The following is a 144,179-nucleotide window of genomic DNA, read 5'->3' as shown; positions in this document are numbered from 1 at the left end:
TTCTGCTAGTGTTTGACTAGTCCCTGGTGGTGAGGGAAAGCTGAAGTGCACGTCTGAAAAGTCTCCCCCTTGTTGTGGCCGTACCACGTCTTAGGTTTATAATAAATACATGGTTGAACTCATTAAAAATTCTAAAAATAAAAATGTTTAATAACATTATTATTACAACTAAGCTTTTGATTATTTTTAGCATTTTATTAATACACCGCGCCACTGTATCCAACCAATGAGAGATGAGAGAGTGTTTGGGGAAACCTGTTTGCATATGATTTTCTATTAACCTTGTCATTTTTTTTTTGCAAGTGTTTACATTATAGTGATCCAGAAATTATACACCTAGATTAAAATTATAATAATAATAATAAAAACATTTACTGCAGTAATATCTAGTGTTTTTATTGTAAACTAAAAACTTGTTTCCTGTAATTAAAGCTGACTAACTAATTAACTAATATTTACAAACAGTGGGCAGTATTGTTATAATATTTATTCATCTTGTTTAATGTAAAAATACAGTGTTATGTTAGTTCATGTTAGCTCACCATTAAATAATAAAGTATTATCAAATCTAAAAATTAACATTAATTAAAATTCGAAGTATTTTCATTGTTAGCTCATAAGAACGAATGTACTGTAGTTAATGAATGTTAACAAATTGAGCATTATTGCAAGGTGTTACCAATGAAATATAAATATTAGATGAAAAACTTTAAAAAAAAGTTTCCCTAAGTTTCCCTAAATAATAAAAATGACCAATGCACATAGCTTAGATATCCAAAACATAAGCTAAAATTAAAATATTCAAATAAATTCAAAACATCAATGCTGTAATATAGCACATAATAATACAAGACCAGCAAAATCAAGTGAACACCATTCCAGTCTGGGATCGATTTGTTATTTATTTTTATTTTTTTTTAAAGATTTTTCTGAATTTATGCAAAAAAAAGTTGGCCTATATGCATGCAGATAGCAATGCTGTGCGTATTATTCAATATTTTAATGCATATGTGACTGAAAAGGACTTAAAACAAGGATTTCATAAGTGCATATCCTTGAAAGTATACACTAGCTTGTGAGCAAGTGTACATGTGCACACTGAGCTCTCTCCTCATGAGGACGTGTACATCTGTCAACTCTAGCAGGAGCTCCAGAGGTGAACTCAGTCAAAGAGCCCTCAATTCCCAAACAAACAAGAAAATCTCCAGTGGCCCCTGCTGCCCTGCAAATCATCTCCGGATAACGTGCCTAAGAGGTGATGAAGCTGACAGGGAAGGACATGGATCAGAAAGCAGCGATGGAGGATAATTAACTCCTCTGTGAGCCCCGCCGATCGATGCAAACATGCCTCTGATTGATTCCAAGGCTACAAGAGCAGAAACTGAAGGGTTTTTGCTTTGAATTTGCTCATCCCTTGAGCTCCCACAGGTGCGCTACCTAGGCCCAGCTATGAGAAGTGAATGTCAAAGTGTCTAATCCACAGTGGTGCGCAATCATTGCAAGAAGTCTAAGCCAATTATCTCCCCTCATATGCGGCGTTAAGGAGTGGTCCCACTGAAAGGAGATCAGCCTAGCAGCCTGTTATCTCATATATAGAGAGGAAGGGTGGAAGATTGTAGGTCAATTGACTTTTCCACCTTTGCTTTCTATGAAAGCTCATTCTCTCCATGTAAAAACGAAAAATCATGCTTTGGTAAATCATAATTATGACATAAAAGTAATAATTCCCACAAAAAGTATGTAATTATGAGATAGTAATTATGAGATACCAAGGCATAATTATGAGATACGACACAGAAAGTTAGATAAAAAGTGATGATTATCAGATAAAAATAAAAACTGGCATACTAAGCCATTATGAGATAAAAAATAATGAGATAAAGTTGAGAAAATGCGAAAAACTTTCAAAATTAAACAAAAGTCTTAATTCTGAGATAAACTGAAATCATGCCTTGCCAAGTCATAATTATGAAATTAAAAATATATTTTTACACCATAATTATGACTTCTTATTATCTCATTATTATTTTGACAGTTTAAGTCATAATTATGATTTGCCATGTTTTTTTTTCTTATGTGTTGGAAATGGACTTCTGTAGGTTGCTGTTGCTTGCTGAGATTGTATGAATATTATTAGTAGATAAATTTTAATTAATTCTGACATTCATTTTTAATGGAAATCCATAATGAAAATAATAGGAATTAAAAAAAAAATGAAATAAAAATAAAAGTATTATTTAAATTTAGAATTTATTGATAAAATGACTTAAAAACAATCGTGTCACAATGCAAAAAAAAAAATCATGATGGTTTTATGTGTAGCGTGACATGGAGTAATTTTTCATGACATTCACCCATACTGTACATACACCAAAACAAGGGACAGTTCTTGTGGTCCTTCTGACCCCAAAGACAGCTACTCAGCCTGACTGCAATCAGGCCAATGCGCCCTCAGTCTGTATTCTAATGACAAACTAGCAGCATTTGCACACCTTGGACTGCATTAGCGTCAGCGCCTGAGCTAATGTTCTCAGTTTAACCTCCCTCTCAGCAGCCAGAGTTATCCTGTCCTGGAAATGCTGCCTAAGCCCTCGCTCTGCTGTGTGAGAGCTCTTAATTCCCTCCAGCTAAACGCATTGTGCTCCCTCTCTCTCTTTCTCTCTCGCTCTGAGCAGCCCTGACTTAACTAGCCAGAGAAATCTGTTGCGTTTTGCACTGTGGCTGCCCGCTGTCCCTTGTGGCGCAGGTTTGAGCCCCCCTAAGAGGAGAGACATGAGCCGGAGGACAAGAGCGGCCACCGCAGGAAGTGATAGCAGGATCCCCTGAGCTCAAAAACAAAGGATAAACACCACCGATTAACGGTGAGGAAATACTGAGGGCTTTTGGTCTAGTGTGTGATTGTGTTGTTTACACTTCAAAGGAGATTGACAACTGGTGCTTTCTTGTCAAGACTGTAGCGAAAGCTCACTTTCCCAGCATGCCATGGGGTTTTGTAAAGCTCGCTGTTCAGACCCGTTTTTGTGATTGAGTAAATGTTTGATGCAAACAAAAGTGAGTTTTTCCAGCTGTAGTCAGCTGTTTCATTTGTCTTCGATCAGAAAGTCTGTTATTTTTCAGTTTTCCGAATGGCTCTGCTTCATACTAGCTGCTCTAATGAGTCTGATGGTCTCATCTAAGGAGACGGCATCAATCATTACGCTTCTAAACATGCTGGACCTCGCTTCAGTTGCCAGTCTCTGTAGTGTTTATTAATGTGTTTCTGCAATTTCTGAAGATTTAGCAATAAACCTTCCTCTTACATTTACTGTAAAATAACTGATATTATTTTATACATAAACTGGTGCCACTGGGGTGGTACCCTTTTAAAAGGTACCTTATTTATACCTGATTATTTATAATTGATTGCGTATTAATACCTTACGTGAAGGGACATTTCACCCCAACCTAAAAATGATGTCAGCATTTACTCACCCTTTAGGTTGTTCCAAAACTGTATGAGTTTCTTTCTTTTGTGGAATATAAAAGAAGATATTTTAAACATATGGGCCATTAATCACAGAAGTCAAATTCTGAAGACTTTAACACATGAGGCCCTCTATTTTACCATCTGTATTATGATGATGCTTTTAGGTACAAACGGTACCAGGTTTTTTGTATTTTTTTATTTTTTTAACAAATGTTGTGACAAGACTAATACTTACCTTTAAAATGGATAGTTCACCCAAAAAGGAAAATTCTGTCATCGTTTAATGACCCTTAATTTTTAGTATTTCTTAGTATTTCATAGTATTTCTTCCATGCTATAGAAGTCAGTGAGGACAAGCAACGATTTGGTTACCCACATTCTTTAAAATATCTTCTTTTATATTCCACAAAAGAAAGAAACTCATAAAGAAATAAATGCTGATTTAAGGGTACCACTTCAGTTTATGTATAAAATAATAAATGCACTGGCAATCACCATTGAGGAGTGCACTGCTGTATATCATCTCTGCAAATGAGTGCTCTCATATGTGAGATTAGACTAATCACATCAAAACAATATAATACAGCGACGTCGCTAATTCTACATATACTTCTGCTAAAACTCAGAAGAGCTTTAATCGGCAAAGTGGTCTCGATCAACACTTGCAGACAAACTCAGACATGCAGAGACGTGCATAATAAATAACAGACTGCCGTGTGCAGCAAGAATATTATACCATATTGTACTGTAATCCCATAATCTTGAGACCTACTTCCTGTTTCGCATGAATTACTCGATTTAATCCCTAATCACATGCAGTCCACATACAGTCATCCTGTACCCAAACAATCATTGATTACATATTTCTGAGGTCCCACTTTATATTAGGTGGCCTTAATACTATATTTAATGTAATCATTTGGTACAATGCACTTATTGTGTACATTCATGTTTTTACATTGTACTTATATTTTAAAAAATGCCTGCATGTAATTACATCTGTAATCAATTTGTGTAATTACATTTATAATTATACTGTTGACTTACCCTATACCCATCCCACCAAACCTGTCCCTAACCTTACCCACATCCCACCTCAATAGCAGCAAAAGTATTTTGCAATACAATATGAACACAATAAGTACACTGTACTTTTTGTTTTTATTTGTACTTAAGGCCACTTAAGTGGGACCGTTTCTCACATGGTTAACATGGTTATCCATACCTCATGATACAGGATTACATTATGACATATTTTAATCAGTCCGTTCCCCAGAAACACAAAATATTAATTATTAGACTCTTTAGTTGCCAATTGCCAAAGTTGCAATTCAACTACTAAATTATGAATAGTATTATTTTAATGTGCTGTTAATAGGCCTTGGCTAGAAGACTGACAAGCAGTGAATAATAAGAAAAAATGAATACAATCAACTAATGCCAAAATCAAGCTGCTAAACTTACACATTAAAATGTTTTATAATAAAACTGTAAATTACACTCTATACATCAATAATGATTGTAATGGCTTTGCAAGATAAGCATCCTAATGTAATGTACAGTAAATACATTACGTATGTATGTTATTGTAGGCTCATTATAGCACATAACAGTGAGTCCCTGGACTGTTTCTTCTTTATTGACCAAGGGATCCTGGGCTTTAAAAAAAAGCATCCCTCCAAAAATTTGTGGTCAGTAAGATTTACTAATTAATTTATTTTTAATTAATGTGCAGTTTTATGTAGCAAAGCTGCATTCATTTAATCAGAAGTGACAGTAGAGATATCATAAAAGATTTAAGTTTCAAATAAATGCTGTTTTTTTAACGTTCTATTCAACAAAGAATTCCAAAATCTGTTCAACAAAAATATTCAGCAGCACAAGGAATTGTTTTTAACATCAGCATATTAGAATATTTACGAAGGCTCATTTGTCACTGAAGACTGAAGTAATGACTGCTGAAAAGTCATCTTTGCTATCACAGGAATAAATTATATTAAATACACTCAGCAGCCACTTTATTGGTACACCTGTTTAATTGCTTGGTAACACAAATTGTTAACCACTCAATAACATGGCAGCAACTCAATGCATTTAGACATCTAGATGTGGTGAAGATGACTTGCTGAAGTTCAAACTGAGCATCAGAATGGGGAAGAAAGGGGATTTAAGTGACTTTGAACGTGGAATGGTTGTTGGTGCCAGATGGGCTGGTCGGGTATTTTTTAAAAACTGCTGATCTTCTGGGATTTTCACGCACAAATGGTCCGAAAAAGAGAAAATATCCAGTGAGCGGCAGTTGTGTGGACAAAAATGCCTTGTTGATGTCAGAGGAGAATGGGCAGACTGGTTAGAGATGATAGAAAGGCAACAGTAACTCTAATAACCACTCGTTACAACCAAGGTATGCAGAATACCATCTCAGAGGACCACACCAGGTACTGCTACCGTCAGCTAAGGACAAGAAACAAAGGATTCAATTCGCACAGCCTCACCAAAATTGGACAATAGAAGATTGGAAAAACGCTGCCTGGTCTAAAGAGTCTCAATTTCTGCCGCGTCATTCAGATGCTAGTGTCAGAATTTGGCGTAAAGAACATGAAGCCATGGGTCCATCCTGCCTTGTCTCAACGGTTCAAGCTGGTGATGGCGGTGTAATGGTGTGGGGGATATTTTCTTGGCACACTTTGGGCCCCTTAGTACCAATTGAGCATCGTTTAAACGCCACAGCTTAGAGTACCTGAGTATCTCCTTCCCTTTATGACTACAGTGTACCCATCTTCTGATGGCTACCTCCAGCAGGATAATGCTACGTCACAAAGCTCAAATCGTCCCAGACTGTGAGGTGTGTTTTTGACATTACCTGGTCTGAAGGACTGTCCATATAACCTTACTCAAGGAGGACAAGAGTGATGGTGTCCCCTAGTGGTCATGTGACGAATCCACTGTAAAGGTATAATTCAACAAAAAATGACAATCCTGTGATTATTTACTAATCCTCATTCTGTTATTTATTTTCTTGTGTAGAAAAAATCAGCTACATAAAATATGTCCTTTTAGAGCATGCCGGTTTGGAATAAGGGAATTACATAATGAAAAATATTTTTGCATGAATTATCCCAACAAAATGATCTATGATTGAACAGTAAATGTGTAATTATGTGTAGTAGGATGAAACGTGAGAGGGGAAACAACAGTTCTTAGGCAGCTTTGCAGGTATTATGTGAGGATTTGAAAAAGCTCTTATGTGGAGGGGTGCGTGGAAGTGGAAGGTGGAGGATCAAAAGTGCGGCCTGGAGGTCACGTAACCGACATCACTGCCAGGCTGGTGGCTTGACACTGGCTAAAGACATCATAATAGGTTTTAAGTTCTAGGAAAGATCTTGGGGTGAAGACTTAACATGACTAAAGCCCAAGCGAAAGTAAATAGACACTGAGAGGTGAGACTGTGTGACGTTCTATAGTAATTCATTTAGCGGTTTGATTCGACTCACTTGAGTAACTTGGCCGATGAATGTCAAATGGTGGCATGACAGTATAAATATGCTTTGTTAATCTTCTGATTTAATTGACCTTTGGTGTGAATGGGTAAGTCTGCTCTTTGTGACAGGTAATATGAGTACTCTAAATCCTTCAGAGCGATTGACTGTCAGGGTTTGGCATTTCTTTTACAGCGGGAACAAGGAGACGTGAGCCCAGGGGAATATCCACCATGCTGACACCATGGAGATTGTTCCTCTGCCAGATGGCACTGAATGTATTCCATCACATCGCGAAAGGTAAACACCTCCGTAAAATCAGGATCCGCAAAGGCTAATTTTCATGAATCGCTGCTCTGTGGTAATATATGTAACAGGCATGGTTATGAGGATGTGAAAATGATAATAAGTCTTAGAATGACTCTCTGCAAGTAATGAGTCTCTTTCACTCAGCCTATCAGGAAAATAAAGGCACAAGTGAGATTTTTTATTTATTTATTTTTTTGACAGATATTAGATGGAGAAAGGAAAGGAAAGGAAAGCAAATGGAGACTTTTGCATAAAGCAAACATTAAACTGTGTTCCCAAGTTATTTTTACTCTCATTACATGGCAAATGTCAGGATATTCGCCAATCAAAAAATTTAGAGGCCCAAGTCAAAGGCCTCATGATGTGTGTCTTATCGTGGCCTTGTGGTTCCCACTTGCTGTCTCATCAAATATCTCAGACCAACTTATATAGACAGTGTGCATTGATTTTATAATTCTGTTCTATCAACAATCGTTTGAATATAATATTAATTTAGTGAATTTAATTTTGTACATTAATATGAATATTAAATGGAATAGTTAATGTAAGTGTTTATTCTGAATTCTGAAAAAAACATTTCCAAGGTGTTAACTCTATGAACTCTTCTAATGGAAAGTCAGAATTGGGAGTATTACTTTAGAATTCTAAAAAAGAAAATCTGATTTGTGAGCTGTTAATTACGAATTCTGAGAAAATGAGTCAGAATAGTCAGACAAAGTACAAACTTTGTGTTATAAACTTAAATCTAAAGTCTAAATTCCAAGATGTTAACTCACAACTGCATATAATAGACATAAACTTCGATACAGGAATAGTTGGGCAAAATCCTATACATGTTACAATTATCCCTGCTATTACAAAGGTGTTGTTTTATAAATATGGATGATTTGTGTAGTCTTCTAATCTAATCAGTCTCTCATCTGAACTGCAGCCAGTTTATGCCTTGGTGGTCAAGACATATTTGCCACGGTCCGAGAGAACAGTCCCACTGGAGAGATCATAGCCAACATCAGTATCAACGGAGACCCTGGAGCAAGCATCCGCCTGTGTCTCACAGGAGAAAACGCGGACTGGTTTTACCTTGACGGCCGAACAATCCGACTCAACTCGTCGTTTTCAAGGACCTTAGATCGAGAGGTGATTAACACAGTAGTGTCTGTTAGCGTGTGGAGGGAAGCCAGAATAACACTGAAGCATTAGGACTGCCAGCCAACACAGTGGAGGAGTTTTAAGCCACAGTTTGGGGTTTTAAAATAGAATGTCTATAAATGACAAATGTTATAAGTTATATAAACTCTATATATTCGACCAGATTCACCTGTTGAGAATGGGGCAAAATAACACAAAACTTTACAACGCTAAGCAAAATGAGCATAAAACAAGAGACTTTTTTTTTGATAACACTTTAGTATAGGGACCAATTTTCACTGTTAACTAGTTGCATAATAACATACCTATTATGATCATAGTGGTTGTTTATTAGTATTTATAAAGCACATATTCTGCATGTCCATATTCTACATCCCTAATACCTAACTTAACATCTACCTTACTAACTATTAAGACGCAACACATTATTAATTTATTGAGGCAGAAGTCATAGTTAATGGTTTGTTTATAGCGAGAATTGGACCTTAAAATAAAGTGTGACCATTTTTTTTGTGTAATTTTTGTTTTGAGTGATAATTGTGATAAAAAAAATAAAATAAATGCAACTCTATGCAACTCTATTTTTCTGTGGTAATTTATAGGTGCTGGGATCAGTTCTGATCGCTGCTTTGACATGTTATGAAGATAATGTAATAAGGGTATGGTATAAAACATAATAACTAAAATAATGATATTTCATAATGGAGCACTTTTAACCCTCAGTTTCTCATTTCAGAGTCGATATCGAATTATGGTGGAAATACTGAATGAAAATGACAACATGCCATATTTCCTTGAAGACACCATTCAGCCACGATATATAAGTGAGGTAAACTCACTTTGGTCCATTTTTACTCCAGGTTTTACTCTGTATACTGAATTATTTCGGAATTAGACTCCTGTCTGAAATGACCCTTTGACATGCGTGTTTATTTTAATGAAACATTAAAAACCTAGAGTCCTGACATCTGCTGACTCTCTTCCTACAGTTGCTGAGCGTAAACTCGATGGTGTTCACAGTAAAGGCTAGAGACGGCGATGGAGACACAATCACTTATCTGACCGACAAATCTACAGTGAGTGATACCTTCGATAAAAGTCAAAATTAAAGATGAAAGGCTGAACAAAAGGTTATGCAGTAGCCTCAATCGGTCTGTCTGCAGCTGTAAAAATATACAAATGTTATTAGAGAACCCCTTTTCCTTTCCACAATCCAAGAGAACATTCCCAGCACTGTGTGTCTCTCTCATTCAGGCTGATGCCTGCTATTTTAGGATTGATCTGCCCAACAGCGGGATGGTGATCCTGGATAAACCGTTGGACTATGAGACTAAAACCCAGCTGCAGGTGGTCATATTTGCTGTGGTATGTAGTACACGTTATTCACATATGTGCTGACTGGAAATCACAAGACATTTATGTGCTGGAAAATAATCATAATGAAGAGAAAACAGTTTGAACTGCTATTTAAATCAACAGGAAACGACCACAAAAGAAAAGTACAGCACAACAGCTACAGTCACTGTGAACGTTGTAGACGGTGATGACCAGTATCCTCAGTTCCAGCCGTGTGCACCTGTTTATGAGGACGGAGATCATAATATCTGCACCAACCCTGTGTACAGTGTTAACATCACAGAGACAGATGAGGTATGAGGTGATTCATTTAGCTGAAATTAATAAATATACTTCGATTACTGTTCAAATGTTTGAAGTCAGTACATATAATAATAATATTTTTATTCTGCAAGGAGGGTGTCATGGGCTATGTTCCATTCAGCTTAAACACTCCCAAGAAACTCCAGGACACAGTTGATTCATTTCCATGAAGTTTACTGGGAATTTTGTGAAACTGCAATACAGTACAATGAGATGTCTATATTATTAATCAAACTCAAATACACAATAACAGTGTAAGTAGCACCACTTAACTAACATAGCAGTGTAGCCTATATGATAAACACAATCAAGCTAGTAGAAACAACCAGCAGCAATAAACAAACTAATTTAACCGTCTCAATAATCTTACTAACTTAAAAGTAAGCAGTAACCAAATATTACACGATGAGAAATACTTACAGACGTTGCCTTAGCAAAAAGGAAAAAGGAAAAGCGATCGACTCAGAACGACTGATAGAGCTCACACATTCCTGTAGCTGATTACCGCATGGCAATTTTACTTCCTATTTCCCCACATGCACTAGTACTAAGTTACTATGGTTACAAGATAAACAAACCACACTGAACTGCTGAAACAAACACATTTTCAAGCGGCATGACACTCCCCGCTTGGGGTCTTTAAAGAGCCCACATTAATTAACAGAATCAGTCTTTGGAGAGAGAAGCAGAACCACTTCTTTAATGGGCCGAGAAAAAGCCTTTCTGGTTCCATCCTTGACGACTTCCACTTGAACCTTCCGGACCAGTCCATCTTCTCCTGGAAAGGTTTTTGTGATAATGCCCGTAGGCCATTGATTTCTCTTTGCCTGATTGTCTTTCAAGAGAACTATGTCTCCTTCCTGGAGGTTCTGCCTTTTCCCTTGCCATTTGTGCCGAAGCTGCAATGTTTTGAGGTATTCATGTTTCCACCTGTTCCAAAACATGTCTGCTAGGCCCTGAACCCGCTTCCATTCCTCTCTGATGAGATGCGCTTCCTCAAAGCTTCCTTACGGAGGAGGAGGAGCAGATCCTGTCTTGAGAGTCAGGAGCATTGCTGGGGTGAGGATGACAGGCGATTCCGGATCCGATGATACTGGGATGAGCGGTCTAGCATTCATGATTGCAGCTACCTCAGCCATAAGTGTGGTCAGAACTTCATGTGTAAGGTGAGACCTCCTCTGCTCAAGCAGCATGCAGTCCAAAATACGGCGGGCAATGCCAATCATGCGTTCCCAGGCGCCACCCATATGGGACGCGTGGGGCGGGTTGAATACCCAGGTGCAGCTCTGTGTGTCCAGGTACTCTTCCACACTGTTGAAGCCTGGATTAGTCTTGTCCATCTCCAGCTCACGAGAGGCGCCGACGAAGTTAGTTCCGCAGTCAGAGCGAATCTGCTTTGCAGGGCCCCTGACTGCAAAGAACCTCCTCAAGGCATTGATAAAGCTGCTGGTACTCATTGCTTCAATTACCTCGATGTGAACTGCCCTTGAGCACATGCATGAGAACATCACAGCCCATCGTTTAGAGTTGGAGACTCCTCCTCTTGTGCGGCGTGAGACAATGTCCCATGGTCCAAAGACGTCGACACCTACGTAGGTGAAAGGAGGTGCTACTTGTAACCGTTCTGCCGGCAGAGCTGCCATCTGCTGATGTTCAGTCTTCCCCCTCAGCCTTCTACAAGTGACACATCTGTGAAGCAGACTGCTGATGCAGCGTTTAGCTCCTACCAGCCAGAACCCTGCCGCTCGAATGGCACCTTCGGTCAGATGTCTTCCTTGGTGTTTCACTGCTTCATGATAGTGAGACACAAGCAGGGTTGCGAGATGATGTCGGCCAGGAATGATGATGGGATGAGCCTCGTCCGTGCTCAGATCTGACTTTCCAATCCGACCTCCCACTCTAAGAAGTTGATCGTGGTCCATGATGGGGTGCAATTTCCACAGGCTGCTGGAAGATGGGATGTTGGATCCTGAGTTGATACACTTAAGTTCCTCTGCATAGCACTCATTCTGGACACTCTTCACAATGCACACTTTGGCCCTTAGCAACTCTTCCTCTGTAGAGCGACAGATGTGCCAGCCCTGACATTCATTCTGGGTGGAATGGGCAAAGGAACGAGCCACGTGGATGAGGTGCGCTATGGCCGTGAGGAGAGTGCTGAACTTGGAGAAGCGTTCAAAGCGTTGTGGGTGCACCACATCTCTGGTAACATGTGTGAGACTTGTCACCACCTGAGGACGCACTTCAGAGTCAGTGTCAGGGTCAATAAGGTTATAAGTCTCTGGAAGCTCAGGTGAATACGAAGATGCATCATGGAGAAAGGCTGGTCCTTTGAGCCAAGTTGTGCTGCTAAGCAAAGCTGGTGTCACAGTTCTTGACCCAATGTCAGCTGGGTTGAGGTGCGTTGGGACGTACTTCCACTGACCAGAACATGGTGATTGATGGATTCGTTGGATCCTGTTGTGTACATAGACATAAAATCTCCTTGTTTGGTTCTGGATGTACCCTAATACAACCTTGCTATCTGTGTAGTAGGTGACGTTGTCGAATGTTGTGTCCATCTCTGTGACTACCATCTCGGCGATCTCAATGGCGAGTACAGCCGCACAGAACTCAAGTCTAGGGATAGTTAAACCAGGTTGGGGGGCCAACTTTGCCTTCCCGAAGACGAAGCCAATCTCAGTCTGTTCTTGGTGGCTTGTCACCTTTATGTAGGCAACGGCTGCTATAGCCTTGACTGATGCGTCTGCAAAGACACAGAGCTCTCTTCTTAGCGCACCTGCGGTGGAGAAGGACGTATAGGGGCGTGGTATCTGGAGCCCCTCTAGGTCTTGGAGTGACTGTTTCCATCTAGTCCACTCAATCTCCATGTCTTTGGGAAGAGGTGAGTCCCAATCCTCTGATTGCGTGGTGAGTTCCCTGAGTATCAGTCTTCCATGAACCGTGATGGGTGCAAGGAACCCTAGAGGATCGTAGAGGCTGTTCACGGTTGAGAGTACCCCTCTGCGAGTGAATGGCTTCTGATCATCTTTGATTTGAAACATGAAGGTGTCTGTGCGCATGTTCCAGAACAATCCAAGGCTACGTTGAATGGGCAGATCATCAACAAAGAGATCTAGGTTGTTGACGTCCTTGGTGCGATCTTCGGTTGGAAATGCTTCGATGACTGCCAGTCGATTTGAAGCAATTTTGTGCAGCCTGAGGTTAGAAGCTGCAAGCATCTTCTGTGCTCGCCCGAGGATGCTGATGGCCTCTTCCTCTGTGCCGAAGGACTGTAAAGCGTCGTCAACGTAGAACTCGCGGTCGATGAATCTTCTTGCATCACTGCCATAGTCGGCTTCTGCTTCCTTAGCTGCCCGTCGCAGACCATACACTGCAACGGCAGGCGAGGGACTGTTCCCAAAGAGGTGAACTCGCATTCTATAGTCCACTATGTCGGAGGTAGGGTCGTTGTTTCTATACCACAGGAAGCGGAGAAAATCGCGGTGGTCCTCCTTAACGACAAAGCAGTGGAACATGTGCTCAATGTCGGCGGTGATCGCCACCTGTTCCTTCCTGAACCTCATAAGAACACCTAGAAGGCTATTATTAAGGTCGGGCCCAGTGAGCAAAACATCGTTGAGTGACACTCCTTCACATGACGCGCTGCTGTCGAAAACCACACGGATTTTATCTGGCTTCCTAGGATGGTACACACCGAACAGGGGCAGGTACCAGCACTCTTGTCCAGGCTGCACTGGCGGGGCAACTTCTGCATGTGCCTTCTTAAGCATCCTCTCCATAAACTCTAGGAAATCGGCTTTCATCTGTGGTCGTTTTTCCAATGAGCGCCGGAGTGAGACAAGACGGTCGAAAGCCTGTTTCCTGTTGTTAGGCAGCCGCTGTCTTGGCGACCGGAAGGGTAAAGGTGCAACCCAACTTTTGGAGCTGTCCTGATAGCACTCAGCTTCCATTATCTTCAGAAACTCTAGATCCTCCATGGATGGAGCGAGTCTGTGGTCGTCGGGAGTACGAGCGAAGACAGTCTGCCCCAGGCAGTCTCCACTGAGCATCATTAAGCCACAGGTGGAGGTAGGTGCAGGATGATGCTGAGTTTTAGGCACTTGACCAAATACCTCTTTCACTCTGATCTGGTTGTTGCATGGCTGAAGATAACTCGTACAACCGTTCTCTAAGATGGCTGTTTTGTAACTCCTCACTTCAAGTGGTCTGTGGGCACCTCCAAGACACACATCGCCGACGACAACCCATCCTAGGTCAAGCCTTTGAGCAAACGGTGCATCTCCTGGGCCACTTATCTGTTCTCGGACCTTGTGTGCCTGTAAGATGTCTCTACCCAGTAAGAGGAGTATTTTGGCGTCTGGATCCAGAGGCGGAATCTTGTCGGCGATGCGCTTCAGGTGGGCATGATGGTAGGCTGCTTCCGGCGTAGGAATCTCGGAGCGAACGTTAGGGATTTGGTTGCACTCGAGGAGTGTAGGCAGAGGAATGCTCAATTTCTGGTGCACCGGCTCCACAGTGTATCCGCTGGCTCTCCTCCCCGCTGTCTCTGAACGCCCCGCACAGGTCTTGAGAGTATATGAGTAGGAGCTTCCGGAGATCTTAAAAACCTCAAAGAACTCCGACCGCGCCAGGGAGCGATTGCTCTGCTCGTCCAGTATGGCGTACATTCTCTTGGACTCCTCCCTGCATCCATTTGGGAACATGCTGACGAGACAGATCTTGGCACATGCTCTGGCACTCAATCCTTCACCACATACTTGAGTGCACGTCGACTTGACCTCCTGGATGTCTGCTCTGTCCTCCTCGCCGCCGTCCTCTGAAGTGGAAGGGGACGACTTAGATTTCCAGGTAGGTGGGCAGGGGTGGAGCGCTGTCACATGGGCAGTGCTCTCACACTCTGTACATTTTAACTCAGCAGTGCAGTTCTTTGCAAGATGAAGCGTTGGCGAAGCATAGTCACTCCCTCTTCTGACGGATAGACCCCTGCTGCATAGGCTGGCTTGTGTCGACACATAGGCGGCGACGAGCTGGTCTTTGGGGGACTGGGCTGTTAGCCTTACTGCATACTTCGAAGCCCATATCTTGTAAACCAGCCACGAGAGCATTTGCCTCTGCAATGGCAGCATCCTTTTCTTTTTCGTCATTTAATGCATCAAGATTAGCTTGAACTCGTGCCTGCTCCACTTTAAGTTCAATTTCCTTTAGCGCATGTACCGCTCTAGCTTGCGCTGCTTCGGCCTTTGCCTTTGCCATGGCGACGGCCATGCTCATCTTCGAGCTGGACGATGTACCAGATGAGCGACTGCTTCTTGAGCGCACAGTCTCAGTCTGGTTATCTCCATTTCCTTTTTTATTGTTGTTACGTTGTGACATTGTGACTCACCGCGTTTTCAATATCAGGAGAAGGAAGCTAGTATGTAGCTGACAGGGAGCTGTAGCGTTAGCCGCTTATCTCTTGGTATTGAGTTGCTCTGTAGGATGGCAATCCTTGTGTCCCTCATTAGCTGTGCCGTCTTTTCACTGTCATGGGCTATGTTCCATTCAGCTTAAACACTCCCAAGAAACTCCAGGACACAGTTGATTCATTTCCATGAAGTTTACTGGGAATTTTGTGAAACTGCAATACAGTACAATGAGATGTCTATATTATTAATCAAACTCAAATACACAATAACAGTGTAAGTAGCACCACTTAACTAACATAGCAGTGTAGCCTATATGATAAACACAATCAAGCTAGTAGAAACAACCAGCAGCAATAAACAAACTAATTTAACTGTCTCAATAATCTTACTAACTTAAAAGTAAGCAGTAACCAAATATTACACGATGAGAAATACTTACAGACGTTGCCTTAGCAAAAAGGAAAAAGGAAAAGCGATCGACTCAGAACGACTGATAGAGCTCACACATTCCTGTAGCTGATTACCGCATGGCAATTTTACTTCCTATTTCCCCACATGCACTAGTACTAAGTTACTATGGTTACAAGATAAACAAACCACACTGAACTGCTGAAACAAACACATTTTCAAGCGGCATGACAGAGGGATTAACTGATCAAAAGCAAGACATTTATTATCTTACAAAAATAAATAAATAAAATATTTCAAATAAATTACAAATAAATGCTGTTCTTTTGAACTTTGTATTCATCAAAGATTCCTAAAGAAAAAAAAAAAGCTATTACTATTTTCACAAAAAATATTAAGCACAGCTGTTTTCAATGTTGATGATAATAACAAATGTTTCCTAAATAGCAAATCAGAATATTAGAATGATTTCTAAAGGATCATGTGACACTGAACTCTAGATATAACTGCTAAAAATTCAGTGTTGCCATCACAGGAATAAATTACATTGTCAAATATATTAGCTACTAAACAATTCTTTTAAATCGTAAATAAGTCATAAAATATGATAAAAATGATAACAAATGCAGCCCTGATCGACTTTTTCCAAAAAGTTCTAAGTTATAGTACTAAGTTATATAAGTTAAATAATAAAGTGGATTTGTGAAGCTTGTTGTCTTTACCTGTATGTTTACAAATATAATGCTCTTTATGATCTAGGATGCTGTGCTCTATTTTTCTCCGGAGCCCATTCGTGCTGAAGATGGAGACAAAGACATACTGACTCCTCTGGTCTACAGTATTCTGTCAGGTGAGTTTACTGTATGTTCCATTGATTTATAAACTATTTAATCCTTTAAATCTCCATTATAGTTTTTTTTTAAATATTCAAAATGACTTTCTAGGTGATGACAAAGGCAGATTTACAATCGACTCTAAAACAGGAGAGATCTCTCTCAGGCAGCGTGTTGAAAACAGACTCCTCACGCCTTCATTCAAGCTCCGCATAATGGTATGACGAGATAATGTCAGTGTTTATGAACAGCAAAGAGACGGCTGATTTACCACGCTGATCTGCTGTATAGTGTTAACAAGGACACAGTATGGAAGTACTTCAACTGCCATATTGCAGACCATAATGCTAGGCAATAAAAAGAAATTGCATTGAACAAAAAAATGTGACACAACAATGACATCAAAGTTCTCATCATAACTGCCCTTTGCAAACTCTGACAGGCTGCTCAGGTGAACGACCCAAAGAAATATTCAGTGGCGACGGCACTGGTGCATGTGGTGTCAGAGAACCGATTTCCTCCATTCTTCAACAAAACCATCTACAAAGGGTTCCTCATTGAGAGCTCCAGCCCTGCCACACTGGTCACTACCTACGGGAATCAAGTCCTGGTCGTCCAGGCCATCGACAGGGACTTCAGAGATGTAGAGTGAAAATATCTCCTCTATAGGAAACACTTTAAAAAATGCCTGCAAACCGGAGTATTTTATCTCTTTTTTTGCTCTTTTGCAGGGAATAAATCCAAAGATCCATTACACAATGCAGCCCCTGACGGGTAGCAATAAACTGTACCACATTACCCAGGATGGCATTGTGATTGCAAAGACGGACCAACTCAGAGCGTTCAACCGACACATTCTGGAGGTGACAATTATGATATGATCTACATCAGGGTTCAGGAACCTTTTTTTGACCAAAAGGCATGCCTCTGATTGGTCATTGCCTTCAAGAATTCACCAGATATGTCTGTGATTGGCTATGCTACTCAACGTTCATCATCCTTTCAGTAGCGGATTCAGTTCTCTTTGCGGCTTATTGCGCTTTTACTATTTCTTTTTTATTATCAAGCACATTCCACTCTTTACTTTCTCATTCATCCGTGTTTCTTCATTAATTAATTAAAACTGTCCATCCACTGAAAGCTGTATGGATTATCATACAGTGCATAAATAAGACACATTTATAGGACATAAAAGATCTGTGCTGCAAAAGCGAAAGTACATTGTTAAATGTTTCGAAATATCTCATGGCACAACAGAGCACCAGTTTCAATAAAATTATATGCTTTAGTCCAGTCACTTTTTATGTCATTTTTAATTTTGCCTCTGTTCTAAAAGTCTTTCGTCAATACCAAAAACAAGCTAAGGGAACTTTAGGTTACCATAGCATTAGAGGTTTGCAGTTGATTGCTGACACGAACAGCACTGAACACACACTTGACCGGTGCAACTGTAAATATATTATTCTTCGAAACTTTTCATTTACTTTGGTACTGTAGGCTATACAGCAAAGGAGTTGGCTGTAAAGAGCTGAAATCTATTGTCAAATTTTTTAATGTATTATTTATTGATAAAAGGTGAGAGAGCTAGTGTGGCTCACGAGCCGCTGGTTCCCGACCACTGATCTACATGATTTGCCTTATAGCAATACATATTTGTCATAACATCGCTGATGATGTGATGCTTTTTTATTTTTTATTAAAGGTGATTGCAACAGATGAAGAGTCAGGTGAGACAGCCCAGGCTTCAGTGGATATTGAAGTGCTGCAGAGGGGACAGCCAGGTAAATGCACTTAAGATCTTGAGATTTCTTTAATATTAAGATTATGTAACTACAATTAACTCTCCATTGTATGAATTATGTTTTAACAATGAAATATATTTTTTTCTATATCTTTTTCTTACATTAAAGTGATAAAACAAAATTAAAGAGTAACCTTTTGAGAATTATTTATATATATATTATAAAAATTTTTCTTAATTCAGTTCATATTTCTTGAATATTGATAGATTATTGATGAAACTCCTATAACCTGAAATTGCATTGATCATTATCATTTATCCTTATTGCTCCTAAAAAATAAAATTTTGCCATGAATAGAGGGTCAAACCAAATATGGATAATAGTTTTCACAGATCATTCGTCTGGTAAATTTGATTATTCATGGTTGATTTAAGAGGAACGAATAATGGGTTCAATTAGATTTAGCCTCATTGCATTCCCATTAACCACCATGCTCCTCGGTGCCCTACCTTTGGCATTCGTTTAAAGCCAAACTAAATAATAAATCTCTTGGAGGTGCAATACACCGAATTGACCACTAAAAAAAGTATTTTTGAGCGATTTGTAATTTTTTTTTTCTTCCCACTTCTAAACTCTCTGATAGTTCCCAGAAGTCCATTTGGTGAGGAACGTCTGTTTGGAGATATGAACGCAGGGATGGCCGGCGGCATCGCTGCCCTTGTTCTGATAGTGGCTGTGATAGTACTATTTCTCATCCTCTGGCTGGCCAAGAGACGACGAGAGAGACGGGATCCAGCAGACAGGGGCGCAGTAGCTCTTGGGAAACACCCAAATGTGGTAAGAGCTACTATATTTTATCAATCATACCAAGTTGTACCCTTCAGTCCCTTTGTGCATTAACACTGATGGAAACGCAGCTGCCTATAAGACATTTGGCTATTTTGACTGAACTGGGCACTGTGATAATCTACCTTTTTTATTTATCTACAAGTAGTAGTAAGAAATGAACTAAAAGCAACACCAGCTGAGCTTACATCCTTACATCCTGAGAATATGCTACAATCTCAGAAAGTCCACCAATGCCCTTTTTAAAAATAGTGTATTTAGTGTATGATGACCGTATCTGACATACAGATGTTGAAGCAAGACTTTTGCACTGAACAAGGGAAAACTACATAATAAATAACCTCTTTTAAGTGGAGCAAGATTACTGTATCGTCAAGAAAAAACAGACTAAAACATCATTTACAGTCAGAAATTTAGAAAAACTTCCTTCCCTTGTCGTTTCCCCCTCACATTCCTTTTTAATTCCTCTTATGTAGAGCTTAAGATGGTTTCAGCAGGTAAGCACTTGACATTAAGTAGCTAGACGTGTTCTGCAGTGACACTGTCCCTTGTGAAGGTGAGATAAATTTTCGGAGAATCTGGAAGCCGTATACTACTGACAGGCTGGTTTAAATGGGATTGTCGGTGTTACAGTTTATCATAAACATGGTGCACCATTTAAACTGGTCAGTATACGGAGCACATCCCCCTGTGTTTGATGCTTTGGTATGGTTCACTGTGTATTTGATTGGTGTGTGGCTGTTATTATGTAGAAAGGCGTTTGGTATCCATGTATTTTGTGTTACATATTTAAGCTTAATAAACACTGTTGAAAATGTAGCAATTGTTAAATTGTGTTTATCGATTGTTTATTGACTCTTGAGAGTTGAGACAATGTCACACTTTTACCTGCCATTAGTTAACAGTGAAGACAATCATTATGTTCCGTATCATTTCATTTACTGTTTACTCGATCACAAATATAAAATAAGCTTTATATATTTTATTTTAAATAATTGTGCTTCTGTCTTTTCACACAATCATGATATCTCACCTCCATCAGAAATGAAAAAAAAAAAATAGAAAAAATACAGATTTTTTTTTAAGATAATTTCATTTATTTTGAGGAGGTCCTGCTGGTAACTAGCAATGCTATAAAAGCAAATTAACATATGCATGGTTTAATAAAGCATGATGGTAGCAACAAGACGGAACTAAAAATCAGTTATTGCCCCATGCTTATTATATTTCTAATAATAGTTTAATGCTATGTTTGCAAACATCTATTATAATTATTTGACATAACGGATCATATTAACAAGTAACATATTATTTTTCTGTCTGATGTGCATTACAGCTAAAAAAAAAAGAAAAGAAAACATCTTAAAAATCTGCCAATATTAAAATGATTAAGGTCTTTTCTTTCCATATTCTAAAGGCCATACAGGCTAAATTAAATTAAATTAAATTAAATTAAATTAAATTAAATTAAATTAAATTAAATTAAATTAAATTAAATTAAATTAAATTAAATTAAATTAAATTAAATTAAATTAAATTAAATTAAATTAAATTAAATTAAATTAAATTAAATTAAATTGTCCTAAAACCTTAAATCAAAATGTGTTCTTGTCTCAGGACAACTTTGATGAACTTTTTTGTTCCACTTTAAATGCTGGCTACTGTATATGACATAAAAAAAATTCTAATGTGCGTTACAGTTTAAAAGAGAATAATAATTCAAATTCTGTGAGAAAATAAGCAAGACGTTGCACTAAAAAGATTGATCCCAAATAATTCCCTGTAGTTTGTCCCATGTCTCAAGAATCAGTGACACACATAACTACTCTATAATCAGCGCTGGACCTCAGCAGTGGATTTGTCACGATTGTTCAAGGCAACCCTAAATGCCCTTTCTCCGTGGTCAACAGGTCAATTCAGGATATCCCATATCGCTTATAGAGGATGCCTCCTACCACAACGAGGCATTCATTGACCATGAATACCCCAGTGATTTGTACACCAAAACAGAAGACATGCTTCCTGCATCAATCAGGGCATATGAGTCTGAAACGTCCACGGCACCGCAAGACATGCTACCCATCCTGGTGCTTCCAGAAATAATACCCACAGACACCTCATCTTCAGCTCTGGCCAATGGGAAAGCGTTCGGAAAATCAGTCTCTTTTAAAGACGACACAAGAGCAGCAAAGGAGACTTTGCCCAAAAATGAAGGACAAATTTTAATTGTATGTAATCAAATAGAAAACAAAGCGGATATTTCGATGCCTGTCATGCAGCAAGACACTTTTGCTCCCACTACAGCAGAAAGTCCTGCAGAAATGTTTGATGTTTGTTGCCCAGATACTTCTGTAAGACCCAGAGAGGAATGTATGTTAGCTAATGCTAATGAGGATGATGAAGATGACAATGATCCATACAAGAACATGGCCTCTGTTATTTACAGCAGTGATGAAGACACGGGGGAAGATGAGCCTAATGATTTAAGGCACTGTTACAAACATGGGCAAAACCAGTTTACAGTTGACCACATGAAGGCCATGGGATTACAAATCGAGGATTCGGATGAATTGCAAGCCTGATTCGATTCAAAGTCGTTTTCATCAAAAGCCAAATCCTCACAAGTTAAAACAACACAGGGCTCATGAAATAGGACAAAACTATGTATAATCAAACTTTACAGTTGGCTGAGCACCTGCTTTTCAAGTTTTGCTTATTCCATGTTTTCCTCATGTTGAACTGTTACAGAAATACACAGACAATATAGTGCACATGATCAGCCTTAATTAAGAATCAGTTTAAATGAAGTTTTGATGACTGTGTTACACATAGTATTACATATATATTATACTCTATGTATTTTTAAGATATTCTGCCTGAAATTGAAGTCAAACCCTGAACCTATGAAGTATGTATTGTAACTAAATGATTTATTTTAGCCTTTAATGTTCTGATTACTGATGTCTGCTGTCTCTTGTTGAGTTAAAAATACTCCAACACATAAATGGTTGAAATAAACTGTAATTTTCAATTTAGTATCTAAATAATAAATACAAGTTGGAGAACACAATACTCTGTGCAAAAACTGATGCATTGCCATGTTTTACTAAAACAAAAGCTAAATGCTGTTGAATAGTCTGCTGCAACATATTGCATTTGTTGTTTGAATTTATGACATACAGTATGATGGATTCGATGATATTCAGGTGCTTCAGGATTTCTGGAGATCCTGTGAAATGGCTCTATACATTACTCTGGAGCTAAAATATATCATTTCAGAGCATTTTTTGCTTTTGGAAAACATCTTGGATTCTACACAGTAGAGTCTTTGTTGAGGTAAAACTGCTTAAAAGCTTCAAATTGTTTTGACAAGGGTGCACAGTTCATCTTTTACTTGAAATATAATGTAAAGCTCTGATGTGTCCTTTCTCTGTTTGTCTGCAGGAGGCATCATCACCCATCTCACCTCGCAATGTGTCATAGGACTAAATCAGCAGCATCACAAACATATTTGAGAATACTCTATTTCTAGACGCACATGCAGTCAAGATATCTGTGACAGGACCAATAACATTGTGAGAGACAACATACAAATGGAGAAGAACATACAAATCTTTGTAAACAGCTGTTTTTGTGGCATTTTGCGTAATTCTGGCATGTTTGAGTTTTGTGTGAAGGATACGGGAATACAGTCCCTTGAACCCTGGTCATGGCAGCTTATATGTTGAAATATGTATGAATCTTTGGATCTTTGTGAAAAACATATTCATTTAAATCTCACTATACTGTATACTGTTCAAAAAAGGATTTATGTACGATTTAAAAAAAAAAAACATTTTTTTGAAAGAAGTCTTATGCTCAACAAGACTGCAAGGCTAAAAACAGTAATGTGGTGCAATATTACTGTTTTCTATTTTATTCTATTTCTATTTTATTATAAAATGTCATTTATTGCTGTGATGGCAGAGCTGACGTTTCAGCGGCCAGCAATCCAGTGGCTCCATGATCCTTCAGAAAGAATTATAATGTACTTAAGAAACATTTCTTCTTATTATCTGTTTGAAAACGTTTTGGTTAATATTTTTGTGGATTATATATATATATATATACTGTACCCTGGGAAGACTCAGTGGACGAGGCATACGAGCGAAAAAAACTACGCTATGCTGAGCTAGCTGCTGAAGCACAAGATCGTGGATGGAAAACTGAAGTCCGTCCAGTGGAGGTGGGGTGCAGAGGTTTTGTGGCAGTGTCTACCACCAGACTGCTTGGAGACCTGGGAATCAGAGGCCAGAGCCTGCGCCAGGCCATCAAAGCAATGTCGGAGGCAGCTGAGAGAAGCAGCCAGTGGCTGTGGATAAAGAGACAAGACTCTTGTTGGGCTCCAGCTTGATTGGGTGATTGGGGGGATACACTGCGGGGATTGATCACCCCCGTAGGGCCTTCCTCAACCAAGGATGTCTAGTTATAATGGCCGAAACATCCTATGAAGTTTGAGGTGTACTACTGATGATGTGTCCCTCGGACCACCCATCAAGGAAGGATGCCCACCTGAAAACTTCACTGTGACAACTACACTGCCAAGGTCAAGCATATTCTCCTGGTACGCGCTTGCACTTAAAAGGATGCATTACATCTCGTCCTGTGTTTCCTGAAATCTATATATATATATATATATATTTATTTATTTTGTATTTATTATTATTAGCATCAATTTTCAAAACAGTTGTGTTGTTTAATATTTTTGTGGATTTTTTTTTTAGGATTTCAGATTTTTTTTCTGACGTAAATATCTTAAATGTCATTTTTAATGTTTTTTTTCCCTCTAAAAGTAAATCCAGCCATATCATAAATGATAATACCATGTATCACAGTGCTTGATGGTAGCATGTATTAAGTGTCTCTTGTCACTTGTCAGAAGGAGACTGTGATGCAACGAAACAACAGAAAACTATTTTAACAAAAAAAAAAAAAAAAAAAACATAGAGCAGAAATATATACAGTTACTAAAACCTGTAAATGTTGGGTTCACCAAAAAATAATAACGCCTTTTTGTTGTTCCAACGCGGCATGACTTGCTTTTTTCTGGGCAATATTCATGCTGCTCTCGTCCATACAATGACAGTGGGTCAGAAGCACCTAATTATGAACTATATTCCAAGTCCTCTGAAGCCATATTAGGGTTCTCCGTGTTAAACAAAACTAAGCTATTTGAAATGTGCTATTTGGTGAACATCTCAAGAACAGAATTAATATTATATCTGGGGTTTGTGCTGTCTTATGAAGTGTGATCACAAGAGGACGCCATTAGACCATTTTCCTTCTGTTACAGCTTTTTTTTTTAACGTGCTATTACTTTACTGAACGTGTATGGCTAGAAGGGATACAGCTACGGCCGGAAAATAACAATAAAGAAAATTCGCCACCTATCACATTCTGTTTTATTATCGTCTGCACCTACCCCATCCCTAAACCCACCTCTTACAATAATCCAAAAACAGTAAATGTTGTTCAGCTTGACAAAAATGAGGCAGTTGATGTGCGTATGCCCAGTAAGCCCCGGTGGCTGACTGTGGCTGTATCCCTTCTAGCTTCAACTACAGCACATCTGCATGCCTATAGGCTACTTGAAAAGTAAGTTCTTAAAAAGAACAACAATTGTAGTAAAATAATCTACTACTTGATAAATATAATTCAAATACGTGAAAAGGAATTCGAAATTTGTGGCCTTCTAAAAGTTTTTGTCAACGTTTAGGTCCACACACAGCTAGCCTATAAACAGATGATAACAAACGGATGGAAAACTGACATCTTATAGGCGTCTCTCAGATGTTTGTACACAGCAGACGATGTAACGATCTTTAAGAGACATCTTGCAGATGTAATTGTGCTACAGAGTCCAATTTTGATTTTATAAGGTCTTTGGTGGTTTCAAATTAACGTGTTGACATTTAATAAACACAAAACGATGCAAAACACCTGTTTGTGTTTGTCGGACAAACGTTTAAACATTTGAATGGGAGTATAAATGTGCTTGTTGAAACGACCGCGTTGACCACTAGAGGGAGCGGGTACATATATTTCATTTCAATTATGCTTATGAAAAGTGTTTATCAGAGTAAAGTGTTGAATTAGTGCAAAACATAATTTGGCCCTATAAGAAGTGTGCTGTGCTGTGTGTGTGTGTGTGTGTGTGCGTGTGTGTGTGTGTGTTTGTGTGTGTGTGTGTGTGTGTGTGTGTGTGTGTGTGTTTGTGTGTGTGTTGTATATTGAGACAGTTCCTTGAGGTTTCATCGCTAGTTTGTTCTGCTTAGCTGACCATGATAGCTTGAACTAATATACTCATACAATAACATACAGTCACTTCACTGCTCACTTTCCTTGTAATATATAAATACCCATTGTCACTCAATGAATTAGAAAATTGTAAAAAGGTAATGAATAATATTTCATGTCTGAAGTAAGAAGTATTGAGATCATACGTGAATATGTAAATGTGCACAAGAGCATGAAGATATTGGCATGTTTTTTCTTCTGTATGTCTTTTAATTCTGTCAGGCACATGGACTTTGACAGACTGGAGAGAAATGCTGCCTAATGTAACGGGAGGACATGCACGTAACAGGCTGTGAATCAGACATACACATCCTGAACACACACACACACAGAGTGCCATGGCTTAATCAGCTAATAGTGGTGAGTGGGACTGTATCATGCTTGTAGTGCTGAATTAATTTCAACATTTTCACAGCTGAGATCTTTTACAAAAACACAATACCATCACAACACATCACGACATGATTTAAAGGAAAATAAATTAAATGAGGACAGCCTTTTTATTTTATTTTAAATTATTATATTAGTTCTTCCATACAAAATTGTGTGCTATGAAATGTAAAGTTGTCTAAGCAGTAGACTACTAATTGTTAGTGGATTAACGACCGGGTATTTCCAGTTCATCCTGCTAGTAGTTGGCAAACAAGGTTAGTAAGTGATTTTGTCACACTAGTTCAATGTTAACATATAATATCTGCTTATACTTGGTTTTAATGTTGTTTCTGGTGTAATCCCTACTGAAAAAGTAGAAGAACCCTGCTTAAACCAGTTAAAGTTATTTACTGAGCTGGTTTGAGCTGGCCTCGCAGCCCTGAGCAAACTGACGTTTAGCTGGTTGGCCCTAAAACCTACCCAAAAAAAAAAACAGCTTAACCAAATGGTTTTAAGCAGGGATGCATTGCCTCATAGACTTAAATTTTAAATATAGTATTGTACTCATGTTTTTGCTTTTTTTTTTACAAATTGAAGTATAAGTCAAAATGGCGATTGTGAATATATAAAGTTGAGCTTAGTGGAAGTTCATGCTTAAGTTTATTTATAAAGCACATTTAAGAAGAAAAAATGTTATAGCAAAGTGCTGTACAACATATTCAAATGGAATATCTACAAAATCACACAAATAGATTTAATTATGAAATGAAATGGCATGGTTTATTTCTGCAGTAATCTATCATTTTTGGTCATTGAACCTGGAATATTTAGTGCAAAACCTAATCCCAGTAGAGACACTACCAAAGTTTGTCATTGTATTCAGTCTCATAGCTGTGAGTGAATGTGATGTGCAAAAGAACATGAAGCAGTAGACATGTTTTTTTGCTTAAGTTAAAAGGAGTGTCTCTTAATGCACTGCCAAAGTTTATTATCCTTGTTGAAGAAGTTCCCTCCAGCAGAGAGACAAGTGTTGGTTGGCGCTCTGGGTCTGTCGTGGTGTTCCCATGCTGTGACAGATGTGTGCGAGTAACTGCCAGGCCGCCATGATGGATCACACCTCTCTACCTGCTGCGTCCCAGCGAGCTCCTCTTGTTTATATGCTGCGTCTGCAGCTGGGGTGCAATACCATCTGTCACTTTCAAAGACTTCCATGATTAGGAATGATGTTTGAGAGCATTTAATCCAAAGTTAGGTTAAATATGTGTCCCTTAACCTCAGTGAGGATGGTTTATGAATAAAAATGAAAAAGTTAGCAACTCTTACTCTTAACTTAAGGATGATATTGCTCACAGTGCTCTTAGTCTTATGGGAAAAATAGAGAGAGAAGTGGATGAGTAGATTTATGTATGTGTTATCTCAGTATGTCTATGACACATACCCAAGAGAGCCAGAAGGAGATTGCTGCTTATGTAAGACAGTGATTCAGTCTCATGCGGATCTCGTCTTATTACGTTATATTCATACATTGTCATGTAAAAAATGTGTTTGTGCTGTATAGCCACTGCTGTTTTGCCGTGTAATCAGATGAGGCTTGGTTGACAAGTAGCAGTGAGATGCGGAGATCTTTATAGTGTAGTATCTGTGATCCTGAGCTTCCTCTGCTGGTGTCTGCCAGACGAGGCACATCTGCTGTTGAGAGCTGCGAGATGCAGACATCTGTCTGCAATCAAGAGCTAAAACAGCCAGCCATATCGTGTGTGTCCTGACTGGAGAAGTGGTGCTAGAGTCTTAAAACTGTATTTTATAAATGTCATCAGATGTCAAAGCATTTGTTTATAACGGTCCAGTCACATGTGTGAGGTTTCTGCTTTATATTAGGCCATAAACATTAAAGTCGGAAGTAAAAATGCATGGCAAGTGCCCAGTCCTGTTGTATTGTCAATACTCCAGTACTTAAGGGGGTGATATAGTTGCTACTTAACTTATTTATTCAGGTAGCTAGTTAAAACATCTATAGCTAAATGTTTAAAGGTAACATTCTTACCAAAAATCCCTTTAAACGGTTTCTCCACCATGAAGGGTGTTGATCTGACAGAGAAAATTGTCCCTATAAGAAGACATTTTACGGTAAATTTCAACTTTATTGCCCTTTCATGCAACAGTGGAAGTATAATGTATTTTCTTTGTTATGAACTGCATTCTGGCACATTTCTGACATGACATACATGTAGCTAGAAGCATTAGCATTTACTTTAATAGAATGCTTAAGGAATGAATCCTAAAGCTTGGAAACAAGTTAGCATAAGCACTTCTGTTCAGTTTTTGGAATGTGTTTATGTTTAAATGCTTGTAATATGGTCTGTGGTTGAAACAATATCTGCCACATTCCAACTTGTATATTTTAAATAAAGAATGAAAGAGTTGTCAGAAGCTAAGTTGTGGTAAGACATGCGACTTAAGTTTAATTCATAAAAGTTAGTTTGATTATTTTCATGAATTAACCTGTAGAAATAATGAACTTTTGTTGGCCACATATCTGCAACAATCCAATGGAAATTGGATTAGCCTATTATTCCAAAGCCAATGGAAATATGTAATTTAGGAGGATGCTAACTTCCAGGTTGGCCTACAAAAAAAATGTGATCGCTGCAGTTCTTTAATATACCATCAGATGAGGTAATTACGGTTTTTCTCAAATGCTAAAACACATTTCACAAACGTTTCCTCCATGTTCCAATGTCTAAACATAACACCCTTTTCTAAAGCTATAAACACAACCACACCTTCTCACTTCACTGATTTGAACTCCTCTTCCTCATTGGCCTGCTCCTCTTCTTCATGGCCAGCTCTTCTCCCTCCTCTGACTCGAATTCCTCTTCCCCTGACTCTGCCTTCATCCATTGTGTTTGTTTGGAATCTTCAGCAAACTGTGCACTCTGAACTTGCTTTTATACATGTGGTCACAGCATTAGCAACAAGTGTCTTCAATTTTGAGTCGTTGTGTGTAATGAATGACGCCAGGTGTGTTCATTGTGTTCAAATATTGCTGACTGTGGCAAGCATTTTGCATCACATGAGCTTTCATTTGAGAATATGAGCAGAGTTCTTTTGCAACTTGTGTTTTAGCAAAAAAAAGTGTTAAGATTTATGAGAACGGAGGATTGTGTTTTGTGAATTGTGTCTTCATGTGAAATGTGTTTATGATATTGGAAAATGATGGCTAGATTTAGTAAATGTGTTTAGACAACTGGTCATTTGGTTTAGAGGATTGGCTTTTGTGTTTTAGCATTTGAGAAAAACTGTAATTTCCCATGATTCCCAGCAGTTTCAGTTCATTGTTAATTCTTGATAACAGTTTGTGTTCATAGCAGTTGTTTGTGATATATTCAGGAAATGGTGTGTTTTCAATTGACCATTCACAAAGACCCACCCCCATTAGTTACTGTTGCTATGTCCGACAATGCTCTCACACCACACACCATGTTTTCACACAGTGAAAAATACTTTGTGGAGCAAAGAGAAAATTGACACACTGACAACACACTGACAGGCGAGACAAAGCAGGTTACTTTTGAAATGAAACAAAGTCTCAACTTTCAAGTTTTGTCATTTTTTAAGAAAATCAGACAATATATGCTGTTTTGTGGCTCTTTAATATGCTGTGACAGATGGTGCTTAGGTTCAAGCGGCATGTGAAGCGTTCATCTCAAAGAATTATGTCACGCGTCACCTCTTCCGAGCCCAAACACTCTATTAGACACCACGAGAAAACAACAAACGGTGCTAATATACACCCACAATTTGATATAATACTACAACAATAGAATTTAATCCTACCATTTAACTCCATACCCAAATCCCAGAAAGCCGGACAATGTAAATATAAATTAATTATTTTATAAAAATTATTTGTGGGACACTGAGAGCACTGAAAGTGTACACCATAGTTTGAAAACATTTGGCTTGAATGTTTAATATGAATGAACAGTGCTCACAAATGGCTGTTGAGATTGAGTGAAATGGGTTGACGCGTCACGTCACTACTTAACATGCGGATACAAATTATAGCATGAAATAAACATGAATGAACATCAGAAGGTTCTTTTTTACACCGCGAAAGATGTCAATACAGACCATTTTTCAAGTTCAAGTCCAACGACATTAATCTAATCTCCTGTCTGGTTTGGCGTTATGATTGGTCAGATTGAATGTCAATCAAACTTCCTGCAAAGGGTCAGTTGACTTGCGTGTTTTTTGCTTATATTTTATTTGTTGTCATTTTATTTGACACCCTTTTAGTTACTTTTAATGGATGAGAATCCCATTTGTTTTTATGGCTTAATGGTTGATTGATTTGATAAACTGACTCGACACGGAATGTTCTGGGATATGCTGCTATTTAATTCCTTTTTACACCTACATAAACACAAAAAGTGTTTATGTATATTGTTCTCGTGAGACAGAATCAGAGCTGTGACTCAATGAAGGACAGTAGACTCTTGATTTATTTTCATTTCGGTTACGTAACGTAATAGATTTGTCAGAGGCGGCGAGAGACAATAGAGGACGGAGGGGATTCTTTGGGAGGCGGCGAGAGACAATAGAGGACGGAGGGGATTCTTTGGGTGTCCACTTTGATCAGGGGACACCTGTCTGTCTCTTTTTCTCTTTCATCAGCATTGTTTTTCCCTCTTCAAAGGTTCAGATGTGGACTTCTAAAGAGCTGTTTGTTTATCAAAGATCTGCATTGATGCTCTTCACTTTGGCTTTGATGAGTCACACAAACAAACCTCATGCTGCTGACAATTAAAGCCATGTTGTTCCTTTGTTTATGCGCAATATGTTTCTCCACGGTCACCAACCTTCGGTCTCATTAGCTGAGGAATATTCAAATAGAGGTGAAAGAGGTTATTACTGCTTAGACCAGTATAAAGATCTAGGCTTGCTGGAACTGAGTTTAAATCTCAAGCCAGTGTTTAGTCTAGTTTGCCATTCCCTTACCTGTCGGTCTGCTTTCTTTCTTCCTTAGCATGTGACACTCCGTATGAAGTGAGCCATTAGACATAACAGAATTACACCTCAGCTGCCTGGATAAACAACAGGCCCATTTGGGCTCTTATTGTATAAGCAGACCTTTACTGATATTTACAGATAAAGTCAGTCTTACATGAACAGCAGTGAAATACAGTGAGATCTATGCTTTTTAAAACAAGGTTTGAGAATGTCAGACCTCACAAATCCAATCTCAAAATACAATACAAACAGAATAGGGTTGCATCTGTGACATTTGTTTGCACTAATGACAATTTAGTATGGTTAGTATCATCCCTGTCATGATGTCATTTCCTGCAGCTCTAGAGTGATAAATCACACAGCATTTATATCTCTGTCACGACTGTGCAGGGATGAACCCAAGCACAGACAGAATGCACTACACACAAGGTTTATTGATGACAAAAACGGGTAAAACAAATCCCACAAGGGCGAAAACAATGACTAGGGAATAGACGAAACCTTAACAAGACTCTGACTGGACCAAAAACAAACAATATAACAAAAAAAGACTCTTAACTTAGGTAATCACACAACAGAAATATGATCCACAGGTCTGTCAATGTGTAACAATGAACCACACCAGACAGCGAACACAAGGGGATTGAAATAGGGAAACTAATCATAACATAACAGGTGACACAGGTAAAGCAATAATGATAAACCGAGGATAACAAGGGGGCGGGGCAAGGGAACGAGACAACACAAGCACATGACCCAAAGACAAGACCATGTGCTTGCACACAAAACACGGACCTGTCATGATTCTGCCTCAAGACTAGAGAAAATCAAGGACACGAGGGCAGAATCATGACAATCTCAGGCAATTAACTAAAAACCACTTGACTGGACAACAGTGTTATTTGGTATAATTTACATTTATAGTGCATTTTATATTAGCTTTTATTTTTGTGTTTTCAGTTTTCATTTTAATTTGTTTAATTTTTTGTCATTTTTGGTTTCTCATCTGGTTTGTCATCTTTTGTTTTATTAGGCTTATTTTAGTACTTATTTCAGTTTGTTGCAAACATTTCTGATTTTCAATTTTAGTTGTTGTAACAGTGAAATCAGTGTAATTCATTTGTTAATGAAGATTATTTTCATGAATGAATCCTTTAAAGATCATGAACCTTTATTGGTCACAGAGCATATTTTCTGCAATAATCCAAAAGTCAATAATAATAATAATAATAATAATAAAATGCTCTATTATAGCATTAGATAAGGTAATTAATGTATTTTTCAGTTTTCATTTTAAATAGTTGATTTTTTTAATTTATGGTGTACTTTTGTTTTATTAGGCTTTTTAATAATTATTTTAGTACGTTATTTCAGTTAGTTGCCAGCAATTCTGATTTTCACATTTTAGTTGTGATAACGCTTAAGTCATGCAACCTCAGTGTAATTCAAAAAAAATATGTTTATTTAAAAAATCGTCACAAACTTTTTTTGGTCACAGTGTTTTTTTATGCAATAATCCAAAAGTCAATGGAAAAACATTTAGTTTTTATGTCTGATATTTAGACATTTTAATTTAGTGAACAAAAACAAATAATTTTCATTTTAGTTAACAATAATAAAGGTGGCAGATTTCATTTAGAATATGTCCAGGCTTTTACTGTCATTAAGATGAATACAGATCATGAATACAGAAATGAACAGATCACTTTCTCCAGGTGTTAAAACCTCCTTCTCCAGTCTGAATCTTTAAAATGTGTGATACTCATTACTAAGATCTTCTGAAACCCTGAACATGTTGCATATTGACTAAGTGGCAGTATTGACACCTGTTGAGCATGTGCAACTCTCATGTGGTGTGAAGATTCACAAAGCGCTTTACATCAGCTGTATGATTCAGATGACAGCTTCTGTTGATTTTGTGGTACAAGCTCGCTAGCATGTTTTTTTTTCTTTTAATGAGACAACTAGTGCCAAAATAAATCATATTGAATTATTTAAGTGTGAAGTATTTTCTCAGATATTAATAACTGCCTTTTGCTTTGGTATGAATATTGTTTTTCCATCAATTGCTGTCTTTTTAGGTGAATTGTAAATAAATCAGAACCAGAAGGGAATCAGCACCTCATTAGCCAGGAAGCTGTGATGCTGTGAAGCTGCATCTCTTTTGCTGGTGTCCTGGTTGCAGGCAGAGCTGTAGGACTGCATCCAGGTCATGTATTGGTGGCCAGCTTCTTTTCAGCTAGATTTTCTTCATTCTGTGGCTCCATCTGTATTCTCAGCTCAAGTATTTCCAAAACCGATGCTGCTAATAATGGAAACCACCGGATGGCTGCACTGCCAAATTGCAAATTGTTTTTGGCACAACATTTTTTGATCATGAACATTTTTGAAAAATTTAAGGGCATCTGTGACATTGAGGTAATCATCAGCGTTTTCATCTCACATGCTTATCTGGCATCAAACCTGTAAGTTAACGTTCCCAAACTCTTATGTAACTTATGGGACTCAGTTGTCCTCAATTGCCTTGGTAACAATCTCCATGGGACAGATTATTTAATAAATTACACTTGGCAAACCATGATTAGAGGAAAAGCTTGATTAAAAAGAATTAATTAAAAACGTGTTTCTGGAATAAATACCATATGCTGTAATAATAAATATTCTGAAAAGCAACCAAATTATAATTTTTTATTTGACAGATTATTCTCTACAATCCTGAGGCCTAAAACCACAAGAAGGGCAGCCAAGTAAAAGGACAGAGATGCCCGCCACCGTACCCAATGCATGTGTTTCTGACACGCAGGTCAGTTCATGTCCAAACATTCACATTGCCTTTAGACAAAAATGTTTGTTTGCGTGCATTTTCCTTTTTTTCTGTCATGTAAAGTGAAAATAGGAATCAGGTTTAATTTCTTCTGCTGTTTAACATTACGAACAAAACCCTTTTCTGGAGGAGAGCAACCCAGTTAGCTAAAACCTGCTTATAGAATCAGCTCTGGGTGTTGATCCAGGGGGGAATAAACTCAGTTGGGGTGACACATGGTGCCCCACATAGATGGCCACTATTGATATTATTTTGGGGAAAGACGTAAAACAAAACTTAGTCATTTAATTTAATGAAGTCAGTATTCCTCAAAGGAAATTGTTCGCAAATGGATCTACAATACCTACACCTAAGAGCTAAGCAAGGAAAATTATTAGGCCAATATTAAATATTAACACACAATCATTAGTTACTGGGACAGAGACAGAGCATAAGGCTGATTTGGCCTGCCAAATGACTATGTTAAAAATTAAAGCAAGACACCAGGTCTAAATATACATGGCACTTATTATTATCATCATTATCTAGTTCAGGCTGTCGTGCTAGTCCTGTTTATTTTTTCTAGGTCTGCATTTATAATTGATGACTTTCAACAATCTAAACAATGAAATGAAATGTACTGCAGTTACTTTGCCTTGAGGGGATATTTGCAAAACTGACATGTATCCGATGGAAGCAATCAGATGGCAAACTTGTCCACTTACAGTTCAATTTCAACTAATTTTTCACTAAAAACAAAACTTTGTCAAGTATAATTTAACAGGTTTAAAAAAGCTCTGAAATGTATAGATTTATCTGCCTTACACACAGGGACAATGATGGAATTAAAGAAACTATTAAAGATAGTTAAAGGATTGTTTTTAAAGAAATTAATACTTTTATTTAGCAAGCATGGATGCATTTATTTTTACATATGTATTTATTCATGCTTTTAATGAAAGATTTATTGAATTGTTTTATTTTTAATACAGCCAAAATAATCGACTTTGAATTTGGCCCAATCCTGTAGGATAGTGTGAGGTTAGGGGTCTAATATAGAGTAATATGAAGCATATGACTTACTTTCACTTTTATATCATAATTATCCATCTAAAAACATCTTGCATGAAAGTTATGGAGCATTAAGAGTAACCAGAGAGAAAAAACAAAGCACTTGCTCATATTTTACCCCATAATCTCTACCTCCCCCAACAGCTGTACCATTTCCAAGTGGCAATAAAACCCACCAGCATCACTCAATGTAATCCCAACAGAGGGATCCATAACAGCCCCACGCACCCTGATGTCAGTTAATGTACCACAGTGCTCTCGTTGGCATCGCCTGCCAGGTCATTTAGTGCAAGTTGAGTAGATGTACCTCACTGACAGGGCATGTTACCTTTTTTAATAAAAAGTATTTTCTGCATTCCTCTTCTTCCTTTGTCTGTCTGTGCTTTTCCTTGCTCTTTTTATCTTTTGCTGATTTACTGTCATTCATCTTCTGCCTTTTGAAGAGTGTGTCCTCTTCATCTTCAGAGTTGGACTAACTCGGGTGACTCCCGTTGCTGTGAACAGATAGTGTTGTGTTTCTAGGAGATGACTGAGATCAGGTAATCTGTGGATAGTGTGTACAGCGTTTGCCCTACCTGCCTCACATCCTGGGGGATGAACCATGAACTCCTGATGACCGCCACGAGGCAAGATGGACGCCAACCCAGCGCCACAGCACAAGGTGGCCGCCAGCCCAGCGCCACGATGCAAGATGGCCGCCAGCCCAGCGCCACTGCCCAAGATGAGCGCCGGTCCAGCGCCACTGCCCAAGATGGCCGCTGGCCCAGCGCCATGGCCCAAGATGGCCGCCAGTCCAGAGTCATGACACAAGATGGCTGCTTGCCCAGCGCCTCTGCACAGGATGACAGCCACAGCTGACCCTCCAGAGTCAGGGTTAGTCACCGTTGACCTTCCAGAGTCAGGGCTAGTCACCGATGACCCTCCAGAGTCAGGGCTAGTCACCGTTGACTTTCCAGAGTCGAGTCAGGTCCCCGTTGACCTTCCAGAGTCGAGTCAGGTTCCCGTTGACCCTCCAAAGTCGAGTCAGAGTCGAGTCAGGTCCCCGTTGACCCTCCAGAGTCGAGTCAGGTTCCCGTTGACCCTCCAGAGTCGAGTCAGGTTCCCGTTGACCCTCCAGAGTCGAGTCAGGTCCCCGTTGACCCTCCAGAGTCGAGTCAGGTCCCCGTTGACCCTCCAGAGTCGAGGCAGGGCTAGTCACCGTGGACCCTCCAGAGTCGAGTCAGGTTCCCGTGGACCATCCAGTGTCGAGTCAGGTTCCCGTGGACCCTCCAGAGTTGAGTCAGGTTCCCGTGGACCCTCCAGAGTCAAATAAGGTTCCCGTGGACCCTCCAGAGTTGAGTCAGGTTCCCGTGGACCCTCCAGAGTCGGGGCTAGTCACCGTTGACGTTGACCCTCCAGAGTCGGGACTAGTCACCGTTGACCTTCCAGAGTCGGGACTAGTCACCGTTGACACTCCGGAGTCAAGCCAAGTCACCATTGATCTTCGTGGGCAAAGTCAGGTCACCATTGATCTTCGTGGGCAAAGTCAAGTCACCAGTGATCTTCGTGGGCAAGGTCAAGTCACCAGTGTTCTTCATGGGCAAGGTCAAAGTCACCGACTATCTTCATGAACAAATGCAAGTCACCAATGATCTTAATGAGCAGAGTCAGGCCATCAATGATCATCATGAGCAGAGTCAAGTCAGCACTGATCTTCTGGAATCCAGTCAAAACACCATGGGATTACCAGAGTCACTCCACGTCTCTGCCGAACTAACAGAGCCTCTCCACGCCTCTGCTGAATTACCAGAGCCTCTCCACGTCTCTGCTGAACTACTAGAACCTCTCCTCGCCTCTGCGGAACTTCCAGAGCCTCGTCACGTCTCAGCCGAACTCTCTGAGCACTCGACTGATCCTGTCGTGGCCACGGAGGCTACCCTTAACTTGTTCATGTTCTCTGTTTCAGACTTGCCTAACCAGACTTGCCCTCCTGTTTATTCGATCCCACTGTGGTGGTCTTCTGTTCCGCCCTGGTGGGCTTCTGTCTCAACCACATGGATGTGGTGGTCTTCTGCTCCGCCCTGGTGGGCCTCTGTCTCAACCGCACGGCTGTGGTGGTCTTCTGCTCCGCCCTGGTGGGCCTCTGTCTCAACCGCACGGCTGTGGTGGGCTCTGGTTCCGCCTGCGCCGTCCAGGTGGGCCCCAGTTCCACTTGCTCCACCCTGGAATCCTGCCCGGTCGGCACTTTCCTGGGTCCCTGAATGCCCTGACCCACCCTGGTCTCCTGTTGTGTGGTTGTTGTTGTTGTTGTTTTTCTGCACTTCTGGTCTGTTTCCCCATTTCACCTGGTCCTCTTGTCTCTGTTTCCCCATTTTACCTGGCCCTCCGTCCCTCCCCCTGAGCCTCCACCAGTCCACCTCCCTCCTGGTCTCTTGTTTTTGTCGGTCACGTCTTGGAGTGTCTGGTAGCCGCTCCGTAGAGGGGGGGTACTGTCACAGTGTCTGGTTTGTGTTCCCTGGGTAACCACTAGATGTCCTCCTTCCCCACGGTGTCTGTCACTTCCTGAACCACATTCCCCACGATCTCTGTCTCCTCATTGCACTCAGCTGTCCCTGGTCAGTGTCTGTCTGTGCTTTTCCTTGCTCTTTTTATCTTTTGCTGATTTACTGTCATTCATCTTCTGCCTTTTGAAGAGTGTGTCCTCTTCAGCTTCAGAGTTGGACTAACTCGGGTGACTCCCGTGGCTGTGAACAGATAGTGTTGTGTTTCTAGGAGATGACTGAGATCAGGTAATCTGTGGATAGTGTGTACAGCGTTTGCCCTACCTGCCTCACATCCTGGGGGATGAACCATGAACTCCTGATGACCGCCACGAGGCAAGATGGACGCCAGCCCAGCGCCACAGCACAAGGTGGTTGCCAGCCCAGCGCCACGATGCAAGATGGCCGCCAGCCCAGCGCCATGGCCCAAGATGAGCGCCGGTCCAGCGCCACTGCCCAAGATGGCCGCTGGCCCAGCGCCATGGCCCAAGATGGCCGCCAGTCCAGAGTCATGACACAAGATGGCTGCTTGCCCAGCGCCTCTGCACAGGATGACAGCCACAGCTGACCCTCCAGAGTCAGGGTTAGTCACCGTTGACCTTCCAGAGTCAGGGCTAGTCACCGATGACCCTCCAGAGTCAGGGCTAGTCACCGTTGACTTTCCAGAGTCGAGTCAGGTCCCCGTTGACCTTCCAGAGTTGAGTCAGGTTCCCGTTGACCCTCCAAAGTCGAGTCAGAGTCGAGTCAGGTCCCCGTTGACCCTCCAGAGTCGAGTCAGGTTCCCGTTGACCCTCCAGAGTCGAGTCAGGTTCCCGTGGACCCTCCAGAGTTGAGTCAGGTTCCCATGGACCCTCCAGAGTCAAATAAGGTTCCCGTGGACCCTCCAGAGTTGAGTCAGGTTCCCGTGGACCCTCCAGAGTCGGGGCTAGTCACCGTTGACGTTGACCCTCCAGAGTCGGGACTAGTCACCGTTGACCTTCCAGAGTCGGGACTAGTCACCGTTGACACTCCGGAGTCAAGCCAAGTCACCATTGATCTTCGTGGGCAAAGTCAGGTCACCATTGATCTTCGTGGGCAAAGTCAAGTCACCAGTGATCTTCGTGGGCAAGGTCAAGTCACCAGTGTTCTTCATGGGCAAGATCAAAGTCACCGACTATCTTCATGAACAAATGCAAGTCACCAATGATCTTAATGAGCAGAGTCAGGCCATCAATGATCATCATGAGCAGAGTCAAGTCAGCACTGATCTTCTGGAATCCAGTCAAAACACCATGGGATTACCAGAGTCACTCCACGTCTCTGCCGAACTAACAGAGCCTCTCCACGCCTCTGCTGAATTACCAGAGCCTCTCCACGTCTCTGCTGAACTACTAGAACCTCTCCTCGCCTCTGCGGAACTTCCAGAGCCTCGTCACGTCTCAGCCGAACTCTCTGAGCGCTCGACTGATCCTGTCGTGGCCACGGAGGCTACCCTTAACTTGTTCATGTTCTCTGTTTCAGACTTGCCTAACCAGACTTGCCCTCCTGTTTATTCGATCCCACTGTGGTGGTCTTCTGTTCCGCCCTGGTGGGCTTCTGTCTTAACCACACGGATGTGGTGGTCTTCTGCTCCGCCCTGGTGGGCCTCTGTCTCAACCGCACGGCTGTGGTGGTCTTCTGCTCCGCCCTGGTGGGCCTCCGTCTCAACCGCACGGCTGTGGTGGTCTTCTGCGCCGCCCTGGTGGGCTTCTGTCTCGACCGCACAGATGTGGTGGTCGTCTGCGCCGCCCTGGTGGGCTTCTGTCTCGACCACACGGATGTGGTGGTCTTCTGCTCCGCCCTGGTGGGCCTCTGTCTCAACCGCACGGCTGTGGTGGGCTCTGGTTTCGCCTGCGCCGTCCAGGTGGGCCCCAGTTCCACTTGCTCCACCCTGGAATCCTGCCCGGTCGGCACTTTCCTGGGTCCCTGAACGCCCTGACCCACCCTGGTCTCCTGTTGTGTGGTTGTTGTTGTTGTTGTTTTTCTGCACTTCTGGTCTGTTTCCCCATTTCACCTGGTCCTCTTGTCTCTGTTTCCCCATTTTACCTGGCCCTCCGTCCCTCCCCCTGAGCCTCCACCAGTCCACCTCCCTCCTGGTCTCTTGTTTTTGTCGGTCACGTCTTGGAGCGTCTGGTAGCCGCTCCGTAGAGGGGGGGTACTGTCACAGTGTCTGGTTTGTGTTCCCTGGGTAACCACTAGATGTCCTCCTTCCCCACGGTGTCTGTCACTTCCTGAACCACATTCCCCACGATCTCTGTCTCCTCATTGCACTCAGCTGTCCCTGGTCATTAATCATTGCACTCAGCCAATTCCCCATTAGCATTGCCATTTCCCTGTGTATTTATACCCTGTCTGTTTTAGTATGTGTCACGGAGTCCTTGTATTTATCACGCCACTTCGGAGTTCTGCTCTTGCCAGTTTGTTTTGTGTCTGTTTTATGTTGGATTGCTATTTTGGTTTTGACCCCTGCCTGGACTGGATTTGATGTACGGTTTTCCCTTATTAAAAATACTTACTGCAATTGGATCTACCTGTCCTCTGTTCTTGGGTGTGGATAGTGACACCTTGTTATAAATTGTTAATAATAACAGCTATTTAGAGATTAGCAGTCAAAATGTCTGTCTTATCCAGTCACTTTTCTGTATTGGTGGCATTTGTATTGGATGTTGCTTCTTCTTACTAATACCACCTAATCTAATTGAAGCCCTGTAATCCACTTAAAATGAGGTTATGAGTGTGCTGCTGGATCCGTGAGGATGCTTTTAAGAGAATGAGTTTCTGTCTTCATGCACGACTGCTACCTATGCATCTAACATTGAGGAAACAAAAACACATCAGAAGGTGACTGCAAGAAACTTCACAATAAAAAAATAAATGGTGCATTTGATACATTAATTTAACCAAAAATAATACCTGCTGTAGGGTCTTCTTACAAATATTATCTATCTGTGAGATGTCCTTTAACTATAATGTGTCATTTGTAAAATGTCCTAAAGATGCATTATAGTCACTCTATATCTCCTCCTTTGGTTTACAGTTAATACACCACTTCACATATTCAAAGTGCTAACACATGCACACACACCAGCACACACAATCACACAGTTCTTCAAATACGCCCGAGTGTAAATCCTCATATTTGCTGAGATCAAAGTCAGTAAATGCAGCTCACCTCCCCTCAGCTGCATCCAGGCAGCGAACACTGCATATCTTTTCATAACATAGAAATCATAACCTTAGGGAGCAATCTAACCTGCAAAAAAAGTTACTAAAAATATATTTATATTGTCATGGAAGATTTATTTCCTCTTTGCCATTTGATAATAGACGCCTTTTTAAGAACTGAGATATTTGCTTTATAGTGACAATCTTTAAAAGTTAAAAAAATCTATCTAAATGTAATTCTCTCTCTCTCTCTCTGAGTTATATGGTCTTTACAAATGTTCTCAAAATGTCAGCCCAAAGAGTTATATATAATTGATTATATGCCTTTTATTTCTGAAACATTTTAGTTGGACACTCATAATTTATTAAACGCTATTACTCTCAGTAACAATGTTCTCATAATTTAACTGTGTGTGTTTGTTCCTGTCTGTCTCACTGACTGTCTGTCTATCTGTCAATCTGTAAGCATTTAGCAATAAGTGAGCCTGCCTGGGGCTGTGTACATACAATAAGATGCCAAATTCTACAGAAACCTACAGCTGCTTAATAGGTTGAAGATCATTATTACAAAATGTCAACTTGTTTACAGTGAAGAGTATCTTTATTTTTGAGGCAATAATAGCAGTTTGTTGTATTTAACTAAAACTGTATTTGAAGAGTTCATCTATCTATCTATCTATCTATCTATCTATCTATCTATCTATCTATCTATCTATCTATCTATCTATCTATCTATCTATCTATCTATCTATCTATCTATCTATCTATCTATCTATCTATCTATGCTCGTGATGCATCGCAGCGCGTACAGTATCTATTGTGCGGCGCGCGCTCCTTGTATGGAGCCACACGCGTGATGGAGATCGCGCGCAGATGGGTGGGGGCGTGTGGAAACTGATCCGCCACAGCGCGCACAGTCTAAAACAGACTAACTTAACGTACTGTCAAAGCGGAGCAGTGTTGCCAGACGTACGATAATTATCGTAGGCCTATTTGTAAGATAATTTTACGATCAATAATGAAAAAAAATCCCGTAATGTATGATAATTTCAGAATTTTATGAATTTGTATGATAGTAGGCCTATAGTTGCAGTCATAGGGCTTCTTTACTCATACAAGAAATCGGCTCATTACAGACACTCTAAATGCGTTCGTGTGCACCTGAGGGTGTGTTAAGAATGCAGGAGAGTGCCCTGCTTTAAAGCCAACGAGCACTAGTTGCAGTCCATTAACATCAACATCTGGCAACACGCAGGATTCCGATGACAGCGGCACAGATGTCGAGTTAACTGCACCACGCAGCAACAGCTAAATTCCTTCTTCACTGCACGCTACAAAGCAAGTGTTAAAAATCATTTTAATATGTTTTAATATGCGCCGCGACGCAGAAAGTCACTGAAAATAGTGGGATTGTATTTTGTCTCACTGCTCCCGTCCAACAATACGCCTTGTTATCTATTGTGGTAATTTGCAGGTCGTGTCAAAATATTCTTGGTTTAGAATAGATAAATAACTCTTTTGACTTTTGATAATTTTCTTCCAAATACGATAATTTTGAACTTCTGGTACGATACTTGGACATTTCCAATCTGGCAACACTGAAGCGGAGAGACACGGAAACGCCCCGCCAGTCTCCACATCTCTGGAGAAACATCTGAACTGATTCAACAGGGCACAGGCTGAAGTGGCTGGAGGGACCAAAAACATCTGAGATTTGTTTTTGGAAGTATAGCGGCGCTCATGGCGCCAGCTCGGCTGCTTTAGGAGGGTCACTTCAGTGGATTTCAGTGTGAGAAACTCGTCTGTTGGATGTCAGTCAGAAGAATAATGGATGCGTTCAGATTGTCCACTGCTAGTCTTCTAGTTCTGTCTTTATTCAGCTGTGGAAGCGCTATACAGTTTCCCGACTCCCATCTGTAAGTAGGCAGCGCAAAACTTGCTATTATTGTTATGACTTCTGAATTGTTTCACTTCTTACTATCAGCATTTTTGTTGGCTATAATTGGAGAGACTTTTACGTTTTTGTATTCCAAGAGCGGAAGATAGACCGGTACTCTTCAAGCCAGAAGTTGTGTTTACACAGGGACGTTACGCGCGTTCCGTATCTGCTTTTTTGGAGACAGTTGTTTGGAGATGCACATGCGTCAGAGCGACGTCTTTGAGCGTTGCGTCGCGTTTCAGTGGCGGTTTGTTAAGTTCTTTTTTCGCAATCGATTTGACACTTTTCTCCAATGCAATGTAGCCTACTTGTTCTAAAACAGTTAGCACAGCCATCAAGACTTTGTTTTTTTAGCTGGCGAAAGTAACAGCGTTCTAATAATTTTGGCCACCACTCAATGTGTGTTTGCTACATGATGAATTATCCTGAATTATGGATCTTGCCTTTAATTTACATCTGGAAGTGAATTTCATTGCATTTTATCTAGACTACATATTTGCTGCACTTGCATAGGAGAAAAAAAAATTAAGAGGTTTGAATCCATGCTTATAAAGCTCCTGTCTTAACATGTCCACAGGCCTCTTTCTTCCTGCCTCTTTCTTCCTTTGAGGCTTGTGTTGTTGTTCTGGACCTGTCAACAATGCTGCTGTTCCATTTGAAAATGATCTTGATTGTCCACCTGAATGATCTCAAACTTAAATTCTGAAGCAGGTGTGATAAATGTGTAAATGCTTAGGAAAACTGCATGTTTTTTTTATTGTTTTTTTGTGTCGAGTGTATGATTAACCAAATAGTTGTCAGTTCAGTTAAAAAATACACTATGATCATTTGATAAAATGACAAATTACAGAGTTTTGTTTGTTGCGTTTGGACAAATGGTGCATAAAAGTTTGTAATTTGTGTACAATTATTTACCCCCCCCCATAAATTTTAAGTATTAGTTGGTTGTATTAACTATTGTGAAAACATTTCAGAGTTTTGTGCACATTGTTTTGAGAAAATTATTTGCATGATTTGTAATTTGTATGAAATGAAGGAAAACGTTCAATGTGTTTAGGAAAATGACAAAGTTTGACATTGCTGAATATTTTGACATGCATTTCACTTGTCTTTTTTGTCTTATAGATCATAGTAACTGTGATAAAGTAATTTACCACCAACCGTATTTTTATTAAACATTTTAATAATGCTACAGAACTGGTCTCCCACCTAAATAGTTAATAACCATGTTTTCCCATGTTTTCATGTCTAAGTAAGTGACTTATTAATGTCCACTCCTACCGAAAGTCGTGACAGCAAATATAAATATTTTTTACGCACTGTAAATATATGTCTAAAAAAATGGTAATTTTTGTCACAGACAGGCTGGAATTGGACAGCATTATGAAAGTGACCCCTAAATCGTAAATCTTTTTAAATCGTAATTTCCCTTTTGTTTGAACTAAAACTGCCGTTTATCAGTCTCCTCAAACCCAGCTGACAATTCACAAACATGGTAATTTTACCTCGGATACCATAGTAAAGCAAGCTTTGTTTAAACTCGACAGAAACAAAATAAAACTCACCAAAACGGTCTTGGTTTGTCTTTCCATAGTTCCAACAATCATAGACTCTGTAATGGTTTGGGACCTGTCATTCTCCTTTTATTGAACTCCATGGATTTTACGGTAGTGAACAGAGTTTTAGCAGTGAACTTAAAAATTAAGTAAACAATTTGCATGGCTTATTTTGGACTTCAGCTTTGAGGGTGGAGATTATAACATTCGCTAGCTAAACTTGCAGTTTCATTTAACACTAAAAATAAGGTAAACTATAGAATAAAAAAACATAGTAATCTCTCCAGTCAGCAGCAGCTGTGTTCTCTCTGTGTGATGTGATGTCATGTTGCATGCTATTTACAGCAATCCTGTATTATTGCCTGGCGCATTACAGTCAGGGTATAGCAGGGTCACAGCAACACTAAAACATACTGTTAAATATTCCAGCCAAGTGAAAATTACCCAGAATGCAATATAAATTACAGTATTTTACTGTAATGTATAAATGTGGTATTGTAATGTAGGTTTGTACAGTACAGTGCTGCTAAAACTACAGCGATTTCTAACAACTGTTTTGAGAACAGTGACCTGAGTTTAATCCTCAAAATAGAACACAAAAATGACCACAGAAGTATAATAAAATTAGTTCATATGACACGTTTACGACATGTCGTGGAGATAAAATACAGGCAATATGTGATGAACAGATAAAGTAGATTTTTCTTAAAGTCTTGACCTATTTCTTTTTGGCATGTTTCGTCTCTGACATCCTATTCGTGAAAAAATAATTTATTTGAGTCAGATCTTTTAAATGAATCACGTTGATCCAACCAACCCCCCACCCCTCCCCCAATAAATAAATAAATAAATAATAAATACATGAAGTATATGATTGATCCGATTCTCAAATTAAACTCAAGGAAAAATGGAATAGTCTATATATATATATATATATATATATATATATATATATATATATATATATATATATATATATATATATATATATATATATCAAAACTTTTACCAACTTGATATTTTTCAAAGTACTGCAGAAGAAAGACATGTGGGTAATAACGTGATGCCGGAATTTGTGAGCTGTCCCTTTAAATCTTTCATATTATTTTTGTAATAAACTGTAAACTGTGTAATCTTTTAACAAATTGATTCACAACATGTTATGTGGTTTTATAACACCAGCCAGGCTGCTAGTGCCAGACAAGTGGTCATCAAAACCAGATGTGCCACCTGTGTCCTGTGAGTTATTTTTAGTTGAGCAGAGCCTCTAACAAGTGTAGAGTTGCTCGACCGTGCTCTCCATCCTGTCGCTGGCGTTAAACTACTGTACACTTTTTGGGTTTTAGTGTGTTTCACAACATCTTTAAACTGATATAGTTCCTCTCTATGACAGATTGGACACAAGAACAGCTCAAGGCATAGAAACAATCATCTGTCAAACGCAAGCAGTCAGATTCCACTCTTTGCTATAGATTGTTTGGGGTTGAGACAGAATTTGGTAATATGTAAATCACAGTCTGATGTCCTTAGGCCTGTGTCTGATCTGTGTTGTGAGCTTGTACCTGATCTAACAAGTTAAAATTGACTTGAAATCTAAATCTGGTCTATTTACTTGGTCTCGTTGAATGATTTGTTGGTTTACATTGTTCTAAATAGACAAAATAGTCATATTAATAGTCTTTAGTTAAAATGTAATAACTTGTTTTGTTTCTAAAATGACTTTCCATTTTAGCAGACATCACAAATTATGGCGCATTCTTGTATTTAACACCCATTTGCTTTCATGCAACAACCAAAACCCAAAAGATAAACAGATGTTCCTTCCTGCTTATATTATATTTCTCTGCGAAATGTCACGTTACATAAGTGATTTTTTCTTCCCTTTTCTTCCTGATCTGTGTGATTACATCTTTGTGCCCAAACTCTAACCTCCTAATGCCAGAGCCTGTCTGCTTCTGACTGCACTCTCCTCCCCAGTTTCCCTCGTCCCTTCTTAGTGTCTTGTGGCTTTTCCTGTGCTGTGAGGCAAATGATTAATGTCCTCACATCTGAGGCTGATGTCACCCGTTCCATCCGGAAAGCTTCTTGAGAGAAGCACAAAGCAGGTAGCGCCTCTATGCACTTTTGCCATTATTTAGATGTTATGAACTGTCATCTATGCTTCTGTAATGGTTTGGGACCTGTCGTCCTCCTTTTATTGAGCTTTCATGGCTTTCATGATAATAAACAGACTTTTAGTTGTGAACTTATACACTTTGCATGGCTTATTTTGAACTGAATTCATCTGCTTAATATTTTTATGCCAAAAAATGGCATCATCACTACCCTTCAAATGTTTGGAGTTAGTAAGATGTTTTAACATTTCTAAAATAAGTCTTTTATGCTCACAAAAGCTGCATTATCTGCTCCAAAATATTGTAAAATCAGCATTATTGTGAAATACCATTACAACTGAAAAATAACTGTTTTCTATATTCATATATTTTCCCATGAAATTAATATTTCTGATGGCAAAGCTGAATTTTCAACATAATTTATCCAGTCTTCAGTGTCACATGATTCTTTAGAATTTATTCTAATATGCTAGTTTGATGCTCAAGAAACATTACTTATTATCAATGTAAAAAAGAAAAAAAAAGTTCTTTAATTGATTGTTTAATGAGTAGAAAGTTCAAAATACAAAAAAATATAATTGTATTTACAGTAATGTTTGATCAAGATAATGCAGGAGACAGGGTGAAGTAAACATCAGAGATGCTTTGCCACAAGCTGCAACCGTAGGAACTATACTAACTATGGTGATGTAGATCTTCTGAGATGTCATTCCTTGGAGCATCCACGTTGTTGGAACCCTTGCGCATCATCAGCAGGGATCTCAGGGTCTCAGGTGTTTCGCCCCTTAACCGGAACACCTCGCCTGAGTTGGGCAGCGAAGACTGGCTAGCCTTCAACTGCAGAATGGTTCCAACTGTGGGCTCTCTTCAGCCACTGCCATCTTGAGCTGGACTCAGCTGCTGCAACTATATCCCTGGTGGCTTTTTTCAGCTGTTTAGACCCCAGGCCCATCCACTGGAGGAAATAGCGCACCGATTTTGCAGGGAACTCGCGGCAACCGACTTCGATAGGGTAGCTGGTTGCATGCCACCCTTTTACAGTACCTGGTACTTTGCTTTTTTCAGTTGGTAGGATGTGGCTTACCTTTCTTCCCAGGGCACCGTAAGCTCAGCAATTATGATGGTTTTTGTGCTCCTGGATAGCAGGACCATATCTGGTCAGAGGAAGGTTGCTGCCACGTCCTGTGGGAAGACAAGCTTCCTCTTCAGGTCCACTCTCAACTCCCAGTCAAAGGCTCGTTGCAAGGAAGAGGGTGGGTTCTTGGCCACCTTGCCTGTCTTATGAGCCTTGTCTCCTTCCCTCACAAAGGTTATGGTATCGGGCGGATGGGCCTGCTTGTTATTGGCTTTGACTCGCTGGTGTTCCATCCATTTTGCGATTTCTGTGAGGACCTTGTCGTGCCTCCATCTGTACCGCCCTTCTGCCAATGCCTTTGGACAACCAGTCAGGATGTGGTTCAGTGTACAGGAGACTGCTCCACATTGGTTGCATGATGGGTCTTCCTCTCCACCCCAGATCTTTATGTTTTTTGGTGTTGGCAACAGATCAGTCACAGAGCGCAGGAGAAAGCTCAGCCTTCCTTGGTTGATCTGCCATAGATCCTTCCAGATCCTGTGTCCTTCGACCCTGAGAGGCAAGTCCAATTGCTTTCACTTGACGCTCCTTCTCTGCTGCCTCACGGACTCTTTGCACCACGAGACCTCTTCTGGTTTTGGCATCAGCCCTGTTGCACCTCTTCCCACTGTAATGTCCAAAGCCCAGGCGTCCCTGGCATACCACATCCACGATTTCCTGGTGTTTCCAGTGAGATTCAGCTTCCATCACGGCTTGCTGGGGGTTCCACTTTCGGCCGCATTTGATGGTCTTGCTTGCATGTCTTACTTTCCCATCTACAGACGAAAGGAGTGTACTGACTGCCCTTGCCTTGGCAGCTTTAAACTCCTCGACCACCGATGAAACTGGCAGGGTAAGCTTGGAAGTCTTGCTGTACAAATTGATTGGGCTAAATGATGGGGGGACTCCCAGCCATTTCCGCAAGAACTTACTGAACAGTCTTTCCATTCCTTCCACCTGAGACACGGGAAAGTCATACAGTAAGAAGGGCCATTGTAGCCGTGGTATAATACCATATATTTTCCCATGAAATTAATATTTCTAATATTACAAAATTATTCTAATATGCTAGTTTGATGCTCAAGAAACATTACTTATTATCAATGTAAAAAAGAAAAAAGTTCTTTAATTGATTCTTTAATGAGTAGAAAGTTCAAAATACAAAAAATATAATTGTATTTACAGTAATGTTTTATCAAGATAATGCAGGAGACACAAAGTACTTAACACAGGAGAGCAAAGTACTTATTAAAACTGATAATTTGTACTACAAATGACACAAATAAACAATCACTGTGTAATTCAAACTGTCAAATGGTCAAAATGCAATCAAACTTATTTATGCCTCAGTGCATGCTGGGAAAGAGGGTGTTTTGGACTGTACAAAAGCATTTTCCTTGCTTGACATAAAAAAAAATTAAACGCATTACAGTGGAATGCAAAAGTTTGGGATAATAATTTTAACAAAATAAGAGAGATCATACAAAATGTATAATTATTTATATATATATATATATATATATATATATATATATATATATATATATATATAATTATACATTATATATATATATAATTTTTTTTTGTCTTGTGGACTAAATGTAAACATATTTAATGTAAAATACCTTACCCGGGACAGTACTAAATTTAAAAAAAAAAAAAATTAAAAATCCATCCATCCATCCATATATTAGTACTGCCCTTTGGAATCCTTGACTTTGAATCAGGACACTGAGGTTGTTTCTCAGCACGTGATGGATTCTTTGTCCATTAATCTTGATTGATGGTTCCCTCATGGTTCAGGTTTCTGGGATGACAGTACTGGATCGGTTAGCCTCTGTTCATCTTGGAATCACACTTCTACAACATTTGCGTCAGAGTCCTTGCCATGTTGTACATTTGACTTCAAGCATAATCAAATTTCATGCTTAAGCAGTTCGATACATGGGCCTTTCCTGTTTCTAGCCTTATTCTTCCTATCTCAGAGTCCAAAATGAGCATTATTTGCCCTTTGAAAATCAGCCGGCTCACAGTCTTTGTGGTGTGGGTTTAACTTTGAACTGCGGCTCCAGAGTTTTAGATCTTTCCAGAAAAAAAGATTTTGCTAGTACATTATGTGTTTGTGCTGTGCTTATGTGTTTAGGGGCAGTTTTTTTAACACCTTAGTTCAGCAGGAAGCCTTTTTGTAGTTATTTGCTGAGCCCTCTGAAAACAGCTGGGAGCAATTTTTGTCACTCAGACACTCGGGCAAAGTTAAAGCCCAGTCAGATTCTGGGTGAATGGCAGAAGACCAGAATGTTTAATGTATTTATTTATTTTTTTACACTTTAATTTCATTTAAATGTATATTTTATTTTATCATGTTTTATTTAATTTTATTTCTCTAATTGGAAAATTAGAAATCCCTCGGATGACAAAGGGGAGTTTTACACCGATTTAGACCGATTTGTGCTAAAGATACTCTAAATAACTGATTAGTGGATTCTTTAGGCTATTTGTGAGATCTTGTGGCTTTAAAAACAGGCAGTAAGATAACTTATTGATCTTCTGCAGCTCATAAGTATTGCATTAAAAATATCAGTGTTAATTCTATATTTACACTACTGTTCACAAGTTTTGTTTAATTAATACTTTAATTCAGCAAGGATGCATTGATCAAATATACATTGTTGCAAAAAAATCTTTTTCAAACAAATATGTTATTTCAGCTTTTTGTTTTCCACAAAAATCTTATGCATTTCTTATAGGATCATGTGACACAGCAAACTAGAGTACAGAAATATATTTGAAAATTTATTAAAATGTAAAATAATTACTTCAAATTGTAATGATATATATCATAATGTTGCGGTTTTTACAGCATCTGTATTAAAAAGAAGCCTTGGTGAGACCTATTTCAAAAACAGTTTATGTTATATATTATATCATAAAAGATTCACCTATTTATTTATTTACTGTGGGTTCTCAGTCTGTCTAGTTTAGAATTAGAGTTGTAATATAAGAAGTTATCAGTCACATGGCATTTACGGCTCAGGTGATTGGCTCAAAAATGTTTTTTAAAATGAGACCCAAAGCATAAAGATCCTGTTCTTCAGGGCCAAAAAAACTGCCATTGAAATTATTATTATTATTTGACAGAATGATTAACATTTGTATAACCACAGTCTTACTTCAAATACAAATTTGAGCTATATTAACCCATTGTTTTTTTTTGGTAGTTTTAGCAAAATCTTGGTTCATTTTCATACGTGAAGTGGACAGATTGATATCAATTTGACATTTTGCCCCACAAGGCCAATTTCACTGTTTATGACACTGATGCAGGGGAAGCTGTACAAAGTCCAGAACGAACAGTGAAGGACAGATGTGTGTGTGTGAATTTAGCTATTGGAGGGAAACAGTGGTTGAAGAGAAAAAAACATATTTTTAGGATGATAATAACTCAAGGAATGAAAGTTAAAAGGGTAGCAAATGAAAAAGATAATAAGGAATTTGTCCTGTCAGGTTGATATAATGTGTTATTAAATGAGGACTAAAAGTACATGTCCGCATGTGTTGCCATGGTTGTTGTATAGGGTTGAGATTAAGTTTAGTTAAGGTTAGAATATGATATGCTAACTTGCATTGGTGAACTTGAGATACCCTGGGCTTAACATACATGTGCATCTTAACGTCTGTTTATAAGACGTGTGCTATAGTGAGACAGACAGATGTCCTGACCATGAGTGAAGGAAGGAGAAAAAGAGGGACAGAAAGGAGGAGAGATGTATTTGTGGAGACAGCCACGGTTGCCAGAGGAGATTACTAATGTGTAAAGAAACCCTACACTCTCCTTGATGGACTCACTCACGCACATACTCACTCTCTGCCAGCTATCGCAGGATGCAGAAAGAGCATATTTAGATTTCGGCCTAACATTTAGGAATTCATTCTGACATAAATCAGTTTTAATCAGAAATTTCAATATCAGGACCTAAGGGAAGCTCAGTCCCGGGGGAGAAAGATCCATATTTTACATGTTCCACAAGACAGGCGTAGACAAAAATGTTACATCCAAAAAAATATGTATACTCTATATAGAGTATATTTTTATTGTAGTTTAATTCATTCCTTCCCCTTACCACAAAATCTGACCTTAAAGAGATTTTTTAGTTTATTCAAAAATTTATATTTTGTCATTAATTACTCGCCCTCAGAGTCGTTTCAACCGCAGAAGTCTTGTGTTCATCTTTGAAATACAAATAAATTTTTTTTATAAAGCCAAAGAAATTTCTGTCTTACCATGAAAATCAATTCAACCCAAATTTTTAAGCATCAAAAAGTTCATCAAGACATTATAAAAGTAATCCATATGAATTAAGCAGGTTTATCCAAGTTTTCTGTAGAGATACGATTTATAACATATTTATTTTAGGCTTTTAGTCACATATTGTTAAGTTTGTATTTATGAACTTTTTGAAGCTTTAAAGGTTTGGTTCAATGACTGCCAATCTCTCACCCTTTATTAATAATATCTTAATCTGTGTTTCAAAAATGATGATAGAATTGTTTTCTCAAAATTGATGTTTTGTCATCATATCATCACCCTAATTTTGTTCCTGAACCTATTTTCCAAAGAATGTCCAAGCTGCTCTTTATCATGAATTGAATGTTGAAGGTGAACTTTGACAGCTTAAATTTCCATCTATTCATTACAGATATCAATATAATCCCTTCAAAAGACTTGGAATATAGTGCATGGCTCATATGGGCCACTTTTGTGATACATGTATGCTGTTTATATTTATTTTTTTGGAGCTTTACCTCACAACAATTACAACGCGTGGAAACATTCAGTGATGTTTATTAAGAGTCAGGAGTGTAAACTTTTTGAACAGGATGATGATGTGTTGTTTACTTTAAATATCTTATTTTATTTTTTATTTTATTTTGTACTGCCCTTCAGAATCTACATATACAGGGCCTTGCATGAAGTATTCATACCCCTTAACTTTTTTCACATTTTGTTTTGTTGTTGCTTTACAACTTTATTACTTTTTTCCATATCTACACTATACACACCATAATGGTAAAGCGAAAAACTGGTTTTTAACATCTTTGCAAATTTAAAAGTAAAAAGGAAAGTGTGCTGGTAGCAGCAACATAACAAAACATAAAAAAAAATTAAGGGGTATGAATACTTTCGCAAGGCACTGTATATACAGTATATACTCTTATCAACCGGTTCAAAAAGTGGTATATGTTCAATAAAGACATGAAAGATTATAATGGTTTTTGTGTTGTTAAGTTAAATTAAGTTTGCCAATACTTGTGACATTGAAAATCAGAAGACATTTTATGACCAATTAATGTAGAAAACCAATGGATTCCAGTGGCCTCACATTCTTTTTCTTGGCCCTATATCTATTGTGTGCATGAAATTAGTGCCTGGAAGCACAGCTATGCGGGTTGGCTCCATTTCAACAGTTTCTAATAATACAACAGTCTGTATTAGGAGAACATCCCTGGTCGTTCACAATGTCACTGTGACTTTGTCTGGCTCCAGCCCCTCCTACCTTGGCACAGCGGGAACGAGAGCTGCACAAGTCGTGCTGACGGTACTGTGCTGAATATTGTGGGCACACAGAATTTGGGTTGCAGGTGTGTCACAGCGACAGCCCCATTGAACATTCTCCAGTCTTCTTTTATCTTGGGTGTCATTGCTGGTTAACAGAGCATGCAGATGCAGCACAATGAGTTACCTCAGATTAATGTGAGTTCCTAATAACATGATCTTATAATAGTCCTGCTCATATCAGTTGCTGGTAATGAATGAGTTAATATGAAATATTCATATGCACCGTTAATTACATTTTAGAAAATTGTGAAAATTCAAAATGATTCCCTTTGTCATTGCAATTTTTCAGAGAGTTTACCTGACTCACTTTCTCTCTCTCTTTCACACATTTCTCACGTAGAAAGAGATGAAACATGATTTACAGTTCTTGTATCTTAGTGGGATTGAATCAAACCACTTCTGTTCAAGAATCTTTGCCACTGACAGGGACAAAAAGCATATTCAAAGAATGAACTGCAACTGCTTTTAACATCGTTTGGTTGCATCTGTTGTCTGCATTAATTTAGCACTTGATTCATTAGAAAAAAAAATCCAAACATTGAGAATTATGAGTGCTAAGATGCAGTGGACAAGGTGTTTCCAAACTGGAGTTTTGCAATGTCCAGGAAATCCTATATATCCTAAATAAATAAATACATTTTGATATTATGGTTTCATTAAATTCAGAAATCATGAGAATAATCACTAGAGATTAATGTCTAATTAAAGCCATAGTTTAATAAATAAATATGTAAATAAACATAATAACATAACAAACAGTAACAAAATTAGTACATTACATACATTTATATAAAAAATATGACATTTGTTATAACTTTCACTGAATTCAGAAATCATTAGATTAAATGGTTATTTTATATTTTATCTATTAACAACCATAGTTTGATCAATAAATCAATAAAACATATCAGTTATAATTAACTAAAACTGATATTACTGTTTCAATAAATAATGAAATCATGATAATAATCACACATTTTTTAGAATTACTTTATATTGACAGTCATTTTGTTAAATAGATAGCTAAAGGATATTGTTAAAATAGTCCATGTGACATAACTGGTTCAAACCTTAATTTTATGAAAGATTGTCCGATTATAAAAAATTGTACATGCGTTTCTTAGCCTTAAATGTCTTAGTCGCATTGCTGTCTGTGCAGGATCAAATATCTTAATTTGTTTTCCGATGAATGAAGGTAATATAGGTTTGGAACAATGAGGGTAAGTATTTAATGGTCGAATTTTTGGGTGAACTATCCCTTTAAGAAATACTTTTCATTTATGATACTTTTTTAGTCACTAATCGAGTTGTATAGTTCATTTAATTAATTTAACAGTTTTAAATGTCAATTTATTTCTTAATTTGAAAAGTGATTTATTAAAGTAGTCATATGATGCAATTTCAATGTTTTCTTTCTCTTTCTCAAGCTCTTGGTGCATAAAGAAGATCTGTAAAGTTGCAAAGACTAAAGTCTCAAATCCAAAGAGATATTCTTTATCAAAGTTAAGACTCTGTCACGCCCCCCTAAAATGGCTCATTCAAACACCCCCCACATGTCTACTTAACTATGTGGAAATATTTGCGTAATGCCACCCAAATGTACACGCAAAGAAAGAAGGCATGGTTTCAGTAACCACAGTTAGTGTTGAAGCAGCCATGTCAGGGAGATGCTGTGTGTATCTAGGTGAATGCAAAAGCACTTTATTTGGCCTTCTGAAAGAAGATGCATTTAGTAATCTTTAAGATTACTTACAACAGAACAGCAACGCATTTTATGGACGACCGTTTCATGAACCTAGAAGAGGAGGTCATTCTGTTTTTGCTACAACAATTAGGTGCTTCTGAATCAGCTACTGCAAGTATGTTTTGTTATAAGTTTATTTGCTAATGTTCAAATGTGGAGTTTTGTGTGTGTGTGTGTGTGTGTGTGTGTGTGTGCGCGTATGCACTCTTAACTGTCCATGGCTTGTGTACTGCAAACACATATGAGCTTCATCACTGTGTCTGTCACACCACTGTTCCTCTTTTGGGCTTGAACTGGTGATAAAACTAAGGACATTATTAACTGTCTTTACATTTATTTTGAAAGATGGAGCTTGCGATTATGGAAAGGGGTGTTACATTTCCAATGAGTGCTTGTGTTGTTTGGCCAATCACAATGCACTGGGTCAGTTGGCCAATCAGAGCAGACTGCGCTTGTCAAAAGGATTTTGTAGAAAACGATGCGTTTGAGAGAGGCGGGGCATAGAGGACCTACAATAATGTACAGTATTTGAAAAAGAATGTGTTTTTTGAACATTAAAGCATGTCCACATATTCTGTTACACCAAAATACAAAAAATAATGATCTTTAAAAAAGCATCATATGACCCCTTTAATGTATTATTTAATGGCACATTTAACTACATCAATGATTTGAAGATTTGTTTACCTTTTTTAAAATAATACATGGTTGAAAATAAGGAAAGGATATACAGTACAGACCAAAAGTTTGGAAACATTACTATTTTCAATGTTTTTGAAAGAAGTTTCTTCTGCTCATCAAGCCTGCATTTATTTGATCAAAAATACAGAAAAAAATTTAATATTGTTATATATTATTACAATTTAAAATAATTGTCTTTAAATTTATTATACTTTAAATAAACATTTATTTCTGTGATGCAAAGCTGAATTTTTAGGATCATTATCACATGATCCTTTAGAAATCATTCTAATATGATGATTCATTATCAAAGTTGGAAACAGTTCTGCTGCTTAATATTTTTTCAGAACATGTGGTACTTTTTTAGGATACTTTGATGAATCCATCCATCCATCTTCTTCCGCTTATCCGGGGGCCGGGTCGCGGGGGCAGCAGTCTAAGCAGAGAACCCCAGACTTCCCTCTCCCTAGACACTTCCTCCAGCTCTTCTGGGGGGACACCGAGGCGTTCCCAGGCCAGCCGGGAGACATAGTCTCTCCAGCGTGTCCTAGGTCTTCCCCGGGGTCTCCTCCCAGTGGGACGCGCCTGGAACAGGAGTCCAGGAGGCATCCGGAACAGATGCCCGAGCCACCTCAGCTGACCCCTCTCGATGTGGAGGAGCAGCGGCTCTACTCTGAGCTCCTCCCGGGTGACTGAGCTTCTCACCCTATCTCTAAGGGATCGCCCAGCCACCCTGCGGTGAAAGCTCATTTCGGCCACCTGTATCTGGGATCTTGACCTTTCGGTCATGACCCAAAGCTCATGACCATAGGTGAGAGTAGGAACGTAGATTGACCGGTAAATCGACCTTTCTTCACCACGACAGACCGGTACATCGACCGCATTACTGCAGAAGCTGCACCGATCCGTCTGTCAATCTCCCGTTCCATCCTTCCCTCACTCGTGAACAAGACCCCAAGATACTTAAACTCCTCCACTTGAGGCAGGAACTCTCCACCAACCTGAAGTGGGCAAGCCACCCTTTTCCGACTGAGGACCTCGGATTTGGAGGTGCTGATTCTCATCCCAGCTGCTTCACACTCGGCTGCAAACCGTCCCAGTGCATGCTGAAGGTCCTGGCTTGATGAGGCCAACACGACAACATCATCCGCAAAGAGCAGAGACGAAATCGTGTTGTCACCAAACCTGACCCCCTCCGGCCCCTGGCTGCGCCTAGAAATTTTGTCCATAAAAATCATGAACAGAACCGGCGACAAAGGGCAGCCCTGCCGGAGTCCAACACGCACCGGGAACAAGTCTGACTTACTGCTGGCAATACGAACCAAGCTCCTGCTCCGGTCGTACAGGGACCGGATAGCCCTTAGCAAAGGGCCCCGGACCCCATACTCCCGGCGCACCCTCCACAGGCCGCCGCGAGGGACACAGTCGAATGCCTTCTCCAAATCCACAAAGCACATGTGGACTGGTTGGGCAAACTCCCATGAACCCTCCAGCACCCTGTAGGGGGTATAGAGCTGCCAGTACCCTGGCATAGACTTTCCCAGGGAGGCTGAGAAGTGTGATCCCCCTGTAGTTGGAACACACCCTCCGGTCCCCCTTCTTAAAAAGAGGGACCACCACCCTGGTCTGCCATCCCAGAGGCACCGTACCTGACTGCCACGCGATGCTGCAGAGGCGTGTCAGCCAAGACAGCCCCACAACATCCAGAGACTTGAGGTACTCAGGGCGGATCTCATCCACCCCCGGTGCCTTGCCACCGAGGAGTTTCTTGACTACCTCTGTGACTTCAGCTTGGGTGATGGACGAGTCCAAATCTGAGCCCTCAGCCTCTGCTTCCTCAATGGAAGACGTGACAGCGGGATTGAGGAGATCCTCGAAGTATTACTTCCACCGTCCAACGACATCCCCAGTTGAGGTCAACAGCTCCCCACCTCTACTGTAAACAGCGTTGGTAGGGCACTGCTTCCCTCTCCTGAGGCGCCGGACGGTTTGCCAGAATCTCTTCTAGGCCGACCGATAGTCCTTCTCCATGGCCTCACCGAACTCCTCCCAGGCCTGAGTTTTTGCCTCCACAACCACCCGGGCTGCAGTCCGCTTGGCCTGCCGGTACCTGTCAGCTGCCTCAGGAGTCCCACAAGCCAACCAAGCCCGATAGGACTCCTTCTTCAGCTTGACGGCATCCATTACTTCTGGTGTCCACCACCGGGTTCGGGGATTGCCGCCTCGACAGGCACTGGAGACCTTACGGCCACAGCTCCGAGCGGTTCCAGAGCCCAAGCTGTGCGTAGAGGTGAGGCCCACTATCGCTAGTCGGAACCTCTCAACCTCATGCACAATCTCGGGCTCCTTCCCCGCCAATGAGGTGACGTTCCACGTCCATAGAGCTAGTTTCCGTGTCCATGGATCGGGCTGTCGAGGCCCCGCCTTCGAATGCCGCCCGATTCTCTAAGCACCAGCCCCTTAAGGTCCCTCCTGTAGGTGGTGAGCCCACTTTGATGAATAAAAAGTAAAACAAAAAAAAAAGAAGCTATGTTTTTAAAATATAAATATTTTGTAATAACAATAAACACTACTGGTCAGTAATTTGGGGTCAGTAATTTTTTTCTTTCTGTTTTTTTTTTAAATAAAATCAATACTTTTATTCAGCAAGGATGTGTTAAATTGATAAAAAGTGATAGTAAAGAAAATATATTATTAGAATATATATTAGAATTTTTTTTATTTTGAATAAATGCAGCTCTTTTTAACCTTTATTCATCAAATATATTAGACAGCAGAACTGTTTCCAACACTCAATATAAATCAGAATATTAGAATGATTTCTAAATGATCATGTGATAGACTGGATGTTACATGTGACACTGAAGGCTGGAGTAATGATGCTGAAAATTCAGCTTTGCATCACAGGAATAAATTATTTTTTTTAAAGTATATTCAAATAGAAAACTATTATTTTAAGTTGTAATAATATTTCACAATATTACAGTTTTTTCTGTATTTTTGATCAAATAAATGCAGGCTTGATGAGCAGAAGAAACTTCTTTCAAAAACATTAAAAATAGTAATGTTTCCAAACTTTTGGTCTGTACTGTATATGTATATAAATACTTATGTATATAAATATTCCTAACAAATTAATGAGAACTTTGAAGAAGAAATCTGTATAAAAATCTGAATTTATCTATTCTGTCATTTAGGCTACTCGCTGACTCCAATTAATAAGAAATGTTTTTTTTTTCTCCTGCTGAACACAAAAGAAGATTATTTTCAAGAGTTTGGGGAACCAAACAGTTGACTTCCAAAATATTTTTTCAACATCTCATTGATTACTGTGATAAGGTGCCACCTTTGCGATAAGTTTGTGAAATTCCATCCTTCTTAGAAATTTCATGGTCAACTTTAAGTATTATAACTGGAAAGTGGAAGCGTTTAGGAACAGCAGACCATGTAAAGTCACAAAGATGGATCATAGAGGCGTATGGTGCACAGAAGTCGCCAACGCTCCAGTTGATACAAAATATTTGAAGATTATTGAATATCAACAGTAATTTCAACACCTAACTCCCTGCTTTATGAAATGGATTTCCTTGACCGAGCAGCTTCATGCAATCCTCACATCACAAAGGTGGAAATCACTGATGTCTTCACAGACATCTCACTAAGTCAGGCTGTTGTCCAAACATGCTTCAAAGCTACCACCATCATTCCAGTCCTGAAGAAGCCGTTTCCATCCTGCTTCAATGACTACCAGCCAGTTGCACCTACTCCTATTCTCATGAAGTGCTTTGAATGGCTAGTCATGCACCATATCAAGTCTGCCCTCCCCCACTCTCTGGACCCCTTCCAGTTTGGTCCGTGTACGTTTTAATAGTTTGTTTTCCAATTTGAAATGAAATAAGCAAATAAGCAGTTTTTTTTCAAAACAAGATATATATGTGTGTGTGTGTGTGTGTGTGTGTTCAGTTTCTGGTCTCATTGACTTCCATAGTATATATATATATATTTTTTTTCCGACTATGGAAGTCAATGAGACCAGAAACGGTCTGGCTACTGACATTCTCCTAAATATCTTCCTTTCTGTTCAGCAGAAGAAAGAAATTTGTACAGGTTTTGAAACAATATGAGGGTGAGTATATGATGACAGAATTTATTTTAAGTGGAGTATCCTTTAACAAGTGAACTGGATCAAGTTCCTGTGGAATAAAAAATGTTCTCGATGGCATGCATTGTTTCTCGTTTTTATTGTTTAAAGGAGTCATACCCTCGATACCTACTGCTGTATTATAGTCTTTCAGGCCCTTCTAAAAAAGAAAAATGGAAAAAAAAATAAACACAGAGCTCCTCAGACCCTTATCTCTGTAGGCATTATTGTCTCGCGAGATCTGATGCAATATTTTGGCTGTCGTGGACGGTCATTATAATAATGCAAATGAGGGGCACGTTGATTGGTTGCAGGAAGGAGGGGGGTTGACACCGCAGGTAACGCTTTAGCATATCATTACAAACTGACATCATGGCGCAAGTTGTGAATGAACGCGACCGGCTTCCCGGCAAGCGCCGTTTAGGGCTTAAATCAAACTTCATTCATGCACACATATGAAACACGCTTGCATATATACTAAGTACTAGTCACACATACATGTATATGAACTATCTACGCACATAAAGTTACTCATATGAGACGTGAGCACAGCACACACACACAAATATAAGACGTGAGCACACACACACACAAACTAGACGGGGCCTCATGTAAGCGTTAGGCAATAAATAAACAATAACCGAATTCATGATGATCTCAGTCATTTGTTTTTTGCAAAGTACGTTAGCAGCCATTCCCCATACCTCGAAGCTAATACTCCCGCCAGAGTTGTGCCTGGACGCGTTCATTGAACGATAATTCATGAACTCGTTCATGTATTGGACTGAACTGAACGTACCGCATTACTGCCTGATGAACATTACTGTGAACTTGTTCATTCTGGTGTCTGTGAACGCCACGCTCTCTCAGTTTAACTTCGTTCAGTAGGATGCCAGATTTCTATAAAGCATTCCAGGCGAAATCCCACCTAAAACCCACCGTAAACCGGCCTTAATATGTAGCGGAAAAAACACCCAATCTGGCAACGCCAGACTCTCTCGTTCAAAGTCGTTCATCAAAATGAACAAATCTTTTTTCGAGTCATTTCGTTCATTTAAGGGGCTTTAAATGTTACTATTAACTGGCAAATTCCCCGAACACATCAACCTACGCAATCTTGATCATATTCTGAATTAAGAAATCATTATAATGCAGTCAAAAGTCCGTTTACAGGGAACATAAATAATTACTTCACCTCCAGTCTTTCGTTTATTTGTCTAGTGACAGACGCAATAGCATACAATAGCCACATTAGCAGTTATGCTGTTTGTTACAGTAGAGCAATAAAAACACAGTCTTACCGTTTCAATTGCAGGCAATTTTGGTGGAATGGCGCTTTTCCCGAGCTTCGATGCCAACTTCGCCTGATATTGCCCCAAATTTGTGAAGGATTTCGGCGTACAATGTTTAGCACAAACACGTAACGATAAACCAGTGGAAGGGTTGAAGGAACCGCGTCATTAAAAATGAATTTAATCCACTGGTCTCTGATAGCTAGGTCCGTTCTCCGGGGCCACCGGAGGAGTTTTGAGATCTGTAGTCAAAAAATACATGACCCTCCCTTCGCCAGCAATAATGTTTTCTATGACCCTCCAAAATGATTGTGAAAAAATACATGACCCTTCCCAATAATTTATTGATTACTTCTGGTTTGCGCCTGGCTGTTGATGTTCAGATAGCCATTGTTGTTTTATAACCATAAACTCCTGCTTTCTCATCTTACTAGGGCTGTAACGATAGACCAAACCTACCATTCGGTTCGTATAACGGTTTTGATTTTAGTGACAGACGCAATAGCATACAATAGCCACATTAGCAGTTATGCTGTTTGTTACAGTAGAGCAATAAAAACACAGTCTTACCGTTTCAATTGCAGGCAATTTTGGTGGAATGGCGCTTTTCCCGAGCTTCGATGCCAACTTCGCCTGATATTGCCCCAAATTTGTGAAGGATTTCGGCGTACAATGTTTAGCACAAACACGTAACGATAAACCAGTGGAAGGGTTGAAGGAACCGCGTCATTAAAAATGAATTTAATCCACTGGTCTCTGATAGCTAGGTCCGTTCTCCGGGGCCACCGGAGGAGTTTTGAGATCTGTAGTCAAAAAATACATGACCCTCCCTTCGCCAGCAATAATGTTTTCTATGACCCTCCAAAATGATTGTGAAAAAATACATGACCCTTCCCAATAATTTATTGATTACTTCTGGTTTGCGCCTGGCTGTTGATGTTTAGATAGCCATTGTTGTTTTATAACCATAAACTCCTGCTTTCTCATCTTACTAGGGCTGTAACGATAGACCAAACCTACCATTCGGTTCGTATAACGGTTTTGATTTTAGATTTGAAAAAAATCTTGTTTTTGTTTTTGTTTTTGCTTTTGCGGTGTGACTCGTTCAACATGTGGGTGACGCTGCCAATAAAGCATCTAAAAGCTGTCACAAAGGACCGTCAAAAGTAATGATTATGAATCAAATATAGCAAGGAGACATTTTAATTGTTTATTAATAAACACGTGTTTTCTGTGTCGACTGCTGTTGATGCTGACTCGCGATCTTCGCAGTAGTGAACGCTCCAGAAAGAAATGCACATTTCATACGGAGTAGCCTTTCGTTTCTGCTTATTTCATATCAAATTGGAAAACAAACTATCAAAACGTACACGGACCCAGTTTGCATATCGGTCCAACCGCTCGACCGATGATGCCATTGCCACTGCCCTCCACTCAGCACTCATACATCTAGACCTCTGGCAGTGCGGGTCAGCAGTAGCACATCCAGCACCATTACACTGTACACTGGGCATCCCCAAGGATGTTTGCTGAGCCCCGTCCTCTTCACTCTGCTGACACACTACTTCACATCATCACACAACTCCAACTTCTTCATTAAGTTTGCAGGTGACACAACTGTATTGGTTCTCATTAGCAACAGAGATGAGACAAACTACAGGAGCGAGGTGGGCCACCTGGCCGGGTGGTGCAGTGAAAACAACCTCTCTCTGAATGTGGAGAAGACGAAGGAGATTGTTGTTGACTTCAGGAGAGTGCACACTGAACACTCTGAACCTCAACAGTGCAACTTTGGAGAGATTGAGCAGCACCAAGTTCCTGGGTGTGCACATCACAGAGGACCTCTCCTGGACTGACAACACCACAGCTCTGGCCAAGAAAGCACAGCAGCATCTCTACTTCCTCCGCAAACTGAGAAGAGGCACCATCGAGGGCATCCTGAAGAGCTGCATCACTGTGTGTAATGGTGCCTGCAACGCATAGTGAGAGCAGCTGAGAAGATCATTGGTGTCTCTCTCCCCTCCCTCCAGGACATTTATGGAACCCGTCTCACCTGTAAAGCCCTCTGCATCGCAGGTGATCCCACCCAACTGTCACACAGCTTCTTCAGTCTGCTGCCATCAGGGAGAAGACTGCGGAGTCTCCAGGCCAGGACCGACAGACTGAAGGACAGCTTCATTCATCAGGCTGTCAGGAAGCTGAACTCCCTCCCGACCTTGCCTTCCCTCCCCTCTTTTACCCCAGGCACCACTGAACTCTGAACCCCCTCCCCTCTTCCCCACCTCCCTAGCTCCCACATTCCCAGGTCCTTCCACTCCCCCCTCCCACTAACAAACAGTGCAACCTGTCCTTTAACCAATACGCCCGTATAGGTCATTTGTCCAAATCCCTGAAATACGACCCATCAGAGCATATACTACAATTGCGCCCCTATCGGCATCAGGACATTTTCATATTAATGTTTTGTACTCTTTTATTTGCATGATAATTCAGGTTTCTTTTTAATAACCAATTACTTCATAATAACCTTATCTGCACTGTTTGTTTACTTCACTGGTTTGCACTCTATCTACCATGTGCCTTGTGCTGCTTTATTTAACTGTATTTTTATTTTTAATTTGAATTAAATTTTTTAACATGCCCTTATTTGTAAAGAGTTATTTTATAATAAATCTGTATCTATCTGTATTTATATGTTCTACTGTTAGTGTTATCTGTATTCACCAAGGGTCTGGGGGTAAAGGAATTTTAATTATCTGTATGTATGTGCTGTACATGTGGAAGAATTGACAATAAAGCAGACTTGACTTGACATCGCCACAATACCAAGCACCTGCTTGGCAGTTTGACAGGCGAGTCTGGGTTTGGCAGATGCCAGGAGAATGTTACCCATCTGACTGCATTGTGCCAACCTTAAAGTTTATTGAGGGAAGAATAATAATATGGGGTTGTTTCTCAAGGTTAGGCAGGGCCTCTTACATCCAATGAAGGGAAATCCTTATGCATCAATCTACCAAGACATTTTGGACAATGCTATGCTTCTAATTTGTGGAGATTCCAGCATGATCAACTCAGTATTAATGTCTATGTATTTAGAATGCATTGTATTTAGAATGTCATTAAAGTTCCTTCTGGTGTAATGGACAGGTGCGTGTGTCTATTTTACTCATCCTTATTAGATGGATGCAGTGTGGTCATGCAATGAAATTGTGGCCTAAAATGGAGCATGTTCATTCTTTCTTGACTTTGCTAAACTATTTTTACAGACTCTAAATTGGTTCATAGTTTACAGTTGCAACATTCGGTAAAGGTCAGAACTGTAAAAAAGGTTGTTTTTTTGTTTTTGTTTTTTACAATGAGTAAAATATATATTAAATATATTATTATTACATTATTATATTTAGTGCTCTAAATATTAAAGTTATAGGCATATAAAGTCATATATTTCCAAGGTATTGGAGATATGTAGGTCTAATGTGGCTCTGAACATAGAAACAGCACTCACTTCCTCAGGGAGTATAGTTAAAATAGAGAAACAGGGCAAGAGAGAGAGAGAGAGCTTGTGTTCAATATGGTACAGTCTTAAACTTATATGTAAGCAGTTCCAGCCACTTATTTAGAATTTTCTATTCATCAAAGAAAAAAAGTATCACTGTTAATGCAAAAATATTACGCAGAATAATGTTTTTTAGATTGATAATAATTAGAATTTTTCTTAATCAAGATATTAGTGTGGGCCAGTTGGGAACTTTGCACAGTTATTTTCACTTACTCTTTCCTTTATTAAAGTAAACAAAATTCCAGCTGAGCAGAGTTCACAGAAACTGATTGTTTCAACTTGTTTCCTAATGTAATTTATGAATATATATGTTGCTGATTTTGATTATGCAATTTTACAAGGAAATTAAGTCTGAAGTCTTAAATGAGTGAAAGCGTTTCATAAACTATTACAGTATGTAATGTTTTACAGCTCGCTGGGTCGCCCCTGCCCCCAGCTTCCCTTTCCAGAGTACTTGGAGGTGGGAGGGACCAAACAGGATCTTATCTCAATTTTCCATTCACTGCTCCAAGTTTCCATCCCTCTTTTTTCATCTATTTTCCCCCAAACCATAGCACTATACTTCTATGTGCTCTGTTTTTATAGCTACTGTGGTGGTTGTGATCATACTGCTGTTGTAATGTCATGAAGAGAGTTTCAATCGAATTTCATCAGTTAAACCAAGAGGGACTGGCAGCCTTTTCCCGTCTTCATATGCTGTTGAATGAGCTACATTCTGATCCATGACATTGATTAGTTTCGATGAATCATCTCACCAGAAGGAATCAGAGAGAGGAATTGATTTGGCATAAGGCTTGTTAGGGTTTGAACAGTTTTTTTGTGCATAAATTATTATATTATTTTTTTCCTCTAGAAAGAAGAAAATTAAGCTGCTGATACTGATGCAGATTTCTTTGTCAAGTTGTTAGCTATGAACTATGTAGAGTCACTTATCAATCAGATACTTCACTGTGTTTTTTTTCCACTGTGATATTATGGATAATTATATAGCTGAAAAATATTATATTTCTGTTTTTATTTATCACTTATTTTTTGTTATTCAAACTTTAAAATGCATATATAATTAGCCTAATCATTTAATTGATATATTTATTTCAACCTCAGCTGAACCTGTAATAAGAGCTATCGGCGAAACACATCTGGCCAACACATATTTGCATTCTAGAGAAAGTCAGAGGTTTCTTTATACAGTGTGTTTTTGCAGCTTTGAGCAATGTAGCCAATCACAGACATTTAGATTTCTTGAAACAGTCAGAGGTGTTGAAGTCAGAATCCACTGACCATTCAAAACACCAAAGTTTTTGATCAAAACTTAGTTTTCATTTTAATAAAGTGTTGACACGAAATAAGAGATTCATTGTGTAGTGTAGAGTGCCTGATTATAATGGAACTATGTGAGAAACTTTAACTCTAAATGACACAGGCTGATAGGTGTGCTGAAATAACAGGAGGATGCAAGATGCAAGTAAACTCAGTTTATTGAATTTAGGACAGATGTAAAGACACCGGTCGGGGACAAACACTCAGGTGGGAATTGAAGCAAGGACGAGATGGCGATCCGGTGGTAGTGCGGTAAAGAACGTGCTCGAGAAAACCAAGGAACCGTGGAACATCCAGACGAAGAACTAAAGCAGACGAGGCACGAGAACAGGACACACACCGAGGAACAACCACAACGATCTGACAACATGAGAGGGAAATTACTGGGCATATAAAGGAACTGGAATTCATGACAGCTGGTGAAACTAATCAACACAACGAGTAACCACACCCACCCAATTACACTCACGCAGACACATCAGATGAGACAGCCGATTCATGAACCGTGACAGTACCCCTCCCCCTAGGAACGCCTCCTGGCGTTCCCAGACAACCTTTCCTGTCGATTGTAATCATTGATAAGGGAGTGATCCAGAATGTCTCTAGCAGGTACCCAACTTCTCTCCTCCGGACCGTAACCCTCCCAGTCCACCAAGTACTGAAATTAGCGTCCCCTCCGTCTCGAGTCCAGAATACGGTTTACCAAATATGTGGATTTCCCATCTACGAGTCGCGGCGGGAGGGGAACCGGGGCATGCGGATTAATGTGAGAATAAAACACGGGCTTGATATTAGACACATGGAAGGCGGGGTTAATTCTCCTGTACGCAGGAGGGAGTTTGAGTCGGACTAATAATCTTGGTGACAGGAAACGGGCCAATGAATTTGGGAGCTAACTTGTTAGACACGGAGCAGAGAGGAATATTCTTGGTAGAAAGCCACACTTTTTGACCCACGACGTAAACGGGAGGCCTTGACCGGTGGCGATCGGCCTTGGCCTTCATGCGCCCCCCTGCTTGGAGTAGAGTCTCACGGGCTCTTGTACAAGTACGGCGGCACCTCTGGACGAACGCGTGAGCGGAGGGGACCACGACCTCGGATTCCAGACTCGGAAAAATTGGTGGCTGGTAACCTAAACTACACTTAAATGGCAAGAGGCCCGTGGATGACACTGGTAACGAATTGTGGGCGTACTCCACCATAGAAAGCTGTTGGCTCCAGGATGAAGGATTCTTGGCAACCAAACATCGCAACATTCTCTCGAGGTCCTGATTGGCTCGCTCAGACTGATTGAGCGATACGAATTGGGGACCCCTGTCAGAGACCAAGTCCATCGGGAGGCCATGTAACATATATATATATATATATATATATCAGTCTGGCAGGTAAACTAAAAAATTTACTAGCCAATGGTGATTAAACTGCCAAGGTGACCATAGAGGTACTTGGATAACAAGTACCATGACATCATATTCTCTTATTCTGACATTCTAAAATCTAATCTCCAAATCTAATCACCAAACTGGCACCAGGTTCACTTCAAGAATGATAAAATAAAGGGCGTTAATGAGTTTTGCTATAAAAGCAACACAAACTGAAAGAGTAAGGGCAATCTACATTATCTCTTTATATGAAACAGACTTTATTGAGTCCACAAAAAGACTCTTCCAACCTATGGTGAAGTCAATATACAGTATACAGTAAAAATTATGTGAAACAAATATAATCAAGAGAGGTCAAATGAAGTTTCAGTCATCTAACTGCCGTTAGCGAATGAAATGTTGGTGTGGCACTCGGGGTGGCCAGTCAGATAACTCCACTACAACATAAGGTCTTTCTGTCATTCAATCTGCTTTAGATTATATTTATGAACATTTTTTTATTCATGTAAAACTTATATCAAGCATTTAATCATAAGCATATAGATGGTACTTTTTTGGAGATAACAAGATGCACACATTCAGTATGTGAGTGGTGGTCTATATAAAGTTTACCTGCATGTAATATTAAGAGTGTGTGAGTGACACATTTCCAGGCAGTGCTATTGTTTGAAAAATTAATTTGGCATCAATATGCTCATACCAGTTGTTTTGCCTTAAGCTGAGGCCTCTGGTGGTTGGCCCTCATGGCTAAATATACTGCCTTTCCTCACGTGGTTCTTCTTCTCAGATTACGTTGTTTTTTTTGTTTTTTTGAAGAAAATATTCCAACTAAAACAGGCCAAATTCATCACCTTCCAGCAAGAGAAAATTTTCAGCAGCCCTTGTTTTGTGTGTGCGGTTGTGTACATTCAGTGCGCTCTGCAGCCATAGCTTTGAGTCACACTGATAAGATTCATAGTGGTGGTGACAGGATAAGGACCTCGGTACAGATTCACTAACATGACACCCATATCCCACCTTTACACCTCTCTCTCTCCCTCTGCGCCATACTCATTCTGCTTTGCTTTAACAGGCTTCTATAGTGCTATATAGTGCCCTTAGATGGAGGCGCAATTCATGTTGTCTGCTCAACAGTTTTAGTTGTTAACAGTTAACAGATTTATGTTGAGTATTTAAAACAGCAGTTGGCTGGTCAGAATTGCTGGGCTAATCTGAGATTGTGGGCGGGGTTAAAAAAAAGTATAATCATTGATTTTATAATATGAATCCCCCTTCATGTCATAACAAATTAAGAATGACATTCTTTAATGATATTGTTGGTCAGCATAAAATTAAAGTTTTGTTGTTTACTCACCATCATGATGTTCCAAACCATATAGCATGCCACATAAGCCATGTAATTTAAATAAAATGCTACAAAACCAACAAAAAGCACCTTTGATATGGGAAGTTGTGGCCTTATGGTTAGAGAGTTTGATTCTTAACCCAAAGGTTGTGGGTTTGAGTCTCGGGCTGGCAATACCACGACTGAGGTGCCCTTGAGCAAGGCACCGAACCCCCATTTTGCTGTTTTTCATTATGCTAAAAAAATCAGCAGCTACATGGTGCAAAGCCATCCACATATAAATATGCAATTCACTCTCAAAATTGCAATGATTGACATGTCAGTCATTGTGTGTGTATGTCTTAAAGGGGTCCTATTATGCTTTTTCACTTTTTCCAACTTTAGTTAGCCTCTAATGTTGCTGGTTGATCATAAAAAGATCTGCAAAGTTTCAAAGCTCAAATTCCACTTTAAAAGGAGATATTCTATTTAACAGAAATCACTCGTTTGGACTACAACGCATATTTTCTGGGATTTGTGATATCACAAATACAGACGAATGGGACGAGACCTGGTTAAGATGCACTAGAGAAGGCAATGAGTGTTATCACTATGTTGGAGACACGCTAGCTTTCCTGAGGCAGACAAACTTAAAGTGGTTACAATCATCAGGATTTAAATATCGCTCAAATTTATTTGATTTTGAAGTTATATTTACACTGAAGCTTGTAGGTGGTTATGGTAAGCGAAACCAGGCGCCGAGTGGAGCCAATCACAACACACACTGGCCCAGCTAACCGATCACAGCACATTTCGTATTTCAGAAGGCGAGCCTTCATTTGATACAGGAACTATTTGAGCTGTTCATGCCAGACTCAGGAGATAGGTGTTGTAATAATGTAAAATATGTGAAAAATTATGTGTTTTTTGAACAACCTAGTATGAGCCTTTTCAAGTACACCCCTGAAACAAAACAAAGACTTTGTAAAAGAGCATAATAGGACCCCTTTAAGTGAAGGAAATGTAAACTGAAAGAAGATGTGAATTATTGTACTGGATCCATGCATTCAGTCTTAAATTGACAGCAGCCTATAAATACCTGTTGCTGTCTGTGTCATTTATGTTAACAAAAAAGCAAAACACAGTTAAAAAAAAGTATTTATACAATGTTATTATACAGTGAATTTGTACATTTCTATACCTGAATGTGACTATTTTATTTGTAACTTTGTTCTGTTGTATGCAATGCATCTATGTTTGTAATTTGTGCATTTGTTCTTTATTTTATTACTGACTGTTCACTTGTTTGAACTTTATTAGTTATGCTAGAAGTTTTTACTCTGGTATAGAAGTAGTACTTCAAGTGTTCTTTAAGATGATTGAGATCAGTAATTAATAACTAAATCTGATTGGCTCTTTGTGTTTACAGGACCCGGAAATGGGCGATGCAGATGCAGGAGGAGCTAGTGCAGTTGATCGATGATGAGACCAGCATAAAAGAGCTCCAAAATGTAAGACCACACATTGGTTTTATTAAACACGGCAAAATAATTTATGCAGCTATGAATATTTTGTATACTTATATACTTAAATAAAATACAAACGCGAGTCACATTAGCTTGATAATTAGTATATATCCCACCTTTAGTCTTAAGTTCTGGAAGTATGTTGAAATCCGGACTAAATAATGCAGTTTTAGAAGTTTTCCTTAAAAATCTATTTCCCAGTGCAGAAAATGAATGGGACTTCCTAGTGCAGTAGTTTTAAAGTTCTCCTTTCATGGATAAAACAAAGTCGTGACATGAAGGTGAAGCATTTTCATTTTGGGTGAACTGGTACAACTTCAAAAGGAGCAAAACTGCATTAGCATCGGTGTGTCACCCAGTTTCAACAAAACCTTGTGTTGTACGTCACGCAGTTTGCCATTCTGAAAGCGTTTGTGTCCAATCCCAAAGACTATTTACTGGACTAATTTTGCAGGTAAATTTTAATTAATGCTATGCTGTCTTTCATGGTTATAAGAGATACCCCCCCCCCCCCCCCCCTAACACACACACCCCCACTCATAGGTAATGTCTTTTGAGACAATTTCCAGCAAGTAAACCTGAAACCTTAAACCCCTCTCTTTATCTTTTTCTCTCAGATTTTCCTGCAGTTTCGGAACTATTATAACGTGAAGCAAAACGACGCTACACAGCTGGTGGCAAACGCTGCACTTGAAATCGAGAAACTTCTTGCCAATCGTTCTACAGCTCTAAGGGTAATTAATGAACATTATTCCACATTATCATCTCATAATCCAAAACATATAGCACTTTTATTTATCCAGTGCGACTGAATATACATGTGTGAATTATAGCAGATTTTATTTCCTATTTCATCTGTATGCAAAAAAATACCCGGATGATCCACTACATTTGCAAAAAATGAGCAGTGTACAACCAAAACGTGCTACATGGAAACATGTGCACAGTGACATGTAATAAATACTATATCTATTATCAAAAAAATAGTATACAATGTAGTGTGTACTAAGCTAGTTTTCCAAACATACTCATTGTTTAAACCCTTCCAATATTTTATATTGTTAGTAAATTATTAGATCTTGCAGAAAGATCCAGCTTGGTTAGACCTGGATTGATTTAGCTCTGATAAAACCGGCTCCAGAATGTTGGCAGGGCTGCTTGAAGCTGAAAGTTAATTAGTTTGTCGATACAATCTGTCCTTTTGATTTTCTTTCTTGATAAACTGTGTACTGTGTGCCCTAAAAGCTACATTTCAAGAGCATTTTCCCTTAATGTGTGAATAGAAATCATTACATATCATTATGCAGGCTCATTTTCCAAGATAGTGGAGAAATATTGCATGTTGTGTGTGCTTAAGCAGGTTCAGTCAGTGTTATAAATGTTTAAGTCTTGCCCCTAAAGTGCAGGTGATGTACTGTATATGGCAGACTGTGTGGAGCTGCTTTTATTGCTCAGCATTAAACACATCACTGACAGCTCACCTTGATGACTAAATGAAAGTATCGACTTCTCTCTCTCTCTCTCTCTCTCTCTCTCTCTCGTTTTTCTCTGCTGGCTCTCGTCTGTCGTGTTTAATTGGTCTGAATTAAGTGCTCTTGTTTTAATGGATATGGACGCACTGGTGTGCCTCATATGATGGAAATAACTGCTCTTATGTCATTGGATCTGTAAGAGCTGGCTGTGGTGTTAGGACAGCTTGGCTTTTTGCTTCTGTCCATTTGTGTGTGTGTATTTTTGGCAGATTGTCTCTATCTCCGGTCACAATGCCCAAACTGGTTGCTGTTCTCATGTCACTCCATTTAAAGTAGTCTTTATCCAGTGTTTTCCCTCGGCCGTCCACTAGCTCAAACACAGGCTTGCTTGTGTTCTTTGCTCTCTTTATCACATTCAGAACAAAAAAGATTACAGTGACTCATTGGAGTTTCTTGCGCATCCTGCCTATAATTAGAAGATTCACAGGGATATCAGGTTTGTCATCTCTAGTGAATCAAGAGGAAAATGTAATTGATTGCAGCTAATTCAGTTTTGTCCCTAAGCACTGAAGCATACTTGTTTACAGTGTTTACTTTTATGTTAGTGTATATAGACTTTATAGTTTTATAACAAGAACTGCAAAGCTGAATTTTCAGCACAAGGAACATTTAGGGCTAAGAATACTAATTATTTTGATTGTTGAAAACACTTGAGCTGCCTTTTTGTGAAATTCATCCTATTCATCAAATAATTCATTAATTTATTTTATAATATAATAATATAATAAATAAGGAAAAAATGTCGGCACACCATGGCTCCAAAATAATATAAAAAAAATTATAATAATTATTGACAGACACACAGAAATAACATTTTGAGCACACAGACTCTTCTTATAATATATATATATATTTAATTAATATTTTTGTAGAGTATATTGATTTTATAGTTTTATTTACTGTTTTAAAATGCAATTTATTCCTATGACTTTTCAGCTAAAATAAAAATGTAATACTAAGAATACTAAATACTGTACTTATTATTGTGCTGCCATTTAGTAAAACATTGTGATTTATTTATTTATTTATTTTTGTTTATAGTTTATGGAAATAGTGATCAATTGTTTCAGGATTGCTTGATGGAACAGTTTGCTGAACTGTTGCACGCTGATTAATGGCCTTGCATGCTAAAATAAATCAGACATGCATGCAACATAGTTTCTTTTTCTGTCTCTATAGCACTGCTGAAAGCTAATGAGTACAAAATGCAATCAGTTAATTTGCACTTTTAGCATGGAGTCCTAAAGCTCAGGAACATTATTTATTGAGTCGTTCATATTCCAGTAAATAGTTTAACAGGGTTTGAAGCTTCGGCCAAGGACAGATTTAGACATGTTCATCAGATAATCCCACCCTTGGTAATGGTAATAAATGGTAAAAATGGTAATAAAGAATAAATGGTTACTTTGCTTACGCATATACACACACACACATACATACACACACACACACACACACACCAACCCACACTTACACCCACACACACACACCTATACATTTATACACTTTTATTTCAATTCTGGAATTACTAGATTGCTTGTTACTGCACTATTTTGATCTGTATGTCTGTCTGTTTAAAAAAAAGAAAAGAAAAAAAAAAGATAATCCCACCCTTGTCTGGACAGTCAGCACACATGACTTTGTACAATCTTGATTTATTTCTGTTTGTCTGTTTGCACAATACATTTTGCTTTATGTAAAGTAAGTCAGTAAGTTATTGTGGCACCAGCTGTTAGATTAACCTGTATCTACGGTGGGCAGTGCTTGGTTGAATCACATTATCTTTATAATCATCTACCAAGAAACATCTTATCAAATGAAACTTCTTTTTCTCGAGAACTCTTATTCCATAACATGAAGCCAGCTGTCACTATGATGATAAGCATATCTTGCCGATCATGTAGTGCTGTTCACGTTCCTGTTGTTCTTTCCTGAGTGACCCCTCGGGTGCAGGATGGCAACAGATCATGTCTTGTTCTAATCAATATCTGCTGGATGGGTCCTGACTGATCTGGAGGCCAAACGTGACGGTGGACCGCTGTGGTTGGATTAGACTGATTGATTGATTGATTGGGAGCTCAGTTAAGTTGATCAGTGGTAGTCTTTAATTTGGAGCCGTCCATCAGCAGCTGTCTGCGCGGTCGATGGGAGTTAACGGAGGTTGCTTGACGTGCGAGCCTGATGCTGTGTCGTCTAACAGGAAACTGAAGGTGCTGCCTGCTAATGGAGCCTGTTTTATCCTAAACGTCAGTCAAATCATGTAAACAGCAAATATGTCTCACTCATGCCCCCCCACCCCCGACTTTATTCCAATTACAGCAATCCATCTTATAAACATGAACCTTTCCTTGTCAATCTCTGTTTCTTCAAGCTCTCTCTCTCTCTCTCTCTCTCTCTCTCTCTCTCTCTCTCTCTCTCTCCAGCTGTTTTGTGGACACTGCTTTTTTATCCTACTGACCTCCCTATTCACCAATGAATCTCAACTAATTTAAAGAGTATGTTATATTATAGTATACTTAAAAAGAAGCTATCATCAAATGTGTTTAGGACTGCATTTGTTAACCTCAAGCATTCAATCTTGTCTCCCTAAGATATTATAAGATTAAAAAAAACATTTTTCTTAGGTGATGCTTATGAGATAGGACAGATTTGACTTACTTTACCTAACCTGAGAATAAATTTAAAAAAGTTAGAAAGTGTAGGAAATTTAGAACGGTAAAACTATAGTGAGAGAGAGAGAGGGATACAAAAACATTTTATATATGTTTTGTTTTTTTTAGGAAATTTAAGGTTAATCAGTAAATGCAAATTAGCATCCCTGTTTTAAATTCAAATTTGTTTTATTTTGATGATTATTTCTAGACAATTACTAAATAAATGAAAAAAGTGGTTTTAAACTACATTTAGACATGTCTCAAGTTTTGGTTGCAAGATTACAATATTGCAATCTCATTTAAAATATAATCTAAAATACCTAGATAATACACACCTAATAAAATATTTGTTTTGTTCCCTTGAAGTTGAATTTTTTTTTTAAGTACTATCTTTCAATGCCCATTACAATGAAAAAAATAAATGAAATAAATAAAACAGTGGCATAATGTTTTCTTTGAAATCACTTGTCAATTTCATAAATTATTACAAAGAAACTGCAAGTAACACAAAACATCCTCCGGTAATCTTTGTTTCATTTAAACCTTTGAAGTCATTTTTTACAGTGTATAAAAGTGTATAAAAAAATTTAATAAATAAAATTTTAAGAGCCGTCTAGCCTATTTTGTACCCAATTCATGAAAAGTGTCAAATGCAGATGAAACTAAATGCAAAAAAACCTAGTTTACCTCGTACTTACATAACCAAACTGAAATGGAAGCTGCTAGTGACTCATAGCCAGGAACTACACACAGATAAGATAACACACAGGAGAATCAATTTATACTGCTTTTCAGTTGATGTTATTGCTAAGATAAACCCACAAAACTTAACCAAGCATAAAACAAGCACAAGATTTGAGATTAATAATTTTTAGGTTGATCTTTTTTTGATACTTCATACTTTATTACATTAAATGTCCCGTTCTTCGTGATCCCATGTTTTAAACTTTAGTTAGTGTGTAATGTTGTACATCTCCAGCAAGTGCGTTCAGATCAGGATTGCCAGGTTTTCAAAACAAATCCTGCCCACTTGCTTCTCAAAACTAGCCCGATCGCATTTCCAGGAGGGCCGCGTGCGCTCAGCTGGTGTCGAATCACAACACAGGAACCGCTGGCCCAATCAGAACCCGTTACGTATTTCTGAAGGAGGGACCTCATAGAACAAGGAAGTCATCAGCCCATTTTTATGAAAGTGAAAACAGCGGTATACAGATAAGTGAATTGTGTGAAAAATACTGTTTTTTTTACACGCGAAACATGAACACATGTTATATTGCACACTGTAAACACAATCAAAGCTTCAAAAAAAAACACGAAAAACGTGATCTTTAAAATAGTGTATTTCACTCAACACCTCTTTTATGTCAGGAAAGTGTGTATTATATCTTAAAGTTCTATGGGCAGCTTAATGTTTCGGAACAGATCCAGTGTGTTCATGTGTAGCAATTCAAAGTATCTGCTTCTTTTTTAGAAAGAAAGAGTAGCTTACACAGTGATCTGAGAGCCCACCTGCTAAATGCTACATCAGAAGGTAGAAAAAATTAAAAGCAGCACAGAAATAGAGAGAGAGAGAGAGCCACTTTCATCCATCAAAAAGGAAAGAACAGATGGAATGGAAGGGTGTTTGTTTGCTCTCTCTTTGATATGGCAGATAAAACAGCAGCAGCCCGGTCTATGCACAGCTCTATGCGCTGATTCTTAGACAGCTAAATATCATTAGAGCTTCTGGAAACTAGATTGCAGATTCTCATGGGCCTGTACGGTTTTCACCAAATTCCCTCTCCTCTCCACACTCGTTTTTTATCCTATCAGTCTTTCTGTCAATGATGTGCAGTGAAGGGCCATGAAGCTTCAGGAAAACATCAGTAAACAGCACTGGGTTGTTTTGTAGGGTTTCACTCCAGTACAGTTAGCTTGTTAACATATACTTTCTTCTTTTTCTTGTTGTTTAAGTAATAAACTCTTTTTTTTTTACTTTCTATTTCTCTTGATTAAGGGGAAAGGGCAGCTATGGTTAACTGGTCCCATAATGATACAAAGACTATACAATACATACAGAGTACATCACTTTTGAGCTTTGAGACATTCTACTGTATCTGTATACAGTATATGTAATATTTAGGTTTATTTATAATACTTTTTATAATATAAATTTGTTTTTTTATTTGTAAAACTATACAAGACAACAAAAATAAATAACAGTAAAATAATCAACGTCATAAAAGTAATAATAGTATTAATGAAATTATTTTAAATCATTTGTATATATTTTTATATATACATTTCAAAATATAAAATTTTACACAATTATTTTTATTATTAGTTTTAATTATTTTTCTTCATCTATTATGCATTATGCATACGAGATAAAGAAAAAATTATGTTCATAAAGTTAAATTATATAGTTAAGAGATAATTGAAATTATTTATTTATGGATTTTTTTTCTTTATCTTGTATTGCTTTACATTATTTGTACCAGTATTTATAAATTAAAAATAAACAAATTCCTACACCATTAAATGTATAAAAATATATTGTATTGCCTTAAATTATATATATATATATTTGCAAATCATAAAGCATCCAATGTACTCTATTTTTCTATTCCAGCATTGCTTGTACTCTTACTCAATTTCTATGAATGTCTAGACTGACTTATTAGATTGTAGCAAGGAGAAATGCACCTTGGGAAATGTACTGAATTAGTCACTCATTGTTATGAGAAAGAGTGAGGACTTGAAGGACGGAGGAAGGGTATGACATCAGATTACAATACCAATAAGAGTCCAGTGCTTCTCAGAGGACAAACGGCTGTCACAGGTACCATGTGTCAAATATATGACATGTAAATGAAAAAAGGAAAGAGGCCTGGTTTGTCTTGATGTTGTTAGCACACATTGTATTGGAAATATCCTGAGCTATAAAGCATAGTGGTCACTGGCAACTTCACATGTTACAATCATACTGTGCATTATGTTTGGTTGCTACAGTACTTCTAGCTCCATAGAGGCACTGGTAAACTTAGCCATACTGCCTGTCTCCAAACAACAAATGTTATAAGAAACAAATGATAGAAGGCACACACTAACTTCCTGCAAACTCCACCAACCTAATATAAGACGTAATGAAGCACTAGTGTGAGAGCTGGCAGTAGTTAAAGTCTCATCTCAAGCAATGCCTGGCTGTATAATTACAATGCTTTCCACCCACAGTGGGACTGTACCGGAAGATATTTTCACTTCTGTTTAAACACCCTGTACTGGGAAATTTTAATGGGATGTTATGAGCTTACAGTTGATTCACTGATGTTTTTAGTGAGATTGAGAGGAGAGAAGTTGAGAGACATCCTGTTGTTAAGGTTCGGAAATGAGATTAAGCATATAGAGTTATGAAGGGAATAAGGAGATTTTAGCCTAAATAGTTTGGTGTTGGAATAAACGCTAGAATTCTTGTTGGAATCTCTGACTTTACATTTCAGATTTGGCAAATTGTTGAGATCTGTTCTGAATTTGTAGATACAGGTGAGATCTTATTGCTTCTCAGCAACAGTAGTATAATCCATTCAGTTATCCATTTCATGAGCCAATGGTAGAAATGCTCTTTTAAAATCTGGGTTGAACTGTTTCAAAACTAATGTGTTTAAAAAAAAATTATAGTACCCTCACAAACTTAGCATAATATATATATATATATATATATATATATATATATATATATATATATATATATATAGCTATATATATATATATATATATATATATATATATATATATATATATATATATATATATATATATATATATATATATATACAGGGCCGGCTTTGCCGACAGGCGACACACGTGGCCGCCTGGGGCGCCATCCGCTGGACGGGGCGCAAAATTGCAGAATTAAAAAAAAAAAAAAAGTTAATTAAATGTATGTATCGTATTATTAAAGCTGCGCACACGCTGTACACTTTTACTGTGCACTGTCCACACACTGCTTGTATTTGTCCATTTCTTTTACTAGATTTACAATCCTAAAAAACGACTGAGTCACTCTGACAGGCAGCTGTCAAACTCAGCTGCTCAGCAACCGGGAGTGGCACGAAAACATCTGACAGCTGGTTTTAGCGCTTTAAATGATGGGGTAAATGAAAACACGTAATAAAATGAAAACACTATAACTGCTTTTCCTTGAGGTGAGATCTTAATGCTTTTCTATTGTTTTCTACTGTATCCTTCAGGTTGTTGCTTTTAAAGAGTTGTTGTGTGAACATTTAAAAAAAAAAGAATAACTAAATGATAAAAAAATATAGTTAAAAAATAATTATTAAATACATTTTATTGTATTGTTTAATTGTATACTTTTTTTTATTATGATTTTTTTTTTTTAAGTTCTAGCAATGTAGACATTTTCAGGTTTTATGATCCTAGTGGGGACATAATTTTTTATTTTATTTTTATTTTTTGCATTGCTTTGGTTATGTGGTTTTTGTTTTGTTTTGTTTTGTTCATTTTCAGGTTTTATGATCCTAGTGGGGACATCATTTTTTATTTTATTTTTATTTTTTGCATTGCTTTGGTTTTGTGGTTTTTGTTTTGTTTTTTGTTTTTTTTTGTTTTTTTTGTGTGTTCTAACAATGTAGGTTTTTACAGGTTTTGTCATTCCTGTGGTGAAGTTGGGTAAAACAAGAAAATTGATTCGCATATAAATATATACACATATAAAACATATAACTCATCTGTTTACCTGTGCATTTATTGAATGAGCACTGTGCAATGTCCGAACTGATATATACGAACTATATTTTATGTATAATCATTTTCTATTCTTAACTGTTTTAAATTCATTTTAAGTCTTTAAAATGTTTTTTTTTAATAATTTTCAAAGTTATTAAATTCTTTGTTTTTTTGTGATTTTTTTATTTATTTTATTATTATTTTCTTTTCTTTGTGAAGCACTTTGAATTACCATTGTGTATGCCTTATTTTTATTTTATTTTATTTTTATTTATGCCTTATTTTATTATCTGTTTATTGGCCTTGCCAATAAACAGAGCCGTCTGTTTTAAAGCCTCAGGCTGGTCTTCAGTATGTTGAAGTGTAGTGCTTGACACCAGATTCGTCACATTGTGCTTGGAACAGTGACAGGTGGTGGATCCCCAATAAGCATCACACTCTACCAACTTGAGCCAAAATGGCTCCTGTTGCACTCTGGCAAGCCAGTACAGCTTACTCTGCCACAAGCCAATATGGCTCCAGCTCCCATCAGTCTTTGCCAGGCTGAACACGATGAGCATTATAAAATGAGTGGATCATAGTTACTTATTCATAATCTGTGTTTACTCTGTGCTCAGAGGTGTGAAACTCCTTGATTTCCACAAATATATTTTCCAAGTGCTTGTGTGTGTAGGCGAAGAACTTCAGAGGTTCATTCTCTCCATATTGTTGAGTCACATTCGAAGGGTTAACATACTGTATGGATGCTTTCAAGCAACTGTAAGAAAGAAGTCAGCTTCACATTTTTATAAAACTTGTGTTCACTAATTCGTTCTTTAAGTTGACAAATAAACAACATACATTGAAACACAGGTAATAATGGAGTTAATTCTATATTTCTTACTGGTTTTTGATCTATTATTGCACTGAGCACAATTGCCACAATGATTATTACCATTTGGTATAGGGCTAAGTAAGTCGGTATGTATTTATAGGACATGTTTGTGTATATGTGAACTTCAAGTTGATGTCGAAGGTTTTTTTTTTTTTTTGCATAGTGTGCAGGTTTTTTTTTTTTGCTTTTCAGTTTTTGACCTTGTTGGTCTTTGTTTCCTACGCACCTATCTGTTGCGGTCAGGTGTGCTGAGTTCAATGGTTCGTTTATTATAAATGATGAAAACAGATAATAGAAAGCGGTTTAATATTTTAGTGTTCTTTTTACTACTTATTTAATAATGCAGTTAACACAGTGAAAACTGTATATTGCATTTAGCAGCTGTTGAAATAAGAAAACAATAAACGAAAAAGAGACAAAATGAGAAGTCAGATCTTATTAAACTAACTGAACTAAATGACGCACATTAACTACAGCAGGGAGACGTGACGAATCCACCCTGCAGCATTTCACGCCATTTCTTCCATCATCCCTCAACACTGTGGCGGGATTCAAAGGGTAATTGGCTGACTTTTGGAGAGCTTGTCAAGACCCAACAAAATGTGGCTTATTTAATGGTAAATGTCGGGCTGTTACAGAGACACATAAGTCTGGTAGTTTTCTTTTAATTCATGGTGAATAAATGAACTGGATGTTCTGTTTTACTTTTGTTGAATGATGAAATGCCCTCATCAAAGCAGAATCTACATATATATTATTTAATTATCGCTGTAATTAGTCATGTAATTATGCTAGCCAGAGGGCATGTGTAACCCCAGTTTTGTACAATTGTGTAAACATGTGTGTGTGTGCATTAGTCCTTTGTTATATATATATATATATATATATATATATATATATATATATATATCTTCTTGTTTTTTTGCTTAGTATTCCGGGAATTAAAGGGTAGATAGACAGGAGCAGCAGATGTTTGTGTTCTCAGCATGTACAGTGATGCTCTGCACATCAGGTGTTTGTACATGAGAGCTGCTGTACAAGACATAATGCGAGTGTGTGCCGTGCTTAAAAAGTGCTGTTAAAGATTTTATCTCTTGTGCTTCTCTGTGTGCATTAGTATGACAGTCGCCTGGGATTTCCCTTATTATTGTGTTATTAGCCTCATTATGGTTGATACAGGTCTGTCCTTTAACCTTACACTGTGCTTAGGTGAATTACTGTAAATATGAATAATAATCATATAAAAAACTTTCAGTTCCAAAAACTTTGAGAAGAGAGTCTAATTATGTATTGGATCGATAAACGAGGTTTGGAAGATGGATTATATGAACATACTGTATGTCAGAGGGATGTCTTACTGATTTTGGGGTGCAGTACGGGAGAAAAAGTTGCTTAATTGACAGAGAAACATAATTAAATTGTTTTAATAACTGTATGTTCCTCAATAAAAATCATTGTTGATGGAAGAAATTTAACCCTCTGAGATCAGTGAACATGTTGGTGCCTTTAGTTGCATTTTTTCTTGATAACAGTCAAAAGAACTTTAAAAAAAAAAAAAGATTTTGGGTTGCACAGACAACATTCGAAACTGTAAAGGGTCTACTTTACTTTGAATTTGGGGTTAGATTTAGATAAATATATAAATGCATGCATACATTCTGTACATAAATGTTTACTTCAAATTATCCAAAAGAGAGACAACTTATGGATAGCCCAGGAAGGAAATGAATGAATGAAGTTTAGGTTAAACCAGTTAAGCCCAAATTCTATTTTGGGGATTTCCGCTTGGAATTTTCCTACCTAAATTCAAAAGATTGCCATACCTACATACAGAGGTGTACATGAAAAGGTTTGGTATCATTTTACAGGAAACCCTTTGAAATTATATAAAACACTGTTGAAATGGATTAAAATGATTTCATATGTTGTCTGTGTTATTATAAATAAAAAATAAGGCGCTTTTTTTAATATAAACTGAAGTTTGAAATTGTATAACTTCAGACCTATTTTATGTGTTTCCTGCAGATGTAAACTAAAAGAGGAGAAATTTCTTTCTATCATAATCTATGCAAAAGTTATTCTATTCCAACTGAAGGAAGGAATAATACCCTTTTTGTGTACAATTTCCGCCTGCCAAAATTTGTTGTGTCCCAATGCTTATTTGCCATGGAATACATGCAATATCTTTATATCATTTTACAGAAAACACTTTGAAGTTGCATAAAAAGCTGCTTTTTGTGACATATAGTTGTAATAGTAATAGTATTATTATGTTGTTTCACATATGATAAACCACCTCAATACAAGCCACTTTTTTTGTGTGTGTTCTAAACACTGTCTTTGAAAGTGGATAACTCAAAACTGCAAACTAGCAAACTGCTTTAAATTATAAAACATATCTGGTCTATCACAATATAAAATAGAATCCACAATCTCCAGCTTCATATCATTTCATTTATGTCCATTCTGTGTTGGTATAATGATTATGGCATCTGACCTGCATCCCCATCACTGCCTCCTTTTTATTTACTCACATCTCTCTGTTTGTTTGGACGCGCAAATCCGTTCCCCGAAGCTTGTACACGACCTTCGGAGCGTAAACAAACAAATATATGTTCATCCACACAGTACTGTAATAATCCATGTGTATTTACTTTACTTTCACTGAGATGCATCATGTACTGTACTTTTCTGTCAATAAACCGTTTACCATATTGTTAGCGGAGCTTACACGCTTCAAAATAAAGATTCAAATATATAAAAGTAACTAACACGCGTTTAGCCTCACCAGATGCGCGTTCTGTCCTCTCCACGGCGGCGGTGGTCATCCATAACTTGTAGTATGATTATTATACATTGATAATCACCATGACGCGTCTTCTCAAACTTTTCCGCGTGTTATCTGTGTTTACAAACAGGGTCCCCAGGGTGCACCGCTGCCCCGGCGGAGCTGGAAATGGTCACTCACTGCGCAAGAGCGCGTGTGATCTCTATATGCGCTCCTGGACAAAACGCTTTATATCTCACCGATGTAAGCATGCAGAAACGTAAAAATGGAGTTGTTTGAAAGAAGAGATTCTAATCTAAAAGATTATATCGAGTATATAGGTATATGTTGCTGTTTGCGGCTGACTGAAGCGGTGCTACGAGGATAAATAACAATTTGCACTGAGGTGAAAAATTTTACATCGCGATTCTCTTGAAGATCATTCGATCTGTGATTGTCACACAATAAAATGATCTACATCGTCAGATTCCTGAGAATGAGAGCTGTCTTGTGATATATGACTTGACTGTTTTGTGAAAAATATTTTAAATACACATTCTTATGAAAAATTATTCGCAATCGTTTGACGGAAATTTGTCTGTGGGAAAAATATATTTGTTAGCTTAATTTTAGCTTTAAATTTAAGGTGTCCTTGTTACAGTGTAATTATACATTCATGTACTGAGTAATATTAATTAGCTACATGCACTTACAATATGATTAGGGTTAGGATTAGGGTTTAGTCGGGGAAGTCGTGTTCTTACACTCCGGGTGTGTGTTCACAGTGTGTGTGTGTGTTCACTGCTCTGTGTGTGTGCACTTCGGATGGGTTAAATGCAGAGCACAAATTCTGAGTATGGGTCACCATACTTGGCCGAATGTCACTTCACTTCACTTCACTAGTTTAGGGTTACTCGCATGTAATAATTCCTTCAACTCTGGGCTCTTGGCTATACAGTCTCTCTCCTTTGGATCATTTGAATTTTTATTTTAAACCTAACTTAAAACCCCTTTGACCCTCATGGTGGGTCCTTACAGCTCTATAGTATCACCTTTCTCACGTGGAAGAGGGGCCCGCGCACAAAAACATTGTTCCAGACCCTGTGAATTTTAGTGATGACCCTGATCAGTCTGAGATAAGACATGTTTCTCTGAAGATCAAGGCTCTTGCCATGCAGATTGTGACATCGTTCTTGGATTGTGTGACAGTAAGGGTCAGCACCAAGAAAAACACACACCCCAGTCCTAATGCGACTGAGAGAGACCGCGCCACTGGGGTTATGGCAACAGATCATCAGAGTGCATAGACCCTGGGGTCAGTGTTATTATGGGATGTCTGAAGTGGATGGAGAGGTTTCATCATCTAGCCATGCGTTACAATTATTTGTTCATTTCCCCTGGAGGACTGAGTGATTAAAAATACTGTCTTAATATAATGGGGAGACTCCAGTGAACCTTTTGTGGGATTACCATCACAAAACTCTGAAATTCCACTATGTCCCTACAGCATAAAAAAGCCTTCAATGCCATTTCACCATAATGCAAGATGTGCGTATATTGGCTTTATTTAGCTTTAGTGGTGTCTATGCTCTTTTGATGTAATTTATTCTGGCAGCGGTGATATCAAGATGATGTTTTAAATGTTTTATTGCTGCCTTCAATTCATGTCAGAAAGATCTTACAAAGGTCACATGAATAGCACAACAATGGCAAATTGTAATTAGCAAAGAAAAACAACTAAATGTATCATAGTTTCCACAAAGTACTGAATAAATGTATGCTTCATGCAATAAATATAATGTAAGTGCACCACAAAAAAAATGTTTGCAACCTGAATTAATCTTGACTTATAAAAAAAGTCATATTTTCTGATCATTCTGATCAACTTGGTCTTCTCTCTCTCTATTATATAATTTCCTGTTTTCCTATGTTTGCTTGTTGTTGTTGTTTTTTTTTTCGGTAAAACTTTAGTAAAGGGAACAATTCTCACTATTAAGTTGCTTATTAGCATGCCTATTATTAACATATCGGCTGTTCATTAGTATTATAAAGCACATATTCTGGATGATCTACATCCCTAATCCTACCCAATACATAAAATGAACAACTACCTTACTAACTATTAATAAGCAGCAAATTAGGAGTTTATTGAGGCAAAGTCATATGCTTTGTTAATAGCAAAAATTGGACCTTAAAATAAAGTGTGACCATATGTCCTGTTTTACATTTAAGTTTGTTAGTTGCACCATGATTTCTGCACTAAACCCTTAAACACCATTAAGTTTCAGCCTTTATTTAAAACTTTCAAAAAATGAGAAACCAACTGTTTATCTGATCAACGTTTCTCTACCTATATATATATCTGTAGCGTTGAGCATCAAATGAGAATTTCTTAATTTGCTTTTAGTCCCCTGGTTATCAAGATTCATTTGACTTCCTAATCTTCAATCTGATTTCAAAGCCAATAAAAAATAAAAGGAAAGAAGATACATAAAGAAAAAGGCTCCGGGACAAGTTACAGGAATGGGATGTGAAAGTTCCCAAGGGAAATTAGGCGTACAGTAAGTTTCTAGTACAGACCAGATTAAAAAATGATGCCATTATACTGTTATTAACCTAATCAGTTGAGGAGACCTGGACCGGACCTGAAGTGCAGTCTAAATTTAGTCTACCGTCACTGTGGGGTTTTCTCATAGGCAGAGAATCTGGAGTAAAGGCTGAATGCAGGTCAGTCTGAGAAAAATGTGTCTCCTCAACCGTTTGATATGAGGTTTAAAGCTAAGCTTCATTTTCCTTCATTAATAAATGATAAATAAATTAGCCAATTGTATTGGAACTCTGTCATGTTAATGCATTTAGTTGGTGTTATAAAGTGTCTGGATGGTTCTGAGGGTCTTTTATTAAATTTGAGAAAATCAATTAAGTTCAACTTTCTTACATAGATGATCACATATTGTTAGAACTAATGCTTTTGTGTTATTTTCTGGTTTAAGATGGTGATTGATGTACATTACACTATACTCTGTACCAAAAGTTTGCGGGGTCAGCAAGATTGTTCATTGTTTTTATATGCTCAATAAGGCATATAAAGACAGTACAGTAAAAAAAGTAATACTGTGGAATATTATTTAAAATTTTCGCCGTTTAATTTTTTTTTTCTGTGGTGCAAAGCATCATTACTCCAGTCTTCAATATCACTTGATCCTTCAGAAATCGTAATATGCTGATTAAATTATCAGAAAACAGTTCTGATTCTTAATATATGTATATATATATATATATTTGTGTGTGTGTGTGTGTGTGTGTGTGTGTGTGTGTGTGTGTATAAACCAAGGATTTTATGATAAATAGAAAGCTAAAAAAACACATTTTCAAATAGTTTTCTTATAATATTATAAATGTCTTTACTGGCACTTTTGATCAATTTAATGTATCCTAAATTAATTTTTAGATTTCTAAAACTAATAAAAAAATAATAATAAAAAAATGAAAATCAATGCATTCTTTAACACTTTCATCTTGTTCCTTGATTTTGTAGGCACTGGCGACGGCTGCGGAAAACTTGCAGAAGGAGCACCAGTGGAAGGATGATCTTGACGTAATGTTACACACATTCACATACACACACACACACACACACACACACACACACACACACACACACACACACACACACACACACACACACACACACACACACACACACACACACACACACACTGTATATTCTATGGCCCTACACCAACCCTACCCCTAAACCTAACCCTCACAGGAAACTTTGTGCATTTTTACTTTCTCAAAAAAACTCTTTCTGTATGATTTATAAGCGTTTTGAAAAATGGGGACATGGGTTATGTCCTCATAAGTCACCCTCTCCTTGTAATACCCGTGTCATACCCATGTCGTTATACAGAGTTGTGTCCTGATATGTCACAAAAACAAGAGCACACACACGTCTGGTTAACTATCCTTGTAGAGACTCTCCATAAGCATAATGGTAACTGTATAAACTGTATTTTCTATCGCCCTACACCATCCCTACACCTAAACCTACCCTTCACAGAAAACTTTCTGCATTTTTATAATCTCAATTATTTTTTCAATTTAATATATTTAATTATTCTGTATGATTTATAAGCTTTTGTACCCATGGGGAGCTCAATTTAGGTCCCCACAGTGACACAAGTCCCCATGAGTTGGTGTGTATTTGGGTTTAAGTCCCAACCAGTATAGAAAAACATGTATACACACACACACACACACACACACACACACACACACACACACACACACACACACACACACACACACACAGGTACAAGAAATAAGGCTGTGAAACTTTTTTCAGTCGTTTACTGGATCAGAAGAGATACCGGACACATTTGCACACGTCATCCACTTATTTAGATGGTGAGATAATCAATTGGGTTTTAAAATGTTGGTATCTTGGTCTCAGACCTTGCATCTGTGGTATCTGGTATTGATGCATTTCAGGTTCCCATGGACTGAAATATCAATTCTAATTTGCAGAGAAATGTCTGGTTGTCTGGTTATAGATTTGTCAGTCAAGTATTGTCTGAATGAGTCATCAAAATTTGTAGCGCAGCAATGTTTAATTTCTGAATCAGACTAGAAAGGATATTTGCTATTTAAAATGCTTTTAAAAAACTTTAACTCAAAAAGTTTTAAAACATGTTTATTCAGTGGTTTTAATCTGAATATTAGAGAGAGATATAGAGATTCAGATGATCACAACTAGAGGTGGTTTGCCACAGTAATATATGTGATGGTGAGCATAGATATACCTCATTTAATGTTCACTTAAATTCTTTTTTTTTTGTAAATCTCAAAATGAATATAATTCTTTTTAATATTCTGTATATTATAATGTTGTGATCATTGTTATTGAATACATTTCTAGTAATTGCAATTAAGCTGAAATAATTGAAAATATAATTTAGAAGAATATTGAATAAAAATGATATTTTAGTTGAAATAATACATTTCAAAAAGTAAAACTATATATAAAAAAGCTAAATAGAATAATAATAATGAAAATGACAAAAGTACATAACAAAAAAATTGATAAAGCAAACTTAATCTGAAATGAAAACTGAAAATCTAAAAACATAAAAAGCTAATTTGAAATATTAATAAATATTAAAGTAGTATATAGATTATTCTAAGTAGCATTTAAAACAAATTATGTTAGCATTTTATTTATTTACACAAAATAGCATTGAATATTTTTAAATGCCATAATATGAAAATCGTTATCGGACGATTCTAATTTAAATGGTACTTCCATGATACCTGTTAAAAAATTAGTTATAGTGTTTTTCATAGTTAAGATGTTATACTCATAGTGTGTACTGTAAATCAAACAAATGTGTGTGCGCCTTTGTGTTCAAAGGTCTGTCCTGCTTGGAGCTGTCACAGCAGGTGCTTCTCTTCAAGCCTTTGTTATGAACACAATTGTTGTGACAGACAGAGATGTTTTCTTTTTAGTTATTGATGGGATGCAGGTAGAATCGTATTAAAGACACAATCTGCAAGTTCAAGAGTTTGATCCCATGCAGGGCTGACCTATATGTGCATGTCTCAGCGATTAGTAGTCCATAACCTAAAAAGAGTGTCTGCCACATGATTAGCAAGCAAGTAGGAAACGTGGCAGCAGCCGGTGATGATCCACTCCTATGTCTCCAAGGCAACTGTATGTCGGAAAGTGAGCTTGCTTGTTAACGCCCCACTATTGCTAGTCCTGACAGCGCCCTCACACTGCGAGGAGAACAACCCTGGGAGGAGACACACACACACACCTAAAGCATGCACCACTTCTGGGAAAAAGAGAGTGCAAAAATTTAACAACTTCCTTGTGTGAATGCACAACGATTAGGTACAAACCACACATAGAGAGCTAAATAAAAACACTTGGAAATACACAATCACTATCAGATTCATTCACTGTTCACACTAAAGTCTTGTTCACTCTTTGTCAAACAGGTTAATGATACCATCTACTACAATGCCAAGGACAAGGTAAGGTTTCTTTTTAAAAATGCATGCTTGGATATGAACTAAACAACAAAGAAATGAAAATTAACCAGGTGTTTTTTGTTGTTGTTGTTTGAGAGGTTTATGGTTATTTTTATGTTCCTAGTTTGACATCAATGACACTGAAACGCGCCAGAACCGCCTCAAGCTAGAATTCAAAGAGGATCCTGATTTCAGACGTCCTGTTTCATACAACACAACAGCAGTGCACATTCCCACTGATATCTACGAGGGCTGTGAGTACACACACACACACACACACACACGCATCTTTGCATGTGTTCTTTTTTTACGACTTTACATGGAAGCTAAAATACCAGTTTATAAAATCAATCTTTCAGTCACAGCTCGGCTTTATTGCTGGGTGTCAGGTGTGGACAGCCAGAGGCTTGTGGTAAAACGTACTCGGTTACTAAACGTAACCTCGGTTCTCTCTAGAAGAGCGAACGAGTACTGCGTCTTAGCTAAGACGCTACGGGAAAAGTCTCTTTTCCCGAAATACTGAAGCAAAAAATTATCCTTAATTTTGTATTTTTGTAAAGCGCATTTGCAGCAGTACACAGCCATAGGCGAGACGGCTCGTTCGCTCATTGGCTTGTTCTGCGGCAACTGCACAGCCTATCGAGCGCGGGCTGATGCAACATCAGACCAATAAGGGCGCTTCGCGCCCTTCTTGCCACTTCCCGCCGAAACGGGTGTGGCCCAACCTATAAAAGGAGCTCGAAAAGGCTGACTCACCTGATTTATTTCATCGCCGAAGCGAACCAGAGTGAATCGTGCGCACGGCAGAGAACGCAGTACTCGTTCGCTCTTCTAGAGAGAACCGAGGTTACGTTTAGTAACCGAGTACGTTCTCTTACGAGAGCTCTCTCGTACTGCGTCTTAGCTAAGATGCTACGGGAACCCAATGTAAAACGCCGTGCGCGCAGGGATCACACACCAATAAACCTGAAGCAACGCCCAGGATTTACAGTGCACAGTCACCTGAGGGACTCACAGAGAGTCCAGGACAGAAAAGGGAAAAAGCCCTCCGTCCCATATCTAGCAGCATCCGTAGATGCGGCAATATGACGTCACACAGCCGAGGCAAGGCCTGACCAATGTGGCAATGCGGGTCTTACGCAATACTGCCCATATAACAGTCGGCAGCGCATAGCGCTCGTGAACTCAGAATTCCCCTCAGGGCCCTGATTCGCCTATACCGACAGCAGCCTTGCTTGCAAGGCGGGAACCTCCAGGTTATAGAACCTGATAAATGTAGACGGCGAGGCCCAACCTGCCGCCATACATACATCCTGCAAGGAGATCCCAGTAGACCACGCCCACGACGAGGCGATGCCTCTTGTGGAGTGTGCTCTGACGCCCAACGGGCACTGAAGGCCCCTGGAAGCGTAAGCTAACGCTATGGCGTCAACTATCCATCTGGATAGAGTCTGTCTCGAAACAGCCATTCCCTTGGAACGCCCACCGAACGAGACAAATAGCTGCTCCGTCTGCCGAAAGGCAGCAGAGCGAGACACATAAGCTCTTAAAACCCTGACAGGGCAAAGAAGACTCGAGTCTCCATCCTCCCCTGACACCGGCAGGGCAGACAGGGCAATAACCTGAGCCCGAAACGGTGTGTTGAGGGATTTCGGCACATAACCGTGCCTAGGTTTGAGTATGACTCTTGAGTCATTGGGCCCAAACTCCAAGCACGACTGGCTCACCGAGAGCGCGTGCAAATCACCCACACACTTCACAGAAGCGAGAGCCAACAAGAATACTGTCTTGAACGACAGATGCTGAAGGCTAATCGATTGGATAGGCTTGAAAGGGGGACCTTTCAAGGCCTCCAAAACCGCCGCGAGGTCCCACATAGGGACTGACGGAGGTCTGGGAGGATTCAGCCTCCTAGCTCCTCTGAGGAACCGGATGACTAAATCATTCCTTCCTATTGACTGACCGGACGCCGTTTCAGAAAACGCCGCGATGGCAGCCACATAAACTTTGAGCGTGGATGGGGCTCTGCCCTTATCCAACAGCTCCTGAAGGAAGGAGAGGACCTCCGTCACCTCACAACTAAGGGGTGAATAACCTCGAGCTGTGCACCAGCTGGAGAACACCGACCACTTCGAGGCATACAGACGTCGTGTCGACGGAGCTCTAGCCTGAGTGATGGTATTTAGCACTCTCACTGCGAGATCAGCGGGTAACCATTGAGTGCCCATACATAGAGGGACCACAACTCCGGTTGAGGGTGCCAAATCGAGCCCCTGGCCTGCGAGAGGAGGTCTCTCCTCACTGGTACCGGCCACGGGGCGACATCTGCTAACTGCATCAAATCTGGGAACCATGGTTGGTTCTTCCAAAGAGGTGCTACAAGCAGTATTGAACATCTCGTTTCTCTCACCCGTTCTATCACCTCTGGAAGGAGGGAGACGGGAGGGAACGCATAAAGCGGGCAGCACGGCCATCTCCGTGACAGCGCGCTTTCGTTCTTGGAAAAGAACGCGGGGCAGTGAGCGTCTTCGTGGGACGCAAAGAGGTCCACCTCCGCCATGCCAAATCTCTGCCACAACAGCCGGACTGTTTGCGGGTGTAGAGACCATTCGCCCGTAGGAACATTGCCTCTGGACAGCCTGTCTGGACCCAGATTCTGCAGTCCAGGCACATGCACTGCTCTCAGCGAGCACACGTTGCGCTGAGCCCAAATCAGGAGGCGTTCCGTCAGCCTGCACAGGTTTCTGGACCCGAGACCGACCTGGTGATTTATGTAGGACACCACGGACATGTTGTCCGAACGGACTATGACGTGGTGATCCTTGATATGGGGACAAATGCGCGTCAGCGCGTTCTCCACTGCCAGCATTTCCAGGCAGTTGATATGATGGAGCTTTTCCCATTCTGACCATAGGCCAAAGGACGGTCTGCCTTCGAGCAGCGCTCCCCATCCCGAAGTGGAGGCGTCCGTCGACACCATTTTCACACTCGGGGAAGTCCCCAGGCTTACACCTGATCGGTACCAGCCGTTCGCTGTCCAAGGTGCTAGAGCCGCAACACAGCTCTGATCGACCTTGAAATGCAGCAGGCCAGACGCCCACGCTCTGCGCGGCACCCGAGCCTTCAGCCAGAACTGCAGGGGGCGCATGCGGAGCAGGCCCAGCCGCAGAACCGGAGATGCTGAGGCCATGAAACCCAGCATCTTTTGACAGTGTTTGAGCGACACAGTCGCGCCACAGCGGAAAGAACTCGCTGCACGCTGAATGCCCATCGCGCGCTGTGGTGACAGCCGCGCCGTCATGGAACACGAGTTCAGAACTATACCCAGAAACAGGATCGTCTGACTGGGGTTCAGCGAACTCTTCACCCAATTGACACTGAGGCCGAGCTTCTCGAGGTGATCGAGTAAAACGGCTCTGTGGTCCATGAGCTCCGCTCATGATCGGGCCAGAACCAGCCAGTCGTCCAAATAATTCAGCACTCGTGTGCCTCTGAGTCTAAGAGGAGCGAGCGCTGCATCCATGCACCTCATAAACGTACGAGGAGCTACGGACAAGCCGAATGGCAGGACTGCAAACTGGTATGCCTGGCCCTCGAAGGCGAATCTCAAATATCGCCTGTGGTTTGACGCTATCTGTATTTGAAAATACGCGTCCTTCAGATCTATTGACATGAACCAGTCCCCTCTGCGAATCTGCGCGAGGAGCTTCCTGGTCGTGAGCATTTTGAAACTGCGTTTCATCAATGCCTGTTCAGCTGTCTTAGATCCAGTATGGGCCGGAGACCCCCGTCTCTCTTGGGCACCAGAAAGTATCTGCTGTACAGCCCCCCCTCGCTTTGAGACACAGGCTCTACAGCCCTTTTGCTCAACAGTTTTGATATTTCGGCCCGAAGTATGTGTGCTACTTCTGTTTTGACCGTAGTTTCGACGCGCGCTGAAAAGCACGGTGGGCGTCGAGAAAACTGTAGCGTGTAGCCTCTCTTTATAATGCCTAGCACCCAATCCGAAACCCCTGGAAGCACTGACCATGCATTTGCATGAATGGCTAAGGGCTGGATGCGAAACGCGCTCTGTTGACTGGGCAACGGCGGCGCTCGAGTGTGCTGCGCATCTGAGGCGGGGAGCGCGCTGATGACAGCGGGCAGATCGCTCTTCCTCGACCCCGTTCCGGCGCTTAACCGACTGGAGGGAGGCTGAGCGGGTCCCGTGGGACTCGATATATCTGCGAGTAACCGTGGGCTGCATGTGTGCACTTTTACCACTTTAAACTCGCTGTCTGCCTGTGCAGAATGTACGTGCACGGGCCTCGTTTTTACAGAAGCCCCGCGCCGTATGTGACATAGTGTATGTGGGCACTGGGAAGTGGGCACGTTTACTATGCGGCGCGCTCGACCGATCTGTGTCGATCTTATGTGCGCTAGCCCTGTGTGCAGGGCTGTGCTTATATGTGGAGATGGGCACTGGGTAGTGGGCATCGTCACTGCATTTATAGCACCATCGGCCGTGGCCGGACGAGCATGCACGGGTTTCGTTTTTACAGAAACCACATGACGCGTGTGACATAGTAATTGTGGGCACTGAGGGGTGGGCACGTTTACTATGCAGTGTGCGCGACCGACTTGAGTCGACATTATGGGCGCAGGCCCTGTGTGCAGGGCTGTGCTTACATGTGGAGATGGGCACTGAGGAGTGGGCATCGTCACTACATTTATAGCACCATCGGCCGTGGCCGGACGAACGTGCACGGGTTTCGTTTTTACAGAAACCACATGACGCGTGTGACATAGTGATTGTGGGCACTGAGGAGTGGGCACGTCTACTATGTAGTGCGCGTGATCGACTTGAGTCGCTTTTATAGGCGCGAGCCCTGTGTGAAGGGCTGTGCTTATATGCGGAGATGGGCACTGAGCAGTGGGCATCAACTGTGCAGGCTTGCGCATTGCAGAAAACGCTGAGACAGTCACAATTCCTGGAACTGAAACAGCGGCGCGCTTGGGTGAGAGCTCGGCCACAGCGGAACTCGTACACCTGCGCTTCGATGAAGCAGCCATCGTTAGTAGCGCCGACGCAGCGTCACACAGGAGGCTTTAGATGGCAACACCGCTTTTGCCGCCGTCCAGCAGAGGGCGGACAAAGGTGCGTCGCTATCGCCTGTTCCACCGGCGGAAGTGAGTGGTAGTTCCTGTTTTTAGCATCATCAGTGTGGAGAATGCTAGTGAGACAGACGAACGAGTTCGTGCTGAATATGGAGCGTTCCAAGCCTTCGCCACCTCTTCGTGAAGCTCAGGAAGAAATGAGGCGGGCTTTGAGAAGTACGCTCATCCGAAAGGGAAATACCATCCAGCCGGGAACGAGAGGGGGGGGCGCTGGTGCAAACCACTCGCGGCCGAGACTCATCGCGGCCAACACGATCATTCGCCCCGGCTCCTTCTCGATGTCAGCTCGTCTGCTGGGCTTCTGAGCAGAAGGCGCGAGATCCTCGGAGCTCGCCCAGCCCTCACTGCCCGAAGCTAGCAGAGAGCGCGTGTCCTCTTCCCCCGACGCGGCCCTGAGATCGACTTCCTCGGACGACGCGCCGGCAAACAGCGGGCGCTGCCCACCGGGAAGCGATGCAGGGGGGGCCGGTGAAGCAGGGCGAACCGGCGAGCTCGGTTGAGCTGAAGACGGTTCCGGAATCCGCTGGAAGCGATGCTTTTACGGCGCCTCAGCGCAGCGGAGAATGCAGGCTCAGAGAAAAAGGCCAGGCGAGTCCTCAGAGTCACCATGGCAACAGCTCGCAGTGGGGGCATCCGCCGTCAGCGAGCGAGCGCTGCATGATCTTCACCCAGGCAGGAGACACAGATGACGTACCGGTCTCCCTCGCTGAGTGGGGCTCTGACGAGCCGCAGGAAGGCATCTTAAAAAAGACGCGAGCTCTTTTACGAGTGTGTGTCGCAGGGCGAACACACACACACACATAAAGAACAGCTTGTATATAACAGGATTGAAAGGATATAGGCGCCGGATAGCGCAGCAGGAACGGCAATGGAAGGCGGCGATGCCAGCAGCTTCAGAATGGCTCGTCCTGCTGATGTGCTTTCTCAGACGGCGCTTGCTTCCTCCGTGATCCAGCGATGCGTGAGCTTCGCTGAAGAGATGAAAAATCAGGTGAGTCAGCCTTTTCGAGCTCCTTTTATAGGTTGGGCCACACCCGTTTCGGCGGGAAGTGGCAAGAAGGGCGCGAAGCGCCCTTATTGGTCTGATGTTGCATCAGCCCGCGCTCGATAGGCTGTGCAGTTGCCGCAGAACAAGCCAATGAGCGAACGAGCCGTCTCGCCTATGGCTGTGTACTGCTGCAAATGCGCTTTACAAAAATACAAAATTAAGGATAATTTTTTGCTTCAGTATTTCGTGAAAAGAGACTTTTCCCGTAGCGTCTTAGCTAAGACGCAGTACGAGAGAGCTCTCGTAAGAGAACTGGAGACTAAATTTAGAGAGCAGTCCAGCTCAAACGCAGCTCTCCTGGCCCCTTAGTGACCCCACAAGCCCCAATATCCTCCAGCAAGAGAATAGCTCTCACTCTCTGTCTCTTGCAAGAAATTGAGCATTACATCACTTTCCAGTGGATTGGTGCTGTCAGAATGAGAATCCAAACATCTAATAAAATCATCATAATAATCCTTATCAATCCTTATCGTGTTTATTAAGAAAAAAATCCAACAAGACATTAAACCATTGCATCTTGTCAAAATAAGATTTGATACACAAGGTGACTTTTTCTCTGGAGAAAAAAATATGATTAGAGGACTTGGTTGGAAGTTAAAAATTTCATTTTGGGTTTTTTTTTGATTGAGAAAACAGCTTTTTGCTTCACAAAACATTTAGTGTGTTTTATTGTGATGTTTTTATCAACTGTTTGGACTCTCATTCTGACGGCATGCATTCACTGCAGAGGATCCACTGGTGAGCAAGTGGTGCAATTTATCCAAATCAGTTTTTTCAATAAAGAAACAAACTCATACATTTTGGATGGCCTGAGAGTGAGTAATTTATTTGCAATTTTTAATTTTCGGGTTACATTTTGTTTAGTAACTCTCCAAAATCTCATTGGTTCCTCAAGCATTATGTTAAACATCACATGTATATGTTGGCTGTGATTTTATTACACGTTGGTCAAATCAGCTAGAGCTGTGTATCATACTCTGTGTTGGCAGAAATCTGATCTCCTCAGTGATGGGCTCACAGTGGCCTTGAGTTTGTATGAGTGTTTCACAGGCAAATGTGTCTGATGTGATATTTGTGTTCTAGATGACTACTGAAGCAGCCGCATTCATCATATGACTCATCTCTTCTTGTCCCGCTGTCTCTCTTTGTCTACTTTTACTCACTTCAAATTACTCTAAGTACCTTTTGCTTTCCGCCTGATTTTCTTGGTCCTGCAGCATTGCTGAGTGCAACTTAACAACAGCCACTGGGTGAAGCTTTCGAGCAATATTCTGTTTTCCATTCAAACTGTGTTTTTTAACTCTATATTTAATCATAAATTATTATGTAATAATGTGGGTGATTGTTCAAGTGTTCGTGTATTTGTATATGTGTGTGTGTGTTATTGGGGGCTCTAGGCTGTTTGTGTCTTATTAAGATATGAATCTGTGCTTTTTGCCTCAACCGCAGTGTGTCATCTGTCACCACAATCTTAAGATGGACACAGACATGCTCAGAGAGTGTGTGTGAGTGCAATGACTTGTCTGTCACATGGATCCCTCTGGCTGTGCTTGTGATGCTCTGATTGGTTTTCTGTTGACTGTTTGCCCTGATTCATTTAAACCAGTGAAAGTTTTTTTTTTTTACCACACATTTGGTACTTGGCGAGTGTTCATTTTGGACCCTAAGTGCCGTTATACAGTCATACACTTCCAGTTTCTATTTTGTAATTGGACTTTGATCTTGTTATTTCCATTAATTTTCCAGACAGAAGCAAGTAGAGATATGACTCACAGAGATAGAGAGAGATGGGTTGTATGGTTGTTGGCTAATAAGGATGTGTGTGGTGTCTAACCCTGCAGACTGACAGCCTGATGAATGAACAACAGGAAGGGGTGTGAAACCACATGTAATCTGACTGAAAACACACACACACACACACACACACATAGATGATCATAGATGATTATAAACAGCTCTCATTCACTAACGCACTTCCTCTAGGATCAGTAAATTATGCCTTCATGGACTAGTCTTATATAGATATATGTGACAGCCTTTACTTGCAGTATTGACTTCTGACCTATAGAGTCTGCATGTATGTAAAGAGATGATATGTATAGTAAGTGTGTGTGTGTGTGTGTGTGTGTGTGTGTGTGTGTGTGTGTATCTGGGCGGGCGTGTTTTTGTGACATATCAAAAAGAAAAATTCATAGAAAAATGTTTGTGTTATAGATTTTGTCACTGTATTTCCTTTAATGATCTTTTACACAGAGATTGATTGAGTGAGTGAGTGAGTGAGTGAGTGAGTGATTGACTGATTAAGTGAGTGAGTGTGTGTGTGTGTGTGTGTGTGTGTGTGTGTGTGTGTGTGTGTGTGTGTGTGAAAAGGGGATGTTCCTCTACTGACTTTAAGTGTCATAAAAGTTCATGAAATGGCAATTTCTAGCAATTTCTTTTATTTGCAGCACTACACTGTTTAAGCCAATCAGAAGGTGTTGAATTTATGTGCAATTTTGAGGGACAGGATTTTAGACCAATGAGATTTCACCATCGGCGGGACTTTCAAAAATGACTGGTTAGAACAAAACTCTGATTTAAATTGCCGATTGTGTAGATAGTAGGTAAAACATGCTGGCTGTTAGGCTACAAACGGTTTATGATTAACTAATTTGCGCATATTTTTTTTCTCACTTTAAAATCCTTTTTCCATACATTTTCTTTACTCTAGGCAATGAATGAGTATACCAGAAATGACTGGAAGGGATTGAAAATAGAGGAAGATGAGATGTAGCTTTGGACTTCTGATGGACCCTGCTTTTGAGTGATGGAGAGGGCGTGCATTGATTACACACCTAGAGTGGGAGGAGTCTTGATAGAAAGAGGAAGTGGGTGGCATTGGAGGGGTAGTAAATTGTGTCCTATAGGAACAAACAGAGTCTGTCAAGGTGGATTCTAATAATAATTTAGTATCATAATACTTAAACTAAACCCACAGAAGTAAGCGATATCAACAACTTTTTTGGGGAATGAGTCATGTGGCATCATGGGCTATGATGTCATATCTCTGCCAGTGCTCTTTAAAATGTCAGCATTACTCTCACTTATAGAAGGCATTGTGTCCATTTATTACATTCTCTAGAAAAAAGGACCTGATTTTCCCTTTAATTCCATTAGAAGTGCATTAGCTAATAGTTCACTTTGTTGTTTCCTTTACCGCAGTGGTTTATCACTTCGGGTTTAGCATAACATGATGAGATCTGAAGTTTGGTGAGCCAGTTTATTGATTTATCCCTGATTTAGGGGTTCATTTTAGTGTTTTTTAGAACAGAGCTCTCAGAAAACATGTCAGCTTGAGTTCAGTCCCATAAAACCTGTGGGGATGCTTGGATTTATCTTGTATATTTGTGTTTGTAACAGCCACTATAATCCTTAATGAGCTAAACTGGACTGCGGGTCTGGATGACATCTTTAAGAAGAACAAGGCAGATGACCCTTCCCTCCTCTGGCAGGTGTTTGGCAGTGCCTCTGGCATGGCTCGATACTTCCCAGGTAAAGCACTGGAATGGACAGGAACTCCAAATTATCAAGAAGTTTCGATATTTACAGATATTTACAGTATCTCGGAGACTACAGAGTGCGCACAAACACTGTGCAGCCATATGTACATAGTTTACCAAACCAAATTTTTTATTAAATAAAATTTAATATTTACAATTAAATAGTGTGATTATTTATTTATTTGTTCATATTTTCTTCATGTATCACAGACCCATAAAACCTATTGATATGCTTCATTAGACCTGATTGTTGAAGGTTGAACAATCATGAACATTAACTCTGATCGCCTTTTGTTATTATATTTATTTCATTAATATGAAATACTAGCTACATTTTAAATGAGATGTTATATAAAATTCAATATTTTGTATGAAATACTTTTGGTTGTCCTACTATGACCATTCGTTAAGTCATTCTTCTTTTGTTTAAACATATTTCTACTAAAGAAGTGATAGTCGAAGGTTAGGAAGATGATGATCATAATAAACCCAATATCCCATCTGCTTTAGCTTCCCCATGGGTTGACACGAGGAACACACCGAACAAGATTGACCTGTATGATGTACGCCGAAGGCCCTGGTGAGCAGACCTGTGCTGCTTGAGTCTACATTTGTCTGCTAATGAGAAGAGGTACCAAGTGCTGATGGTTAAGCCTGGTTTTTCTCCTGTGTGTTTGCAGGTATATTCAAGGTGCAGCTTCACCTAAAGACATGTTGATCCTGGTGGACGCGTGAGTGAAGTCTCGTTGATTTACTGTTACAGTTCATACACTCACTGACAAAAACCAACCAGTCTTTCTCACCACTGATCCCATTTCCATTTTGCACTTTGAGCAACTGGTTGATCAGAAGAATGTAATTTTTCACTGCTTGTGTTGTGACACATCCCACATTCTCTACTTAAAGAGCTCATGCTAGTTTTGCATTAGAGTCATTCATCAACATTAGAGAGAGATGTTGATTAAAGACACGCTAATGAGATGTGAGAGTAATAAACATGAAAAATTACTTTTTGCTTTGGCATGCATTTAAATAACAGAGTTGTGTTAAATGAAGCAATTTGCTCATGTTAAACATTGTAAGCAAAAAAGAAAAAAAATAATAATAATGTTCCTTAATTCCCCACTTATTAATCATTAAATATTTGCATTCAAAATAAAGAAGCACATTACAGTCATGCTTGGCATGTGAATACATTTATAATGTAGATGTAACTGCAAAGTCAGTTACAGATACAGGTATGACCCAGAAATATACAACATCCATCAAAAACCACATGAATGTGTCATTATTTGGTATATTTTTTCATGCTTATGGGTCATCTTTTGGTTACAAGAGAAATTAGCCTTGTTGTTTTAGAAATTATGGCCTTGAAGAGTTGTGTCTGTTATTGCCCAGCCATAATGATGATGGTGTGGTGCTGTCTGTGTATTGAGCCCATTAGTGTTGATCAGCTTCAGTCAATCAATGTAGTTTAGCTTTATGACTAAACACTAAAGCCCAGACACCTCCCACTGGAATCACAGAGTGATTATTAACCCATAAAAACCTGATGCAGCATATCAGTTCTGGACACATTAAAAGCCTAAAGGTTCAAAAATTGTTCAAACTTAGTGAGTGTTTTTATTTCTGTTTCCCCTCAGCTTTAATTTTATTTTTTTGTGTTATTAGCTCTTTGGGCTATAGCTATAAGGTCTCTCTTTTTTGGATTGATTGATTGATTGATTGATTGATTCATTCATTCATTCATTCATAAATTCCTTCATAAATTCATTCATTCATAAATTCATTCATTTAATCGTTCGTTCATTCATTCATTCATTTATTAATTTTTTTTTTTTTAAACCCCCGAAGTCCATAATATTTTCTTTTATTGTATTTTAAATATTTGTTCTTCTTTTTTTTCAGCTTTTTTTCCCTTTGGGCTGTCCATAATAATGAAATAATATAATATAATATAATATAATATAATATAATATAATATTATATTATATTATATTATATTATATTATATTATATTATATTATATTATATTATATTATATTATATTATATTATATTATATTATATTATATTATATTATATTATATTATATTATATTATATTATATTATATTATATTATATAGTTAGTCTATGGTTTGGATTTGTTTTTTGGATTCCCTTCAGCGCTTTGGGCTGTCCATAACTATAAGGTGTCTCTCTATTTATTTATTTATTTATTTATATTTATTTCGTTTTGTTTTGTAAATTAAGTTGTTTTCAGTTGGATTTCCACCTTTTGGATTTTTTATTTTTATTTACAGTAGATAATTTTTCCTGCAGAATCAAATGAAATAATTTAAGACAATAAATAAACTAATCTTTTGTAGCACATTGTAGTGATTCTATAGTCTCATGTTATTCTATGTTCTAACTATGTTATTCTCTGTAGGAGTGGAAGCGTGTCGGGTCTGACACTGAAGCTCATTCGCACTTCTGTCAGCGAGATGCTGGAGACTCTCTCCGATGATGATTACGTCAACATCGTCTCTGTGAGTCTATAGGAGATATATGTGTGTAGCTGAGAGTGTTGTTTAAATGATGAACTCCTCTGACACTCAAAAAAAAAAAATCTGGATTCCTGCCGAGTAGGAATAGAAAATTGAAGGGAAACAGAGGCATGGAGCCTACAAGCATCCATAAAGTCATAGTTCTTTTTTTTTATTAATTTTTTTTTGTGGTTTCAGTTAGACACCGCTGAAGCGGCAGGCCAAAGAAATTATTGATGTCTCCCATCATCCTCTGCTCTAGATGCTGTGCAATTCATTTATGAAATACATCGTTTATTTCATTTTCTTCCTGAGACTACTGACAGAAATAAAAATCACAAACTCTGAATATTGCTTTTAAGTGAGTGAGTTGTTTAGTATGTTTTCGATTAACTTTCTTCCTCCATTTCTTTAATAACTTCACGCTTGTATTTTATGGCCTGGCTCCAGCTGTATGACGTTAGCTTGGAGTTAATGAAAATGAAAAGTGTATTGCTGGCACTGAGCCATGGGACTTATATAGAGGAGCCAAACAAAGCCTTGAATCTAAATGATTTCACAACAATCTTTGCATGTAGGTACAGATGACTAACTACGATGCTTTTCTATTGTTTCAGTTCAACAATTCGGCCAAGTCAGTCGCCTGCTTTAAAAACCTGGTCCAAGCCAATGTCCGTAATAAGAAGATTCTGAAGGAGGCAGTCCAGAAGATCACAGCGAATGGCACCACTGACTATAAAATCGGCTTTAAGGAGGCTTTTGGCCAGCTCTCCTCGGTAAGAATATCTAATGTAGCTTAAATAAGAAACAAAAACCACAATGGGGAAATAATATCACTCAATTTTTAACCCGCTTTTTTTGTTACCAAATTCTTTTTTTTTTTATGGCCTTTTTTTTTAAGTTATATAATGTGTATTGTAAATATTGAGATCAAATCTGTTTAAAGGTAAGTTTTAAGTTTATTGCGCCATCTTGTGGCAGCAGTGAATATCATAGCTAGTGGCATCACTGGTTTATTGTACATTTGCATTTTTAAAATTGTTTGTTCTTTTTATAGATGAATTTTTCAAGAGCAAACTGTAATAAAATCATCATGCTATTCACTGATGGAGGGGAGGACAGAGCTTCAGAGATCTTTGAAAATTACAACAGGAAAAAGGAGGTGAGGAACCACATGGACACACACACACACACACATAAATTAGATGCGCCATAGACTTCTACTGTTCTTATGCTCAGATAATAATAAATGCTATGCACTGACATTAATAGAAAACTTGTATTGCATTTTTAATTTAAATGTAAACTACCATTTTTTAAAAAGAAAATAATACTTTTATTTCAGAATAAATTAATTAAAGTATTCAAAAGTGACTAAAAACATTTATAATGTTATGAGAGAAAGATCTGTTCCAAATAAATGCTGTTCTTTTGAATTAAAATTTCTTCTGAATCCTGGAAAACAATGAATCACGCTAACCCCCAAAATATTGGCTTATAATAAGCATTATTATTATATATTCATGTTTTCAACATAGATAATGATAACAAATGTTTCCTGAGCACTAAATGAGCAAATGAAAATGTTTTCCGAATGATCATGGAATAAATTATATAATAAATTGTAATAATCCTTGCAGCCTTGGTGAGCAGTGAGAAATCACATCTTTCAACAACATTATATCATATTTATATCATATTTAATTTTATCTGTAGCACTTGCCCTCTCTACTCTTTTTATTTGTCGCTTTGGATAACAGCATCTGCTGAATGACTTTAAATTAAATATAATTTTACCAATAAGGATGTGTTCAAATGTGCAAATGGAGGTTTTGTTATGTCTTTTTATTATTATTATTCGTACAGAAATTATATTTATACTGCCGTTCAAAATTTGGGGATCAATACGTTTTTTAATGGAGTCTCTTATGCTCATCAAGGTTGTATTTATTTGATAAAAAATACAGAAAAAACTGTAATATTGTGAAATAATATTGCACTTTCTAATATTGGTTTCCTATTTTAATATACTTATATAAAATATCATTTATTTCTGTAACGCAGCGCTGAATTTTCATCAGCCATTACCCCAGTCTTCAGTGTCACATGATCCTTCAGAGATCATTCTAATGTGCTGATTTATTATCAGTGTTGCAACTGTTGTGCTGCTTAATATCTTTTTTGAAACCTGTGATACTTTTTTCTTTGACTCTCTGATGAATGAAAAAGTTAAAAAGAACAGAATTTGTTCAAAACAGAAATCTTTTGTAACAATGTAAGTCTTCACTATCACTTTTTATCCATTTCACACTGTTCTGTTTCCAACACTGAGAATAAATCAGCATATTATCATGATTTCTGAAGGATCATGTGACACTGAAGAGTGGAGTAATGCTGCTGAAAATTCAGCTTTGCATCACAGGAATAAATTATATTTGAAAAGTATATTAAAATAGAAAACTGTTATTTTAAGTTGCAATGACATTTCACAAAATTTTATATATATATATTTATTAAATAAATACAGCCTTGTTGAGAATGAGAGACTCATAAAAAATATTACTGATCCCAAACTTTTGATCAGCACTGTACAGTACATGCAAACACCTGGTTTTACAAAGTAATCATGTCAGTATCTTTGTTTCTCTCTTCTGTCAGGTTCGGATCTTCACCTTTTCTGTGGGCCAGCATAACTATGACAAGACACCAATTCAATGGATGGCTTGCAATAACAATGGTAAAACGCTGAAATCTAATGCTTAGAAATTTGGAAGTCTTATTATCATGTATTAAGATTTTGATGATTCCTGCAGGTTATTATTATGAGATCCCCTCGATTGGAGCCATCAGGATCAACACCCAGGTAAACAACATAAATGTGACTCCTGTCCCGCATCATATATGATAGTAACCAGCATCCTTTCCCTGCAGGAGTACCTAGATGTGTTGGGTAGACCCATGGTGAAAGAATACGACAAAGCAAAAAATGTCCAGTGGACCAACGTTTATGTGGACGCTCTAGTACGTCTAATGTTCTATATATCTGGCTGATGTTAGGCTGATTCTGAAGTATTTAAGAGCTGTTGGGTTTGTATTTGTGTTGCAGGAATTGGGCCTTGTGATAACAGGCACTCTGCCGGTGTTCAATAAGACCAGCACCAGGATCAGTAAAGACAAGAATAAGGTGAAGTCAGTGAATCAGATGAACTGTAGTGGAACGCGATCTATTTTAATGTCCTTGTTATCAATTGCAGGCCCAGAGCCAGTTGATTTTGGGGGTGATGGCCATAGACGTGTCTCTGGATGACATCAAGAGACTGACTCCATATTACACTGTAAGGCGTGAGAGCGTGTGGGTGCGATCCGCACTTCTTAATTTACGACTGATAGTTTGCAACATTGAAGAGCTTGCACAAGCGTTGCATTGACCTGTAACAGCTGGGTCATGTTACCAGTGCTGCTGCATTCCTTGTGTTTATAAATCTTGTTATTTTTTTCTTTTTGTTTTCACTGCCAAATTTACTTCAAGGGGTCATTTTATGTTAAACCAAAAGTTAAATATTAAATATAGGCGTACTACAGCATACTCAATGAAAGCAAGGAAAACCGTTTGTGTCTGATTTTGACCTTTTTTGAGTTCACGGTTAATGTCCAATATTTTTTATAGATTTGATTAGTTTGAATGAGTTCAATAAACATTTTATATAATTAAGTTTTTTAAAGTCCTTTGCATGTTTTAAGGTTGCACTGATATTTAAATTCTGGTTGATACTTGTAAGCTGATAATTATTGTCACAATGTTAAATTAACGAAATAAATGTTTTATTTCATTATTTCAATAAAAATAAAATAAAATAAAAAACACTAAAATAAAAATACTCAAATACTAACTAATGATAATATAAAATACAAATATTTAAATGCTAACTAATACTAAAATCAATTGTGAAAAATGCTACAAGTTAATTTAAGCTTCAAAACATACATTACATACAATTTTATAATAATGTAATATTAATATTAATTTTGAGATTTGCTTTAAAATTGCATTTAACAGTGTCAAAATCGATAAAATTGTCTGATAGGCTGTATACTTCTTTCTTTCTTTCTTTCTTCCTTTCTTTGGGTTGACCAAAGCCGGACATAAAAATGACCTAAAAGGCAAATAAATTAGTATGCAAATTTGCAAATAATGCATTTGACTCACTCATGAAAAAGCGTAGATAAATTAATTTTAAGTCATCAAGATTTAAATATAGATTGAAAAAACACTATATATTTTTTATTACATTTACATTACATTTATTCATTTAGCAGACGCTTTTATCCAAAGCGACTTACAGATGAGGACAGTGGAAGCAATCAAAAACAACAAAAAGAGCAATGATATATAAGTGCTATAATCAGTTAGGTTAACACAGTACACCTAGCATGGGATTTTAAATAATATAATATAAAGAAAACAGATAGAATAAAAAAGAATAGAGCAAGCTAGTGTTAGAGGTCTTTACACATACACACACACACACACACACACAAACACACACACACACACACACATACAACTGCATAATTAATGAAAAGAAAATAGAATATAAAAAGATTAGAAAGGTAGTTAGATTTTTTTTTAGAACAGAATTAGAATTGTGAGTGTTAAAGTTAGAGGGTCAAATAAAGATGGAAGAGATGGGTTTTAAGCCAATTCTTGAAGATGGCTAAGGACTCAGCTGTCCGGATTGAGTTGGGGAGGTCATTCCACCAGGAGGGAACATTTAATTTAAATGCCCGTAAAAGTGACTTTGTGCTTCTTTGGGATGGCACAATCAAGCGACGTTCACTTGCAGAACGCAAGCTTCTAGAGGGCACATAAGTCTGAAGTAACAAATTTAGGTAAATGGGTGCAGAGCCATTGGTAGTTTCGTAGGCAAACATCAATGCCTTGAATTTTATACGAGCAGCTATTGGAAGCCAGTGCAAATTGATAAACAGAGGTGTGACATGTACCCTCTTTGGCTCATTAAAAATTAATCTTGCTGCCGCGTTCTGAATTAATTGTAAAGGTTTGATAGAATTGGCTGGAAGACCTGCCAAGAGGGCATTGCAATAGTCCAGCCTGGACAGAACAAGAGCTTGAACAAGGAGTTGTGCAGCATGTTCCGAAAGAAAGGGCTTGATCTTCTTGATGTTGAATAAAGCAAATCTGCAGGATCGGACAGTTTTAGCAATGTGGTCTGAGAAAGATCATAACTCCAAGGCTTCTAGCTGTTTTTGAAGGAGTTATTGTTGATGTGCCTAACTTGATGGTGAAATTGTGATGAAACGATGGGTTTGCTGGAATCACAAGCAGTTCTGTCTTGGCAAGGTTGAGTTGAAGGTGATGTTCCATCATCCAGGAAGAAATGTCTGTTAGACAAGCTGAGATGCGAATAGCTACCGTCGGATCATCAGGATGGAATGAGAGCTAGAGTTGAGTGTCATCAGCATAGCAGTGGTATGAAAAGCCATGTTTCTGAATGACAGAACCTAATGATGCCATGTAGACAGAGAAGAGAAGTGGTCCAAGAACTGAGCCCTGAGGCACCCCAGTAGTTAGATGTTGTGACTTGGACACCTCACCTCACCAAGATACTTTGAAGGACCTATCTGATAGGTAAGACTCAAACCATTGAAGTGTGGTTCCTGAGATGGCTTTTGCCAGTAGGGTTGATAGGAGGATCTGGTGGTTAACCGTGTCAAAAGCAGCGGACAGGTCAAGCAGGATAAGTTCTGAAGATTTGGATTCCGCTCTTGCCAGTCTTAGAGCTTCAACAACTGAGAGCAAGGCAGTCTCAGTTGAATGTCCACTTCTGAAGCCAGATTGGTTGCTGTCAAGGAGGTTGTTGTGTGTGAGAAATATAGAGACTTGGTTGAACACAGCTCGTTCAAGTGTTTTTGCAATGAAAGGAAGAAGAGAAACTGGTCTGTAGTTCTCTAAAAGAGAAGGATTGAGGTTGGGTTTTTTAAGTAGTGGAGTTATACGTACCTGTCTAAATGATGAGGGAAAAACACCAGTGTGGAGGGATGTGTTGATGATGTGAGTGAGTGCTGGTACAACTGCAGGAGAAATGGCTTGAAGGAGAGGAGATGGAATAGGATCAAGCGGGCAAGTTGTAGGGTGATTAGAAAGGATGAGCTTTGTGACTTCTGCCGCAGAGAGTGAAGAGAAGCATGTAAATGAGTGTAAGTTTGCTGGTGATATGAGCTTGACTGATTGTGGTGTGGAAAATTGTGCACTAATGTGTTTAATTTTATTAATGAAAAACGTTGCAAAGTCGTCAGCTATTAGAGATGAAGCAGGAGGGGGAGGAGGAGGACAAAGAAGTGAGGAAAATGTTTTAAAAAGCATGCAAGAGTTAGACGAATTGTTAATTTTGTTATGGTAGTATGTAATTTTAACAGTGGAGACATTAGCAGAGAAAGAAGATAGGAGTGACTGATACATATTAAGGTCAGTAGTATTTCTGGATTTGTGCCACACCCTTTCAGCAGCTCTAAGCTTAGAATGGTGTTCGCGTAGAACATCAGATAACCAAGGGGCAGAAGGGGTGTTATGGGCTGGCCTGGAAGATAAGGTGCAAACAGTGTCTAAACAAGATGTAACAGTGGAGCAGAAAGTATCAGCAGCACTGTTAGCATCCAAAGATGCAAACAGTTTAGGGGAAGGAAGTGAAGATGAAACCATTGCAGAAAGCCGGGAGGGTGAAAGTGTGCGTAGGTTACGTCGAAACATGTGGAGGGGTAAGTGAAGTGTCAGGGACCATGTTGAGGTTAAGAGTGAGGAGGAAGTGATCCGACATGTGCAGTGGAGTAACCAGAACATAATCAGTAGAGCAGTGTCGTGTATAAATAAGGTCCAGTTGGTTGCCTGATTTGTGAGTAGCAGAAGTTGACACTCGGTTGAGATCAAAAGAGGTAAGCAGAGTGTGGAAATCAGCATACAGAGGTTTATCTAGATGGATGTTGAAATCTCCAAGCATAACTAGTGTAGTACCATCCTCAGAAAAGGTTGAGAGCAACACATCTAATTCATCCAAAAAGTTACCCAGTGGTCCTGGGGGTTGATAGACAACTACAAAATGTATTTTAAAAGGGTAGGTAACAGTAACTGAATGAGATTCAAAGGAGCTGTTAATACCCAAAGATGGTAAAGGATGAAATTTCCAATCATTAGAGATGAGCAGACCAGTACCTCCACCTCTTCCAGTCAAACAGGGGAAGGGGGAAAATGAGAAATTATTGGAGAGTGCTGCAGGTGTAGCAGTGTCCTCTGGTTTGATCCAGGTCTCTGTTAGGGCCATGAGCTTAAGCTTTGAATGACTAATAATAGAAGTAATGAAATCGGCTTTGTTTACAGCAGACTGGCAATTCCAGAGACCAATAGAAAAAGAAAGTAGTGTATTAGCAGATATAGGCAAAGTGTGCAGGTTGTTAAGATTGCGCTGTCTACATTGTGTGATGTGTGGTTTGCGAGTGGTAGTGATAGTAGGGATCTGGAAACACAGAGATTTGGTAATAAACAAAAAAAAAAAACAACTGAAACAGAAATGTAACAACAAGGAAAAAGATTAATCAAAACAATACTTATATTCCCTGCCCGGTGGAGTCGCACGGTAGAGTCGATGGTCTTTACACTCTTCGGTCTTCACATGAGGAGGGTTTTTAACTGGAGGGCTGCCGCGGTAGCTATACTAATCTTTTTTATATAATTTTACTTTAACTAGGCAACAATATTTCTCAAGAATGTTTTTTTTTTTTTGTCTTCTGTCTGTGCATACTAAGCAGCAAAAATGAATCATCTAAGCTTAAACTTATGATGAACTACTTGTGCCAGCCTGGTGGGAGTGTTTCTAAACATTTCACATGCAAAACGGTTAGCCAATAATAACAAACCTCATTTGCATGTACCAGTCTTAAAGGGACAGTAGCAAAAGCACCCTATCAGATGTTACAGAATAATAATCAAAACCCTTGTCTTTCGTTCCATAAAGCTCGGACCAAATGGATATTACTTCGCCATCGACCCCAACGGCTACGTGCTGCTTCATCCCAACCTTCAGCCAAAGGTATGACTCTCACTCATGCCATCGCTGTATGTTTCTTTCTCTCTGTTGTTAAAAGTAGCTGCCTATAACCATGTGTATGATTAGTTATGCACGGCTGAAGAACCTTCACTACAGGTTATGATGAAATAACTCTGGCCACCCACATGTGCAGAGGTCCTCTGTCCTTTGTAATAAATATCATTTGTGCAATCCAAACACAATCGTTCTGTTTAGTTCACAGATGAAACGGCAAAGAGAGCATTTATTCAAAACACATGCATGACAATTAGTAAATGTTTAGTCAGTGATCCGTGGGATTAGTGAGCACTTTGTGTGGAACAAAGCAGATATGCTGAGAAACAGTTCCTCATTGTGCACTTCTTCAAGGAAAAAGTGACTCATTGGTAAATATTTCTGCACACAAATATGCTGTGCAGTATTGATTTATGGGATTATTTTGAAAGTTGTTGTTGTTTGCCTGCAGGATCTCAAGTCTCAAGAACCCGTGACATTGGACTTCTTAGATGCAGAATTAGAGGATGAAGTGAAGGTGGAGGTGAGAGCAAACTTTATATGTTTTTCTTATGCCGAAATCTAATTTGTCAGTACAATGAAAGTAAATGGGGTCAACGCTGGACCCTGCTGACTTTCATTTAATAGAAAAAATCCCTTTTTCCAAATAATCTAATATCCCATTAAGTAAAAAAAAAAGAAAAATCAGCTTTCAGAGTCAAGCTTTCCTGTGTTAAAATCAATACAGGCTGGTGTGATTTGATTTTGTAACATTACTTGTGCTCTTTTGTATAGATGTTTAAGTCATAACAAGGTGATTATTAAAGCAGCAATAACAGCAAAGTTGATTTTTAGTCCTGTGTGATTTCATAACAATATGCTGGGTATAAAAATATAATTTTCTCACTTCACAACCCATATTACTCATTTTCTTACTTGAGAGTTATCTAAGGGGATATTAGATTACAGTAGTAATTATCTTCCTTTAACTGAAAGCAAAACTCTGTGTCTGCTTTTGAAGATCCAGTAATGTACAGTATTTACAGCAATGATACATCAGTGACACACCTGTCTGTCTGTCTGACTTCTGTCTGTCTGTAGATCAGAAGAAGTATGATAGACGGTCAGAGGGATCAAAAGAGATTCCAAACACTTATGAAGTCTCAAGATAAGGTAATCATGCATGATTTAAACAGGAAGTGCTTCTCAGCTGGTTTTGCTTAAAACACAATTTTTTTATGATAAGAGGTCGAATGGAAACAACATAAAAATAGTTTAATGTTTTTAAAACATTGTACAAATGCAAACAAAAATGGCCTTTAAATGTTAAAATGTATTCATTGAATTTTATTATTAGTTCCTAAATATCTCTGGTAAAATGTAACTGCACAAAACACATTCTGGTTGGTAGGAACCACGTTTATCTTATTAAGCCATATTAATATATCAGATGTTTCTTATGAATGCACTAAAATGGTGCAGAGTTGGATTAGCCACACATCCTTAAAAATAAAAATAAATTAAATAAAGGTGGACCATCTATTTGGCTCATTCTAAAATAAATAATTTTTAAGACATCACAATTTAAGCAAAGATTGGAAACCAGGAAGTGAACAAATCACCGATGAAATTGCACTAAAATTGTACAGTAAAGTTGTCGCAAGCCACCAGTTGAGAACCACTGGGCTATACAATACTAGTAAAACACAGATCAATAGTTCATTAAGTGTCATTTTATTCTTATTGCAGCATTACATAGACAGAGGCATCAGAACCTACACGTGGGCTCCAGTCAATAAAACAGACTACAGGTCTGAGAAATATTTAGTTTTTTTTTTATGCCTTGTTTTGTTGTCTTTTTACTATTTTTATTTTATTTTACTTTGATTTGATTTTGTCTTGTTTTTATTTGTTTGTTTGTTACAATCTTTGCCTTGATTTGCTTTGTTTTCGTCTTGTTTTGTTTTTTGTTTGTGAAGGTGTGTTTGGTTCTGTGGGGTACAGGCATATGAATGTTTATATATATATATATATATATATATATATATATATATATATACTGCCGCGAGAAAGTCATGTTGAGCAGAAATTTGACATTATACTTTTCCCGTAAAAGACACAGTGAAGCAAAATAGAGTCATTTATGTTTGAGTTTAAGATCTCTTAGCAATTTGTGTTGGAATCTATAAATTGCAGCCTACATGAACAAAAAGCAACAAAACTCCAATTTAAATTTCACAGGACGTTTATTTCTCAGTTCTAATAATGTCAGGAAGTCTACTGGCTTTCATCCTCATTTATTCCTTGTGTCTTCTCTCTGTAGTCTCGCTTTAGTTCTACCTGATTACAGTGTCAGCTACATCAAAGCCAATATAGTAGACATCATCACTCAGGCCAAATGTAAGTACAACTCACATTCTCACACCTTTATCAAAGAGCTTGGAATTATAGTCTCTTGTCCTCAGAGGCAAGAAGCTCCTGGTTTTCATCCAGAGAATCCCACACAGCCCCTGTCCATTTCACATCTCTTTTTGACACCCTCACCTCATCTGGAAATGTAACAGCGTGGTTCCTCAGTTGTGGTTTGTCTCTACGAGCATGCTCCAGACGGGGCGACGACTCCTTTAACAGCAAAAGGCTTTCACCTTGTGCATATTAGCCCAGGTTTTTCTTCCAGATGCATCTCTGTGCCCATGTTTACCCTCTCGTCCTCTCTCATGTGGCTTTTGGGAGAGGAAAGGGAATCTCAGATGCCCCTCCCTCCAGGAGAGCCCTCACAGTTCCTGTACAATATTCTTATTCAAAGCTTCTAGGATTGAATAAAATATTGTGAAATCCCTCATGTTCTTTCCTATATCTTGCTTTCCCCAAAACCTTTTCATTCTCTCTCTGTTTTTCTCTCCATCTCTCTCCCTTTTCTCTTTTCCCTGTCTGTCTATAGCTTGGAATGTCTCTGAAAATTCCGGCAAGTATTTTCCTTCTGTATTTCCTTCATAGTGATACTTACTAGAGATCGGCCGATGTTGTTGTTTTGTGATATCCTGGCTCAGATGGAATTATCATTCAGATTTACTGAGCTGCTTATTGTCAGTAAATACTTAATTTAAACCATTTTATTGGCAATATGAACTTCAATGTTTTTTTTCTAATGTTACAATAATCTATCATTTTAAGATCTATTAATTTATTCAAAAATACATAAAAATGCAACAAACTTCAACAAAATATAATAAAATATATATTTTTTTCTGAATGAAAATAAATTTTTAATGTTTATGGGGTAATAAGTCAAGAATGTCAAAGTATTACACATTTTCTGATACTATAATATATAGAAATACATTCTTAAAAAGAAAAGCATTTGAAATTGAGTTTTTCTTTACTGTTACTGTTATTTCTTAGAAATAAACCATTGGAGCAATTTTGCTTAAATATTATGAAAAATGTTTGTTTAATAATTGGAGATCATAATTCGGAAATGATATTATAACCTTTGAAGACCCTCATGACAGTGTGTTAAACCCAGTACATTTCTTAAAATATTTGATAATTGTAAGTTTGTTTTTTTTTTACTTGGCAGGGTGAGACCAAGTAAAATGTCATGTGGTGCAACTTATAAAAAAATATTTATGTGAGTTTGAGTAAAATATCATGTGGTGCAACTTATAAACAATTATATTTATCTGAGTTTAAGTAAAATGTCATGTGGCGCAACTTGTAAAATAATGATATTTATTTGAATTCAAGTAAAATGTCATGTGGTGCAACTTATAAAACTAAGTTTAAAACTAAATTAATTTTCATTAAATTTCATTAAATTTAAACTTTAAACTGTTAAAAAACTGGTATACTCTAGTTTTTCAAAACCACATGAAACCAACATTTCTACAAAGGGACGTTTCTAAGAACTTAGCACATGTTTTAAACTAGATTTTCTTATCGGCCTATCTCTACTACTAGCACCTGCTCTGCACTTACAGTATCTAAATCGCAGCCACCATAAAAAAAAAGAATGCACAAAAACACATTTGTTCACTCTTCTATTGCTTTGCATGTGCAAATGTTTCCCTGCTGAGTAAATAAGTTTAGATGTGTTATCTCTTTGCAACTTCAGTGTGTTTGTCAACGATATGAGTGTCATGAAGTGTGACAATCACATTTACTGACCGGGACCGAGTCTGAATGTGTGTGTATGTGTGAGGGCATCATGTTTAGTAGATGTTTTCCTTGAGGTTTGGAAAACCCAGAGGACATGAGTGTGACTCTTTGTGCTTTTATCTCTGCCCCTTCGCTCTCTGAATCATCTGGATGTTTTCAAAGCCTCATAAAGGGGCAGTTTAACAAAATACAGGCCTCGCTCTTTAGAAGGCATGTCCTCTGTGTGTGTGTTGGGTCCACGTGTTCATGTCCAGGTGCGGATGTGGTATGTGTGTGCCCCTTTTTAACTTTAACGGGACAGTGTTACTTCAAGGCGTCTAATGTTACTAATCGCTCATCTGCCACCAGATCTTGGCTTGTTCTTCTGCTAAACTATATTTTACATCCTTTAAAATCATATTTTACCACTTTTTTGCCTTTTTTCAACCTGACACCATCACAGAGATTGAGTTTAAAGTAAATCAAGTGAAAACGCTGTGGCCTTAAAATGCGTTTGGACAGTTTGGCTACATTTAAAAATATCTGGATGTCATTGCATTAACAAAATGTAAAAACAAGTGATGTTAATTTTGAAGAAATTCATTTATAATTATTTTCTGCATTCATCTTTTTTCTCTTCTTCTGTCATCTTTTTTTGGCTCATGTGACTGCATAATTTATTAATGTTGCTTGTCTTTCAATTTACAACCTTAGATGAGAATGCAATATTTTTATTCAAGGCTTGTTCTGTGAATAAAATATTGGTGACCTTTTACCCCTGTGGTTTTACCCTGTTTCTCTGCCTCTCTTTGCCTCCTTTCCTCTGTAAATTGCTCCCCTCCTTTCCCTCTTTGCGGCATTTGACCCTTCAGAAGAAACTGGCAAGTACTGTTTTTCTCTCCTTTTGTCTTTTCCTTCATGTTTGAACCTGGATGTAACGTCTGACCTCTCACATGTTTAAGTCTGTCATCTGGTTTCTGAAAGAACAAACATACTCACAAACCAACCCACATCCATAAATATGTAGCAGAGAGTATGTGGGAGAATGGGATGAATCTGAAAGAGTCATTTATTTATTTAAGAACACATTGTACAGAATCTTTCATATTTCTTCATCTCAACTTTGCTCAGAATTTTTCCTAATTTAATTATTATTGTTATTGTATTTTGAGATAATAGATCACATTTCTCATTTTGAACTTCCTCTGTCTGGGCCACCCGTATGTGAGGTCGTGTGCCTAAACAGCAGGGTGTCACAGCGTATAACCGCATTACTAGACAGAAGCTCAGAGACATATTTTCACAAGCTGTTGTGCAGCAGTCTGCTTTCTGTAGAGTTGTGTTTCACTTTCAGGTCATTTTGAATGTACCTGTAAGCCTGTAGGTTCTGTTTTTATCCTGTATATATCTGTATTGTATTATTTTTACGCTCTGTAATGACAGAACTTATTTGAGATGTTCTTCGATCTTGCTGATTTCTGATATTTTCATATTTTCTTTCAGTTTTTGAAAGCCTGCATGTGGACAACTTTGAAGAGTATGGATATACTTTAATAGCACCCAGGTCAGTTTCTTAAAGGCATAGTTCACCCAAAAATAGTGTGATCATTAACTCACCTTCATGTTGTTCCGATCTTGCTTATTTATTTTTTTTCTTTTTCAGTAAATGATTCTGAGAAATGTTCCTTTTCCATGTTTTAGAGTTTACTGCACAGACCTGAAAGCTCAGAGTGACAACCACACACAGTTCCTCACAGACTTCATTGAGTACATTGACATACATACCCCCAACAACTCGCCGTGTGAGTATCTTCTGGAGCTTTCTGGGCTGCTGGTTCAAATCCAGAGGTCAGAGATAATAACACTAGTTTTAAGGTTCAGAGTTAATTTCCATGGCTGCTCCGGGGGTAGTGAGCAGTTTGTGAGGACATAATCTTGATTAAAATGTTACTTAAAAGTAGACGCTACTTTTAGCAAAAATTTATATATATATATACTGTATATATATATATATATATATATATATATATATATATATATATATATATATACTGTATATATATATATATACTGTATATATATATATATATATATATATACATATATATATATATATATATATATATATACATATATATATATATATATATATATATATATATATATATATATATATATATATATACTGTATATATATACAGTACAGACCAAAAATATACAGTACAGACCAAAAGTTTGGACACACCTTCTCATTCAAAGAGTTTTCTTTATTTTCATGACTATGAAAATTGTAGAGTCACACTGAAGGCATCAAGGGCTATTTGACCAAGAAGGAGAGTGATGGGGTGCTGCGCCAGATGACCTGGCCTCCACAGTCACCGGACCTGAACCCAATCGAGATGGTTTAGGGGTGAGCTGGACCGCAGACAGAAGGCAAAAGGGCCAACAAGTGCTAAGCATCTCTCGGGGAACTCCTTCAAGACTGTTGGAAGACCATTTCAGGTGACTACCTCTTGAAGCTCATCAAGAGAATGCCAAGAGTGTGCAAAGTAGTAATCAAAGCAAAAGGTGGCTACTTTGAAGAACCTAGAACATGACATATTTTCAGTTGTTTCACACTTTTTTGTTATGTATATAATTCCACATGTGTTAATTCATAGTTTTGATGCCTTCAGTGTGAATCTACAATTTTCATAGTCATGAAAATAAAGAAAACTCTTTGAATGAGAAGGTGTGTCCAAACTTTTGGTCTGTACTGTATGTATATATATATATATATATATATATATATATATATATATATATATATATATATATATATATATATATATATATATATATATATATGTATATTCAAAGATTTACAGTTGCCGTACTTTAAAATAGTATTATAAAAATATATATAATATATTGTTAAATGATACCATTACACGTTTTTAATGAAGTTGAAGAATTTTAAGTGTTTTTAACATAGTATTATGAATATTAGTACTAGATATTGCAATTACACATTTGAAAACATTTTTATAAGTTTTAATACAGTATCATAAACATTGCTAAATTATAGCACTAAATGATGTCATTACACAATTCACTATTGTCTACATTTTTAAATGGTTTTTATTACAGTGTTATTAACATTGATGCATTATATTACTAAATTAAATCATTTGACATTTCACAATTTCTTTTTAATTTACATATTATAAATATTACTGCCACTAAATATTTGTTAAATAAAACGTTTTTATCATAGATAAAAAACTGTATTTTAATACAGTATTTGAAATATTACTACATCATATGACTAAATAATTTAATTCCAGCTTTAACTACATTATTGTTAAACAGCTTTATACAAAGTATTGTTATTTCACATTGGAATGTATTTTGTATTATTTTTAAACAGTTTTTAACAGTGTTATAAATAGTGCTGTATTATATTACTAAACAATGCCATTACATATTTTAATATTTTTTTCAGGCAAAGAAAGAAAATCCATGTTTTAATTCAGTCATAATACTGAATTAAATAAAGTTCATAGCCGAGAATATTTGATTAAAAAATAATAATAATAATAAAAAATCCCTTGAAATAATTTTGAGTTCTTGCACAGGCAAAGCTTCTATTTATAATCACACTACTTCTGCTGTATTAAAAATAAAATCCTCATCCACATCAAAAGCAGTTCTCTTGCACCTTTTCTTGATTATATTAGGGTTTGTGTATATCAGTTTGAATCTAATTATATTTATTGTTTTCTGGTTGACCGTGTTAATACTAAGTAAACCTCCTCCCTTTAACCACACACACAGACACCCCCCCTTCCCCTCACCTTCCTCTCTGCAGGCCTCTTTGATCTCATCAGGATCAGTTGGTGTTGCGGTAATCACTTGGTACTTTATACCTTTGAGCCCACCCCTTGAATTATGCACCAATTACCCAGTGTGAAAGAGGAAAAGCAGGACATGTCAAAGGGAAATTGAGAGAGAAGGACGATGTGTGACAATACATTGGTAGGGTCCAGTAAATTAAATTAAATTAAATTAAATTAAATTAAATTAAATTAAATTAAATTAAATTAAATTAAATTAAATTAAATTAAATTAAATTAAATTAAATTAAATTAAATTAAATTAAATTAAATTAAATTAAATTAAATTAAATTAAATTAAATCAAATTAAATTATTTATTTTTGATAAAAATAGATAATTTAATTTAATTAAAAATAGATTATTTTATTTTATTTTCTCATTTTTTGTCTCAATTTCACATATCCTACAGACATTCAACAACAAAACTTCTCTCACATTAACCAACAGACAATCATTTCGACTCATTCTGTTTTTTCACTCAAGAAGAAAACTTCCTCGTGAACATAGACAATAAAATTTTGTAACCTGCAAAACATAGCACTGTAAACGCTCATTTCTGTGGCTATTTGTCACAGAGGCCTGGTATTTTAAGTCCACGATTTCCACACAGGCAGATCAGTTGAATTGTGTTCTTGCGCTGCTCTCAATCAGGTCCTAATGAAAAGCATGCAGCGTGCAGAGGGGGGCGGAATAAAGTTGTACACCAGCTGCTCTTTCTGAAGTGTGTGTGTTTTGTTGTAAAGGCTTTGCGGTAATGAACTGCAGTGCGATGTTATAAAACACTCTAACGTTCTGAACGTGCCCGCACAAAAAAAAAAAAAAAAAACTCAAAACCTTTGAACACTTACTGCTGTTTCATACAGCCCAAGAATAAAATCATGTTCCACGTCTCGGAAAATTAATCTGCGTGTTACTCTCCTGACGTGTCTCGCTGCCTCGTTTTTTTGAGTCGCTGTCTCGCTCTCTTTTTTGTGAAGTTCTACTTCTTTATGACTTTGGCATCAGTTGCCTCAAAGGTCAGAATGTGGAGCCTGATCTAACTCATGACCAACAGGTGTTTATGCATTTATCAAGTCAAAGGTGAAGCTTATAATGACGTAAAGCTTTCTTCTGAGCCTATTGATCTTCCATTAGAATTTGCTCCTGTAGCGCGAGAGTCATTTGGATACTTCTCATGTTAAAACGATAGTAAAAGTATGGCGAGATGTTGATAGAAGCCATTTTTTTTGTATGCTTCCTCAGGTAATATGGAGTTAATAAACAGACTGCTGCTGGACGCTGGCATCACCGCTGAACTGGCCAAACACTGGAACAAACAGGGGCAGTGAGTTGCACTGAATTATACATGCAAAATACACAAGGCCAAGTGAATTTAACTTCAACTTTACTCTCATCATATTGATCCAAACCTGTATGAACATCTTTCTTTGGTGGAACACAAAAGGAGATGTTTTGAACTATGTTCATGCTGCTTTTTCATACAATGAAAGCATATGCTGTCAAATTCCAAAAAGAGCATCATCAAAATAGTCTTTTATGGTGCTTTATTGTCCTTTTAGGAGTTTGGCCACTGTATACGTTTGTTGTATGGAAAAGAGCAGCATGAACATTCTGCTAAGCATCTCCTTTTGTGTTCCACAGAAAAAAGAAAATCACGTAAGCAGCATAAAAGAAAAAGTATGATAGAAGTTTTCAGTGAACTTCATCTATTTCATACAGCACTATTTTCAGTCTAGTTTGTGGTTTTCAGGAATGAAAGAATCAGGGCTAAGTTTGTGTTGACAGACGGCGGAGTCACTAGAATCTATCCTGCGAGGTACTATTATATTTTAAAGCTTGAGAGAGGGAATACCAGGCAGGCCTGTGGGATTTAGACTAAATCCATCACTCTGTGTGTGTCCTGCAGTGCTGGTTTAGAATGGACTGAGCAGGCAGAAACATACAAGTCCAGTTTCTACAAGAGAAGTCTGGACAACAACATTTATGTATTTACATCATCACCATATGCAGTCAATGGTAAGTATGTGTTGGTGATTATTATACAGCAAAATCCCTTTTTTCCTTTTGGATTAATGGATATTTTCTGTCCCCTTTTTTCAGATTCTATTTTAGTGAGCAGAGCGATGGACCTGAGAGTTGATGAATTCCTGCTGAAGCCAGCAGGTAAGAGTCGGACGTTATAGTTCTGATATGGGAATATACTGTAGATAGAAAAATAGAAGAGAGCATGTTTTGATACACCAATATAACAGCCTGGTCAAGTAATCGAAGAGTATTTTTCAAATTATTGACACTAGAAGTGGCCAGTTCAGAAAGCTTTTTCAGAATTTTTGATTGTGTGATTGTGAACTGATGGAAAATTTCAAACTAAACTCATTTTGGTTTCAGTGGTTGGTGTAAAACTGGATAAACAGACTTGGATGGAAAGCTTCATCAACGCTACGATCACGCCCAAAGTGAGTGCAAGAAATGAACCTCCTGTATTCATTTGAAGTGTAGTGCAGATTCATTTCAAGTGAGCATTAGATGTTGTCAAAGGTGATCTAAATGTAAAAAACGAGCATGCACAATTGCATATCCAATATGAGTTAGTATGTCCAATGTCCACTGATACCAATAAATAAAGAAAAACCTTAATATTGCCTGATAACACAGTTTTGATATTTTTTTCTGAAACTCTAATATGAATCTATGTTTACTCTTCCTGCACAGTGTGTTGGTGAAATATGTGGCTGCAGGAGGGACGATAGCGTAAGATTATATTTATGCAACTACTTGTGTTAGATCTAAAGAGATTATCATCTATATTACATAAACTACTGTTTAAAATTTTGGAGGTAGTAAGATTTTTTTGCCCATCAAGTAGCTATTTATTTGAGCAAAAATGCAGTAAAACAGTGAAAAAGACAATTCAAAGTAACAGTTTTCTATTTTAGTATATTTTCTCAAGAAACATTTCTTATTATTTTCCCCTTTAAAAATGGTTGTGCTGCTTTTTATTCTTTTTTTGGAAACCATAAAAGCTTTTTCCGGATTCTTTGATGAATGGAAAACAGCATTTATTTAAAAATAGAAATATTTTGTAACTGTCTTTGTGTCTTTACTGTCACTTTCGACCAGTTTAATGTGTCGCGGTTGATAAAATTATTAATTTCTTTAAAAAAAAATAAGCTTAGCTTAAATTACACTAAGACTGTATTTATCTTTTTCTCCTAAAGAATCTGGACTGCTTTCTTCTGGATGATGGAGGATTCCTTGTCATGACCAATAAGGATGATTATATCAATAAGGTGTGCCTCTCTTCATACCAAATCACCATTTTGCTTCCATTCCACATCCCCCTTCTTTGACCCCCGGAGAGCGCCCACCCAACCCCACCTGCACCCCGCTGGCAACAGCAGTAGAGTAACTGTTTAAAGTTAGGCTCAGCAAAGGAAACCAATCAGAGTGGAGTGTGTGCAGGATAAATCACGGCCGGAGTGTTTGGCAGCAGGACTGAAGCCGAGGGGACCGACTGTGCCCTAAACCCCGTCTCCTCCCCTCTGTGTGGGCAGACTCTCCAGGGGTCGGCTAGGACCGCCGGGCAGACCGCACATTCATTACAGCTGTTATTGCACAGGGAGCGGCGGCCGTTCTGTACGCTCTAGGATTTATATCGCCTTTGGACTGACTTATGGTCTCGGATGCACATACTTTTACATTCTTACGTGCAATACAAAGCTGGAAGTTTAGCTGTGTGTGTTCATAACAGTAACCAGAACAGGGGCATTTTTTTTAAAAAGCACACACACACTTGCGGTCGGTATCACACCTCAGAGATTTTCTGGGCTCACAGACAGCTCTTTCTTTGGTTTAAATTATGGTAATGCAGTAGGCTGTCCAAATAAGATTACTACAGATCCTATTGGCTCCCCTGAGCACGGTGGGCTCCACACTCTTTAAACACAGCATGTAGTTCACAGCATGAATTTATTCTACAGATTAGTACGGACAGACATCCTCATACCCTGAGTGACAAACTCGGCCAATGTTGTGGAATTTGGAATAAGAATGGCCACATGGAATCTGACAGAGTTCAGCAGAAAGCTGTGCATAATTATTCACTATTTAACTCAACACATTTCTGATTTAACACACTTAAGGGTTTTTGGTAACACTTTAGTATAAGGATCAATTCTTACTAGTATTGGCAGGACTATTATTAACATATTGGCTGTTTATTAGTTTATTAGAATCAGTGTGGCAAATATGAAATATTTTATTTTATTTTATTTTACCTTTGCTTAACCAAAAAAGAAGGCACACTTTGTCATTCATCAGAAGCAGATGTGTGTATTCAGAGCGTGATTCTTTATACTGTTTGTAGCTCATCTCAGGACATCTGCAGACCAAATGGCAAATAAACAAACATTTATTTGCGGGTTTAAATTATTTTAATTGAAAACAAAAATAGATTTTGTATACTTTATTATTAAGTGGTGCATCTTTACTGTCTGTGCCTGTTGCTTTCTAAAATGCAGGTTCATGAAGGTTATTCTTTTGAGGCATTAAATTATCCCCAGAAGTAAGTCTGTTCAAATCCTTTGGATGTTCCTTTGGAGATACCAGCAAAGTTTTGTGGGTGAAATCAGATTTTATTTATTTATTTTTTACATAATGGGAAAACAGATTTCCCCATAGATTTCGCAAAACAGGATTTAACAAGTTCGTCATATTGACCGATGGAAGGCTTCTTGATTTGAAACGTAACTTTGATCCGTGCGATTTTTTTGAAACGTTGCTGAAATAGTGTGATATGATTTTTTTTTTAGTCTGTAGTAATTATAATCATCCCTATATAATAACAACAGAAGTCTATTAGTAATTGTGTGTGTTTGTGAATGGCGGTGTTTTCAGATCGGACAGTTTTTCGGTATGATTGACCCCAGCCTAATGAGGAATCTGATAAACGAATCCCTGTTCTCCGTCAACATAACCTACGACTACCAGGCCCTCTGTAATCCCACCAAAGAAACTAAAGCCGCCGCTGGTCTCAGATCAGTCTATGTGGTGAGTTTCATTTTCTTTGAATTCATTTCAGTTTCTTAAGACAAAAAAATAAAGTCAGTTTATAATATGTTCACTCACAATAAAATCCTATCCAGTAGTGGTTTGCATGTTTTAGCACATGTAAATAAAGATTTGCTTGCATAGCACATTTTCCCTGGACTATAAAGCTTAGTCATGCAATTAGTGAACATATTTTTGTTCCATGTCACACTGATAAGTTAGCCTCACGATACTCTGTGACTTGAATGATTACGCCCTTGTGTTACATGCTGACTAAATCTCTCACAATACACAGAGTCAAGCGTGAATCATCACACAGAGACACTTCCTCTCTCATGCTAATCAGAGCAGTGTGTGCGGCAGCTAATGGTCCCCTGAGCTCATTCGTTTGGCCTTGTTTGTGGATTTATGCTTGCATCTGCTGAGCTTTTGTCTAATATCTCCCTTATTGTTTGGCACCAGGTCCTTTCTGTCTGGCAGGGTCATAATAGGGCCCCCTTCCAATAAAAAACAGGATGTTTTGGTGCTTCTCAGCTCAGGATATGCAACTTGCAAAGTTTGAGAAGAATGTCTGAGAGAATAAGAGTTTAAGATGCCAACATCTTAGTGTTTATGCTGATATATTTTAATGGGGATGATACATCACAAGGACATTTTAGATGCCCTTTGTGCTTACAGAAATCTTGTGTAGATTAAAAACATGTTGTTTGTCCCTTTTAGCCCACCATAGCTGACATCCTGAACATTGGTTGGTGGGCTTCTGCAGCAGCCTGGTGAGCGATTTCACTTTTTCAGTAAAAAAAAAAAAAAGCCAAAAATCCACTGATTATCAACTAGCCTTCATGTTTCAAACCTTTCTTCTGTTGAAAACAAGAGGAGATATATATATATATTTTTTTAAAGGGCCTCAATGTATATTTTACAAGAAAGCAGGAGTTTTGGAACCCAATGACTTTCATTGCAGCATATGGACAAAAACATTGTTCTTAGCTAAATCAGTATTTCTTTTGATTTCTCCAGGACAATATTGCAGCAGTTGTTTGTCAGCATCACATTTCCTAACTTCCTTGAGGCAGGTAAGATCTAGACATTAGTAATTCATTGCTATGAAACACTGATCAAGCTACTGCAATTTGGCAGACGGCTGTTTTTCTTGTTGTTGTTTTCTGGTGCACTGCCAACACTTCAGTGCTAATGACCGCTAATGTTGAATTCCTGTACGTACAGACTGTGACAGTTATTGTTGATGGAGGTGTGGTGTAAATTTGGACTGTATTCTGTTAAATTTAATTAGATTTTTTTTTTGTAATTGACTCAATTGGAAGTTGAGTGGGTGTTATTTAGGCACTAAATCACAGTAATTCAAATAATCATTTAAAGTGTTGCAGCTCATGGCATCTGAATATCAATGGTGTTTTGTTCACAGCGGACCTAGACGATGACCTGTCTGAGATGCCATCTAAAGAGAGTTGCATTAAAGAGCAGAAACTGTATTTCTTTGAGAACAATGAGACATCTTTTAAGGGGACTATTGATTGTCAGAACTGCTCCAGGTGAGATTTTATGGAGCTTAATCATGGAATGAAAATTATTTTATATATATATATTTTTTTTGTCAATTAAATGTGATGCAGCAAAAAACATATTCATTGCTCCTGAGCTTTACATACGTTTTCCAGTTATCTGTATTTGGGGAAAAAATAACTAATATTGATTATTATGATTGTATGATTATACGGTTTGCTATTTATTTATATACTTATATATAACATTTTATGTCATTATATAGCCTTTTAATCACTTGTCACCCAGTTATTTATGTTCAAGGTGACCTTTTTGACACAGATGAATTGTGCCTGTTTGTTTGTGCATATTTTTGTGTTTTTGTTTTCAGGCAGTTCATAGCTGAAAAGCTGCCAAAGACAAATCTGGTGCTTATTGTTGCCGACACAAAAGAACCGTGTTGCCAGGCTGATGAAAGATTTTTCTCCCAGGAAGAAAAGCCTTGTATCCTTCATTCATGTACAAACAAACCTACTGATTTGTGTTGAGACACACAATGATGATTACTCATCAGGTCAGCATCAGCATGAGAAGGAAGTTCAGAAATAACTACAAGTAGTTTTTTCCAATGAATGCATTGCGTCTCACAATTTCTAGGAAAAGCACATTCTGGTAGAATCTCTCTCTCGCTGTCATTTAGTTCATTTTAGTCAGTTCATTAGAACTGCTGATGTCAGGAAACTGGAAAAATGGTTGACCGGTTCTCAAGTCATTACCCAACATGTTTATCCAATGTCCCATTTGCCTTGGAAATACGTTGTAAATAGGTTGCAAAGTTTTATAAAATTTAGCTATGCTGGTATTTTTGGTACTTTGCTAAATAACCCAGCAAAACTTCCTTGGAGCTCCAGAAAAAAACAGGTTTTGCTGCTGAACAGCTAGACCACCAGCACTAGACCTGCATGAACCAGGATGGACTATAAGTGTAACTAAGTTTTAGTGAATTGGTGGCTTATTAATAAATAAAAAATTAATTTCAGATTGTGCTGATTTGAATCCTGAACTTGGTCTCATAGCTCCAGGTCCTGATCCCTGTGAGATAGCCCTGAACCCACGCTATCGGAAAGGTCCGGACCAGTGCTTTGACAACAACACAAGTGTAAGTCACTTAAACACCTCCTTCCTGCAAAAGCCTACAACAGATTGAGACCAAACTAGCAATCAGCATGACTTAATCTGCATCATGTCCAATTTGGCTGGTCTTTGCTGCTCTCATTTCAGTCATTACCTGAGACCTACCACACTGAGACTCGTGATTGACATTGATTGGCTTTGTTTGACATGTTTTAATCTCATGGCCTAAAGAATGTGGGCACCTTTTTGAAATGAACTTTGTTGGGTGTTTCAGATAAGCATATAGTTATACAATCCCATATTTGAAGACGTAAAGAGTTTAGTGTGAAAGAATTGACATGAACCCCACTTAACAAGCTGAACTTCCTATTCATGATTTTGAATTGAAATGTTCACAGACTCTTTATGAGTGGAGTGTCCACATACTTTTGACCAAGTAGTGTATCTTTATCTAAACACTTCCTACTTCCTGCTCTGGATTCTCTATTTTACTTACAGTATTAATGCTTTTTGGCTTAAGCACTTGTTCGCGTGTTGCTTAAACTTCTGACTGTCAAACATTTTCCTGCATGACTCTTCCTCTCTCTTTCTCTCTTTCTCTGGTGCTGTGTATTTGGCTGTATAATGTATGTTAGGATGAGGCCATGTGTAGGAGAAATGCAGGCTCTCCACTGCTTTCCTCTCTGCTCATGTTACTGCTGCCAGTGTTCATGTGCTGTCTCGGGTCAGTCCATCTCTCTCTCTCTCTCTCTCTCTCTCTCTCTCTCTTTATTTATTTATTCATTCATATTGATATATCCTGTCTGCCAAATTAGGAGTAAATTCACTAAACACCTGTGTCACGTTTGTGTTGTATATGTCATCTTATTTGAGTTTGCTTGGAGATGTATTTTGTTTGTGCAAAAGGCTTTCAGCCGGCACACTTCTGTTCTGTTCTTTTTATCTACATCTTCCATTCAGCTTTTTTTTTTCCCTTTTTTTTCGGTCTAATTTAGATAAATATCTCTTTCTCTTGTGCATTTAATTTAGCATGAATCAAACTAATTAATTTAGCTGTTGCTTCTTACAGCTTGTTAAACTGCTGATGTAACTCTCATGCCTGACTAATTCACCAGCTTTAGTGAATACATTAATAACACCATAAGCATATTTATTCATATTATAAAAAAAAAAACTTCTAGACTGATTGTAGTGGGATTTTGTAGATGTATGGTGTGTTCACCTAATGTCACAATTACTGTAATTAATCATATATAATATGCTAAATATATATACTGCTATTCAAAAGTTTGGGATCAGTATTATTAAAACATTTTTTTGAAGGACTTTCTTCTTATGCTCATCAAGGCAGCATTTATTTAATCAAAAATACAGAAAAAAACAGTAATATTGTAAAATATTATTGCAATTTAAAATAACGGTTTACTGTTTTATATAATTTATTCTTGTGGTGCAAAGCTGAATTTTCAGCAGTCATCACTCAGTGTCACATGATCCTTTAGGAATCTAATAAGCTTATTTATTATCGGTGTTGTGCCGCTTATCTTTTTTCTTTTTTTTTTTGGATCTTGTGATACTTTTTTCAGGATTCTTTGATAAATAAAAAGTTTAAAATAGCAGAATCTACTCAAAATTATTTATTATTTATTCTAAGTCTTTACAATCACTTTTTATTGATGAAAAAAAGAGAAAGAAATACTAATTTACTGACCCCAAACTTTTTAACTTTCGAGTATATTGTTTTGTTTAATTATGCAAAAAGGAAATAATGGAAAAAACGATGCAGTAAATAAAAATTATGTAGTCATTAATTATAATATTGATAATTAATTAATTAATCTCTATAAATCTATATATAACATATAGATATTGGTTAACTATATTAGAATAAACTACAGTATATTATCTATAATAAACTATATTATCTATTGCCAATGGAGAAAATCAATGGAATTTTTATTTCTGGATCCCCAATTTTGTCCTTTATCACAAAGTTTCCTTCTCATCGTACCCCAGATGTGATCGCACCATTAATTCCCCAGCGGACTTATGGCTTTCTCTTGTTGGCATTGCAATAGGAGCAGAATGAGGATTGCGGTGGGGCGTCAAGTCTGAGTCCATCTATCGAGTCCATGGTCATCCTCCAGCTGCCGCTGCTCTGGCTTCTGATTGGACGAGGACACTGCCTCTCGTGACCTCAGCATAGAGAAGCCACACCCCTCTACAATGCCAAAAACTTACATTTAAACATTCATCTGGACTCCCACGCTACAGCCCAGCACATGGAGGGAGAGGCTCTGACCCAGGAAGTACAAAACCCAAGCCGCGATCACTCACAGCCTTTAAGGTCAAAGTAGGTCGGAGATGATTAATGAGCAACGACCTTTGACATTTGACCCGTGAGGTCAGACTCCCTCCACATGAGCGACAGGGTGGGCAGACCTTGACACTTCATCGTCACTTCGCTATGAAGAAAGATCCTGTCTTTAAAACTAAAAAATAATCCAATCACAACACTGCCAACCAAAGTTTCGCCCTTTACCGGTGTGATGCCTTTTTTAACCTATTTGTTTTTCGACATATTTACACGGATAATTCTTCAGTATTACAAACTGTTCATATGTGACTTTTATGGTTTGCCCTGCTGAGATTTTTAAGGGATCCCTCTGGGTTGGGTCAAAATCCAGCCTTGTTTGTGGTCTGTAGCCCATTACTGGAAAAGAAAAGGAAAAATGAGCTTGTGACCTGATGCAAAAGTCTCTTGTTTTTCCCAGTGGTCTCCACCTCTGTGCCTCGAGAATATCGGTTTCATTTCTGACCGCTGTTTCGAGTGAACAGTACCTCCCTCTATTTGTCCGTGGGTACCTGTATTCACTATTTTTTTATCGGCCCATAGTGTGTTTCAAATGTGTGTGGTGTTGCTGTACTTTGCCCTTGATGCCAAGCAGGTCGTGTGGCCAAACAGCCCTTTGTTTCTCATTTAGGGCTTTTTAAATGACAGCCGATTCGTACCGACCTAAAAGCTCACAAAGTTATGCATCCTGGCTGTGAATATGATGAGAAAACCCCGCTGTGTGTGTTTTAGGTGCATTAGCTGTTGATTTGAGATGGTTTAAGTTAATGAAAATGAGCTAAGAGTTTTCTGCTGTATGTTTAACGTTGAGTTTTATGTGCTCTGTTTAATGTATGTGTGTGGATATGTAGTTGCTGACTGGTGAAAGGCGTTTATGACATAGTTGCTCTTTCCCATGTTTTAATTTCATCTTGAGAACTCAGAAAGGTGGAAAGAATATTATCAAATGTTTACAGATATTTTGAGATGCTCGGGAGTTTTTATAAGAAATGTTGGGCCTGGTTGTGCTGTCTGAGTCTCTGATGTGCCATTTTTCACTTTAATGTCAGAGGCGGAGCTCTGTCAGCCTTTTTTTTTTCTGTCAACGTGCCTTGATGTGAATGGATTCATATAAAAATAAGCAAAGGAATATCACAATGTGCAATCTGACCCAGAGAAATGCAAAATATCATCATTCTGATCTGATGAAAAATTTAACTTCTGTCCCTTTAAGAAGTCCTCACTGGATCTTTGTGCCTCATTGAAATCTTGGCCAAAATCCAACATTTATGGAATAATTAAGATTTTGAGAAGAGACAAGAATAGTTACTGAAGCCCTGGACTGCTCACAAATTGAATGTTCTAAAAATATTTTTCAGCGTTTTATTTTCGTATTTTCGTTCAAAGTTTTTTTTTCCTGTTTTGAAGAGGAGGAGGGATGCCTAATACTTAGCCAGTACCCAATATATTCAATATTGTATTGATTATGAAATATGGTGATTAATTAATAGCAAACAGATGATTTCTGCAAGTTATTAATGGGAGCTGAACCTTATTTGCATTGTTTTTGGCTTATGTACAAAGTCATTTGGGTATCTGTCAGAGCTGATTACCATCGTGTTCTTTCTAATTTTAGAGGAGTAGACAAACAGAAAAAAAAAAAAAACACCTTAACACAACATCAAATCCGGAATGGAAAATGATTTTCAGTGAGCAACATCACTGCTACTTTATGCATCATTTCCTCTGTACACAGGAAACGGTTTTGGTAATGCACCTGAAAACAACATGATTGGACTTTGTGGATTTGGCTTGCGTTGAAAAGCCATTCTTCTCAAACTCTTTCCATGATTTATCACTGTAATCAGACAAGCATTCTAGATGTGATGTGCATTAAATCAGTGTATGATAAAAAAAAAATATATAAAATTTAACATCGTAGTTAATTTGCTGTCAACATGAGAAATTATTGAAAACATCTCCAGTTCCAGACTGTTAACTCAACGAATTACCCACGTTAATTCCCAGCAAAAATAATGTCATCTTGTTTATATATACCAAGTATAAAGTACATATTTGAAATACTGTATCCCATAATGCAATGCACCCAACTTGACCTTCTTTTTAAAAAAACTGACTGCAAAAATTGACATATTTATACAAATCAGTACACGTTGTTTCCCATCTGATTATGTCACAATGTAGGATTCTACTGTATAAAAAAGCGCATACGCAAATTTAGGGCGCAGACCTTAAAGATGTGAAAGGTGCAATTACATTTAGCAAAATTGCACTGGAAAAAAATCCAGTTATTTCAGTAGGAATCTGTGCGATCTTGAGCTTCGTATGAGGACGGTTGCAGATTTTGCAAATTTTTGCTGGCTTTGAAAGTCAGCTGTGCTTCATACGACATTACATTACCGACAAAGAACTTTTTTGCTAAATCTCGCTGAAGTTTCGTTAATGTGACCTCACCTTAACATTCACTGCCTTTTTCACTGAGCTCAGATGCTGTCACCTCAGGAACAGAAAATTGCTTAATGTGATTTATAAAGCTGTCTCTCTGGTCTGTTTGGGTTTTGATCTCTGGAATTGTCCGATAGTGTGAAGTGTTTTTTAAGTGGTCAGTCAGATCCTGTTGCCTCCACTTGTCTCCTGGCTGACCGTTAGTCTCCCTCAGTAAGTGTTTAGGGGGACTTATCCCTAGGCTTATTTTCAGCCCCCTAAACTGTTCTGTCATCCAGTGGTTCACATCTGGTTTTGCTTCAAGAACCAGATTTTAAGTGGTGACCCAAACAATACCAAACGTAACCTGCATTTAATGTAGTCTGGGTTTTTTAAACCACACATAGTTTTGTTCATGGTTTTTGAACAATTTCAAACAGCCGTGTTGTCATCGGCCTAATTTGGTTAAATAGCCTCTAGTAAAATGACAAATTAAATTACGCCAAAGTATTTGACGTCAACTAAAAAAAATATATAGGAAGCATTTACTCTTTCCTTTAAAAAGCTGATGTTTAGACGTGCAGTCTTTTACGGAGCCCCGCACATGACATGCAGGAAAAAATAGTAGGCTAAATTGTGTGCACGATTTACTAATTCATTCCCTCAATGTACTAAAACATGCACACGATTACTATTGTGTTCCCTCGATTTACTATTTCGTTCACTCGATTTATAAATTGTGCGCAGGATTTACTAATTTGTTCTCTCGATTGCAAATCGAGGGAACGTAATAGTAAATCAAGGGAACGTAATAGTAAATCGAGGGAACGTAATAGTAATCGTGTGCATGTTTTAGTACATTGAGGGAACGATTTAGTAAATTGTGCGCACAATTTATTTATTTTTTCTTGCATGTCATGTGCGGGGCTCCGTAGTCTTTTAATGTGTCATACTTTATTTTGTTTATAATAATTATAATAATAATAATACAAATCTTTTTCAACTTAATTTTTTTGGGAAATTTTGTATGTTTTTTGGATGAATTATTAACACAACAGGTATACAACAGTACAACCAACTGTATTTTCTTCCCTCAGAGCATTGTTTTCCTTTTTTATCTTGCATTTACCTTGCAGTTGGTAAACCTCAGAGCACCTGTGGCCCACCAGTTGAGAACCACTAATTTTTGCATAAAACTCTTGTGAATCTTGATCCTGATTCAGACCGTCTGTATATTTGTTTAAAAAAAAAATAATAAAAAAGTAAAAGTAATTATCTAAGGCAGAAATGATAAAAAGCCCACTGTTTATAATCTAGGAATTGTCTAAAATTCATGTTCAAGTATATTCAGAATAAAAACTTTATCAACAGTGTGAGTGTTGCTGTGTCCTTTGCTTTTACTGTTTTGACCGTGACAGATTTCTGCTTTTCTTCTTTTCCAAAATCACTTCTACTTGTAATTGTCCGGGTGCCAAAACATTTTTCCCCATGCATGTCAGAGGGAAGTTGGAGTCTGCAGTTTCTCTGCTCTCATTTGACATTCTTCTGTCATCAGCGAGGACTCAGACCGAGCCAACCACAACACGGCCCTCGAATCACTAAAAGCCATCGATATTTTCACACAATGTTATCTGACTGCCATCACTTTTCTATTGCTCCATCGCCATATGCACTCGCTCGCCTCTGATTTGAAATTGAAGGCCTCAGTAGCATTTCACCTTGAGTTTGAATGTGAAACCAGCAGCATGCTGATATGCACGGCTGTTCATACGTTTATTGACGATATTAAATGTTCTCCTTCTGCAATGTGTGATATACTACGAGACCGTTAAAGCTCACGTATGGTACTTCAGTGCTCTGGGACATTTCAAATAAGTTCAATTACAGTCCCCACAGTGTTTTTGTTTAATGAACGGCCCGTTTATTTTTGTGAAACAGCTGGGGGAAACCTTAAAAGCACACGTATGATATAAAATTACATATTTTACAGACTGGAGGGAGGAAATAAGCTGTAATATTAATGGCTGAGGCATTATTAAAGCTGTCAGTCTCCTAATGCTGCCTGCTTAAAAGGAGAAATGTAAAATATTTTGTGGACTGTCAAGCAGTATCATAAATATTTGATTGTGCATTGGAATTGGTGTGAAAAGTGCAGTGGGTACTTGGTGTCTGCGAGCAGGTGTGAGACGGAAGAGATCAAATGTTTTATTCCATGTTTAATTGAATTTATAAGCATAGAGTTTTATGCATAAATTCATAAATGGAATATTAATTTGCTCTCTGCATTGGCAAAATCGTAGATGGAAATATGTGATTTTCAGAGTCACATTTATCAGGCCAGTTGGAAATGCAATGTGCATTTCCATTGAGATTCTTCAGAAATCCTCTCAACATTTAATTTAATTTAAAAAAAATATTTGATTTAATTTATAAATGAAATCACAAATAAAATTGTACTGCTTGACATTAGCAAAATCATGAATAGAAATATAAGAGCGGCTTTATATTTGAGTTGTAGAATTGTGTAAATGCAATGTGCTGAATTTTATTAAATAATTTAATTAAATCATTAATTTAATTTAATAGTTCAATAATTATTTATTTCAATTCTTTCAAATCAATTTCAGTATTTTATTATATATTTAATTTATTTAATTTTAATTTATTTAAATAAATAATAAGTTTAATAAATTAAATGATTTATCTTTAAATTCAAAATTCTTCATTTGTTGTTTAACAGTAGCAAAATCATCAATGGAAACAGGAGAATGGATTTATATGTGATTTGCAGAGTCACATTTATGTGGCCAGTTTTAAACGTAATGTGCTTATTCAATCACATAACAGTCCATTTGATCATGACACAAGAAGAGTAAATGCGATCGCAGAACATTTTTTATTTGGTTTAACATGGCAGGGCCTGTGTGGATCTGTTGTTGTTAAAAGCTGCTTTGAATAATTGAGTTAGTCATTCACTTTTTTTCTCTAAAATTCTTCGACATTCTTAGACTCTACAAGGTCTTATTTCACAATGAGCTGTAGACGTGGTGGCTCTCGAATGGAACGTGTCCTTATGTTTTTCCTCCCTTGTCACCACATCGACCCTGAACCCATAAACAAAAGTGGACAGTGCTCAGTAAAAACTAAACATGCTCACTGTGCACATATTTCAATGGACATAATTCACAAGTGCCATCCACAGCCATGTTCTATCTCCTTCCAGGGATTTTGACAACAACATGGTTTAGTTGTTTGCATTAAAACAGCATGTTTCCTCTCTAAATATTCTAGATGTTGCACATTCGATATGCATTTTTTTTTCTTATAAGTCTGCATTACAGAGTCCAAAACATCTTAGTGGTTACAGCCAAATCAGACTGACTAGCATGCAAGATTACCATGTCTGATTGTGGCACTTTGCTTCAACAGAGATATTAGCCTAAAGTGTCTTTTCTCAAGGTTGATGTTGGACTGTTGGTATTTGTGGGGACTGAAAAGTACCAAAGAACCAAACCTCAAGATTCAGATGAGGGTATCTTATTCTTGCAAGTGGTGTTTTTAGGTTTGCGGTTGAATTTCGGTGGGGTTGAATCTTGATTGCTAAACAATTATGTTTGAATAAACTCTTCTGTTTGTATGTTGATCACTTCTGGTTATTAAATGGGAGGCCACTTTATTTCCATTATAAAGGATCACTGATGCTTTATGGAATGACAGTGGTTGCTATTTTTCCAGAACGCCTCCAGACAGATTCCGGATATCCAAGAAAACAGCTGTCTGTTTCGCAGCATGTTTAAAGAAGTTTCAGCACTGCCTATCACACGAGTTAGTGTCAACTTTGTGTTAATAGTATCTATCATCATTTTTACTCTGCAAAATTGAATCGAACTTGCAAGGTAAAGTTTACTCCTGTCCTAATTGTAACTCTAACCCTAAACCTTTAAAATGCAAAAGTAGTAGTTTGCTTGTAAATTCATGTGCATAATCAAAGCATATTTCTTTCAAGTACCAAAGAAATATAAAAAAACTAAAAAATAAATAAATATAAGTTAGCTAATTGCAGAAGGTGTTGTTGTACTGAGAGAAGAAAGTTAAAATAAAATAAAAATACAAATTTAAAGGGTTAGTTCACCCAAAAATGAAAATTCTGACATTAATTACGCACCCTAATGTCGTTTCAAACACATCTTCAGAACACAAATTAAGATATTTTTTATGAAATTCGAGAGCTTTCTGACCCCAAATACTGTAGAAAGAAACTTAACTATAACTTTCAAGGCCCAGAAAGGTAGTAAGGAAATTGATAAAATAGTCCATGTGACATCAGTGGTTCAACCATAATTTTATGAAGCTACAAGAATACTTTTTGTGCGCAAAGAAAACATTTTTCTTTTTTTTTTTTTGTATTTTTGTGTTTTTTTATTCACGAGAGGATGAGCATCGAAGACTAACAGGAAAGAGAAGAAATTCGTGAAAAAAGTTGTTATTTTTGTTTTCTTTGCGCACAAAATGTATTCTCGTAGCTTCGTAATATTGCGCTAGAACCATTGACGTCACATGGACTATTTTATAGAAATCCTTACTACCTTTCTGGGCCTTGATCGTGGTAGCTGCTTTGTTGTCTATGAATGGTCAGAAAGCTCTTGGATTTAATCAAAATATATCTTAATTTGTGTTCCGAAGATGAACAAAGGTCTTATGGGTTTGGAGGGACACTAGGGTGAGTACATAATGACAGAATTTTCATTTTAAGTGCTCTATCCCTTTAAGAATATCTATTATTTTAGATTTTTTTGAGTAACTGTGCATGATTGTTAATAGTCAGTTTAAAAAATAATAATAATTGTATTTGCTCTGCTTGTGGTATTGACATTTACAGACTGTCGAGGAAAGGAAATTTGTTAGATGTTAAATATATGCCCATAGATGTTAAATTTTCAGTGGATGTTTTTTAATTAATGCTCATAAACACTAACTTTGTTGTTCATTTGTTCATGAAAGTCTTTGTAAACATTTAATGCTCGCAACGTTCGAATCCAAGCTTTTGTGAGAATCACCCATGAGTTGGCTAGTATATACGCACAGCAGAGGATGTAGAGCAACGTCCAGGTGCCGTAAACAATTTCTGTGTTCTGTAATCATTTCTGGAAACCACTACAATCAGAAATGTTTAGATGCCAAGTCTTTCTTCTGGGTGGGACACTGGAAATAAAAGGATTGCTTTTTAGATATTCTTCTTATTCATGCCCACTCCCCCAACACACATGCGTGGTCCATACCAGCAGCTGTAAACTCCACAGACCCCCCGAACTGTGTGACTGTGACTCACCTGCGACTCATTCGAGACACGCGTTCTGAAAGCAGGAGTCTGGTAGCGCTCCTGCTTTTCATGTCCTTTCATGTCCAGCTGTCTGTTGTGAAAGTGATTTGGCCGCCGCACGCACCACAGCCAAACACAATAACTTCTCACAGATGTGTAATGTCCGGCTGAACCCCACCACAAAGCCAAAGGGAGAGAAGGAGAGGGGAAGCAAAGTTTTCAGCCGTCACTGAAACTACAGATGCTGTAGGCTAATGTTACATAAAGGCTGTCTCAACACTTAGTGCATTAGCTCGATAATTGCTAATGGCTAATTAGGAAGCAATCTCAATGATTAAATTAGCCAATTAATTAGCCACGAACTGAGCAAAACAGTAAATTGTTACCATAAGATTGGTCCTCCCAGGTTGACATTGGCGTGTAGCTAAACTAACAATTTGTTAAGCATATTTATTGCCAGAAATATTACATGGATCAATTCCAGCAGTTAGTTTCAAAAAGTTTTCTAAATTTTCAGTTAATTTGCTTGTGCTCTTTCTGTCACATTGTTAATGCTAATATATGCTAAGAATTATAATGTATTATACTTTACTCTGCATTACATTTATGAAAATTAACCAAGCTTGTAATGTACAGTAGTAAAAGAGTAGTAACTGTTTTTTTTTCAGCCATATTTATTACCAGTTGTACAACCATAGTTTAACTATAAATACCATGGTTAAACTATGGTTGGTGTAGCATAACATTGGTTAATTTGTGGTTACCACTGTTTAACTATAGTAATTAACCATGGTGTTGTTTGTTTTCTCAGACAGTAGTGTAGTCCTCACAGTTTCTGACAATAGCATGTAGCTAAGCTAACAATTTCATAAGTGCAGTAGGCCTATTGCTTGAAATAATACATTACGTCGGACCGAGTCCCAAATCACACTTGCAGCCAATCATCAGTAAGGGGGTGTGTCTTCTAATGATAAAGAGAAGATAGCGCTCAACTTGAGTGCACAGAATGGATAGTAACCCTTTCATGCATGAATTATGATAACCTCAGTCAGGATTTTTTTCCTATGAGTTTTTATTGCTCTTGGGGCATGAAAAACAAGAATTGATTTTTATTTTTATTTTTTTTACCAATTTTTAAAAGAGATCTTCAGATGTTCACTTGAGTGGACAGCATGTGGTTATGGTTTAAACTGAAGATATACTATATTAAATATAAGACAATAATCAAACAGATAAAGTGTGTGAATTTAACAAACTAATCAATACAATTATATAAAATCTTTTGAAAACTATAAAATATATACAAAAAATATATATGCGAAATATTGCAAAGGCTTCATACAACTTCATACAAGTTGCACTTCACGTGTCTTTGATATTAGAACATGAGGACATGATTCCATCAGAATTTTCTACAGCCTGTCAAGATACAACTGTGGAAACCACTCAGATGCTCCCTCCAGTGCACCAGAGTATGGAGATTTACCCTTATCATCTGATAATTCTGATTATGTTCAAGATGGACATGCACATTTCTATCATAGCCCTCCTCTGAGAAAACTTAGCGATACGTTTTTTCAATCTCATCTGAAATGATCAGTGTTGGGGGTAATGCATTACGAGTAACATGCATAACGCATTCAGATTACCTTTTTGATGTTACAAGTAATTAACTACAAGTAATATGCATTACCTAATCAGATTACTTTTTGATGTAACGAGTAAAGAAACACATTAAAAGTAACATGCATTACGTAATCAGATTACTTTTTGATGTTATGAGTAAAGAAACGCATCACAGTAATGCACATTACATAATCAGATTACTTTTTGATGTTATCAGTAAGGAAACACATTTCAAGTAACATGCATTACGTAATCAGATTACTTTTTGATGTTATGAGTAAAAAAACACATTACAATAATGTGCATTACGAAATCAGATTACTTTTTGATCTAACAAGTAAAGTAATGCATTACAAGACTTTTTTCGATGTCAATGAAAATCACATTCTAAAAATACAAATACATTTATTTATAGTAAAAAAGTCACTGCAGATTAAGTTTTTAAGTTTTAAGTTTCAAAAACAATATTCACATTATAATTATGAATTGTAGCTGAAAATAGCAATTGATTCATGACGTCCAATACAGTGGACGTGTGATTTATCAGAGTTTTCTCTCAATCTAAATTCAAAACTTGGAAAATTTTACTGTGATATGACTCATTAGATATTGCTTGATGCTGCAATATTTTTTACCTACAAGATTCTCCTAGGATAGAAGGAATGGGTGGATATTCCGGAGCAACTTAGCATGTCTGACTGACCCTTGGCCATCTTGGTTTGAAGGGGAAAAAAATCGAAACACAACAGCTTGCCACTTGGTTGCAATTTATAGGATGATGCACCAGGGTCCAGTGAAAAGGCTGATGTGCAACTTTGCCATAAAAACCCGTGCAAATTCAAGAAAATGCTTTTTTAATAGCTGTCCACTGTAGTGACCACTATAGATAGAGAGAAGATTTACGATCAAGAGGTAGTTGTAAATATCAGAGTGGTTTTCCAGCGGTGGAGAGAAGTCAAGGAGTGGGAAGGCCTTGAACTGGACGCCAAGGTTGGATTGTTTCTTCTTGATAGGTGAGTAACATTGATTTTGCTCAGATTCACACAACTTATCCATGTTGGGTTTTGTTTAAATATGCTTGTGTGTCATCGTCACTTTGTTTCAGTGATCATCATTGCCATGATTGGGTATGTACAGGTGAGGGGAAGATTTCAAAATAAGGGTGAAGTTTTGTTGAGATTTGGACGTGTTTGTTTTGGTGCTTTCAAATATCAACATCGTTGGCAAAAAATCGCTTAGTGCACCTTTAATGTATCAGTTTTTAACAGGGGGTTTTAGTAATTCTTATTAATTTTAAGAACTCAATCAAATCTATTCATAATCAGAATTTTCTAAACTCTATCTACCACCACCTTGTCAATGCTAATATATGCCAATAATACCATGGTAATGAAAGGTTTTTATATTCATATACTTTATGATATTAAGACATTGTACTTGCATATGGAACCTCAATGAAACATGTCTAAAAACAAACATGGCCTAAAAGTAGTAGCATTCGAAGTAGCATGCTAATATCAACTATTTCTGCTAACAGTTTTCTGTTGGTCATTGTGGCAAATTTGCACGACTAGCTGAACTCATCCACACTTTATTTTAAGGTCCAATTCTCACTATTAACAAACATTAACGATGCCTTTTACCTCAATAAACTCCTAATTTGCTGCTTATGAATAGTTAGTAAGGTAGTGGTTAAGTTTAGGTATTGGCTATATAGGTATTACTCTAAATATTCTATTATTCTATATAATATTTCTCTCAGAAGGTAGTATGTGTGTGTATGCAGCTCTTCTGTTGGGACCTGCAGGTGTGGGATAGAGTCTGTGCAGAATCAGCATTTCTAAACACAAACTCTTGACTCACAATAACACAATGTGTTTTGTAGCAGGAAGCAGTGATTGTGATAATGATCGTGTGACATGATAGGGTTATTAAAAGTGTCTGCACGATGTGAGATGCCAGGCAGCTGCTTGAGTGTTTAATCTCTCCATGCTTTATGTTTCAGCTAAGGAGTCACTCTACCCCGGGGATGGTTTATTTATCCACACAGATGCTCTTTTATCCTCTTTCAAGTTCTGCATCTCAGTGGCATCTTTTGCTGTTCCAGCGACTGGATTCAGTGTGTGTGACTGATGGAGCGCAGGTGTGTTTTCTGCGTGTCCTTGTTGGCATCACTCTTGTCTTTGCCCACAATGGATTTAGCTGATCAATGCTACCCCCAAAAAAGTCACTTTGTCCTTTTGTGCACTAAGGATTCCAGACAGAACTGGACTGATAAAGTCACAACAGAAGGAGGAAGATGTCTGGAATCAGTTTCCTCATTAGGATGCCAACTTCTCTTGTCAAAAGAGCAGCCCAAAAAAAGGTTTATCACTGTAGAAGGTTCTCTAACACTGAACTTGTCCTACAAGACCTCTTCTCCAAACTTTAAATGACAATTTTCCATTTGCTAATGTTTATTACCCAAAGCATTTATGGAGAGGAACATCTGTTGGTCTTCATTTTCCATCCAAGTTCCCATCCCAATGAAAGTGCAGGTATGCAGAGTAGAAAAAGAGGTTCTTTGGAGCTCAGATTTTCCTTGCTGGGGTTGCTTTTTTAGCTTGACCCCTTACCCAACAGCTTGACAAGAGAGCCCAGATACTAAGTGCAGAGATTAATACTAGCATTAGCATTATTTGCTGAGGAAAAGACAAACAAGAGGATCTGCGAGATGAGGAGATTCATGCTGGCTGATTGGTCACTGAACTCATGAGAACAAGCCAACTGACTGCCAGAGAGAAGATAAAAACTCTCCTCAAAGCCAGTTGGGTGGTACTGTTTTAAGGCCAATTCACACCGCACTGACAAACGCCAACAATCATGTTTGTTTGGTTTTGTTGGATTAGTGTGTTGCCCCTGTCAGCCTCTTTTACTGTAGTTGGTCAGAGTTTGTTTTCACCTGACTGAATATGGTCAACAGCATTTGTTGGTGTCAGTTGGTGCAGTGTGAGCATGAATTATTTTTTAGAAAATTCTAAATCCAGCGGCCAACTTGTTTGGTGGTGTTTTTGCTGTTTGTTAGCATTCAGTAAATGTGATGGAAGGACCTAAATAGGACCAAAAAATAACATTCTAGGTTGGTCCTGCAAATGTTCTGGGAATGTGAGGAATAGGGAATGTCCTATAGTAATGGTTCCCTAAATATTCCCAGAACATCCTGAATGTTCTGTGAAAGTCTGCCAAATAATGTCCCCAAACTCTTTAAAGAATTCCATATCATGACCATCTCAGAATGTCCTGGAAACATATAATTTCCAAATAAAATATGGCCCCCTAAATGTCCCGAGAACGTCTTGAATATTCTGTGTAGGTCCTCCAAATAACGCCCCCCAAACCTTAAAAAAACTCCACATCATGACCATCTCAGAAGTTTCTGGGGACGTTACTAGGTAACGTCATTGACAGCAGTTTGGACATTTTGGGAATGTAAAATTTCTAGGGGGGTGGTGCTTTTGCAACACAAGTAAATTTGGTTCTCAGTAAACATACTGCCAAATATGTTTGCCTTGAACACACTATAAACTGTTTTGGGTAAATGTATGATGCACAAGTTCACCAAAAAAAAAAAAGACACTGGGACCACCAGATTTGAGACAACCAGACTTGCCTTCAACGCCACTCATACAACATAAAAGTCCACACAAACGAAGAACATGTAACAATATATAAAGAATATATGCATGAATTGTTTGTGTGTGTACAATTAGGAAAAGCAAGAGTAAACTGAATTTGCAATCACTTATTCCAATATCTTTCAGGTAATCTTTTTTTTTTTATTAATATTATTTATATTATATTTATTTTTATATTTTTGGCCAAGATTTTAACTTTTTATTCAGTAAAATTAACTATGAAAATCTGTTTGTAGGCCTTCAGCTTTATACCCTTAGTGTCCAAACACACATGCCAAACATCCTTTCTGGTGGAGGTGTGTGTATATTTGAAAGGCAAGGAGGTCAAACTGCGGTCCAGGTAATTTGCTGCCTGTGAAACTGAAGTCCAGCAACCAGACCTGCATGAGGGGCTTTTGAAAGCTGTAGGACATCTATTAACACCTGTCTCCTGCTTTCTTCTGTCGCTCGGCCTCTCCCTCAGTGCTCTCTCTTCTTTGCTAATAACTCCACTTAAGACACCACAGTCACTCAGAGTCCGGTCTTGAGCAGTCTCAGCAGGGTGTTGGGGTGGCCATGTGTCTGGAAGGGTAAAGCAATTTATTTGGGCTTGTTCCCTCACACGTGGAGCCACTTAGTAAGCAATGAGGTGCCAGACAACCTTACAGCTGCCACAGCACCAGGGCTTCAGCTCTCCACCCTTTCCAGGCCAGGGTAGGGTCTTTTCTTTGAGCTCGATTTCAAAACTGTAAATCAGGAACTGGAAGACAACCAATAAGCAAAAGGGATTGAATCAGTCCACCCTAGTGAGATTTTTAATAGTTTTTAGGACACCCTCATCTGATTTAGTTTAATTACTTAATTACCGTCTCTGAACATTTTCTGTTATTTGTTTTATGTGTAGTTTTAGAATTTTAAAGTAGTTTAAATTTGAATTTAGAAACAGGTTTGTCGAATCAAATGTTTCCTAAACTGAGAACATACCTCCCCTAATATCACCTGCCTCCAACTAACAGTAAAGAACAAATCATAACAAATCATGTGTGATGTAACTAAACTAGACTGGCTATTTGGAAAATAAATTCTAGCCTTCAGTATGTCCCACCCCAAGAGATATTAAGATATGTAATGTGATAATCATTCATAAAGGCTTGTTTTGATCCATTTGAGACCAGAAGACAAACTTATGTAAGAAGGAGAAGATGCCTCATAAGGGTATCCTGGAAATTCTTCATTGAGCCATGAAGACGAAACAAATTATCCTCTTAACATTGTTTAGTCCGTTTTTTTATTTTTTTTTTGCTTCAGTGAAACTCGTCCATTTGTGTCCTCGCTGACGTCAAGCTACAAAAGTGCGGTCAGTCCACTTTCATATGTTTTCATCCGTTACATTGTTATCTGGGGAAAGCGCGAGCCGCACTGATGTGATCTGTGGCCGGTCACACGCGCGCCAGGGTTAAGAAACCTGCTTGTTTGTAATTGGATTTATGTGCTGGAATGTTTTTCCAAGGCGCGACTTGTGAAATAACACGCCATCTGCTCCCTATTAGAGTGTGGGACCAATGATCGCTATACACAAAAAGCAAGGAAAGCCCCAGACGTGTAGATTCATAGTGCTGGAGGGCCACTTTATTACCGCACAAGAGAGAACTGTGGTTCCAGCACACTGATGCCATGACTCGCTGTTCAATCGCTGCGTTTTCTCTGCTAGGTCTGTTTTCTCACAATGCATTTGTTCTTAAACTCTAAGTAAAAAACTCTAACCTTTATTATCAAATTCCTTCTTAAGGGGCAGTCATGGCCTAATTTAAATTCCGATTTTAAAATGAGGAGCAATGAGAAACGAGAGAGCAAGAGAGAGTTGGGGCAAGGAGGCCGTTACTTTGACAAGCTAAGGTCAAAGGTCTCAGAAAGGAGAACATACTAGCGATTAGGCCTTTCAATGAGGGTTAAAACTTTAGTCTCACTAGGGAATGGTACTTGTGCATGTGTGAAGAATACAGCAGGATGACAGACCCCAGCCTTGGAGAATATGCGTTCTCCTCAAGCCGCTTGTGTGAGTACCCACCCTTTCTTCTTGCTAGTTTCAGAGCCCGTATTGCAAGACTTATGTCATAATGGTGTGTGTTTATATACATATGTAAAATAAGAGGTTGTGAGAGACAACCCCCACAACACCAAATATAAGTAAGCAAGTGTTTGACAAAGAAACTTAATGCTTGAGGATGTACACATAGGTTATCATTTACCAATTTTGAAAAACATGTTTTTCGTCATTTTGACACTGACAGAACTATATGCTTGAGAGAAACAAGTAAAATGTCTATTAAATGCAAATAGTTAACCTTAAGTGTGCTTTATTTATTTACTTAAGTATTAGGTCGAAGTGCCTAAGTGAATATGTATATGTAATTTCATAATTACTTCCACTGCCTTTAAAAAATGGTAAAACTGATGTGCTGACAAGCATTTGCACAATGTAACAAATACTTGTTTCACTTAATCTTTTATGATTCTTCTACAATTCTGTAGAGCTAATTATTATTGTGCTATTTATTTTCATGTAGCATCAATATTTTGGTAAATATATGGGTCAGGTAAATTTGAGAACATCTATCATCAATTATAAAACATTGTTTTATTACATATAAGTTACTGTATGTTTATATATATATAAACATACACAGATGTAAACATTTCTGTAATATTCTGTAATATCCAGAACATTATGGGACTAGTCAAAAAAGATCTTATGTGCACTTATGAAGTTTTGGATGACTCACTTTTGGTAACTGTTTATGTTGGGAAAATCTAATGGGAAAAATGGGTGAGAGATAAGCGAGTAAGTTTTTTTTACAATTGTTTTACAAAAAATAAAAGACAGCACAGCGTCAAATTAAAAAATCCCAACAAAACATACTATAGCACAATGAAATGCTTTAGATATTAGGCTTGTAAAAGTTTTATTTCGTCAGAACACATGGCTACTTAATGGCTATTAACAGAAAAAGATGCTTTTTGCAGACTTCTACCAGTAGGGGCAAACTGGCCCATTCTAGCTAGCCAAACCTTGACCCCTTGGTGGTAATTCACTAGAACCAGACACAAAGCTCTAATCCATATTTTACCCCAGTCTTGTTCTAATCTGTCTCCAGTGTTTTAAGAGGCCTGTGTTGTCCTAATGTGACTCTGAGATCTCTGTGCTCATGGTTTGCTTTTCCTCCCTTGATATCTGAGCTTTTTCTTTGTCCAGCTGCAATATAACGTCTGAAGCCGAAGCACACGCTCTCCTCTGAGACGACCGCACTCACACTGATGAGGAGCAATTGAGCAAAGGCAGTGATGCAGATAGAGACTGTTTGGGAGTGTGACAAACAGATACAATCAGAAAGAATAAGAATGGCAATTAATGAATGAGACAGCAAGAAACAGAGATTGGAGGAGTGGCTGAGGTTCTGATGGTACTTTAATGAAGTGTTCTCTAAAAGGAACAAGCGTTTTTGGAGCAAGATCACACACATAAACTCATCTACTCAATGGTTGTGCTGGGACAGAGCCAGAAGGTTATAGCCACAGTCAGCAAGATAAAGGTGCAGAAGAGAGAGAAGAAAACTAGAAGGGTCATTTTATGAGGAATATGCAAGTGGTGCCTGCCCAGGATATTGCTATGAGCTTGCTAGGTGGCAATCCCTACCCCTAAATTAGGATGCAGTCACATTTAAGTCACACTCATTTCAATAGGAATCTACAAGATTGGGAACTTCGTATAATGGCGAAAGATTTCCCCATGCAAATTTTTAATTGGGTTTAAGTTGTTGGTCATGCTAATTTGGTGCATTGACCAACAGAAAACTTCTTGGTGTTACAAAGTGTCTTCTGTGTGAACGATGCTTCATTACTTTGTGTTTGCTGTCTCATTCCTCTTTACAATGGAAAAGGGCAAAATAAATTCCAATTGTGCAGCTTTGTAATGGATTTCACCAGGCCGAGCCGCCCATGGGGATTGGGTGGTGGTCGAAGCCCAGCCTGATGTATTTAAGACAAGGCATTTAATCTGGCCACATTCTCCCCAACAGCCCCGCAAGGCACAGCTCTCTCCTTCTGACTGACATGCCGACACCTGGGCTCCACCACTGCTGGCTGGCTCGCATGCCGCTTGGGCCCACCTGCTCGCCACATATACCACAAAGCAAACATTTCAACAGTTAGGCCGACTTTAAAAGCTCCACGCGACTTAATGAGAAA

The 144,179-nt window shown here is 38.3% G+C and overlaps 2 protein-coding genes across 8 annotated transcripts; both read left to right on the top strand.

The window, feature by feature from the left end:
- Window positions 1-2,659: 2,659 nt before the first annotated feature.
- On the top strand, window positions 2,660-23,372 carry LOC132105832 (cadherin-related family member 5-like). Of its 3 annotated transcripts, XM_059511266.1 has the most exons (16): window positions 2,661-2,861; window positions 7,141-7,245; window positions 8,186-8,391; window positions 9,006-9,062; window positions 9,140-9,232; window positions 9,393-9,479; window positions 9,658-9,768; window positions 9,883-10,053; window positions 16,638-16,728; window positions 16,823-16,929; window positions 17,154-17,354; window positions 17,443-17,574; window positions 18,414-18,492; window positions 19,097-19,290; window positions 19,776-19,796; window positions 21,210-22,369. In XM_059511266.1, exons 2-16 carry the CDS (start codon window positions 7,179-7,181, stop codon window positions 21,879-21,881), a joined length of 2,289 nt encoding a protein of 762 aa, XP_059367249.1. In that variant the 5' UTR covers window positions 2,661-2,861; window positions 7,141-7,178; the 3' UTR covers window positions 21,882-22,369. The 3 variants fall into 3 exon arrangements, with proteins under 3 accessions (XP_059367250.1, XP_059367249.1, XP_059367251.1); XM_059511267.1 differs by lacking the exon at window positions 19,776-19,796 and having other exon boundaries at window positions 2,660-2,861; XM_059511268.1 differs by lacking the exons at window positions 19,776-19,796; window positions 21,210-22,369 and adding an exon at window positions 22,744-23,372 and having other exon boundaries at window positions 2,662-2,861.
- Window positions 23,373-42,206: 18,834 nt separating this feature from the next.
- On the top strand, window positions 42,207-127,462 carry LOC132105831 (voltage-dependent calcium channel subunit alpha-2/delta-1-like). Of its 5 annotated transcripts, XM_059511262.1 has the most exons (39): window positions 42,207-42,512; window positions 69,809-69,890; window positions 70,523-70,639; window positions 85,996-86,055; window positions 88,461-88,496; window positions 88,618-88,747; window positions 98,098-98,229; window positions 98,748-98,817; window positions 98,918-98,968; window positions 100,669-100,768; window positions 101,383-101,541; window positions 101,823-101,927; window positions 103,424-103,502; window positions 103,579-103,628; window positions 103,697-103,786; window positions 103,872-103,949; window positions 104,020-104,100; window positions 108,793-108,867; window positions 109,331-109,402; window positions 109,960-110,031; window positions 110,608-110,669; window positions 111,182-111,258; window positions 114,499-114,559; window positions 114,697-114,797; window positions 118,115-118,196; window positions 118,623-118,688; window positions 118,779-118,888; window positions 118,973-119,035; window positions 119,261-119,328; window positions 119,585-119,623; window positions 120,091-120,162; window positions 121,769-121,921; window positions 122,642-122,694; window positions 122,942-122,997; window positions 123,348-123,474; window positions 123,816-123,928; window positions 124,501-124,583; window positions 125,194-125,282; window positions 126,637-127,462. In XM_059511262.1, the coding sequence occupies exons 1-39, from the start codon at window positions 42,406-42,408 to the stop codon at window positions 126,671-126,673; spliced, it is 3,258 nt and encodes a 1,085-aa protein (XP_059367245.1). In that variant the 5' UTR covers window positions 42,207-42,405; the 3' UTR covers window positions 126,674-127,462. The 5 variants fall into 5 exon arrangements, with proteins under 5 accessions (XP_059367245.1, XP_059367247.1, XP_059367246.1 ...); XM_059511264.1 differs by lacking the exon at window positions 119,585-119,623; XM_059511263.1 differs by lacking the exon at window positions 125,194-125,282.
- Window positions 127,463-144,179: the final 16,717 nt, after the last annotated feature.

This window comes from Carassius carassius, chromosome 26 (assembly GCF_963082965.1).
Source record: "Carassius carassius chromosome 26, fCarCar2.1, whole genome shotgun sequence".
Taxonomy (NCBI): domain Eukaryota; kingdom Metazoa; phylum Chordata; class Actinopteri; order Cypriniformes; family Cyprinidae; genus Carassius; species Carassius carassius.
Note: the sequence above shows the minus strand (reverse complement) of the source record. Positions and strands in the feature narration are given on the sequence as shown.

What these genes read in the sequence shown, in the direction of transcription:
- LOC132105832 (XM_059511266.1), top strand. Translation starts at nt 7,179, where the DNA reads ATGCTGACACCATGGAGATTGTTCCTCTGCCAGATGGCACTGAATGTA. An exon ending in ATGAAGATAATGTAATAAGG is followed by an intron (nt 9,063 to 9,139) that starts GTATGGTATAAA and finishes TTCTCATTTCAG; the next exon opens with AGTCGATATCGAATTATGGT. An exon ending in GCTGCAGAGGGGACAGCCAG is followed by an intron (nt 18,493 to 19,096) that starts GTAAATGCACTT and finishes ACTCTCTGATAG; the next exon opens with TTCCCAGAAGTCCATTTGGT.
- LOC132105831 (XM_059511260.1), top strand. Translation starts at nt 42,406, where the DNA reads ATGTCAGTCAGAAGAATAATGGATGCGTTCAGATTGTCCACTGCTAGT. An exon ending in TACCCCCAACAACTCGCCGT is followed by an intron (nt 114,798 to 118,114) that starts GTGAGTATCTTC and finishes ATGCTTCCTCAG; the next exon opens with GTAATATGGAGTTAATAAAC. An exon ending in GTCTCAGATCAGTCTATGTG is followed by an intron (nt 121,922 to 122,641) that starts GTGAGTTTCATT and finishes TGTCCCTTTTAG; the next exon opens with CCCACCATAGCTGACATCCT.